The sequence below is a fragment of the Adiantum capillus-veneris genome, chromosome 29 (genome assembly GCF_014529385.1).
Source record: "Adiantum capillus-veneris isolate H3 chromosome 29, ASM1452938v2, whole genome shotgun sequence".
In the NCBI taxonomy this organism is placed as follows: domain Eukaryota; kingdom Viridiplantae; phylum Streptophyta; class Polypodiopsida; order Polypodiales; family Pteridaceae; genus Adiantum; species Adiantum capillus-veneris.
The window spans coordinates 29,479,264-29,623,442 of record NC_140959.1 but is presented as its reverse complement, the minus strand read 5'-3'; the positions used below and the strand labels follow the sequence as shown (position 1 = coordinate 29,623,442).

The 144,179-nt window shown below is 46.9% G+C and overlaps 1 protein-coding gene across 1 annotated transcript; it reads right to left on the bottom strand.

Moving 5' to 3' along the window:
- Positions 1-41,297: 41,297 nt before the first annotated feature.
- LOC147418972 (uncharacterized) lies at positions 41,298-142,797 on the bottom strand. Its single transcript, XM_086506131.1, has 13 exons — positions 140,207-142,797; positions 129,252-129,399; positions 123,819-123,866; positions 123,644-123,723; positions 123,455-123,559; positions 65,442-65,516; positions 47,932-47,985; positions 47,493-47,723; positions 47,281-47,401; positions 47,086-47,146; positions 46,944-46,985; positions 42,966-43,034; positions 41,298-41,964 (listed from the first exon to the last, which is right to left on the bottom strand). Exons 2-13 carry the CDS (start codon positions 129,349-129,351, stop codon positions 41,559-41,561), a joined length of 1,392 nt encoding a protein of 463 aa, XP_086362257.1. The 5' UTR covers positions 129,352-129,399; positions 140,207-142,797; the 3' UTR covers positions 41,298-41,558.
- Between the last annotated feature and the right edge of the window lie 1,382 nt (positions 142,798-144,179).

Genomic DNA, 144,179 nt, shown 5'->3' with positions numbered 1-144,179 from the left:
TCCTTCCGACTCTTTTCATAGACGATTTTGGCTTTTTGGGGTGCTTCGGTTACCACAATCTCAGATTGCGGTCTTCTTCACCTGGGTCAGATTTTGGACTATGGGTCATCTGGCATCATAGGAACTCCTTAATGTTCCATGGCACTTTTGTTGACCCTTTTCCCTATTTCAAATTATCTCTTGGTCAAGCGCTGCATTTTGCCTATGAAGCTAGAGACATCACTCTTGATGCCTACAGGATTTACTTTGACTGTTTCTAGCCTTCGGAGCCTTATAGTGCTCCGTCTTTTGTATCCCTTTCTTTTTGTGGGTTTTCCCCCTTTGAGGTTTCCCACTTGTAAATTAATCAAAGCAGTTTTACAAAAAAAAGTGTGTCTCTATGTCGTGTGTGTGCACGTGTACGTTCATGGGGGTTTTGGGTGTGTGGTGAATCCTTCGGCCACTGTCTGTCGTGCAACTCTGTTCTGCACAACATCCACCCTGTGCAGGCCCTTCACAGCGCGTCGGTGGTTGAAGTTTGATTTCGCCTGCACGCTGTCCTTCCGTCGTCTTGTGTGATAGAGAGAGGTGTGAGTATTTCTGTACAGCTTGCCTACGTATGCGTTTGTCTGTGTCTATAGCAGTCATCTACCAAAAACCTCCAAAAAAAAGAGAGTGTGTGTGTGTGTGTGCGCGCTTCACATGGATTCAACTGATCAGTGTATATGTAAGCGTCGGAAAGCCATGGAAACTTTGGATATGGATGCTTTGAGCCTTATCAAAGGATGCTTGCATAAGGACTTCGAGGATGCACGTCAAGCATGGGAAGGATCAGCTCCCGTCATGGAAGTGCGTATCCCTATACAGGAGCTTATGGATCTTGTTGCTCAATATGCTCTTACCGCGGTGATTCTTTTTTCCTGGGTAGAATGCTTACGGCTCAGGATGTAGGCCAATGGGTTGATTTCCTACTCAAATGGCAAGCAGTACGAGGGGTTTACTCTGGTGCGCGAGGGTTCTACGAAGTCTTGCTGGCCGATATGGATGCTTGGGATGCTCTGCTTGAAATGTCTCCTCTTTTTTTCAATACGCAAATGAATCATGTGCTGCCATGGGCTCTTACCAAGGGCTATCGGAGTCTCATTCGTGACAAGTGTCCTGTCTGGGTTGAGGTGGTCAACTTTCCTTGCACTTTGTGTCATTTTCTTCCTTTGTTGGCTGCTCAGCTGGGCAAAGTCATTTGCCCTCCTAAGCTGGACACAAACACAAACCGTTTTTGTATTCCGTGGGACACGGATATCCCCACACTAGCAGGTATTTCCATCGATTCTGGGGATGTATTGGTTGGAAAGCGTCCATTCAAGCTTAAATGGGGCAAGTTTGCAAATTATTGCTTCCGCTCTGGCAAACTTGATCATATGCAGTCCGAATGTCCGGAACCAAATCTGCAACCACCTCCTTCAGCTGTTCCTGCTCCTCAACCTCGCTCGCCTCCGAAATCTTCTACTGAGGTTCAAACCAAAGGAGTCTCAACCTCCTCCGCGACAGCTGGGGCGATTAAAGGCAAGGGGAAACAATTACAATTGTTTGCACTTTCTACTCCTCCAAATATTAAAGACAAAGGAAAAGAATAGGTTTTGACCTCTCAAACTTGGTTAGTGCACAAGAAACCCGCTAAAGCTGCTACAGCTCGTTTTCCGGCATCTTCTCGTAATTATGTAACTCCTTTGAAGAATGTTGCTTAGAAAAAACTCCCTTGTAATGACAACACTTCTTTGGCTGAAGCTTGGGACAAAGTGGTTCGCTCTTACAAGGAAGTTGTTATAGGAGAAGCTTCTTCATCGCAAGATGCCTTTATTTTCAATCATCCAGGTCCAGGTCTTGACCCACCTTCTTAGGCACATACAACTAGGGAGGATGTGTCGATGGGCACTGGTACTTGAGTTTTCTTGCCCCCTTCTTTTCCTGTTTCCTCACCCACTGTATATACCATATAGAATGCATAGTTCTTTGAATTGCATCTCCTATAATGTGCGTGGGTTATGCAATCACGACAAGTGGCGGCTTACCTGGCACTATGTACATACATGTAAAGAGGACACTGTGGTTCTTCAAGAGCATAACCTGGCACCAATTTGCAGGACAGACTTCTTACTTTGCGGGCTACTGGATAGCTTATGCACGATCAGCTTTCCATTCTGGAGTGTTTATGCTTGTTCCGAATGAACTCTTCCCGACCTTGGTCTTTAATGACCCGGCTGGGAGATGGATGGTCATCCAATGTATTGTTAATGGGGAAGTTTTCGAATTTGGAGGACTATATGCATACATAGCTTCTGCAGATAGGGCACGGTTGTGGAGTGCTATCTCTTTTTATTGTGGCGTTCTAATGCCTTTCTCGGCGGGGATTTTAATAATGCACCAAACCTTGTGGATAATACTACTAGCCATTCTCACATGCTTCATATGGAACGGCAATCATGGGACCAATTTATGTCGACCTGTAATGGGCTTGATTTGTGGCCCTTTTTGCACGCGACTGATCCAGGAATCACTTTTCAGCACAATGCTCAATCTATGTATCGCACACGGCTGGATCGCTGGTATCTTTTCCACATGCAACAGTATAATGACTTTGTATGCGAGATAAGGATTGATTATGCTATGTGTCTCTCGGATCATTTTCCCGTATGCTTGAAACTTCGTTTTGGCTCTTTTGATGTCAATGATAGCCTACCCAAGAAGAGACTTTTGCATGTCAATAATGCTTATCTCAAGCATGAGCCTTTTCGCGCTATGATTGTGAATATCATCCCGCCTTTGCTCTCCCAGATGTATGTTGATATGGACATAGCCTGGTTCCGTTTTGTTATACGTGTTCAATTGGTTATACGGGATTATGGCAGGGATTATTTGTCACAACTAAGGGAGCAGGTTAATCAGGCAAAGGATGCTTGTAGCCGATTAATGCGCTTAGCTAATCATTCTTCTCTTACTGACACTCAAATGACTGAGTTGTTTTTTGCTCGCGCTATGTTAAGACACAATGAGCCGGAAATTGGCCAAATGGAAGACTCGAGCTCGTCAACAGGCTTTTGCAGATAAAGGATGTGCTTCTAAACAATTCTTCTAGCATTTGCATCACTCGAGGCAGTCTCAAGCTATACGGAGAGTTAAATTACTGTCAGGGGAGTGGACCTCCACTTTCCGAGAAGAGCTGGCACTAGCCCTACACTCTCATTATGGCAAGATTTTTGAGGCAGCTTCTTCTCCCACGAGAGAAGCTCGCCAAGCGCGTCACATGTTTCTATTGCATGTTACTCCCATTCTTTCGATGCGGTAGGCTCAAGACTTGGAAGTTGTTTTCACTGAGTCGGAATTGTATACCAACTTGCTTGATTTGGGTCGATGGAGAGCTCCTGGTTGGGATGGTCTCTCTGTGGAATTTTTCTTGTCTTTCTAGGATTATTTGAAGTTGCCTCTATTGGATGAATACAGCTTGGGAACAACAGGAATTGCCATCCTCTTGGAAAGAAGGTTTGCTCAAGCTGATACCTAAGCATGCATTGTTTGAAGAATTCTCAGATTGGCGGCCTATTATACTAATGCATGTGGTATATAAATTAATGGCAAAAATGCTTGCTAACCGACTCAAGTGCTTTCTGCATGAAGGCTTGCATCAATCTCAATACGGCTTCATTCCGCGACGTCAAATTACTGATAACCTCGCGAATGTTACCATTGGTATGGAACATGCAAAATATACTCGATAGGATGTCTTGGTCATGCAGGTCGACATTGAAAAGGCATTTAATACTATTCTTTGGGATTACATTGCGGATACCATGCGACATTTGGGCTTTGGGCCTAGGCTATCCCATGTCGTGCTTTTCTTGTATGCAAACAGTACTTTTGAAGGCTTGCTGGATGGTTCTCTCACAGAATCTTGGCCTTTAGGACGGTCGGTAAGGCAGGGCTGCCCTCTGAGTGCTTTGCTTTATGAGATCGCTACTCATCCCCTGTTTATGTATTTGGATTCCTTGACTTCCACTATTAGGCTACATGGCTTGACTTTACCTTCTGGTCGGCAGTTTGCTGGTCAGGCTTATGCGGATGACTCTTTGTTTATGCCTCGTAATAACTATGATAATGTACATCAGATTATGCATACTCTTCACTCGTTTGGATTGGCAGCAGGTCTCAAAGTTAACTTTTGCAAATCAAAGCTATTGCCTTTGAAAGAGTGTGATTGGCATAAGATATTGTGGCCTGGGGAAATTGTTCCTCCACATGTGTTGGTTCGCCATTTGGGTTATCCGTTGGGTTGGTATGTATCGGCTATGCAGAAACTGGATTGGGTGCTCTAACGTCTGCATTCCAAGTTGAATTATTGGAAATTGTCCACGTGGCCACTTCATGTGCGTCTCAGGATTGTCCAATGCATCCTTGTGGCTTATGTATAGTTTTACTTGCCTTTGTTATCTTGGCCTCAGTTACGCTTGCAGTCCCTTAGGTCCAATATTTTAGATCATTTTTGGCGGACCTCCTCTAGCAAGAGGGGCCTTCGGCTGGACAAGCTGTGTTCTCCCAAGCGGCTGGGAGGGTTAAATATTTTGGACTTTAGATGTCATCTTCTAGCTCGGAAAGCTATGTTGTTGCCGGTTTTGGTGGAGCAACAGCAACGCTGGGCTCTTATGGTCACACATTTGTGTGCGCACATTGTCACCCCTTCTTTTGGTCATTGGAAACCGATTTATTGGGATGTTTTTGGGAAGCTTGAAGGACACATTCTTGGATGTCCCTTTACTTATTCTATAATTGTTGATTAGAAGGTTGTCACTTCGCATTTGGCTTGGGATGGTCGACAATCCTCTGGGGGTAACTCTTTTCGCTTGGAAAGTCTGCATTGGAGCAGGGTTTTTGCTTCGACTTTGGTTCAACGGTCTCCTCGTCAAGCGTATTTTCTTTCCCAAAAAGGAATTTGTCAGCGGCATTAGGTGGTTGATGACTTGGGTTATGTTCTTTCCTTCGCTGATGCTGTCTCCCGCTTTCCGTTGGGCCTTCACTATTCTCCTCTCTGGCGGGAGATTCAAAGGATGCTTGCTGCTCATTCACCCATTCCTCCTCTGGATGTGGACTCTCGTTTCTCTGATTGGAATTTGGCTACTACTAGATTGGACTGCATCTCAGCTGCCACTGTCTATGCCATCCTTCAGTCTGATGTATGGATTGTGCATCAGGGTAATTAGCTATGGTAGCTTTCAGAGTTATCCTTGTGGTGGCAACACACATTGTCTCGCATTTGGCAGAGTCATCTCCCTTTGAAGGGACGTGTTTTCTTGTGGCCGTGCTTGGTGGAAGCTCTATTTGTTGGCAGTGTGTTGCATGCTCGGCATATTACTCCTTCCCGCTGGCCCAGATGCCTTGAAGCTGAGGAGACTGTGCCACACTTACTGTGGTGTTGTCGTCACTCCAGAGCCTTCATTCGGCAAGTGTCGACTGCTCTTAGGCTGCGTTTTCCTTCCGGCTCTTTTCACAGACGATTTTGGCTTTTTGGGGTGCTTCGGTCACCGCAATCTCAGTTTGCGGTGTTCTTCACCTTGGTCAGATTTTGGGCTATGTGGACCATCTGGCACCATAGGAACTCCTTAATGTTCCAAGGCACTTTTGTTGACCCCTTTCCCTATTTCAAATTATCTCTTGGTCAAGCGCTGCGTTTTGCCTATGATGCTGGAGACATCACTCTTGATACCTACAGGATTTACTTTGACTGTTTCTAGCCTTCGGAGCCTCATAGTGCTCCGTGTTTTGTATCCTTTTCTTTTCGTGGGTTTTCCTCGCTTTGAGGTTTCCCGCTTGTAAATTAATCGAAGTAGATTTACAAAAAAAAAGTGTGTGTGTGTGTGTTTTGGAAAATCGATTGCGATAACCTGCTCCTACGCGAGCCATTTCTCCTGCGCAAGTGAGTTTGTGTGTTGCCTGCGAGGGTAGTTCTGCTCGTAGATTCAATACACGTTCTCTTCGGGCTTTTCGCCCTTGCAAGAGGTGTGGGGCAGTTAGCGGCCTTTGGCAACTCTGCTCATGGGTGTGAGTGTGGGTGTGTAGGTGTGAGTGGGTGTATGTGTGGTCTCTACGCGCAACATATTTCTTTTCCAACAGAGATTTGTATAGCCTTTTTTGTTTGGTTTGCCTCTATAATTTAGTGTTACAATTTTCCCCTGCGTTTTCTCTCTTTCTGGCTCTGGGATTAGGACTGTGTGAGTGTTAGGGTTCAAGTCATTTTTTTGTGTTTTTCCTCCTTTGTTTCTTCAAGGGTTCTCTTCACAACCTTTTCTTTCAAAGGAAATGGTGGTCTATTCGCTATGAAACTGGCCCGTAGGGCGGTAGACTTTAGCTTTTACCCAATGCTTTACTTGAAAAACTTTACTTCAACTTTGTGACGCAGAGGAATTGAATAGAACTCTGGCTAGAATTAACACTTCAAACAAACACAGCTTGACAGCTAGAGTGCTACCAAACAGACAACGACACCTTGTAGGCCCCAAAGATTGGCGCCCCTTTGGATATTTCTTTATTCTTATTGCAAATAGACGATCCGAACACTTTCACCTAACTCTCACCAAGCTGTCCAAACCTATCCATGGGTTGTAATTGTAGGTTTTTGATCCAATTTCGCCAACATAATAGCGCAAAAACCTCTGTAGGTCAAAACTATGGATCAAGGACACTTTCCCTTGCGATTTGGAAGCTTTCTAGTGAGCTGCAGGTCAATTTCAGCGTGCTGTAATTCCTTGTTTTGACACTGTCAGGTGCCCAAAGCCCTGTTTACGCATCCCAAAGCTTTCCCGAGGCTCCCTTGGCGATGTCCTGCAGTTTGGGTGCGAAACCCTTAACTTGTAGAAAAACACAGCATGCAATTTTCTGTTTTGGATTGTTTTGGGTGGAGCGAACACATCTACGCGTGTCTCAGGTGCTCCCGCACGTAATGGAACAGTTTCCCTTTGATATAGACGAGTTTTCACGCGAGAAAACGTTTTTTTTTTTTCCCCCCCGAGAAAAAGATCCTTCTATTAGTTAATGAAAACTGCCCATAGGGCTACAACCACCTCAGCAAGAGAGGGCTACAACAAGCATGATGGGGAGACTCTCCCAATGAAAAAACAGCATATATACAATGAGGCTAAATCAAGAGATGGGAGGAGGGAAGAGCCAAACAGGTGGACGGTAGTGCCATCTGAGCACACCTTGGACAATGTTGTAGAAAGGCCCAGGGCGCTAGAGTCGAAGGAAAGCCTCGCGGCGCTCCCGCATGCGGTCGGAGCTGCCCTGTAGTCCCTCAAGCTATCCTCTGAGAGTATGGATCAGCTCTAGCCAAAAGTCACGAACAGTCTCTGCTGGTGGCACAGGGCAAGCCTCAAAGATGCCGAAACAGCGGGCCCGCCACATGAACCAAAGTGTCAGGCCACTGATGAGCTCCCAACACTCCTCGCTCTCACTGCACCACTCCTGTGGAGTAATCTCTATAGCAGGCTGGAGTGTAGGTCGCCCCCCCTATATTACTATCATCCTGCTGGTGGAATATAGCTCAAACTGAAGTGCTGGGCCCGTGAGAGTGGACCAAGCCGCAGCCCCCCAAGTGTACTGTCGAGCCGTGGAGAGAGTAGGCATCAGCCGAAGAACTCGTAGCCACACCTGCTGGGCCGAGGGACAGTCCCAAAGACAGTGACACTGACTCTCCACCAAATGGTCACAGGCTACACATACGGCCGAGAGACCACTATGCACTAGCCAACTCCCTACTGCTGTAGCTCTGTGTGCGACTAGCCGCTGAAACAAGGTGACGCGCCTTGGCTGTCTAGAGTCCCACAGCCTCTCTCAAAAGGCTGCCAAGAACTCGATTGTGAGACCCTCCTCCTGCCAATGACGTGCTGCAACGGGGCGGGCCTCTCTTTGTGCTGCAAGTATATGACGTCCAAGCCGAATAGTGTACTGAAAGAAAGGGACTCCTGGGTGGTTTGCAGAAGAGAAGGGGTCCCTCCATAGCCACTTACCACGATCCCACTGTACTCGTGCGAGTGGACAACACTCCCAAGCCCATAGCCTCCAGTGTCCAGTCTCAAGAGCTGTTGGGTCAGGGTCTATAACGCAAGTCCTCCCACAGATGCCCACGACTCGGATCCTCCGGAAACAACACTCTGCTACCTGCCGGGCTTCTACTGCAACTCACTCTAGTCGTCCCCCACCCTGCAGCTCAAAGAGCAGGGCTGAGACAGTCTCTGAGCAGGACTTGACTGAGATGAGAACCTCCAGTCGTGTGAAGGCTCCCATCCACCGGGGTGCTATTGGCTTGAGAGGCGTGAGCCACTCTGCTGGAACTGACTCTGAGATGTCCTGACACATGCTCTGCACCCCTCTCATACCCTATAGCTAGAACCCCTGCACCTCCTCTGACAAACCTGTGACATTAGGGAAAATTTGGACTCACAAAGGGGCCTTATAAGGAGTTTGACTTCCTCTCTCATGTCCAAAACGGGCGTGTGGTAAAATTTTTACAAATTAACTCTAAACTTGGCAGAGATTTGGCAGTTAGAATCTACTCTTCAAGCTCTTTCTATTGATATATAACACGCCATGAGATTCCTCATATTTTGAAAGATTCTATTTTTTATTCTCTTGTGATGTGACAACTCCGTCTAGAATCTAGAGAATAAAAAATAGAATCATTCAAAATACGAGGAATCTCATGGCGTGCTATATATCAATAGAAAGAGCTTGAAGAGTAGATTCTAACTGCCAAATCTCCGCCAAGTTTAGAGCTGATTTGCAAAAAATTTACCGCACGCCCGTTTTGGCATGAAAGAGGAAGTCAAACTCCTTATAAGGCCCCTTTGTGAGTCCAAATTTTTCCTAATGACTCTAGCTAGTCACCTAGAGAGCGCGTTGGACCTGTTGCCATGGGACCCCAGGAAACATGAGGCCGACTACCAACCAAGTGGCCTCTCTCTGTGCTAACCATGGGGTTCCAGACGAGGGGTTGCCGTAGGCACTCCTCCGTGCACGTTGGCTGTCTCTGCTCCAGGCCATGCCGTAAGAGCTCCCAAGATCGAAGCAAACTCATAGCGAAGCGGTCCTCCAGTCTCCTGCTCAAGCCAACTCTGCGCATCTCTGCAAAGATCCATATGGTCGAAGGTTGCCAAGGGCCTCCTGACTGAGGCACCCTGGTACGAAGCCGCAACAGCAAGAACTCCTTCCAGGGCTCCTCACCTGGAAGAAGTCCTCTGACTATGAACTTCCCAAGAAGGGCTCTGCTCTGCTGTGCTGGATCAATGATCCCAAGCCCTCCCTGAGAACAAGGAAGCGTGATGACCTGCCAAGCCACCTTGGCTCGGGCTATCTGAGTGTCACGTCCTGACCAAAGGAAGTTCCTGATCAGCCTCTCTACTTGGCTGATACAAGAACTCGAGAAGATCCAGCAGGAGGTGATGTACCACATAGTCGCCAACAACACCTACTACTCTGCCAGCCAGAGAAAGTCGTGCTGAGCTCCAATGTAACAACTTTCTCCTGATAGACAGGAGAAGGGGAGCAATCTGCTGCTTGGGAGACAAGTCCAAACCGGCCTGACAACCTAAGTACTGAACTGCAGTCCCTGGGGGGATCCACTTGAAACCTCTCCTGGCATCCAATCTGGCATAGGAGCACTACCAACCGAGAAAGCCACTATCTTTCTTCAGTTGATCAGTGCGCCCGATGCACAACAGAAGGTCTCCAAAGCCTGTTCACATCTGTCTGGGGGCCTGAATAACCAGAGTGCTGCCATGTATCTGACACCCTCAAAGTTATACACAACCTCTCCCAAGCTGCCAACTCGACTCCATGCACAGTAGCATGGCTGCCACCAATCCTGTCAGAAGGGCCCTCCAACATGTTGAAGTCTCCTCCTATGCACCAATGATCTGCCCGTGGCAAAGACTCAACAATCTGTGACCAAAACTTTGCACGAGCACTCGCCACATTGGGCGCATAGATGTTCAGGAAACCCACAAGGCCACCTTGAACCTGCATAGTAATCCATTGAGCCCTGCCTGGCACAATAATCCCTCTGCCCACAATGGCCTGCTGCAATGAGTCTGCAATAGTCATACATACCCTACCCTGGATGCCTCCAGGTCCAAAAGCAGCTCACCAAAAGGTATCATATCGTCCACACAAAATCTGACCACATCACCGAATGCGGCTCTCACAGAGATGGTGCTCCTGAAGCATAAGGAGATCAATCTCTCCCACAAGGCAACGCTGGAGCTCCTGACGCAATCGGCCCCGCTGATGCTGAAACTGGGGCCCACCTAGTCCCTGCACGTTCCATGAGACGATCCTCATGGAAAGGTGCTGCCGCAATAACTAGACGGGCTATCTTCGAGGCTGGCTTGGATGGGGAGTAATCCGCATGGGAGAGTCCTGTAGATAGGCATGACTACAGTGAGTGCCTAGCCCAAGCAGAGCGAGCCATGCGTAAAGCAACCTCCTCTGTCCAGGAGTCCTCATGAATGTATACATAGCATGGCAACCACTGCGTATCAACAAAGAAGTACACCACAATGTGCCTACATCCTACTGAGTCTGGGGGTGTCACCGCAAACTTGGCCAATGGCCACAAAGTCTGCAGCATGTCTGTAACTCCAAGTTCTCCCAAGTGGTGAGAGAAATCTAGGACTTGTGTATGCAACCATCCCAACACTGAGTCGAGGGTCCACTCTGTCTCGGCCCTGCCACAGAGGGGGAAGGAGAAACCAACTGCTGAGTCCAAGGCCTTTGTCCCCCTAGCGGCAAGGAACAAAGCATGGACCCTGAAGCAGGCTGCCTCATGGTCTGCTGAGGGATCACTGAGAAAACGAGTGAAGCCGTAGTCGAAGAAGTCCCAGTGGTGCTGGATGTCAATGCTTGTCAGACCACAAGGGATAGCTGCAAGGGAAGATGTTTGTCGAAAGTGGGCATCTGATGCTCTGATGGCCAGTGGACTCATAGCTATGACCTTAGACGCCATCTCAGAGGTCTCAAACTCGATCTGATAGTAATCACGTCCGAGAATCTGTACATCCAAGATCTTGCCCACCTCTGCGAGAAGGCGGGCCTGGAGAAGATTACGCAGCTTTCCTCTGCTAGGTCGGGTGCCGAGAATCTTGCAGATGACAGAGGTCGCCTGGAGGCGCTCCACCTCTGCTGCAAGGCTCGCTTGCTCTGTCGGTGAAAGAGCAAGTCGGATGGTAGGCTCTACAGGGTCGGGCAAGGGGGCTTCTGAGGAGTCCCTCTGGGGCGGAGCATGGGCTTCCATTTGTGTCTGCTGCTGAGTAGGAAAGGGTGGGGCGTGAAAACAAACACCCGAGAACTCGGCGAGTGAAGTCTCAATGAGAACTCCACTGCAGGGCTGAACAAGTGAGGCCTTCGCGGGGGGGGTGTTAAAGGTGCGCAGAGGTGGGGGCCGAATGAAAATGGTGGTCATTGTGTGCGAAGGCAAGCGGGCAGCGAATGGGTGAGTCAAGCTATATCGCCAACGGGCAGCGAACAACAGCGAGGGGGTGCGGGCTGGACAGCGGGCTGGCAGGGCACAGGCAAAACAGCGCGCGATTGGAGAGCGCGTAGGTAGGGCGCAGGCGGGGGGCAACGCGTAGGCAGGGACATGCGGGATGCAGTGCGTAGCGGAAGGAGGGAGAAGAACACTTTGGGGGGGGGGGGGGGGGGGAGGGGGGGGGGGGCAAGAACAGGCGGACAGGGAGGGGGGGGAACGAGCGGGAGTAGCAGCGAGCCCCCTCTCCGTTTTTGCAATCCTTGGAAATGGAACTATGCGTACCTGTGGGGGATTAGCAATTAGTTAATCCGCTACCTGTCCAGGAGTCTCTTGCCTTGGCAAACGTGCATAAAATCCCCAAAACTGTACATGGTCATCTGAGAAGCTCAACTAGTGGGACATTACCATATGTGCAAATGCCAAAGGGAAGAGAGAGATGCACGAGAGAAAATCATCGCGCTACATAGAGCAAGGGAGAAGGCAAGCTTTCCATTAAAGCTGTGATCACCTGCACCCACTACTCACACACACACTGTGGTCACTCTAAAGCCAAAAATTAGTCCTCTCAAAATGGGCGCCCCCCTCTTGGGATGAGCCTGGCAAGTTGTTCTTGAGCCGCCATGTGTCCCCTATGCCTCTTTTGAGTTCATTCCTAGTACCCACCGACTTATAAAGTGTAGTGAGGGGCTTAAATGACTTTGAGTTGAGCCTAGACACCCTTTTACTGCTCGGATTTCAGTGCCGACTGGATTGGCCTGACCATCTCGTGGCGAGTTGCCCTTCCCAACTGTGGCTGAAATGTTGGAATTATGACCTGACGGTCGTAGTGTGTTAACACACATCACTACCACAACATGTATATGGTAACAAATCCTCCCTGGGAGTGATGTGGTGAACGAGGGCTAGCGCGAAGAGTAAAGGAAAGTGCCATGCCTTGAGGATAGGATCAGTCCACAAAGGGGAGCAAGCCCAAAGCTTTGTGGAAAGCTTCGAACTTCTTACAAGACAATGCCTTTGTGAAAAGATCTACAAGGTTGTCCTCTGTTGGCACATAAGCCAAGGTGATCTCTCTTGTTGAGAGCCTCTCCTTGACATAGTGGTAATGCACCTCAATGTGCTTTGTGCGAGCATGAAAAACTGGGTTCCTCGCAATTGCCAATGCGCTCAGACTGTCAGTGTAGATGATGTTGGCAATGTCTTGTCCAACACCCAAATCAGCCATAAGGCGTCTGAGCCATACGCACTCAACCGTAGCCATGAAGACTGCCCTGTACTCAGCCTCACAACTCGAAGTGGCCACAGTAGGTTGCTTCTTGCTCAACCATGAAATACATGAGCTGCGAAGCATGAAACAAAATCACTTGTGAACACTCGCGTGTTATAACAACCAACCCAATTTGAGTCCGGAAAAGCATGTAAATCTAGCGGCAATGATCTCCCCCTTGGGATAAAACAAGCCAAGATGTAAAGTGCCACTCAAGTAGCGGAAAATCCTCTTGACAGCCTGCCAATGCTTAGACCCTGGGTTATGCATAAATCTGCTGATCCGTGAGACTGCAAACTTAATATCCGGCCTCGTGTTGCATACATAAATGAAGCATCCAACAGCAGTTTGGTAAAGTGTGACATCTGCAGGATCACCAGCATCACAGCAGTTTGGTAAAGTGTGACATCTGCAGGATCACCAGCATCATGTAGACTCAACTTCAAACCTGTTTCCATGGGAGTGGCAATAGGTTTGCCATCCTCAATTCCAAACTTACATAGCAATGTCTCTATGTCACTTTTCTGACACAAGGAAATACCACCATCACACTGCTTATACTGTATCCCCAAGTAATGATGCAATAGCCCCAAATCTTTTATCTTGAAAGTTGCATTCAAATCAGCCTTAAATTCAGCAATATGTGCCTCAACCCATACAAAGCTTTGTTACATTTGCACACCTTATCCTCTTGTCCTACTCTATCTTTTGATGAAGCACAGAATTCAGAAAAATAAATGGCTGCCATGCAATCAGAATATGATGCACTTATAGAAAATGACACATGGACTTTATGTGATTTGCCTCCCGGAAAAAAGGCCATTGGTATGAAGTGGGTTTACAAGATGAAACGCAAGCCGGATGGTGAGATTGATCGTTATTAGGCTCGACCTGTTGCAAAGGGTTATGCACAGCAGAAAGGCATCAATTATGAAGAGACTTTTGTGGACACTTGTCGTATGAGTACTGTGCGTTTTCTATGTGCATTGGCAGCTCATTCTGGTTGGGATGTACATCAATCAGACATTGTGACTGCTTTCTTGAATGGTGACATATTTGAGGAAGTTTATCTAACGCAGCCTCGCGGTTTTGTCAAAAGGTGCATCCAATTTATTGTCACGCAAAGTGTGCACCAACCATTTTGGCATACCTCTAGCCTGCTCATTTTCAGCCCTTTCCCCATCAAGTACATCTGCATTAGTAATAGGCTGATCTGTAACATTTTCAGAAACCTCCATAGGATGTACATTTGCCTCATTGAAATTTACATTCCAACTTCCACCACTGAAAGAGGCAACAAAGTGTCATAAATGACCTGTGGGCTGACATTATTGTCTCTAGTACATGACAACAAGGGCTGAACAGAATCTTTCACAAACACAACATCCCGTTAGACCAAGATACGATTTGTTTGCAGATGATACAACCTGTAACCTTTGCTTTCAGCACTATAATCAACAAAAATATATTTGACAGGCTTATCATCCAATTTTTTGCGCTGTGTTTGTGGCACCAAAGCATATGCCAAACAACCAAAAACACGCATGTGCTCAATAGAAGGCTTTCTATCATGCCATGCTTCATATGGAGTAATAAACTACAAAGCTTTCGTAGGACACCTGTTTAGTACATACGTGGCACACATGATGGCCTCAAGCCAAAAAGAATGCGACAAAGCTTGACTTTTGACCATACATCGTGCCATTTCCGTAACTGACCTGTTTTTCCTCTCAGCAACACCATTTTGCTGAGGCGTATAAGGCACTGTACATTGGTGTTTTATCCCACGACTAGCCAGAAATGCGTTGAATTTATGAGACATATACTCCCTCCCTCGATCAGAACGGAGGGTGCCCATAGTACATTTTCAACCATAGCCAGAAATTATTTGAAGCACATAAAAACTTCTGACTTAGCTTTAAGCGAAAATATCCATGCATGCTTGGAGTAATCATCAATGAAAGTCACGAAGTAAAGGTAATTTCCCAAGCACGGGGTTTGCATGGGTCCATAAACATCACTATGCACAAGCTGCAACTTGTATGTGGCCCTAACTGTGAACCGTCCTTTGGAAACTTAGAACGCTGCATCTTACCCAAAATACACCCTTCACAAACATGTTTGATAGGTGCTTCAAGTGGCTGCAAAGAAGCAACCATATCAGATTTCTGCAAACACAGCAAATTGACAAAATTCAAATGCCCAAAACGTGCATGCCAAAGTTTTGCATCTGAAATAGCCTTAGAATCCACAACTCCATTTGCAAAATTTTTCCCACACTTGTCATACAAAGTGAGCTTATACAGCTCATGACATAATATGCCAGATGCAATAATTTCATCACCAAAACTGAGATCGTGTACTATACATCTATCATCTAGAAATTTGACTACTAGACCAAGTCTAGCAAGTGCAGATACAGACAAAAGATTCTTCTTGATCCCAGGTACATAAAGTGCATCAACAAGTGTGAAAGAACTGCCATTTGCAGCAGTAAGCACAATCTTTCAACTCCCTAAACCGGATAAGAGGTATTGTTGGCACAAGTAACTGAATTCCCATGAGGGATAGACTCAAGAGAGGTGAACAAATCACGATGTGAGGTAATGTGCTTTGTAGCACCACTGTCAAAACACCACACATGTGAATCTGTAGCAACTGACATGCATGCATCATGAACAGGAGGATTATAGGTACACTTTGCACTAATTAACATCAGCATCACAGTCTCCTTTCACAGAAGACTCAACAATAGCTGCATTTGTAGTGGAATCAGCATTTGCAGTGGAATCACCATCTTTCTTCTTAGCCTCTTTGGCCTTCAACTTAGGACATTGCTTGATCAAGTGATCATTAGCTTTACAATAATGGAAACGCATCTTCTTTTTGCCTTTATCACTATAATTTCTAGACGAATTGTTGCCAGCAGAAGCATTTGGAACATGTGATTTTTCACTCGCAGAAGAACCATGAGAAGTGACTGCATTGCTGTTACCACCCTTTCTTTGAGCAGCAATAAAAGCCTATTCAACTGCAGGCTGACTAGTCCTGTTTTTTCTGGAAAGTGACTCTTGCAACAGCAATGTGCACAATGCAACAAACTTGACAACTTCTAGATTTCCTTGGGTCATGAGTCTCCAAGTACTAAAAAAGTCTGATAAGAGTCTTGCAAGGCATCAAGAACAGTCTGCACAAGGGAACTATCTGAAATGACTTTACCTGCAGAAATAAGTTGCTCATTGATATCCTTGATGCCAGCAAGGAAAGTGTCCATATCATCTTCCTCATGCATAATCTTCCACTCTAGCTCTTTACGCAGCAATGCAATTTTTGCCTCATTGCGGCTTGCATAAAGACTAGCCAGAATATCACAAGCCTGTTTTGCAGATGTCGCTGGACGAATGTGAGGAGTAATGGTGCGCTTCACAGACAACGCAATCAACGCATGAGCCTGCACATCCTTTACATCTCAACGAGCTTGTTTTGCCGTAGGCAAAACAACTCTAACAACAGCAATCCTTGCAGCAAGACCCGCAACATCCTCAACTTCGCCTACATCCTCAGAATCAGGACATACATCAATGCCCTGCACAATATTCCAGACGTCCTTTGACACAAGAACATGCTGCATCATGTAAGCCCACATAGGGTAATTGTCCCCATCCAATCTATCCTCAGCAACAAACATCTTGAACACATCTGTGTTGTTGTCAGCCATGTTAAACGCTGCACCTGATGTGGAAACTGCCCAAAAAGAGGAGAAACAAAGCGAGAACAACACTTGCTATATGACACAAACCGGAGAAGATTGTAAGGGACCTATTATGCAGAAAGTGGCACTGACAGCACAAAATGACGAAATAGCCTGTGCACTACTGCCTGTAGTGGAAACGGAGGCCAAAATGAGCAGGCGTGTGCTGGAGTGACTGGCGACTAAGCCCGAGAGGACGCAACCTCCTCTAATACCAATTGTTGGAATTAGGGTTGCAGGAAAACAACACAGCTTGGAGAAGACAAAGAAAGCTCAAGGCACACATCAGAGAGTGTGTGCTATGGAAAGATAGATAGCCCTAGAGTGATGGGCGTATATACAATGCACGGGGGGAAAAAACCTCCTATAGAGGGAAAAAATGCCCCGGTGGTCACACACATCACTACCACATGTATATGGTAACATGAAACTCTCGACCGTTGGTCGTTTCACACTGGCCACATAATGTCCGACCATTTGTGAATCAAAAAGAGGGTCCCAAAAATTAAAGAAAAATCAAGGGAAAGAAACCGACAACTAAATTTAGTGGTTGCCACATCCTCGTGACGCGCTATGGCAGAGGAGTTGTTTACAAGCGTAGGAAACATGTCGATCTCCCTGCAATGGATGCCGCAAACATCATCAAAGAGTGTTTGTCAGAGGATTTTGAGGATGCCCGAAATGCCTGGGAAGGCTAGGAACCAACTACTAAAGTGGTTATTCCGATCCAGGAGCTTATGGATCCGGTTGCACAATATGCGTTGAATGCGGTTATCCTGTTTTTCCCTGGCAAGATGCCCTCGGCACAAGATGTAGGTCAGTGGGTTGATTTTTTGTTGAAAAGACAAGCAGTCCAATGGGTATATTTTGGTGCCAAAGGTCATGAAGTGTTATTGGTGGATATGGATGCTTGTTCCCAATTGTTAAGAATGTCGCCTTTGTTTTTCAATATGCAAATGACACATGTATTGCCATGGGCGCTTACTAAAGATTATCAAATTTTGATACGACATAGGTTTCTAGTTTGGGTGGAAATAGTGGGATTTCCACGTACTTGGAAGCACTTTTTACCCCTTTTGGTTGCCAATTGGGCAAAGTGATATGTTCCCCAAATTTAGATACCAATTCCAATAAATTTTGTGTACTTTGGGATACGGATAAACCGACACCTACAGGAATCACGGTAGATTCTGGTGATCCAGTAGTGGGAAAAAGACCATTTAAACTCAAATGGGAAAAGTTTGCAGGTTCATGTTTTGGTTGTAGTAAATTTGGTCGTATGCAGTCTGAATGCATACGACCAAATTTGGTTGTGGTAAATTTAGTCGTATGCAGTCTGAATGCCCTGAACCTTTGTTGAAACTACCACCTTTCGCTATTCTGACATCTGGAACTCATGCTGCCTCTCCCTCCTCTTCGTATATGAAGGCAAAGCAGAGGGATTCTAATGGAAGCATGAAGTCTCATCACGATCAAGTTAAGCATTTGACCAATGTGCAACCTAGTGCAAAGGTTGATTCCAAAGGTAAAGCCAAATTGGGAGATTCCACTTAAGGTTTGCAGACTCCAAAGAAGGAGGCAAGACCTCGTTTTTGATCTATCTCAAGAAACTATGTACTTGCTTCAAATGGAAGAAGTGGTGGGAGCTCGGCGTCTGTCTCTCATGATCACAAATCACTAGTTGAAGCATGGGATAGAGTGGTTTATTCGCATAAAGATGCTTTGCTTGGTTCCACTTTTGCCTGAGTACCTATGCATCAAAATCTCTCGCAAGGGCTGCATGGGGAGTCTGCTTTGTTGGCTATTGGCATGGAGGCGGATGTGCTAATGGAGGCGGATGTATTGATGATGGTGCGACATGAATTGCACCCAGTTTTAGCCCACAACGACACTTCGGGGTGATAAATGGTTGTTCAATGTTTGGTGAAAGGGAATCTTCTGGAATTTGCTTGGGTTTATGCTTATATTGCCTCGACGCGAAGAAGTCACCTTTGGTAAGAATTGATTAAATATCCATGGCGTTCATATGCTTTTTGGCATTGGGATTTTGATAATGCAATGCAAACTCGGATAATACATACGGTCATTCACATATGTTGGGCTCTGAGCGTTCTTATTGGGATACTATGGTGAGAGATACAGGGATATTAGATTTGTGGGCCATTACTCATTCTTCAAAGCGGGGTTATACTTTTACTCATGATGCTCACTCTAGATATAGCACTCGATTGGATCATTGGCATTTGCTGGGCACTCCGCAATATGATATGTTTGCATGTGATATGAGGATTGATCGTTCATGTACCTTGTTTGATTACTTTCCTCTTTGGCTTTTGGTTCATTTTGAGGCAAGGTTTACAGATTATCCTCTTCTTGGCAAGCGGTTATTGCATATTAATAATGCATCTTTCACACCAAGTTGATTGAAGCAGTGATTCCTCCACTTGTCTCTTATATGTTTATTGATGTGGATGTGGCTTGGTATCGTCTTGTTATGTGGATCCACGCATTCATAAAAGATTATGGTACATGGTATATGCATCAGCAAAGAGACAAGGTGCAAGAAGACAAGGCATTCATGATGAATCATGCATGGACTACACAACCTTTGCCGCAATCGTGGAAAGAAGGATTGGTGAAATTGTTACCTAAGGAGGCGTTCTGTGAATCCTTCTCGCAGTGGCGTCCTATTATACTTATGCCGGTTGTTTACAAATTGATGTCGAAAATGATAGCTACACGCATTAAAGGTCATTTATTTTCCAGCATACATCCTGCCTAGTATGGCTTCATACCTCGCCGACAAATTATGGATAATATTGCTAATGCTCTCATCGGCATTGAGTACGCTAAACAAGATGTACTTATCATGCAGATTGATATAGAGAAAGAATTTGATACTGTTCATTGGGACTTTATTGCACAAATAATGGCAGCATTGGGCTTTGGGCCCATAGTGAGTAGTGTGATCTATTTTCTTTATGAGTATAGTCAATCTTCTGGAATGATTGATAATGAGCTCAGTCACTTGTGGGATCTTGGTCGTTTAGTAAGGCATACTTGCTGAGTGCTATGTTTGTATGCTATTGTGACACATCCTTTATTGTTGTACCTGGACTCCTTGACAACATCTGGCCAATTCCATGGATTAGAATTACCATCTCGTAATCAGTTTGTGGTGCAAGCATATGCTAATGACTCTATGTTCTGGCCTAGAAATCAACCAGATGATGTACGGTGTGTCATTGAAAGAATATCAGATGTAACTGATGCCGATGGACAAGTGCTCTAATCTAGACACCCTGCTCTAACCTCTGGTCTTGGAATGCATTATAGTCACATATGGCACACCATTATCTCCCATTCCATCGCTTGTTGTTGAGGATCGCATTTGTGATTGAAATTATGTCAGTTCTTCAATCCTCTCTATATCTGTAAAGGTGTATTGTCATTTGCAGTCATCATCTTCGATACAGGAACACTATAATAAGCTATCGCATAAGGTGCTACATGGTGGCCGCATAAGGTTATGAAAGTGTGGCACACCAAGCTTCCTCTAAAGGAGCCATTGTTATATGGAGCTGCATCATTGGGGTTCTCCCAGCTGGCAAGTTTCTGCACTCCAGAAGATTGGCTTCCTCGCAATGTGTCCGTTGTGGTTCCTCTTAAACCATCAAGAGGGTTATGCTTTGATCTGGCTCTTGGCAACCTCAAGACGTGAGCTTACTGATGCCATGGCTTCACACTTTGGGAATGTTTTTGCTACTTCTCCTCCAGCTTCTGCTAAAACCCTTCATGCACGCCAGCTTTTGTTGTCTGCGATGCATTCCATTCTGTCACCTCAAGATGCACAAGCAATGGAGGTGGATTTTATTGAAGATGAATTACACTCAACGTTACTTGCTCTTGGCTGATGGCATCCCCCTGGTTGGGATGGGCTCAATGTGGAATTTATTTATCTCCTTTTTGGAGCCCTTAACAGAGCCTTTAATCTACATGATGAATGTTGCATGGACAAAGCAAAATTTTCCATTATCTTGGAAACAAGGCATGCTGAAATTATTACTTGAACAAGTGCTTTCTGAACAGTTTTCTCATTGGCAGAAGATCCCACTTATGCCGGTCATATACAAAATATTGGCTAAGATAATCGTACATCGCATCAAGGAGCCTCTTCTTGTGGGTATCCATCTCTTCGCCAGTCTCTTAAAGTTGCCTATGACTTGGATGAGCTCCCCTCTCTTCAGTATGAGCTCTATTTTCAATGTTTCTGACTTACCGCTTGTAATATTTTCTATGGGTTTTCCTTAATTTGAGGTTTCCCATCAGTAATTCAATACCTTCATTACTTTTTTTTTTTTTAAAGCACATGTGTGATTCAGGATTATGGCAAGTACTACATGTTTTAGTTACACGGGGACGTTGAGGATGCTGCATGTTTATCAAGAGCTCCAACTTTTGGCTAATACGCGCCTATTAATTGAATGTGAATCGACAATGCTTTGTCGGGGCTCGAGTATGTCTGTAACATAATGATAAACGCAAACTAGATAAATGGCAAACCTGCGCTCGACATGAAGCGTTTGTGGATAAGAGACGTGCCTCAAAAAAAAAATTTAAGCACCTACACCACTCATGCGCCTCTTAAACCATCAAGAGGGTTAGCTTTGATCTGGCTCTTGGACAACCTCAAGACGTGAGCTTACTGATGCCATGGCTTCACACTTTGGGAACTGCTCCTCCTCGAGCTTCTACTAAAACCCTTCATGCACGCCAGCTTTTCTTGTCTGCAATGCATTCCATTCTCTCGCCTCAAGATGCACAAGCAATGGAGGTGGGTTTTATTGAAGATGAATTACACTCAACGTTACTTGGTCTCGGCCGATGGCATTCCCCTGGTTGGGATGGAGTCAATGTGAAATTTATTTATATCTTGTTGGGAGCCCTTAAAAGAGCCTTTACTCTACATGTTGAATGTTGCATGGACTAAGAAAAATTTTCCATTATCTTGGAAACAAGGCTTGCTGAAATTATTACTCGAACGAGTGCTTTGTGAATAGTTTTCTCATTGGCAGAAGATCACTCTTATGCCGGTCATATACAAAATATTGGCTAAGATGATCGTACATCGCATCAAGGAGCCTCTTCTTGTGGGTATCCATCTCTTCGACAGTCTCTTAAAGTTGCCTATGACTTGGATGAGCTCCCCTCTCTTCAGTATGAGCTCTATTTTCAATGTTTCTGACTTACCGCTTGTAATATTTTCTACGGGTTTTCCTCAATTTGAGGTTTCCGATCAGTAATTCAATTTCGTCATTACTTTACAAAAAAAAAGCACGTGTGTGATCCAAGATTATGGCAAGCACTACATGTTTCAGTTACACGGGGATGTTGAGGATGCCGCATGTTTATCAAGAGCTCCGACTTTTGGCTAATACGCGGCTATTAATTGAATGTGAATCGACAATGGTTTGTCGGCCTCGAGTATATCTGCAACATAATGATAAATGCAAACTAGATAAATGGAAAACCTGCGCTCGACATCAAGCATTTGTGGATACGGGGGGTGCCTGAAAACAATTTTTTAAGAACCTACATCACTCAAGCGCCTCTTAAACCATCAAGAGGGTTATGCTTTGATCTGGCTCTTGGACAACCTCAACACGAGAGCTTGCTGATTCCATGGTTTCACACTTTGGGAATGTTTTTGTTGTTGCTCCTCCAGCTTCTGCTAAAACCCTTCATGCACGCCAGCTTTTGTTGTCTGCGATGCATTCCATTCTCTCGCCTCAAGATGCACAAGCAATGGAGGTGGATTTTATTGAAGATGAATTACACTCAATGTTACTTGGTCTCGTTCAATGGCATTCCCCTGGTTCGGATGGGTTCAATGTGGAATTTATTTATATCCTTTTGGGAGCCCTTAAAAGAGCCTTTACTCTACATGATGAATGTTGCATGGACTAAGAAAAATTTTCCATTATCTTGGAAACAAGGCTTGCTGAAATTATTGCTCGAACAAGTGCTTTGTGAACAGTTTTCTCATTGGTAGAAGATTACTCTTATGGCGGTCAGATACAAAATATTGGCTAAGATGATCGTACATCGCATCAAGGAGCCTCTTCTTGTGGGTATCCATCTCTTCGACAGTCTCTTAAAGTTTCCTATGACTTCGATGAGCTCCCCTCTCTTCAGTATGAGCTCTATTTTCAATGTTTCTAACTTACCGCTTGTAATAGTTTCTATCGGTTTTCCTCAATTTGAGGTTTCCCATCAGTAATTCAATTCTGTCATTGGTTTAAAAAAAGAAAAGTGCGGGTGTGATTCAAGACTAAGGCAAGCACTACATGTTACAGTTACACGGGGATGTTGAGGATGCCACATGTTTATCAAGAGCTCCGACTTTTGGCTAATACGCGCCTATTAATTGAATGTGCTTTGTCGGGCTCGAGTATGTCTGCAACATAATGATAAACGCAAACTAGATAAATGGCAAACCTGCGCTCGACATCAAGCGTTGTGGATACGGGACGTGCCTCAAAACAATCTTTTAAGCACCTACATCACTCAAGCGCCTCTTAAACCATCAAGAGGGTTATGCTTTGATCTGGCTCTTGGACAACCTCAAGAGGTGAGCTTGTTGATGCCATGGCTTCACCCTTTGGGAATGGTTTTGCTGCTCCTCCTCCAGCTTCTGTTAAAATGCTTCATGCACGCCAGCTTTTGTTGTCTGTGATGCATTCCATTCTCTCGCCTCAAGATGCACAAGCAATGGGGGTGGATTTTATTGAAGATGAATTACACTCAATGTTACTTGCCCTCGGCCGATGGCATTCCCCTGGTTGGGATGCACTCAATGTGGAATTTATTTATCTCCTTTTTGGAGCCCTTAAAAGAGCCTTTACTCTACATGATGAATGTTGCATGGACCAAGCAAAATTTTCCATTATCTTGGAAACAAGGCTTGCTGAAATTATTACTTGAACAAGTGCTTTGTGAACAGTTTTCTCATTAGCAGAAGATCATTCTTTTGCCGGTCATATACAAAATATTGGCTAAGATGATCGTACATTGCATCAAGGAGCCTCTTCTTGTGGGTATCCATCTGGCTTAGTATGGCTTCATCCCTCGTCGTCAAATCATGGATAATTTGGCTAATGTCTTAGTTGGAATAAAGTATGCCAAATATACCTTGCAAGATGTACTCATGATGCAGGTAGATATTGAGAAGGCCTTTCATAGGATATAGTGGGAATTCATTATCGACACAATGGGGGCCTTTGGGTTCGGTCCTAAGTTAGCCAATGTTGTATATTTCCTGTATGGCCATAGTACCTCTTTTGGACTTCTAGATGGTGAGTTGACTGACCTTTGGCCACTTGGATGCTCTGTCAGGCAAGGTTTCCCCCTTAGTGCTTCACGGGCTTGGTCGTCTTCACGGGATACACTTACCCTCTGGAAATGATTTTATTGGGCAGGCGTATGCCGACAACTTGTTGTTCATGCCTCGCAATGACCAATATGACTTGCGAGAGATTATGCAGGCATTGGATACGTTTGGGCTTGCAGCACGCCTTAAGGTCAATTTTCAAAAATCCAAACTCTTGCCTTTTAATGCACGTGGGTGGCATCATCCTTTGTGGCCTGGATATATTTTTGATCCGCAGATGATTGTTAGTGACTTGGGGTATCCTATTGACTGGAAGGTAACCAATACTCAACAAGTGTATTGGGTCATGTAACGCCTAAATGTCAAATTGCAATATTGGAAACTGTCCACATGGCCATTACATGTTCGGGTCCGTATTGTTCAAAGGATCATGATGGCATATGTTCAATTCTACTTGCTGTTGATGCATTGCCTTCATCCTCGCCTCACATCGATTATGTCTGATATATTATCTCATTTGTGATGCACTAATTCTCGAAACAAAGGGCTTCATTTATTATCGATGGCGAAACTATGCACTCTGAAGCATTTTGGAGGCCAGAATATTTTGGACCTTCGCCGCCACGCTCTTGCGAGGAAGGCCATGTTATTATCTACTCTTGCGCAGTAGTCTCAGCCATGGACAGTCATGATTGCCTCATTATGTCAGCATGTTACCACTTTCACCTTTGGTCATTGACAAACCTCCCTCTTGGAGATTGTGTTCGCGGCAAGATGGTCGATCACATTCCTGGTTGCTCGATTGCCTCTAGTTTACTTGTTGCTTGGAAAGCCGTTATGGCTCATCTTTCTTGACATGGCAGACAATAACCAAATGGGAATTCACTATGCTTGGAAAGTATTCACTGGAGTAGGGCATTCTCTCTTACTCTTGTTGACCAATCGCCACGTAAGGCATACGTCCTTTCTTGCCGAGGCATACGCATAGTGGATGATGTGGTTGACACGTCTAGGAATATGCTTAGTTTCTCTTAGGCAGCTGTACGTTTTGGTTTGGGCGTGCATTATCATCACATTTAGAGAGCTCTTGAGCACATGCTGGCTGTTTGTTTTGGCCATTCTGCCACTGGCCAATGGATGCCGTACGTCGGATTGGACTTTATGGGACATGCCTTTTGTTGCCATTTCTACCAGCAACATTTATGCTTCTCTCCTGCACGAGTCTTGGCTGGGTGACCATTGTAATGCAATATGGTCTTTGCATAAATCTGATCAATGGTGGAGAAAGGCTGTTACGGAAATTTGGAAGAGCCATGTGCATGCCACATCAGCTCTTCTCGTTGTGTCAGAGGTTCAACCTACGATGAGATTGCCAGACACTTGCTTTAGGATTGTCGTTCCACTAGGGCCTTCCTTGATCCCATATTAGCATGTATGCGCCTCCGCTTTCTCTCGATAGTTCTGTACAAATGGTTTGGGCCTTTTGGCATTCTCCCAAATGGCCTTCAACGATTGCAGTCTTCTTCACATAGGTCAGATTTTGGGCCCTATGGTCTCTGTGGCGTCAACACAATCTTTGAATGTTACATCAGCATGATGCCGATCCCTTGCCAGAGTGTGTGTGTGAGGCTTTTCAGCTGTTCTAATTTTGGTTAGGCATGAGTTACAGCGAGTTCTGGCGTATAATGATCCAACAGTTCGTTGGATTGTGGTTCAATGTATGATCAATGGCCAAATTTATGAATTTGGTGGCGTCTATGCGCATATGGCCTCGAGGTAACGAGTTGTTTTATGGCGTGAGATATCTTCTTATCCATGACTTTCCAATGCGCTGCTTTGTGGTGATTTTAACAATGCACCTGCTTTATCAGATAACACCACACGACATTCGCACATGTTGAGTATAGAATTGCATGCCTGGACAGATCTCATTACATGCACACGGATGTTGGACTTGTGGACCCTATTGCATCCCAATCTTTTGGGGTACACATTTCAACATAATACTCACTCTGCATATCGTGCAAGTTTGGATCGATGGTATGTCCTCAACATGCAACAATTTGATAAGTTTGTATGCGAAATGAGCATAGACTATTCTTTGCTTTTATCTGATCATGCTCCCGTTGTGATGTTGTTGTGCTTTGGGCAACTACACTATGATCAGTCTCTTTCTAAGAAACGTCTGTTGCACAATCAACAATGCATATCTTGCGCGCGAAGCATTCCATGAGATGATTTATGATGATATTCCCCCTTTGATCGCCTGATCCGGATATTGCCTGGGTTCGCTTTGTTGCGCGTGTGCAGAGTGTGATTTAGGATTATGGCAAGCATTACATGTTTCAATTGTGTGGTGATGTTGAGGATGCCAAGCATGTGTATCAACAGCTCCAACTCTTAGCTGACACACGCCTGTTGTCTGAAAGTGAATTGACAACCCTTTGTCGGCCCCCGGCGTGTCTACAGCATAATGATGATCGAAAATTGGACAAATGGCAGACTCATGCTCGCCATCGAGCGTTTGTGAAAAAGGGATGTGCCTCAAAAAAAGCAATTAAGCACTTGCATCATTCAATGGCTTCTCAAACTATTAAGCGGGTTATACTCCGACCAAGAGTCTGGAAAGCCTCAAAACGTGAGCTTGCGGATGCCATGGTGTCCCATTTTAAGAATGTTGTGCGTGTGCAGAGTGTGATTTAGGATTATGGCAAGCATTACATGTTTCAATTGTGTGGTGATGTTGAGGATGCCAAGCATGTGTATCAATAGCTCCAACTCTTAGCTGACACACGCCTGTTGTCTGAAAGTGAATTGACAGCCCTTTGTCGGCCCCCGGCGTGTCTACAGCATAATGATGATCGAAAATTGGACAAATGGCAGACTCATGCTCGCCATCGAGCGTTTGTGAAAAAGGGATGTGCCTCAAAAAAAACAATTAAGCACTTACATCATTCAATGGCTTCTCAAACTATTAAGCGGGTTATACTCCGACCAAGAGTCTAGAAAGCCTCAAAACGTGAGCTTGCGGATGCCATGGTGTTCCATTTTAAGAATGTTTTTGCCCCCCCCCCCCCCCCCCCCCTGCGGCATCCGCTGAAGTTCTTCATGCACGCCAACTTTTGTTATCTACTGCATTCAATTGTCTTGCCTCGAGATGCTTTGGCCATAGAGGCGGATTTTACAGAAAATAAAATTGCACTCAACATTGCTTGCTCTTGGAAGATGGCGTTCTCTTGGTTGGGATGGCCTCACTGTGGAATTTTCTCTCCCCTTTTGGGAGCCTCTAGGAGAACCTTTGCTCTACATGATGAATGTTGCGTGGGCGAAACAGAATATGCTGATGTCTTGGAAAGAGGGTTTGTTGAAGTTGTTGCTTAAACAAGCGCTTTGTGAGCAGTTATCGCATTGGCGGCCGATTACTCTTATGCTGGTTGTATATTAAATCTTGGTCAAAATGATTGTGAACCGTATCAAGCAACCTCTTATGGCAAGTATCCATTCCATGCAGTATGGCTTCGCTCTTACTGCAATTTGGAAGTCCCATTTGCCTCATAAGGAGCGTCTGTTTCTTTGGTGGTGTTTACTAGGAGTACTTCCGGTTGGAACTCTCCTGGCGGCGCATCGTATCAGCTCCTCTCGTTGTGTCAGTTGCTCCGCTGGTGATGAGACTGTCAGACATTTGCTTTGGGATTGTCGCTACACGAGGGATTTCCTTCACTGCGTTTTTGCTTGTATGCACCTTCGATTTCCCTCAGCAGTTTTCCACAAATGATTTTGGCTTTTTGGCGTTCTTCCGACTTCCCTTCAACGATTTGCCATCTTTTTCACATGGATAAGATTTGTTACCATATACATGTGGTAGTGATGTGTGTGAACACACTTAGGACCTTCGAGGCATTTTTTCCCTCACTAGGAGATTTTTTCGCCCCTGCATTTTATATATGCCCATCACTCTAGGGCTATATATCTTTCCATTGCACACTGAGTAATACACTCTCTGTTGTGTGCCTTGAGCTTCCTTTCGTCTTCTCCAAGTTGTGTGTGTAATCCTGCAACCCTAATTCCAACGACTGGTATCAGAGCAAGTTGTGTCCTCTCGCGCTTAGTCGCCAACAGCTCCAGCACATGCCTGCTCACTTTCTCCGATTTCTGTGAGCTTTGGTGAGCATCAGCAAGTGACAAATATTCGGGAGTGCTCGTAGAGCTTGGTCTGTTCAGATTTTTGATTCCGGCTCATTTCGGCCTTTATTTCCACTACAGGCAGTACTGTGCAGGCTATTTCATCATTTCGGCCTTTATTTCCACTACAGGCAGTACTACGCAAGCTATTTCATCATTTTATATAGAATTTTTGTCAGTGCCGTTTTTTGCATAACAGTCCTTTACAGTCTTCTACGGTTTTTGGTATAGAACACGTGTTGTTCCCGCTTCATTTCTCCTCTTTTCTGGTAGTCTTCACATCAAGTGCAACATTTGCCATGGCTGACAACAACACAGATGTGTTCAAGATGTTTGCTACTAAGGATAGATTGGATGGGACAATTACCCTATGTGGACTTATATGATGTAACATGTCCTTGTGTCAACGGGTGTCTGGAATATTGTAAAGGGCATTGATGTACGTCCTCGTTCTGAGGATGTAGGCGATGTTGAGCATGTTGCACGGTTTGGTGGCAGGATTGCTTCTGCCAGAGCTGTTTTGCCTACGGTTGAGCAAGCTTGTTGGGATGTAAAAGATGTGCTCATGCATTGATTGCGTTGTCTGTGAAGCGTACTATTACTTCTCACATTCGTTCAGCGAAATCTGCAAAACAGGCTTGGGAAATTCTCGCTGGTCTTTATGCAAGTCGCAATGAAGCTAAAATTGCATTGCTGCGTAAAGAGCTGGAGTCGAAGATTATGCATGAGGAAGATGATATGGACGCTTTCCTTGCTGGTGTCAAGGATATCAATGAGCAACTTATTTCAACAGGCGAAGTTATTTCTGACAATTCCCTTGTGCAAACTGTTCTTGATACTTTGCCAGATTCTTACCGGACTTTTGCTAGTACTCGAAGACTTATGACCCAAGGAAATCCAGAAGTTATCAAGTTTGATGCATTATGCACATTGTTGCTGCAAGAGTTACTTTCCAGAAAAAACAGGACTAGACAGCGTGCAGTTGAACATGCTTTTATTGCTGCTCAAAGAAAAGGTGGTAACAACAATGTAACCACTTCTCATGGTTCTTCTGTGAGTGAAAATTCTTTTGTTCCTAATGCTTCTGCTAGCAGCACTTCGTCTGGGAATTTTGGTGATAAGGGCAAAAAGAAGATGCACTGCCATTATTGTAAAGCTGATGATCACCGGATCAAGTAGTGTCCGAAATTGAAGGCAAAAGAGGATAAGAAGAAAGAGGCTGATTCCACTACAAATGCTGGTTTCACTATTGTTAAGTCTTCTGTGAAAGGAAACAATGATGCTAATGTTGATGCAGAATGGGCTCTAGAGTGAACTTATGATCCTTCTGTCCATGATGCATGCATGTTAGTTGCTGCAGATTCACATGTGTGGTATTTTAACACTGGTGCTACAAAGCACATTACCTCACATAGTGATTTGTTTACCTCTCTTGAGTTTGTTCCCCGTGGGAATTCAGTCACTTGTGCCAACAATGCCTCTTATCTGGTTCAAAAAATTAGAAAGATTGTGCTTACTGATGCAAATGGCAGTTCTTTCACACTTGTTGATGCATTGTATGTACCTGGGATCAAGAAGAATCTTTCTGGACTTGCTAGACTTGGTCTTGTAGTCAAATTTGTGAATGACAGATGTACATTACATGATCTCAATTTTGGTGATGAAATTGATGCATCTGGCATTTTATGTGGTGGGCTCACTTTGTACGACAAGTGGTGGCAAAATTTTGCAAATGTAGTTGTGGACTCTTTGGCTATTTCAAAAGCAAAACTTTGGCATGTACGTTTTGGGCATTTGAATTTTGCTAGTTTGCTGCGTTTGCAGAAATTTGATATGATTGCTTCTTTGCCGCCTCTTGAAGCACTTGTCAAGCATGTTTGTGAAGGCTATATTTTGAGTAAGATGTAGTGTTTGAAGTTTCCAAAGGATGCTTCAGTTACGGCCATATGCAAGTTGTAGCTTGTGCATAGTGGTGTATCTGTTTAATGTGCTTCGAGAAATTTCTGGCTATTGTTGAAAATGTGTTGAAATGTACCATGGGCACCCTCTATTCCGATCAAGGGGGGGAGTATATGTCTCATGAATTTAATGCATTTCTGGCTAGTCGTGAGATAACACACCAATGAAAGTTCCGTAAACGCTTCAGCAAAATGGTGTTGTTGAGAGGAAAAACAAGTCTCTTACGGAAATGGCAAGATGTATGGTCAAAAGTCAAGCTTTACCACATTCGTTTCGGCTTGAGGCTATTATGTATGCCACTAATATACTTAACAGGTGTCCTATGAAAGATTTGCAGTCTATGACTCCATATGAAGCATGGCATGATAGAAAGCCTTCTATTGAGCACAAACATGTTTTTGGATGTTTGGCATATGCTTTGGTGCCACAAACCCAGCGCAGAAAATTGGATGATAAGACTGTCAAATGTACTTTTGTTGGTTTTAGTGCTGAAAGAAAAGGTTACAGGTTTTATCATCCGCAAACAAAGCGTATCTTGGTTTCACGGGATGCTGTGTTTGTGGAAGATTCTGTTTAACCCTTGCTGTCATGTTCTAGAGACAATAATGTAAGCTCACAGGACATTTATGACACTTTGTTCCCTCTTTTCACTGGTGGAAGTTCGAATGTAAATTCCAATGAGGCAAATATACAGCCTATGGGGGTTTCTGAAAATATTACAGATCAACCTATTACTGATGCAGATGTACATGATGTACTTGATAAGGAAAGGGCTGAGAATGAGCCGGCTAGAGGTACGCCTAAATAGCTGGTGCATACTTTGCGTGATAGTAAATTGGATGCACCTTTGTCTAGTCATACTCGTTAAGGTTCTCGTCATGCATCTTATGCATCAGATTGCTATGCTTTGGTTGTGTCTAGTTTATGTGATCTTGAGGAACCTCTATCTTTTGATAAAGCACATAATGCAAAAAATTGGATGGCTGCCATGCAATCAGAATATGATGTACTTATAGAAAATGACACAAAGACTTTATGTGATTTGCCTCCTAGCAAAAAGGCCATTGCTAGAAAGTGGGTTTACAAGTTGAAACGCAAGCCGGATGGTAAGATTGATCGCTATAAGGCTCAACTTGTTGCAAAGGGTTATGCACAACAAAAAGGCATAGATTATAAAGAGACTTTTGTGGACACTTGTCGTATGACTACTGTGCGTTTTCTATGTGAATTGGCAGCTCATTTTGGTTGGGATGTACATCAGTCAGACATTGTTACTCCTTTCTTGAATGGTGACATAGTTGAGGAAGTTTATGTAACGCAGCCTCGCGGTTTTGTCAAGAAAGGACAAGAGGATAAAGTGTGCAAATGTAAGATAGATTTGTATGAGTTGAAGCAATCTCCTCGTGCTTCGTATGAGAAGGCCGACACTCATTTGGTCAAACGAGGCTTTCGTAACAGTCCAACAAAAAGCACATTGTATATAAAGCGTGAGGATGATGTATTTCTCATTGTTGTTCTCTATGTGGATGATTTGCTGATCACTGGACGAAATGAGAAACATATTGCTGAATTTAAGGCCGATTTGAATGCTACTTTCAAGATGAAAGATTTGGGGCTGTTGCATCATTACTTGGGCATACAATTTAAGCAGTATGATGGTGGTATTGCCTTGTGTCAAACAAGTTACATAGAGACATTGCTATGTAAGTTTGGACTTGAGGATTGCAAACTTATTGAAACTCCCATGGAAACAGATTTGAAATTGAGTCTTCATGTGATGATGGTGATCCTGCTAATGTGACTCTTTACCCAACTACTATTGGCTGCCTTATTTATGTATGCAACACGAGGCCGGATATTTAGTTTGCACTCTCACGGATAGCAAATTTATGCATAGCCCAAGGTCTAAGCATTGGCAGGTTGTCAAAAGGAATTTTCGCTACTTGAGTGGCACTTTACATCTTGGTTTATTTTATCTCAAGGGGGGATCATTGCTGCCAGACTTACATGCTTTTTCGGACTCAGATTGGGCTGGTTGTTTTGACACGCGAGTGTCACGAGTGGTTTTTCTTCATATCATGGTTGAGCAAGAAGCAACCTACTGTGGCCACTTCTAGTTGTGAGGCTGAGTACATGGCAGTCTTCACAGCTACGGTTGAGTGTGTATGGCTCAGACGCCTTATGGCTGATTTGGGTGTTGGAGAGGACACTGCAAACACTATCTACACTGACAGTCACAACGCATTGGCAGTTGTGAGGAACCCAGTTTTTCATGCTCGCACAAAGCACATTGAAGTGCATTACCACTATGTCCGGGAGAGGCTCTCAGCAGGAGAGATCAGCTTGGCTTATGTGCCAATGCAGACCAACCTTGCAGATCTTTTCACAAGACATTGTCTAGTGAGAAGTTCGAAGCTTTGCGCAAAGCTTTGGGCTTAATCCCCTTTGTGGATTGATCATGTCCTCACAATGCATTGCACTTCCCTATACTCTATGTGCCAGCTCTCGTTCACCACATCACTCCTAGGGGGAATTTGTTACCATATACATGTGAACACACTTAGGACTGCCAGGGTAATTTTTCCCTCACTAGGAGGTTTTTTTCCATACGCTCATCACTGTAGGGCTATCTATCTTTCCATTGTACACTAAGTAATACACTCTCTATTGTGTGCCTTGAGCTTCTTCGTCTTCTCCAAGCTGTGTGTGTTTTCCTGCAACCCTAATTCCAACAATCAGATTTTGGTCGCTATGGTCTTTGTGGTGCCAACGCAATTTCCGCATGTTTCACCAGCATGAGGCGGATCCTTTTCCCTCGTTCAGGATTTCGCTGAGGCAATCGTTACATTTTGCCTTTGATGTAGGGGACATATCCTTGGAAATCTTGCAACTCTTCTATGTTTGCTTTTAACGCTTTCTCGTCACAAAACACTTCTGTGTTTCTCCCTTTGTATCTGATCCTTTTGGTGGGTTTTCCTCACTTTGAGGTTTCCCACTAGTAAATTAATCAAAAGAGATTTACAAAAAAAAGTATGTGTTAATGTGTAAAGAGGTGTGTGTGTGTAGTGTTAGGTTGTATGTGAGTGTAGCTGTGTGTGTGCGCTCGGGATTCAAGCACGCCCCCTTCTTGAAGTAGGCCCTTTACTTGAAGCATGATCCGTGCTTGAAGCACCCTTGTGCTTGCAAAAGCAGGCCCTGTACTTAGAAAAAATTGGGCGAATTATTTGTTCACGGGCTGAAAATTGGTGACAGGCGGGGCAATACCTTAGGCAGAGAGGAGACGACCTACTCTTGCTGAGGTAGATGCGCCGACTCATGCTCCTTGCCCTCGTAGATGACTGTTCGCCAAGATTAGAGAGAGAGAGAGAGAGAGAGAGAGTAGCTGCTCATTGCCATACCTAGTGTCGCCTCTCTCCCAGCCGCCCCTCTGTGAGAGAGAAGTGAAATGAAATGAAATGTTATATTAACGTCTTCAAAAGGCCAAAATGACCTATGAGAGAGAGAGAGAGAGAGAGAGAGAGAGAGAGAGAGAGAGAGAGAGAGAGAGAGAGAGAGAGAGAGATGCTCACTGCAATGGTTGGGCAACTTGAGCTAATAGGCCATCTCACTGATTGGTTTTAAGATTTGAAAAGCATACCTAGTGTCGCCTCTCTCCCGGCCGCCCCTCTGTGAGAGAGAAATGAAATGAAATGTTATATTAACGTCTTCAAAAGGCCAAAATGACCTATGAGAGAGAGAGAGAGAGAGAGAGAGAGAGAGAGAGAGAGAGAGAGAGAGAGAGAGAGAGAGAGAGAAAGAAAGAAAGCTTTATTAACGTCTTCGAAAGGCCGAACTCGACCTATGAGACAATATCATATACATGTGTTGATGCTCTAGGCATCGAAAAATAAAAAAAGGGGTACAAACTGAAATGAGCCTATACTATGCAAGAGGGTGTGGTAGGGTGGTGCATGTGGTGTACAATGTATAGTGTGGGTCCTCGTGTCGAGGTGTGCTCACGCATCATCAAGCTCAACTAGGGGCTGCAAGGTGATACCACCATGAGATGATAGGGAGGGTATCTAAAAACAAGCAACATATGTAGGGTAGAGAATGTGGTACATCGGTGGTGGCCTGCTCAGGTATCTCTGGAATGCTGGATCTCTTGGTGCTGGTACATGACTCTGCACTAGATACTGAGAGAGAGAGAGAGAGAGAGAGAGAGAGAGAGAGAGAGAGAGAGAGAGAGAGAGAGAGTAGCTTCTCATTGTCATACCTAGTGTCGCCTCTCTCCTAGCCGCCCTCTGTGAGAGAGAAGTGAAATGAAATGAAATGTTATATTAACGTCTTCGAAAGGCCAAAATGACCTATGAGAGAGAGAGAGAGAGAGAGAGAGAGAGAGAGAGAGAGAGAGAGAGAGAGAGAGATGAAATGTTATATTAACATCTTCAAAAGGCCAAAGTGACCTATGAGACCAGAATGTTACAATGTGGTGGATGATAGATCTGATATGAAGTCAGAGTAACAAGATGACAAAATGACAGAACGAAAAAATAAAATACTATACTATGGAATCCTAAACTGCTAGATGTGAACTAAGCAGCTAGCTGGGATAGCTAGATCACAAGAGATCCAGCATCAATTGTTGGCGGATCTCATCAATCTCCTCCATGGTCAGTAGTCTGACCGAGCGTCGTGCATGTCGGGCCAAAGTGATCCGAATCCTCTGACAGCCTCCGTCAATGCTGTGTAGTCCTCCGGAGTCGTGGGCGTCTGGATCTCCCCAACTCGATCGCTCGGTCGATCAGTGTGCCTTTGATGTGAGGTGACGAGCTCTGCTGTGGTAGTAGCTCCTCCGGGTGTCCAGTGGCAGCTCTAAAGAAGTCTGTGATCTGTCTCTGAGACTCGCTAGCCTCTCCTCTCATCAAGCTCTCTCTGTGTTTGCGAAGCTCTAGCAAAAACAAACCCAGGCATCTCTGATTCTCGTACTGCATGACTCTGGAGAGTGGTCCAAAGCCCTCTCTGAACAAGCAATGGAAGTGACCTCGTATCTCGTAGTAGACAGGGCAGTGGCATGTGTAGTGTACCTCTGTCTCAGGCTCGATGTCACACAGGGGGCATGTCCTAGCCTTTGCTGGTACTCCGCTGTATCTCCCAGTCTCGATCCGCAGCTGGTGTGAAGATCTGTGTATCTGGCCAATACCACATCTTATCCCATGAGACAAGTGGGTGTCCATAAATCTGAGCCTCATCACAAAACCATCCTCCGTAAGCTGGAGAAGATGCTCTTTGTAGAAAGCCATCTTCGTGCCTAGCTCCTATGCTGGCTGTATCCATGTTCTCCTGGTGTCTAGCTGAGTCAGGTCCTTGCAGATGAGCCTGGTGATCTCGGACTGTGTAAGAGTCACAGAGGGTGCATCCAGTGAGTACTGGAAGGGAGGCAATTTGTCTATGCTGAACCCATGCGCCTGAAACCATGATGTCATCTCCCCATACCAGCATGTTGTATCTCCCTGCATGGCTAACTGTCGAGAGGACTCAAGTGCAAGGCGGGCATATCTATCTCTGGAAAGTGCCCACATGCGGTGTATGAAGGAGACAGATCTGGTGAGCGCCTCAACTACTAGTGGGGGGGCAGCTAGCTCTACTCGGACAATAGCACGTGGTACTGAAGCTTTGGCTCTAATGAGCCGTGAGATCATAGAGACCAGAGGTTTCTCCATGTCCTCCCATCCATCAATGCGGCCTGTCCTCCCGTTATGATCCAATGAAGGTCCCCAAATCTCAGCTCCATAAAGCAATGCAGAGGCCACCAAAGTGTCAAAGAGCCATAGCTTCGTCCGAGGCTCCTAAAACTAAACCTGTGAACACATCCTTTCCAATCTACCCAATGCTGCATGGGCTCTGGTCAATCTAGTGTATCAAATGCTTTGCAGAAATCCACAAAGCTACAATAGATCCGTCTCCCACGTGATTTGCCCTCCTCAATGATGGCTCTGAGTGTCAAGATATGGTAGAGAGAGAGAGAGAGAGAGAGAGAGAGAGAGAGAGAGAGAAATGAAATGAAATGAAATGTTATATTAATGTCTATAAAAGGCCAAAGTGACCTATGAGACGAGAAAGTTACAATGCGTTGTATCTAATACAAAGTCAGATTAACAAAATAAATTAAACTAGGATAACAAAATATAAATACTACGGGATCCTAAACTAAGCAGTACAATGTGAAGACAATATGGGAGGGGAGTAGAGATCCATCTTCATCTGCACTCTGAACGAGGAAAGAGTATGGCTCGAATCCTTTGCTATAGCCTCCTTCGAAACTATGTAGCTCCTCTCTCCATCAGGGTCGTCTAGATCTCCCTAGCTCCAATGCTCGGTCTATGAGAATGCCAGTAGTGCGGGTAGACCTCTCCACTGTTGGCTGCTCCTCTGTCTGTTCTTCTGGGTGTACAATATCTAGTGTAAAGAAATCTATGATCTGTCTCTGGGGTTGTCTCTCTTCAGCTCTCCTCAGTAAAGTTTCTCTATGCCTGTGTAACTCAAGTAGATATAGCCCAAGACATCTCTGATCCTCATAACTCATGACCCTAGATAGAGGCCCAAAACCTTCTCTGAATAGACAATGAAAACGGCCTCGTATCTCATAGTACACTATGCAATGACATATGTAATGTACTTCTGTCTCTGGCTCTAGATGGCATAAGCTGCATATCCTGCTATCTGCTGGTGTCCCTCTCAATTTGCCAGTCTCAATCTCGAGCTGATGTGAGGACGTGCATATCTGGCCAATGGCACAACGCAAACCATGAGAAAGATGCGTGTCCATATAGCTAGGTCGAATCACAAACCCATACCCCGTGAGGTGGAGAAGATGCTCTCTATAGAAAGCCATCTTTGTGCCCAACTCCTGTAACAACTCTATCCATGTCCTCCTCGTGTCCAGCTCGATCAGATCCTGACGAATAAGTCTATTAATCTCCACCCGTGTCAGAGACCTCAAGGGTGCCTGTAGAAAGTATTGAAAAGGAGGCAACCTGTCCAGGTGAAACCATGTGTCTGAAACCATGATGCCATCTGTGCAAACCAGCATGATGTATCCCCATTAAGAGCTAATTGTCTGGAGGACTCTAGAGCCACCCTGGCATTTTTGTCTCTGGTAGTATCCCACAGATTGTGTACAAAGGAGACTGATCTGGTAAGCGCCTTAATCTCCATAGGGGGGGCAGCTAATCCCGCTCGAATGATATCATGCGGTACGGAAGCCTTGGCTCTAATCAGCCGACAGATCATAGATACCAGGGGCTTCTCCATACGCCTCCAGCCATCCTGGCCTATAGAAGGTCCCCAAACCTGCACCCCATATAACATAGTAGAAGCAACCAAAGTATCAAAGAGCCATAACTTTGTCCTAGGTTCCTGGAACTGAACCTGCGAACACATCCTCTCCATTCCTCCCAAAGCCGCACTAGCTCTAGTTAGTCTAGTCTCTGCTGCTCTTCTCAAAGAAAATCTCGGCCCAGTAAAGCCTACCCCCAGGTAAGTGTATGCATCTGTATACTCCACAATCTCCTGACCATATTTGATCACAAGATTTTCCCATTAGCCATCTCGTCTCTTGACAACCTTATAGGTTCAACTCGAAAAAGGAAGACGAGATAGCTAGGTAGCTTCAAGCCTATCTTGCGAAGGGCTTTATTGAGCCTAGTAAGTCTCCATGGGGCACTACGGTTCTTCTCGCCAAAAAGGACGGAGGAATGCGCTTCTGCGTAGATTACAAAGGTCTTAATAAGGTCACCGTCAAGAATAAGTATCCGTTGCCTCGTATGCACGACGTTATGGATCGACTCTCTGGTGTTCGTTATTTCACTAAGATAGCCTTACGTTCTGGGTGGGTACCATCAGATACAGACACACTCTCGTGATGTCCCGAAGACCGTGTTTTGTACACAATATGGACATTATCAGTTTCTGGTATTACCCTTTGGGTTAACCAATGCTCCAGCCACTTTCTAGTGATGATGAATGATCTCTTTTGTTCATATCTGGGAAAGTGGGTTGTGTTTCTCGATGATATTTTGATTTATAGCAAAACATTCGAGGAGTATCTGCAACACCTTCATCTCGTCTTGCGTATTTTAAGACAAGAAAAGTTGTACGCGAAGCAAACTAAGTTCGAATTTTTTCGGACGGAATTGTTGTATTTGGGTCATGTCATCTCGGCCGATGGCATTCGTATTGACCCCGACAAGATACGTGCTGTGCTAGATTGGCCCATTCTTTGCACGATTAGGCAAGTAAAATCTTTTTTGGGTTTTACTCACTTCTTTCACAAGGAAAACGATCGTATTACTGAACCCTTTACCCGTTTGTTAAAGGGTGTCCAAAGCAAAAAGCGTAGTGTCTGCCCGTCTATGCAATGGACTGACGAGCTCGATCAATGTTTCCAAACATTGAAGCAATTGGTTACTACTGCACCGATGTTGCAAATTGTGGATCCGAACAAACCCTTTGTGGTGAAAACGAATGCCAGTGACTACGCAAGCTGCAATCTCCCATACCAAGAGAGACGGCCTCTAGCATTTGAAAGTCGCAAGCTCATAGATGTGCAGACACGTTATTTCACACGAGAAGGAATTGCTAGCAGTCATTCATGCCTTGAAGGTTTGGTGCCCACTTTGTGGTATGGACAGACCACCATTCTTTAAAATATCTTTGTGATCAGCCCGACCTTCGTGGTCAAAAGGCAAGGTGGCCCGAACTCATACAAGAGTTCAATTTCGAGATACGCTACCGTAAGGGTGCTACCATTATGGTAGCGATGCCCTTAATAGGATCTCTGAGATGAATACCTTTTCGTTTGCTGAAATTTCAATTGACTTCTATCTTCCTCTCAAAGGGCGTTGCCAAAATGATCGCCAATTTGGTGCAATCTGCCAACGAGTCCAAGAAGGAATACATAGCCCGGAAACCTATGGCGGTCCGGACGCCCCTGGGCCGTGGTTACAGAGAGAAAGGTAGCGGAGAAGTATTCCATTCATAATGGACTACTTTTAAAGCAAGGCAAAGTGTGTGGGTCGTCGATAAGGATATCCGCAAACAAATTTTGTTTGAGTGTCATGATGCACCAAGTGCAAGACACTTGTCACTGGCATACACCGTACTTTGGCCTTGGTTGGCTGGTATTTCTAGTGACCGCAAATGAAAGCTTTCATTGAAAAATATGTGTGGGAATGCGCCCAATGTCAGCTCAACAAAGCCGAACATCAAAAACGCATTGGGTTGTTACATCCTTTAAAAATTATCGATAGCAAATGGCGCAATTTATTCCTACATGTTCCACCATGAAGAGTCATGAGTTAGCTCAATTCTTTGTGGAACATTTATATAAATTATATGGTTTACCCGACGAAATTGTGAGTGTTTGTGACTCAAAATTTACAGGCAATTTCTGGCAAACGATCTTCCAGAGATTGGAGACCCGTCTGTGCATGTCATCCTTAGATCATTTTGAAACTGACTGAATGCACAAATTAAACTATGGAGGACATGCTACGAGCATACGTCAATCTGATTGGGAATGTTATCTCCCAGAGATTGAGTTTGCTTAGAACAATACAAAGCACTCACCTACTGGCTATAGCCCGTTTGTGCTTATGCACGGTTATGAGCCGAAACCACCAATCATCACCGGATTCAAGGGGATCACGATGCGATTAGTCACAAATTGCTGATGTGTCAAGTCACCTAAGAACGGTATAGCAAAAGCAGCAACAACAAAAGATGTTTTACCAACTTATGAAGTCTTGCCGAGTGGCCTATTTTTAAAGAAGATTTCCCACCAAGTTCTGACCGATGGAATAGATCCCAGCCGAGAGGCCTAAAACCTAGAAGAAGAAGAAGAGACGGAAGCAATCCACAACCAACTCACAGATCAGCAACCAAGGGACCTAAACACCCTAAAAGTCAAAGAAAACTTGTTTAAAGCGCCCGAAAGTGGCCGAAATGAAGGGGGACGAGATTAAAGTGTTTTTTCGGGGTCAGCTTTTCATATTTGATGCTTTTAGACTTTGGGTCTTTAAATATGAGCCTTAAGGGTGCTCTCTAGCACTCTTCAGCACGTAGATTGCAGAGGAGGTGCTTCCGTCTGTTGTACTTTGTGAATCAGCAATAATAAAGAAATACCGAAAGGGGCGCCAGCGTTTGGGGCCATTGCTCTCATGGGGGTGGAACTCCGCCACTTCCCGTCTCGTGTCGTGCATCTCTTTCATTTCAGTTGTTATTTGAAGTGTTTAAAGTTTTTCAGTCTGTTCTTTTCCGTTGGCACGTGGTGCCCGTCCCCGTTACACGATCGGTAGCTAGTTTCTTGCACGATATGCAGGAAATGCTCCAGATCGTCTAAAAGGCATAAAGACGGCACAAGATCATGCCACTTTTTACACTAATCAGCATCGACAACCCTGCGAACTCTAGGAGGGCATGTGGGTATACCTTAGGGTACCAAAGGATTCCGAAACGATCCGAACTGGTCCATGTTCGAAATTATCTTTTTGCTATTGTGATCCCTTTCAGATCACAAAGAAGATAATTGGGGTTTCTTACAAGCTGGACTTGCCTTCAGGCATTGTTGTTCATCCCGTGTTCCTATCTTCAAACTGTGGTGGTGGTGAACTGGCCACAGTGTTGACTAGACCACCACCCGTGTATCTCCCACATATTACTGCCCAGGCAAGAGTCCGTCTAGTGTGAACCCAAGACCAACTATAACCTTAACTGCGTGTCCTGTGCAAGTGACACTGTACCCTTGCTACGCGGCGATGTAGCCCATTGGGTAGTGTAAAAACTAGGACACACTACCAAAATACTCCTGAAATTTGTGGAAATTTCCAATATACCATGCAAATTTCAAAATTTTTCAATATAACTCTCATATTTACTTCCAAAATACCCTTAGATTTTTTCAAGATTACCAATAACCCCTTTTTGGTCTTGCAAACTTTTCTGAATACATTTTTCTTTGCAAATCTTCATATGAAGATTGGTTATCTCTCAACAGAAGATGGTAGAACTAGGAGTTTAGATAAAATGGTTAATATTTATAGACACAAATGCCTCTATTTGTGACCTCGGTGGTGAAAATTCTTATCTATGACAATTAAAGATAGATCGCGTCGAAAACAATAAAGTATGCAAAATTTGGAGCAAATCCATAAAAAATTAGTACAAGGTTATATTATATTGGGAATTTTTGAAATTTGAGGGGTATTTTGGGAGTTTCCACAATTTCAAGGTATTTTGGTAATTTTCCCAGAAAACTAAAATGTGTTCTTTTTGTATTTTTAAAAAGAGAACATATACTTTCTGAGCTGATTGCAACCTGGGCAAGGCATTCACTTAACAGTGAAATTAGCGATAACATCCTTGTAATATCCAAGCATCACAGGACTCTTGAGGTTGCAGGTATATACATGAAACTTTGAAGTGCAAGTCAAAAGTCAAAGCTATGGTTAGCGCTATAAGAACTAACCTCATCAATATCTTTCTTGGATTTTGCCAACTCTTTCACATTGCATAAAGCGATGCCACGTCTCATGAGAACTTTCCTTCGCGCTGAGTCATACCACCTGTGCATGGTTTTCTCGTTTGAGTGTATAAAGTCTTGTAAAAGCTTCAAACTCTCCTGAGCAAAATCTTTGAATTGGCTGCCATCTGAGTCTTCAAGACCTGTAACCACTGAAACTTTATTTACATCGGAGGTGTCAGGAATCGGTTGTTGTTCCTTTGACATTTCCATCTTCTTTTCTTGTAGCAAAGCCAATGCAGTTGTGCAGTCCTCAATACATGGATGAAACTGCTTCGATTGCAAGAAACACGCTGCTCGGTTTGCAAAACATCTTCAAAGAACGTTAAGGTGTTGGCTGGTAGAATGGATAGAAAAACAATATGCCAGTTCTCAACTTATGAGGCAACCCTTAAAAGTGGTAGTTGTGCATAATGGGGCCCACAGGGTTGGATGGAGGAATTTTCAAGGAGACAATTTAGCATCTAGATATAATTCTATATGCATGTTGTGAATAAGGTTAGATGGATGTGGAACATTTTCATTGCATAAACTACTTCCCACCAAAGCGGTCCAAGTTTGCAATACAGAGTGAGATTTTATGAAGGTCTTCAACTTGGGAGATGTCATATATATGTCGAAATATATTAGAAAGGCAATGTGCATCTCAGGGATGCTACAAAAAAGCAAAAGGGAACCCTAGGCAGTTTGATGGAACATACAATTATGTAAGAATTAAGAGTAGAGAGTAGGATCTAGGTAGCAAAGAGAGGAGAGAAACTTTGCAAGTTGCACAAAAGAGAGCATTCAAAACTTCATTAGCATAAAGAACAAGGTGGCATTGCCACCTGTGCACTCTCAATGTAGAGCTTAGATGGCCATCTATCCAATCATATGCTCTACGCTTTAGCCTCCGATTTTGAGCTTCAAAGATGTGGAATACAACCTCTCTTTTTCTCCCTCTAGCTGGCAATCCCCAGTGGCCGGGGAAAATTATAGGACTGTTCTTATGGAGGATCCCCAAAGACTTATTGACAAACTGGTCCAACCTGGAAGGTCAGAATTGAAGAGTTGCTGATATCACTAAGCCAGGCTGGTTAATATCATTATATATTCAAAGAAGCTGTTAAGAATTTATGGATGCAGTCCTACCTATAGGAAAGAAAAAAGTTTACGACTTGCAATTTCAAAAACTATCAACAACAAAAACTGTTTGAAGATACTAAAAATGATAGAAACTTATATTGGCTTACAAAAAATGATATCGTTTGATCTGTAAATATAAGAAGATGACTGCTTATAAGCTCCTTAATAACCCAAAAGTTCTGTGGATACAGAAACAAGGAGGGATCCTTTTGCACGGCTTCTGTGTATGCATTTAGGGCACTGCTGAAATCGCTTCTCCTGTATAGAAAATATAGATTGGCAACATTCAGATTCACTTAGCTTCATTAGAAAAGTCTGCAATACTTTTCAGCTTGTTATCACAGATTGACTGAAGAATTCTTTCACGTAGGTAAATCTCCGAGAAGAAAGATACATTTCATCATGGTGGCAAAGGAGGACCAATTTCAAGCCCCAAATAAACTATTCAGACTTTCTTCTTCAAACTGCAAGCTGATAAAAAACAAAAATATCGGATAAAAGGCTTAAAATAAGAATATCCATAAGGATACTGGATAAACAAGGATTATAATTGTGGACAAGGTTGACAGCTTTGTCGAGTTATATTTTGCCCAAAAGGGAGATAATCTAGAAACTGTGGCATCAAGAAAAGCAATTGTGCTGGAAAGACCTAGGACAGAAATATTTGGAGTTTCCTCTAATCCAAGATTCTATCATGTTAAGGTTGTGATCTAAGACCACCCAAGATTTGTCTCTCTATCCCGAAAGATGAACATCTTCCAGAATCTCCCTGATGGGTCTAAAATAGGACCTAGATACGGTGCAATTCAGTTGCTTACATTTGTTGCAACCTTAACGTCAAGATGTAAAAACAGTAAATCATGGCTCATAATTTCAAAGCTGAGTTTAGCAGTAAAATCCTGTTTTCCTCAACGTATTCTGCCATTATTATTTATATACACAAGCAGAGTGCTCATCGTTACAGTTCAAGGATTTGTCTTGGGTTGTGCAGAAAGTTCATTATGAGTGACTCATTCCTTATAATTTTATGCCTATAGTTCAACCAAACTCATTGCGCGTCCTCTTTCAAGCATCACCTTTGAGCATGCTGCAATTTTTTCGTTTTCTTTCTCAACACAAGAGTAGATAGGAATGTGAGATAAAAGCTACAAAGGCGGTGCACACTCCCAACTAGGCAGCGTTTCTCATATCGACAAAACTCTCATATTAAGCCACATAAAAGATGTGATGTCTTATATACCTCCATCGAAATAAGAGTTGCAAGATATGGAGCTGACCACGATCTTTCGAACAGAGTTCATTGCTGGCTGTCTCCTCCCATCTCGCTTCCCCTTGCCCTCGTGCTGCCCCCCCCCCCCCCCCCCCCCGTCTCGCATTGCCCCCACCCTCCATCCCCCTTCGCCCTTGCGGGCTGATTTCGGATTGTTGGTGGCCTACATCTATGGCTCCGTCCTCCTCTTTATAGGAGCAGACACAAAACGGAGGTTCTTGCTCCATCTCAGAGGGACTCTACTGAAGCCCCCTCGTCCGACACCATGGAGCCGACCCTTCGACTTGCTGTTTCGACAGAAGAGCAAGCAAGCTTGATGGCCAAGGTGGAACGGCTCCAAGCCACCTCGGTCATTTGCAAGGTTGTTGGCACACGGCCCAACAGAGGCGAGACTCGGGACTTCCTCCAGGCCCAACTCCTCATCGAAGTGGGAAAAATCATTGATATATAGATTCTTGGGAGAAGATACTATCAGATAAAGTTTGAGTCTCTAGCCAAAGTGATTTTGATTTCGGGCGGCTCGAGCTTATTTCAGACAGTGGCACCATGACTTCAACCCGACATCAAATGTGCTAGAGGAGGAGGTAGATCTTCCTTTCTCAGTTTTCTTCCCAAGCCTGAGACGAGATTACCTCCCCCTACTTTCCATGATTGGTTCCATGTTTGGGACGGTCTTGGATACCCACGCACTTCAGCTTCAGTTGTGCCCAAGGCCGCAAGGTTACCACTGTGCGGGTTCTTGTTCGAGGGACACACACACTCCTGAAGGTGGGTATACTTCCTTGGGTGAGTGGTGGTTGGATCAGACAGAGCGTGGAGTATTTGGGCCTCCCGAACTAGTGTATCACTTGCAGATAGATGGGCCATCTTGTGAAGGCCTGTCCACGGAGGACTACACCCTCTCGACACAGACCCGGCCCACCAAGGCTGACTAGGCTCAGCAGGCAGAGCCACAGGGAGCACAAATGGGTACCTCTTCTGAAGCAGGATGAGGCGGCGGATGAGGACTAGCAACAGGTTCGTGGACGGCGCCGTCACGGATATGAATGATAGTTTGGCACCCCAGGTGGTCAGCCAGCAGCAGTGGGTTCTCACAGGGAACCATTTTGACTCTCTACAACAAGATGAGCTGGCGGATGCCCCTTCAACTTGAGCTTCACCACCGCCAATCCCTCCCCCTCCCCCCTCGCCTACCATCCCCACTTCTCCGCCTCCACCTTAACCTCCTCCACCCGCCCCCTCTGCCTATCTAGTCCCTCCCACTAGTCCTTCCGCCTCGTTGCTTGATCCCTCCCATGCCCTGCCGCTGCCCCAGGGGACAAGCCACTCTTCGGCAGCTCGGAGGTCTCTTGGCAGTGCATTTGCCACGAGCCGCTTGGCGCAAAAGGAGCAGCCCTTGTGGACGCCTCTTTTGGTGTAGGTGTCCCTTTTGCGACAGTCCCTCGTGGGCTGACCGGTTTTGACATCCGTCACCGCTAGGACTTCTTCGACTATGACTTTACATGTTTTCTCAACGACTCTTCTCCTGTGCTCAAGGCGGCTTGTTTCAAAGTACATGTTCTGTTTCTGGCAGCCATAGGGGTAGCGTGGGCTGACCGGTTTTGACATCCGTCAACGCTAGGAATTCTTCGACTAAGACTTTACATGTTTTCTCGACGACTCTTCTCTTGTCCTCAAGGCGGCTTGTTTCAAAGTACATGTTCTGTTTCTGGCAGCCAGAGGGGCAGAGGCCTTGGACACAACGGTTGGTTTTTTCTTCCCATTGTGTGGCAGGGATCAAACTTAGTGGACTATGCATACAACGCTGGACTAGCTCCATGTTCAGGCTCTCGAGTTCTCTCACCACACGGGAGACTTGTAGAGATAGTCTTTTGGTTATATATATATAGGATGGGTTCATACAAGGACCAAGATACATGGACGCATACATGTCACACAATGTCCTAGTGTGATCAAAAAGATTAGAGATTGAGGTCGGCAATGCCCCACGTATCCCCAAAGCAAAGAGGAGCTGTAGGCATGCCCAAAAAAGGTAGAGAGTGAGGATCATTATGTATGCAGATATGCAGCTTCTGAGGCGTGCAGAGTCGATAAACTAACCGCATTCTCGAGACATCCCACACACTTCGTGCTTGAGATACACTGAACGGAGACAAAGTCACTTCTCTAGTCACCCACTCTCTACAGTGGAGAACGACAGTCCCCAACTCACAAAATTTCTTCATGGGGACAGTGAGGAGTCACACTACAGCAGGCAAAGGTTGCCCGGTCCTGCAGGTGACCTTGAGTACTAGGATTTAGTGATGTAAATCAGACAGAGATCCAAGAGATTTGAGCACGACATCAGCATGCCAGAAAAACGAGGGTGGAGTAGGCTTTTGTCTTTGCAGATTTTCTCCATGGACTCTTGACTCCCTACCCACCCATACATGATATCCTTCACCCTCACTTTCGTACTGGATGGATCTAGCTAAATATATGCAGATCACGATTGTACTTCCTGAGCAAATAGTTTCTTACCCTTAGACGTCCAACCCCTCATGAGTCATTCGTACCCACAAACCCATGAAGTATTCTGAGCTTTCAATTTTATAGTAAATTTATTTTGTACCTTTTGTACTTTTAGGTGGATCCTATATGCATGCTATATTTACACTATGGGCGTCTTTCAAAAGCCCCATCACCATTTGGCAAAATAATCCCCTTTGGCTAACTCATGTGAGATGTGGCTAACTCATGTGACATGGTACATCCAAGCACATCCAAGCAAAGCGACGCAATGTGGCAGAGAAAAAATTAAACGAAAAGAAAAAAAGCCCACTCCAAGTACACACAAAAAAATGTTGTTTAAGATAACATTATTCTAACTAGAGAAGAGCCAAGAGCATAATACTCACAAATAAAACTCGTCCCCCTTATCTTGCAAGAACAAAGGCTCTCTGCAAAAGAAAACAAGCATGGTTACTGGACATAAAAATAGAAAATTACAACACGTTTCGCTTAAAATTTGTGAGCTCAATGTTATTGAGCAGTTAACACCTCTCAGAGATGTCAACAGTATCAGAAGTTGTCACTTTCTTCTCTTTCAATTTCACCTTATCTGGCAATACAAAATTTTTGCCAAATAAGTTCTATGCCAAGTAAACATTGATTTTGGAGGTGTAAACATTTTGAAATCAAGAATAACTAGGACTTGCAGAAAGCTATTGGTACACCATGATCATTGAAAAGTACCTCGACTTTCACGTGCTGGAAGATTTATAGACAATGACTTTGGAGTGAACTTCACACAAACAGAGACATTCTGCCTTGGTGCAGGCAGTAAAGCATTTGCTACACCGGAAACTGTAGAATGCTGCAAGGAGCTTAATGGTATTTAAATTTTCTATTCAACAGCAGACTAGTTTCATAATTTATCTGATCGATTGATTTGGAGAGCTTAAAACCTGTTTTAGTTCATGCCTAACAATTTGAGTGTCATCAGACTTTGATACAGTAAGTTCAGGATTCGATAAAGAATTGTGGTCTTCAATATAGTTGTCCTTTTCCATACTGATGTTCATGTGTGTGGGAGAAAAACTACACTTTGAGTCTAGGAACAGAGACTTTGGAACCGAATCTCTGGAACTTGAGTAAGAGTCACAGCCCAACTTGGCTTGCCACAGTTGGATCAGGTCCTACATGCAACCCATGAAGAAAAAGAGCTCATTGAAGAGCTCATAATCATTATTTCTTGCTCTGAAACAAAAACTTCATTACAAAAATGTGAAGTTCGTGGGCAGAGGAGCTATCAATACCTACTTGAAAAATTATGCAACACTCTCAGAAGACGAAGTGAAAATTACCAGCCTCATGATTAAATAGAAACATCAAACTTCATCTTACCTGCTCTAGTTTTAACTCTGCTGCTTTTCTATTCTCCACAAGCTTCCTTTTCTCCTGCAAAATATATTAGCTCAGGTCAGTGGGGACTCACACGAAGCCTGGTATAAGTCAGGCTTGATAGAATTTCTTGAGTGTAAATACATATGGGCTGGATAACAGTTGTGGAATATGATTTCAAAATAGGCTTGCGCTCTATTTCGCGTACTCTCACGCATAAAAATTGTCATCCTGCACATGGCTTCAAAGATCATATGCTTGACAGTGCGGCCTATCTCCACACCAGTCCCTGCACAGTATGTCTCCATTCACACCCTACTTATGCAAGGTAAAGCCGCTCATGCAACTTAATCCCCCTCCCTCCAACCCACCCAGCTGTGCTCAATTGAATTTCTGGAACATCCTCTGGAAGAGACAAAGCTTGCTCTAGTCTGAAACATCTATTACAAAGATGCATACATCTAGGAAGTCTAGCATTTCTTCTAGCTCATATTCATCAAAAGACCACAGGCCATACATGAAGAAAGTTTAAGGAACCTCTGTGCAATGTCTCACGTAGACAGAGTTGACATGGAATTTGGAAGGGGGAGTGGGTGGGATGGGGAACATTCAAGATTAGGAAATGTACGATGGTGGTGTGTGTGTATTGGGGTGGGAATTGGGGGGGGGGGGCCTTGTAAGTTTCTGTGGATACAACTGCATAAATAAACCACTATCAAAGAAGAAATTATCTGATCCTGCTAGAGGTAATGACTGGATCCGGGCCAAAATGATCATTTTTGGACAGAGAAAATACAACCATGCCTACAGAGAAGATGAAGCATCAATGGTATAAAACCTGAGTTTGTCATACCAAAGAATGGTCTAGCAGAAAGCAATGAAATAGTGAGGAAGAAGCGTGGAGAGCCTGAAGAAGAGGTAAAAAAAGAGGAGCCAGGGACAAAAGGGTGGGCTTGAAAAATATCACCGAAAAGCTCTCTCAGTATGGTACCCTTATTAATCGGTAGATTGTAGCGGAGAATAATGTGTCGTGCTCTTCTATAGTGGGTGCTCCTCGGTGCAATGTGCGTGAAACCTCACTCCAATAGAAGGAAAACACTGAAACGATGAACAACACAGCAACACAGCGACTCAACAGTAGAACCTGAACAGCATGGGCCCGAATAACTCAAATGAGCCAGTACAGACTCAACACACTCAGCTCCAAGCCCAGAACTCACGGGTACAATGGGGGTGTCGAGGCTCAAACTTGCAAGGATGGTGCAGACGTGCTGTGCCTGAACTCCAGACGCTAGACTCAAGACGCTCGACCATACAAAGTAGACGATCATAATAATGACAAAAGAACTACGGATATATACAACCATAAAGAGCCACCAACAGTTCACAAAATATCCAGTCCAGCTAAGTCTATCTCCAAACTGTGGTGGTGGTGATTTGGCCATGGTGTGCACTAGACCACCACCGGTATCCTTGCCACGTGTCACTGCCGAGACGAAAGTCTGTCCAGTGTGGACTCCACAACCCAACGGTAACCAGCTGTCTATCCCGTGCCAGTGACATTGTAGCCCTGCTACAGGTTGCCTGCCACAAGACCACTCTTTCATCTTGGTGAGAGGAACACTGAAACTGCAAAAAGCAACCACTAGGCACTACATATGTACAAGAGAAAGTTGAGCAGAGCAGTCCGGTCCTGTCACCCAAGGGAAAGAGTTGTCGCCACTGCTGCACCGGAAGTATCCACCTCCGGAGGAGGAGCCATCAAATCGATGGTAAGAGGATGCTGCTGCTGGACCATGCTCTGAACAAACTCGCTCCCTGTGATTGAAGCAGCCACCTGCTGCTCAGCGGATGGAAGCACATGTTCCGAAGTGTACTCAGACCGTCTACTAACACAGCCATGATGGTGTGCACTAGCAAAGCCATCGCAAGGAACGCACTGTGTTGGATGCACTGAAACCCCCGAGGATAGTATGGAAACTACTGAGGCTGACCATATCCGCCGACAGGAGTCTGTGTAGAGGGTTGCATGCAATGTGTAGAAATACCTGGTTGTGCATATCCAACGGGAGTCTGTACCTGTGTCCCCGGCTCCGGCCATTCATATCCCTAGCCACTTGAGGCTAAATCTCCATGTGTCCGTGTAGTAGCATGTCATGAAGTCCTTGCACCCGAGCTCGGAGGTCGTCAATGGTTTGAGACTTCACTTTTAATGCATGTCGCAAGGCAAAAATAGTAGCATCTCTATCCGCAACCGCGCTCTCTACGACACAAAAGATCCCTCCATAGCTACCTATGTGACGGAGTGGCGCTGGTGAGTAGCAACCAACCGCTTTGCTCCAAGCTCAATGGTAGCAATAGCCTATCTAGACTCTTGCAGTATCTCCTCGGATAGCCGAAAGAGTGAGGTAGAGTCCGTCACTGTTGAAGATCCCGCAACAGTGTCTGGTGGGAGAGGGCTCGCACAGCTGGTGAACTGGTAGCATGCCTAGTGGGTGGAGTAGAGACAGGTGAAGTGGGTGTAACTGAGATATGCATAGGGGAAGAGGCAACTGCAGGTGGGCTGCGGGTGCTCGGGATGTGGGAGCTAGTCACTGTGGTAGGAGTGAAAATGGTAGAAGTAGGGAGAGGGACACACTGGAGAAACCGCAGCAGAAACATGCATAGTGTGATTTGACACACCCGAGCATAGCACCAGCTCAGCAGAACAAGTAGCGGGAGTAGGCCAAGAGTGTCGGGCAGGGTGCTCCACCCGAAGCTGCTGACTCTCTGATACTGGCAATGATAGTAGGGATTCTACTCTGTCCTTCACCACTTTAGCCCTCTTCTTCTTTTTCTTCTTAAGTAGATCCTCCGCATGGACAATAGATTTTCCTTTTGCCTTTGAGTGCATACGTTGCATATCCGCATCCACATCCACAAGGCTAACATGTATGTTAATGACCCAAGCCAACATAGGAGCTGCAAAGCACTGAAAGCTAGACTGCACAGATTGCACTTGAGCTCTAAATCTTTTGGCCCGAGACTGTAAGGAGGTATAGAGAATTTGATGAAAGCCACATGATATAATGTGGATCAGGCAGTAGAGGCCATCGCAGTCAGAGAACATCGTAGGCACATCACATCGTCCCTTACATTCTTTAGAATCTCTGACCAGAAAGTAATACTTGAAAATGGCCCACACCTTTTTATTCCTTGCATAGTCGGCGTGACCAGTACTAAGTAGATCCTAGAATGCCTGAATGGTCGTATCTTTTGAAAGTTGTGAGTAAGTTCTAGTAGCCAGTTTCAATGAGGGAAAGCTTGTGACCCCCAAAGATTGACCAATGCATGTAGCAGTAAGTGTGACCCCGTACTTTGGGGAAAAGCTTCACAACCTCATGGACTATATGCATAGGAACATTAGTAGGTAGATCTACATCCGCCAACGCCGTAAGACCTAGCATTTGTAGCTGATCTCTTGATAGAACTTCTGGAAGGGATGGATGAGGCGGCTGTAGGTGAAAATTCAAAGTGAATTTGGCTTGACTTTTGGATGTTGCAGGCCGGCTGATTTGATGGCTGAGCACCTGAGTGTTTGCCTTCTTTTTGTCTTCAGGATGTTCGTCCTCATCGCTAGAAGGGTCTAAGTCAAAGCCAACGTCTGACTCCGAGGACTCTAGAGATGCTTTGTACTGTGATCACTTGAAGACAGATCTGTGAGGCCATCCATGGCTAGTGTATTCTGCATCTTCCTCAGTAGAACTCCTACATCTATCACACAAGGGCCTCTTTCACCATGTCTTTTTACAGATTTGCTTACTTCTACCAGCCATAGTGAGTTTCTGTGAGTGCCGAGTACTTTGTCTGCTCACTGTATCCTTAGAAGCGTGCACTCAAGTACTTTGACTACTTCGAAGATTCCACAATAGCATACATCAATAAGTAAAGATGTTGTTATGATAGACCTGCATAGCTGTGACTATGGATACTGCAAAGCCGAAAATCTGGAGTAATCTAGTGCGTAACCTGCTGAGTAGGAGCCGCAGAGGACAAAGGGCCGGGTCATTGGGTAAGAATCTTCTCTGTGAGAGGGCATGAGATCGCTAAGTAGGAACCACAAGGTTGAAGGGCAGGGCGTGAGGGAGACGGGGTCGTGGCGAGTAGGGCTAAATTTGTATAGTGGATAGGGACGAGAGCAATAAATAAGGGCGAGGGTGAAGGGCTCGGTAGGGCAAGAGCACTGGATAGGGGCGAGGCTGAAGCGGTTGGGTAGGGGCGAGGGAGGGGGTGGGTAGGGACGAGAGAGGGAGGAGTGGGTAGGGGCGAGGGTGAGGAGGGATGAGAGAGGGGCTGGATAGGGGCGAGGGGACTAGAGAGGGGCGAGGCTGGAGTGGGTAGGGTCGAGGGGTAGAGAGGGGCAAGGCTGGGGTGGATAGGGATGAGAGGAGTGGGTAGGGGCGAGGGGGGATGGTGAGGGACGAGGGTAGGTGGAGAGAGCTGAGAGGGTGAGTAGGATATGGGGGAAGGGTTGAGGGAAAGGGCGGGGAGATTAGGTAGGTAGGTGCAGGAGGTCCTGTGGTAGTATTGCCAGAGGGTGGAGTACAACATTAAATCAGCCTTAGGAAATTATATCTTCTAGAGACCACAAGAGAGATGGATGGTGAGGAGAGAACTGACGAGAAACAGATAGATGCATTGTAAAACTGTGGAAAAGAAAATATGACTAGGACATTGCAGGGTTCACGAGGGGTAACGATCAGAAACTAAATCCCACATTTGAGATGGAAACCACAAGTAGGGGAGGAAGAATAAAACAACAGCTAGGCATACGCCAAAAGAAGGGACAAGTGGGTAATGAAGTTGATGGATGAAAAAGAGAAAAGTAACCTCTTGACAAGATCCAGACTCCATTGAAACTCAATAAAGATATTAGCCAACTTATCAGAATGTTTCAAGCAAGAACACATTGTAGAGAGGGGAAATCAATGAGAGAACTCGTGGAACAACAAATGGATGCAATGATAAGAGAGAACACTATTCGATAAGATGAAGGTCAGGGAAAGAATTTTTGGGAGACGATTGATAGAAGCGGTTGTGATAGGTTGACATGGTGGCAAAATCACAATGCTCTCGGTAAATTTAGATTGAAATGAGGGAGTAGGTATGCTCAGCTTAAATATGTGTGGAGAGAGAACTGCAACTAATGGCACATAGTGAGTGGTAGTAGCATTTGATCCTGGAGCCATTTACCAGTGTGGCAAGGAAACACCATCTAGAATTGCTAATTGTACCGCACCCTGTGGAAAAATCTATTGTACCCTGTATGGTTCTTGCCAGACTGGGACCAGCTTCTTTACTTTTTTCTGATATCGAGCTTGATAAAGCAACACTAGAGATCCTTGCATTATTTTAGGCTTACAGATATGACAATCATGCCATGCTTTGCGACGAAGTTGCTCTGCTTGCAGAGCAGATCCTGGGAAGCGAATCTATGGCTTTCTTCCAACAGGGAGAGGCAAGAGACAGAGGTAGAGTCCCTACCCGAATTGGAACGCAGACTGCCAACTTGAGAAGATCTTGAGTTGAATTCGAATGGAGCTATGGCTTCCAAGTTGAAGGCTAGTTGAAAGGGTGTGGCAAGAAGTGCGGTATACCCAGAGGGTGCCGTGGATAGCTTGAGCCCATGACACTGGATGGAGATGACATGATTTTTGTAGGAGGGCGATCAGAACCTTGTTTGTACTCTCGACCCGCCCATTGGCTCTAGGGTAATTGCGACGAGAAATCTTGTAGTTGGCTAGCAAAGTTGAAATCATCTCATTAACAAAGTGACTATCCCGATCAGTAGTGATCTCCAGGAGACATCCAAACCTGCACAATATATTTTTATACAAAAACTTGGCTACAGTATTGCCAGTGCAATCAGTTGTCGCTAGTGCCTCTGCCCACTTGGTTGCATAATCTGTAGCCACAAGTAGATACTTCCGATTACCTAGTTGAGCCGCGGAAGAAATGGGACCCACAAAGTCTAAGCCCCATCTCTCAAAGCATAACCATGCCATGGAGACCTGTAGAGGACGGTTGGGTTGCTTACTTGGTTTTGGTCCATAGTGCTGACAAACATCACAAACTTTGACATGTGCTATTGTATCTCGAAAAACATAGGGCCACCATAGACCACTCTGTAGAATTTTTTGAGCGGTGCTCAACTTCAACACCGCCTTAGGAAACCATCTAGTCCCGACTTGTAGAGCTGGCCTCCAATCAGAGTGAATGGTCTAGACTTAACAACAATCTTCTCTTGTACAGTGGAGATGCAGTCTCTGGGCACATGCCAGTGGATACCAAATGGAAGATAACACCGTACCATTCCGGAGTTGTATCCACCTTAAAGAGACTGCTATCTGGAAAGTCATTTGCAATCCCTGTAGCTGCTTCACTTGTTGAATGCGAGAGAGGTGGTCAATCATGACGTGATGCTTGCCGAGACGGAGGACCACCTCGAAATCAGACTCCTGAAATAGAAGTAGACATCGTCACACTCAACCTGCAACTTGCAGCTTATTAACCAGATAGCACAGGGCATGGTGATCAATAATAACTATGAAGTGGATCCCAAATAAATAGTGACAAAATTGGCATAAGTTGAATGAGGCAAAGTGAAGGGTGGGTTTAGGAACTAAAAACGCGCTCGCTATTGTTCACGCATATCCCTCGCCATCGCTGCCCCGTCCTTGGTGCCGGTCAGCTCGCGCTGCCCCCTGCCCTCTCGCCTCGCCTTCCCCTGCCCACGCGCTCTTGCTGCCCCAGCCCGCCAGCACGCCTTGACGCCCTCCCTGCCTGCACGCTGCCCACAGGCCGCCCTCCTCTCCTCCTCCTGCCTTTCGCCTCCTTCGTAGTGGGTTGTTTGCAGCCTATTGGCGTCAGTTTCGACTCACACGCTCTTGCCTCGACAGCAACAAACACAGAATAGCGGCCTCTGCTCCACCACAGAGGGACTCCTCAAAAGCCCCCTCAAACGACCCCGCGGAGCCGACCCTTCAAATTGCTCTTTCGCCACAAGAGCAAGCGAGCTTGATAGCCGGGGTGGAACGTTTGCAAGCCTCCTCGGTTATTTGCAAGATCATTGCCACTCGACCCAAGGCAAGGTTCGGGATTTACTCCAGGCCCCGACTCCTCTCCGATAGGGGCAAGATCACCGATGTCTAGATCCTCAGGAGAGGGTATTAATAGATAGAGTTCGAGTCTCCAGAGATGACGGCCAAGGTGATATCGATGAACCCGCTCGGTATCCGAGCAACTCGACAGACGATGGCAGCATGGTTTTGACCCTACTACAGATGTGCTTGAGGAGGAGGCCAACTTGCCTATTTCGGTCTGCTTCCCAGGCCTAAGGATTGAGTACCTCCCTCTTCTTCCTGGGATTGGTTTCATGTTCAAGACAGTTCTACAGTCATTGCGCACTGCAGCTTCAGGTGTGGCCAAGGCCGCACCCATACCTACTTTGCGGGTTCTTGTATGAGACACACACTCCCTCCCGAAGGTGATACTGTTGCCTTGTGTGAGCGGGGGTTGGATCAAACAGAGTGTGGAGTATTGGGGTCTCCCGAATCAGTGCTTCATTTGCATGCAGATGGGCCACTTAGGAAGATGAGCCACTTAGGCACATGGGTCACTTAGCAAAGGCCCGTCCTCGCAGGAGATCTCGACCCACAGCTAACGTCTTCAAAAGGCCAAAGTGACCTATGAGACAAAAGAGTTTACAAATGGTGAATGTACTACAATGTCTATGTAAAAGACTGAAAACTGAAACTAAATTGAGCTCAAGTGAAATGAAATGAAATGAATTGAAAGGCTGAAATGCTAGAATCAGGATCCTATGATATCCAGCATCGGTCGATTGGTGAAGCTCATCAATGCCCTCCTCAGTGAGTACTCTAACTGGGCGTCTCCAATGTCGTGCCAAAACACTCCGGACCCTCTGATGCAATCTCCACCGATGTCTCGATGACCCTTGCGGTCGTGGGTGTCTGGATCTTCCAAGATCAGTGGCCCTGTTAGTCAGTGTACCCCTGGCACATGTGGACTCTAAAGTCTGATGTGATGCCTGCTCATCTGAATGTCACGTATGTAGTCTGAAGAAATCAGCGATCTCCCTTTGTGAGTGTCTCCTACTGTCTGGTCTCCTCAAGAGGCTCTCCCTATGTCTGCGCAACTCCAATAAAAGTAGACCAAGGCATCTCTGATCCTGATATCTCATAACTTTGGCCAGTGGTCCAAAACCCTCTCTGAATAGGCAGTGGTAACGGCCTCGTATCTCCTAGTAGATTGGGCAATGACATGTGATGTAACTCTGTCTTTGGCTCTATATGGCATAACTGACAAATCCTAGCCTCTGTTGGTACTCTAAATCTGCCAACCTCAATCTCTAACTGATGTGATAATGGGCGCATCTGTCCAATAACACATTGTAATCCATGGGAGAGATGAGCGTCCATGTAGGCGGGTCTGGTCACAAAACCATCCTCTGTAAGCTCAAGGAGATTCTCTCTGTAGAAAGCCATCTTCGTGCCAAGCACACGCATAGGTTGTATCCATGTCCTCTTAGTGTCTAACTAAATCAAGTACTATCTAATGAGCTGAGTGATCTCGATCTGTGTGTAAGACAAGGAGGATGCGTTCAACGAGTACTGGAAAGGGAGTAATCTATCCATGTCAAAACCATGCAGCTTGAACCAAGTTGTCATCTGTGCATACCAACAAGAGGTGTCTCCCTATGAGGCAAGCTATCGAGAAGACTCCAAATCTAGATGGGCATATCTGTCTATGGGGAGATCCCAGATACTGTGTATGAAAGAAACGGATCTGGTAAGAGCCTCGATGACCAGTGGGGGGAGCAATGAGCTCTGCGTGGATAATCTCATGCGGTACAGAGGCCTTGGCCCTAATCATCCGAGATATCATAGAGACCAGAGGCCTCTCCATGCACTTCCATCCATCAGTACTGCCAGCCCAGCTATGGCGGTCCACTGATGGCCCCCATTACCAAAGTGTCGAAAAGCCATAGTTTCGTTCGAGGTTCCTGAAACTGAACCTGGGAACACATCCTCTCCATCTTCCCTAAAGCCGCATGACAAGAGGATCTGCAAGCTGTTTGACCACTAGTTTACAAGAAGTTTTACAAGCCAAAGTTTTTTTTTCCCCCGAGAAAAAGATCCTTCTATTAGTTAATGAAACTGCCCATAGGGCTACAACCACCTCTACAAGAGAGGGCTACAACAATCATGAATGGGAGACCCTCCCCAAAAAAAAACGGCATATGTACAATGAGGCTAAATCAAGAAATGGGAGGAGGGAAAAGCCACACAAGTGGACGGTAGTGCCATCTGAGCACACCCTGGACCATGGTGAAGAAAGACCCAGGGCACCAAAGTCGAAGGAAATCCTCTCTATGCTCCCGTATGCGATCGGAGCTACCTTGGAGTCTCTCGAACTGTCCTCTGAGAGTATAGATCAGCTCTAGCCAAAGATCCCGAACTGTCTCTATTGGTGGTATAGGGTTAGCCTCGAAGATGCGGAAGCAGCGGGCCCATCTGATGAACCAGAGTGTCAGGCCGCAGATGAGCTCCCAACACTCCTCAACTCACTACACCAGTCCTGTGGAGTAAGCTTTGTAGCAAGCTGGAGAGTAGGTCGACCCCCCTACATCATTATCATCCTGCTGGCGGAAGATAACTCAAACTGAAGGGCCGGGCCCGTGAGAGTGGACCAAGCAGCTGCCTCCCAAGTGTACTGCCAAGCTGCGGAAAGAGCTGGCATCAGCCGAAGAACACGAAGCCAAACTTGCTGTGCCAAAGGATAGTCCCAAAGATAGTGGCGCTGGCTCTCCACAAGATGGTCACAAGCTGCACATGCTTCCGAGAAACCACTATGTACTAGCCATCTCCCAACTACTGTAGCTCGATGTGCAACCAACTACTGGAACAAAGTGACTCGCCTCAGCTGTCTGGAGTCCCACAACCTCTCCCAAAAAGCTGACAAGAACTCAGTGTGAGACCCTCCTCCTACCAATGAGGTGCTGACAGCAGGACGAGCCTCTATCTGTGCTACGAGTATGTGTCGAATAGTGTACTGAGAGAAAGGGACACTTGGATGGTCTGATGAGGAGAAAGGGTCCCTCCAAAACCACTCTCCAGGATCCCACTGCACTCGTGTCAATGGACAGCTCTCCCAAGCCCATAGCCTCCAGTGGCGAGTCTCGAGAGCTGGTGGGTCAGGATCTATGACACAAGTCCTCCTGCAGATGCCCACAGCTCGGATCCTCTAAAAACAGCACTCTGTCACCTGTGGGGCCTCTACTGAAACTCGGTGTAAGCGTCCCTCACCTTGTAGCTCGAAAAACACGGAGGGTATAGTCTTTGAGCAAGCCCGAATTGAGATAAGAACCTCCAGTCGCGTGAAGGCCCCCATCCATCTGGGCGTTGTTGACTCGAGAGGTGTGAGCCACTCAGCTGTTACTGCCTTTGAGATGTCTTGACACATACTCTGCACCCCTCTCATTCCCTGTAGCTCCTGTGACAAGCCTGAGAACAATAGCCAGTCAACTAAAGTGCGTGCTGGACCCCCTGCCATGGGACCCCAGGAAACAAGAGGCCTACTATGAACCAAGTGGCCTCTCTGAGTGCTAACCATGGGGTTCCAAACAAGGGGCAGTCTCAGGCGCTCCTCCGTGCAAGTAGGCTGACGCTGCTCCAGGCCTCTCCGCAGCTGCTCCCAGGATCGGAGCAGACTCACAGCGAAGCGGTCCTCCAGTGTCCTGCTCAGGCCAACTCTGCGCATCTCTGTGAAAATCCATCTGGTCGAAGGTCGCCCGGGGCCTCCAGCCGGATGCACTCTAACACTAAGCCGCTCAAGCAAAGACTCCTTCCAAGGCTCCTCCCCTAGAAGAAGTCCTCTAACAACAAAATTTTCCCTAGAAGGGCTCTGCCGTGCTGTGTTGGGTCTATGATCCCTAACCCTCCCTGAGAACAAGGAAGAGTGATGACCTACCATGCCACTTTGGCCCGGGCTATATGAGTGTTACGCCCTGACCAAAGGAAGTTCCTGATCAGCCGCTCTACCTGGCTAATACAAGAACTTGAGAAGATCCAACAAGAAGTGATGTACCACATAGTAGCCAACAACACCTGGTTGGCCACTACAACTTTGCCTGCCAAAGAAAGTCGTGCGGAGCTCCAGTATGACAACTTCCCCCTCATAGATAGGAGGAGGGGAGCAATTTGCTGCTCGGGAGACAAGTCCAAAACAACCTAATAGCCCAAGTACTCAACTGCAGTCCCTGGGGGAATCCACATGAAACCTTCACCTGGCATCCAATTGGGCGTGGGAGCACTACCAACCGAGAAAGCCACTAACTTTCTCCAGTTGATCAGTGCGCCTGATGCACAACAAAAGGTCTCAAGATCTTGCTCACACTTGTGAAGGTTGGCCTCCTCGCCATCCCAGTACAAAGCTGAGTCGTTTGCAAACTCACCATCGAGTAGCTCATCTCCCTTAATAGGGAGCGCTAAGCCACGTAAACCAACCTGCTGTGAAACCAAAAACCTGCTCATCGCCTCAGCATAGAACAGAAAGAGGAAGGGGGCAAGAGGGCAGCCCTTTGTGACCGAACGTGTGAGCATGAAATGATCACCTCTAACTCCTGACAAAAGTACTTGGCTGTGTGCCTGTTTGTACAAAGCTGACACACCTCTGATCCGAGCATCTGAGAAGCCCATCTTGCGTATAGTGCCCTCCAAGAAGTCCCAGTCAACTCTATCGTAGGCCTTCTCAAAATCGAGAATAAGTATCACCAGATCCTCACCACGGAGACGCGTGAGGACAGATGGCAAAAAGTAAAGATGTTGTCAAGGATACTACACTCCTTGACAAAATGTCTGTCCCATGTATAATGCTCTCTAGAAGTGGTTGAATCCTCAAACTCAGAGCCTTGGCAAGAATTTTGCAGGATAAGTTGAAGATGGTGATGGCCGCCACAGTCGAATCTCATCCAAAAATCCACCCTCCTTGGGAATGAGGTAAATCAGGCCCTCACTCATGCTGTCACGCATCTCTCTTCTGTGCAGGATGTACTGAAAAGCGTTGCAGAGATCTGAGCCAAGCAAGTCCCAATACTCCAAGAAAAAGCTGGGAGTCAAACCATCCTCACCTGGATAGCTACCACAGGAAAGTGCTCTAAGGGCCGCGTGTAGCTCCTCTAGTTGAAGAGGCAGCTCAAGCCTCTGGTGCATCTCCTCAGTCACAAGACAAGGCATCTATGTCCACACCTGCTCTTTGCATGCATCCTGACGCTCTGACTGCGGCTCTACAGACAGTAGGTCCCAATAAAAGTCAGTAGCAACTGCAGTCATGTCCTCTGGCTCTGAAGCAACTGAGCTGTCAGGCCTCCTCAATTGACTGACCTTGGCATGCATATGCCGGGGTCCCATTGCCTCAAAAAAATCCCCTATCACTCTGTCACCCACCTGGGTCCACTCAGATGCTTGTTGATGGAAAGCAAAATCATGGCGCCTATCCTCTGTGCTGACAAGCTCCTGGCGAGCCTGCGGCAGCTGCTCCTCCAACCAAGGACTATCCTCTGCAAGGAAGCAACGCCACGTTGGAGACGTTGTTCCTCCTCTCTCGCTGCAGCCAGGCGAGCCGAAGACTCCTAAAGAAAGAGTCAACTAAGCTGAGCAAGTCCCAAGGCCACTCTGTCAGCAGGAGAGTCCTGCATGTCTAAGCTCTCTGTCCAAAGAGCCACCACTCGCTCTCTGAGCACAGAGTCCAGCAAGACATTCTCAGGGATGCGTAGCATCGTGCTCCCCCTTCTCTGTCTATCTGTCACTGTGAGGATCACTGGTGCATGTTCCGAAAAAGAAGTCCCAGCCAGAATGCAAACTGTCCGACCCGAGGTGGTCACTAGTGCAGAAGCGATCTATCCGAGATAGATTCACTCCTTCCACTCAACGGTCCGAACAAGAGAAGGCCAGGCTGTCAAGGGGCCTCACCAAGCTAGAATGCTGCCACATCTAAAACCAACAGTCATACAAAACCTCTCCCAAGCTGCGAACTTGATTCCATGCACAGTACTATGGCTACCTCCAATCCTGTCAGAGGGGTCCTCCAACATGTTGAAGTCACCCCCAATGTACAAAAATTGCTCTGCCTACGACAGAGACTGAACAATCTGAGACCAAAACTCTGCACGTGCACTCGCCACATTGGGCGCATAGATATTCAGGAAGCCCACAAGGCAACCTTGAACCTGCATAGTGATCCACTGAGCCGTGCCTGGCACAATAATCCCTCTGTCCACAATGGCCTGCAAATAATCCGGAATAGTCATACATACCCCTCCCTGGATGCCTCCAGGTCCAAATGCAGCTGACCAAAAAGTCTCATATCGTCCACGCAAAAGCTGACCACAACTTTTAATGCAGCTCTCACACAGATGATGCTCCTGAAGCATAAGAAGGTCAATCTCTCCTCCCACAAGGCATCGCTAAAGCTCCCGATGCAGTCGGCCCCTCTGACGCTGAAACTGGGGCCCACCTAATCCTTGCACGTTCCATGAGACGATCCTCATGGGGAGTGAGAGAGAACTGATGCTGCAGCAGCAGCTAACCGGGCTATCTTCTAGGCACGCTTGGATGCGGAGTAATCCGCATCCGAGCGTCCCCGAGATAGGCGTGACTGCAAAAAGTGTCTAGCCCAAGCCCAAGTAGAACGAGCCGTGCACAAAGCAACCTCGTCTATCCAGGAATCCTCATGTATGTGTACATAACATGGCGGGCTCTGCGTGTCAGCAAAGAAGTGAACCACAATGTGTCTACATCCTGCTGAGTCTGGAGGTGTCACAAAAAACTTGGCCAACGGCCACAGAGTCTGAACCAAGTCTGTAACCCCTAGGTCTCCCATGTGATGACAGAACTCTAGGGCGTGTGCTTGCAGCCACTCCAACATTGAGTCTAGAGTCCACTCAAACTGGTCCTTGCCACATAGGGGAAAAGAGAAGCGGTTGAGTCCAAGGAAGAGGGTCTCACAACTGAGTTCTTGTTAGGATTTTGGGAGAGGTTGTGGGACTTTAGACAGCCGAGGCGAGTCACTTTGTTCCAATGGCTAGTTGCACACAGAGCTACATCAGTGGGGAGCTAGTTGATACACAATGGCTCTTTTCAAAAGCCTGTGCAGCTTGTGACCATCCTTTGGAGAGTCAACGTCATTATCTGTGGGACTACCCCATGGCACAACAGGTTTGGCTGTGGGTTCTTCAATTGATGCCAGCTCTTTACAAAGCACGGCAATACACTTGAGGTGTTGTTGCTTGGTCCACCCTCATGGGACGTTCACTCCAGTTTGAGCTATCCTCCACCGACAAGATGATAGTGATCCAGGGGGGTTGAGCCTGCCAGAGAGCTTACCCCCCAGGAGTGGTGCAGTGAGAGAGAGGTGTGTTAGGAGCTTGTTTGTGGCGTGCCACTCTAGTTCATTTGGCAGACCCATTGCTTCTACATCTTCGAGGCTCGCCCTTTCCACCGGCAGAGACTATTCGTGACTTTTGGCTTGAGTTGATTCATACTAAGAGACTTCAGGGTAGCTCCGACCGCATGCAGGAGTGCAGAGAGGCTTTCCTGCGACTATGTTGCTCGGGGCCTTTGTTCACCATGGTCCTGGGTGCGCCCAAATGGCACTACCAACCATCTATGTGACTCTTTCCTCCCATTTTGTGATTTAGCCTCATTGTACATATTTTGTTTACTTACTGGGAGAGTCTCCCCATGCTTTTGATGTAGCCCTCTCTAGTAGAGGTGGTTTGTAGCCCTATGGGCAGTTTTATTAACTAATGGAAGGATCTTTTTCTCGGACAAAAAAAAGTCAATGGAAAAGTTGCACGACGTTATTTGGTGAAGCTCAAGAACTATCCACCTATGGATGCAAAGTGGATGGAAGAGAATTAACTTTTGGAATGACCAAATATATTGCAACTTTACCTTGAGACCTTTGGCTATGTATACACAACTCAACGTCTTCAAAAGAGGGGTGATGATGGAGCTAGCACATCATATGTACATATGGATTCATTGCAATAGAAGTGTACATTGCTTAACAAGTGTTAAAGGTATAATGCTCACTTCTATTGCAAATAGAAATGACAAAGGTATGAGGTTTCATTAAGTCATTTGTATCTATGCTTTATGACCTTTCTTGTGGATACATGTGATGATAAAAGGGTGCTAATCACACTAAATCATCTATGGCATGTATATATCTAGCATGCAATTGAGGACATTTGCGATTTCAAGAGGGGGGTATGTCACGAGGCTGTGACAACCACTAACCTTAGTTGTTGGTTTCTTTCCCTTGATTTTTATTTAATTTTTGAGACCCTCTTTTTGAAGTCACAAATGACCGAACATTGTATGGCGAGTGTGAAACGGCCAATGGCCGAGAGTTTCACCCGCAGCAGTGAAGGCTAGGTCGCCAAGAGTTGGTCAGGCCAATTGGCACTGAAATACGAGCAGTAAAAGGTTGGCTAGGATGAGTTCAAAGTTATTTAGGCCCCACGTGACATTTTATAAGTAGGTGGGTACGAGGAAATTAACTCAATAGGGGCAAACTGCAGTAGGAGAGCAACCTGCAAGCCAACACACTCCAAAAGCTGCAGTCTCAAGAGGGGGTGCCCAAAATCAAGAGGGGGCTGATTTTAGAGTCATTGTGAACTAGAATGTGTGTGTGAATAGTGGGTGCAGGTGATCACAGCTTTAATGCAAAGCTTGCCTTCTCCCTTGTCTCATGTAGCGCGATGATTTGCTCTCGTGCATCTCTCTTCCCTTTGCACATTTGGTAATGCCCCACTAGTTGGGCTTCTCGGATGACCATGTACTTCTTGGGGTTTTATGTGCGCTTGCCAAGGCAAGAGCCTTATGTACAAGAACCCGATTAGCTAATTGCTAATCCTCCATGGGTACGCATAGTTCCATTGGAAGGATTGTGACAACGGAGAGCTTTCTCGCACGTGAAAACTCGTCCAATTCAAAGGGGAACTATCCCATTGCGTGTGGGAGCATCTGAGACACGTGTAGACATGTTTGCATTGCTCAAAACAATCCAATACAGAAAATTACAGCCTGCTGTGTTTTTCTGCAGGTTTAGGGTTTCGCAGCCTCCGGAAAGCCTTGGAATGCATAGATAGGGCTTTGGGCACCTGACAGTGACAAAACAAGGAATTAAAGCATGCTGGAATTGACCTGCATCTCTATGGAAAGCTTCCAGAATGCAAGGGAAAGTGTCCTAGATGTGTACTTTTGACCTACAGGGGTTTTGGCGCCGTTATGCTGCCGAAATTAGGTCAAAACCTGTAATTACAGCCATGGACAGGTTTGGACAGCTTGATGAGAGGTAAGTGAAAGCGTACTGATCGTTTATTTGCAATAAGAATAAAGAAATACTAAAAGGGACGCCATTCTTTGGGGCCTACAAAGTGTCGTTGTCTACTTGGGAGCGCTCTAGCTACTAAGTTGTGAAGTGTTGAATTCCAATCACATGCTTATTCGTGAAGTTCCTTAGTGTCGTAAAGTTCAAGCAAACAGTGTAAAGATCGGGTGAAAGCTAAAGTCTATTGCCCTTTAGCGAGTCTACGGGCCAGTTTCAAGGCCTGCAACTTGTGGCTTATTCAACTAATAACGTAGAGCATGATGAATGGTGAAGTGAACTCCTAATAAATGATGTTTGAATTTTTGCAAGGCATAAACAATAGCCAAACCTTCCCTCTATGTTGTGATGTAGTTGCACTCAGCTTTTGTGAGCAGGCAACTTGCATAATGAATGGGGCAATCCAAGTTGGACTCGTTGCTAGGCTGAGTCAGAACAACACCCACAGCAGTCTAACTAGCATCAATATGTACATGCTTCCAACTGTTCTCTGGCTTTGTAGACATACCCTGGAATTGGTTTCTCATATTTCTGAAGCATTCATTTCCCTCATGGAGTTTTCAAAAGCATTTCCATTTGTATGGTTAAGTCTCTTCATCTCTATTTGCAATCTATGTCTTTCTTCACTCAATGTTTTGGACACTTTGGAGATCTCATAATCTTCGCATGTTTCATCGAGTGCTTGTAGAAGACTGCTTTGGATTCTGCACGGGTTCTCTATGTCAATCACTTTAATTCAGTTTTGACTTGTACGACCTCTCTATTAACAATTATGAGGTTTACTTGATTGCTTTTCAGTTTTACACTTTCCATAGTGATGTGATATTCTTCATGGGTTTTCCTCGTTTTGGAATTTCCCATCAATAGTAAGATCTATCTTTGTTATAAACAAAGTGCATGTGTGTGTGTGTGTGCGCGCGCATATATATGTGTTAAGAAAAACATGTGCTAGGACAATAATTGTGGTAGTGTCATAAAAGCCAATAATCATCATGAAAAAATTCCCTCAAGACATTGAACAATACACCCCTGATATGAGTTTTACAACTTGGTAGTACCTCATCGAGCTTCATCTGACTCTGAACAGCAAGACGCCCAATTTGAGCAACTTTCATCTTTGCATCTGCTTTCAGCTGCATATTCAAGAAATTCTCTCTCTCTCTCTCTCTCTCTCTCTCTCTCTCTCTCTCTCTCTCTCTCTCTCTCTCTCTCTCTCTCTCTCTCTCTCTCTCTCTGTGTGTGTGTGTGTGTGTGTGTGTGTAGAGGAGCGCGCAGGTCTTTCTCTCTGTAGTGCAGGTCTCTCTCTCTGTAGAGGAGCGCGCAGGTCTCTCTCTCTGCTGCTCAGCGCGAAATGAAGGCCTCTCTCTGCTGCTCAGCGCGCAGGTCTCTATTGCTGTCTCTGTCAGGTCGCAGGCAGGGTTAGATCACGTAGGTGGTTGTTCGCGAGCAGAAACGTGCAGGCAGGTGGTTACAGCAATGGCGAGCAGGTGACAAGCTGGTGAGCAGCCCCATCGCCATCTTTGAACAGCAGGCACGCAGGTAGCGCACGCAGGCCATCAGTGCGTAAGGTTACAGCAGGCAACGCACGCAGAGCAGTAGCATAGCGAGTGAACCAGAGGCTCGCGTTGCCCTGATGTCCCGCGCAGTCCTACGCGTAGCACGTCAAGCTGTTCTACGCGTAGGATGTCAATATCCCTTAGTTTATTTCAATTTTAAGCCCTAATGTAAATTTTAAGCGTAAAAAGATTTTAAGCCTTCTCTTTGCGTCCAAGTTTAAAGAGATTTAAGGCCTTAAGGTAAACTGGTTAAGTTTGCCATACTCTTAGTCCCTCACCCTAGTACCCTATCCCACATTTGGGGCTCGGGTTCGATGGACCCGCCTACCAAAGGGGAAGGGCCGGGTGTAGATAGCTACACCACCCCAAAAAAAACAACGGCTACTTTCAAACGGAGAAACAGAGATACTGTACTATCACCAGGATCCTTACGTGTTGGGAAAACCTCCAGGATACATGATGAGCTATTGATGGAGAAGGTCCAGGTGATGCTCAAATCAGAGCTAAACTATATGAGGGATGACATCAGGAAGGAAATGCACGGGAACGCCGAGAGCTACAGGAACTCCATGTATGGAGACATGATGAGAGAACTAAGGAGAGAGATCCGGGGGATACAGAATGAGGAAATTCAGATCGTGAAAACGGAATTACGAAACCTAATCAAGGCCGAAGTAAATGTAACAGAATTCGTTATGCAAAAGAAACTCGATGAGACAGTAGCAAGTTTTGAAGCATGGAGAACAAATATGGAAAAGCACATGGAGGAAAAAGATGCAATAATCAAGGAGCTAAAAGGAGAACTTGCGGCTTGCAAATCTACAACTAAGGAGAAGGGAGACGACCAACCTTCGATGCTAAAGGAGCTCGAGGACATGAAGGATCAGATGAAAGCTCTACGGGAAGGAGATGAACAGAAATCGAAAACGGCATCTTCATGGGCGGAACGTCTTGTTAAGACACAAGAAAAGGTTGATGAAGCAGAGAAATGGATTGAGGATGCGAAGAAAGGGAAGGCCCAGATGCCTGAGACCACACCTACTTCCACCATTATTAATATGACCATTGAGGAAGAGCAGAAAAGGAAGACTCGGGCTTTGCATGTGCGGGTCACAGGAGTCAAGGACAAAGAGAATGTAGATGAAGAAGTGAGGGAACTGCTACAACGCATGGGCATCACAGAGCCTACTCACACAAGTGCATGGAGAGTGGGCAAGAAAGGAATCCATGAGAAGGGAAACCTAAAGGATAGGGCACTTATTCTCCGCTTCCCGAATATAGAAATAAGGAAAGAATTTCTAAAGAAGAGGCCAACTCTTAAGAAAACCGGTATTTTCCTGGGAGATGACCTTACATTGGCACAAGTGGCACACATGCAAGAGTTGATGCCAGAGATCAGGGCAGCAAGAGAAAAGGGGAAAATTGCCTTTTATAGAGGAGGGAAAGTAGTGGTTCTGGAAAAGCGCTCATCATGACGGTGCGAGACCTATGGGGCGACGCTCCGGATAGCGGCATGGAATTGTAATGGATCATATAGGCTAGATGTAGGTGCCTTTGAAGACAGCTTCAAGGATAGAGACATAGTTTTCTACTCAGAGACACACCAGATACCGGGACAGCTTATGCCACATGTGAAGGGGTATTTATGGGAAACAACTAGTCGACCAGACAAGAGATCTCTACGAGGTAGCCGGGGTTCAGGAGGAGTAGCAGTCTTATTTAAAGAGGAGCTGAAACCACTACTGCAGATTATCAGGAAAGATGAACAAGCAAGGTATATGTGGGTGAGAATGAAAGCCGAGACAGGTAGATTTCTATATATCGCTATATGCTACTTCCCTCCAAGTACATTAGTCTACTCCTCACCTAAAGGACAGTTCCCTTTCTCCATATTGAATGATGACATATGGGAGTTCTCTAGAGAAGGAGACATCGTCCTCTTAGGAGACTTTAATGCCAGAACGGCCAACTCTCAAGCAGTATTCTATGATACTTCTGAGGAAATGCTCAGAGAAGTGGATTTATCACAGGAGGGGCTTACTAGAAACTCACAGGATACAGAACACACTGAATACGGGAGACATCTCATGGAGATGGCAACTACACATGGTTTGGCCATACTTAATGGTCTAGAGAATTTCCCTTTATCTGGGGGATTCACATGCTTCCCGCACAGGCATGGGGCCAGCACAGTGGATTATGTCATGACTTCACCAAGCTTTATTTCTAGTATCGAGGACCTTAAGGTGGGACCCAGACCGGTTGGGATTGCAGTGGATCATGCTCTCTTGACCTTATCAATCTCCTTCCAATACAATGCCTCTCGAGTACCAAGGAAGAAGACGCACACAAGATATACTTTCACACCAAAGACTGATTCAGTCTATGTGGAACAGATCTATAATAGGATGTGGGCAGCCGAGCCAGTATATACTGTAGAGGAGATCACTTCTCAGCTAACATAGATACTACATGGAGCAGCACAAGAGGCATACCCACATACTCAGCACCCACATACTCAGCCTGATCAGAAGAGAGGATCTGGTAACATGCCTCAGAACAGTTGGTTGACGAGGAATGCAGAGAGACGAGAACCCAGGTCCAGAAAGAGCTTACACTTGGGATCATCACATATAAGCAGTCTCGGATTGCTCTTCGGCGTATAGTACGTCGCAAGAAAAGGGCATTTTTAGCCAAACTGGAGAAGGATTTATATCAGCTCTTCTTGAGTCAGGACTCACATGAGGCCTGGCGTTTATTTCACGAGCACTCATCGCCTCCGACAATTACTTCTCCTGAGATTTGGGGTCAATATGTAACATCATTATACATGGTATCTGGACAGCCTCCACTACCAAATCCGCTAGAGCCATGCCCTGCTACTAGTACTTTCTTTACTACGGAAATGGTGGAAAAAGCCATTGATAAGATGAAGACAAGAAGAGCATATGATCATGAGGGTTTAGTAGCTGAACATTTGATCCATGCAAGGGATCTACTTTCAGAAGTCCTTGCTCGTCTGTTTAATCGGGTCATGTGTGAAGGATTACCTGAATCTTGGAAATTATCTACTATCGTACCTATTTTCAAGTCAGGGGATCCTATGATACCCGGGAACTACCGTACCATTATGGTGGGTCACACATTGACCCGACTGTATGCATCCATTCTGGAACAAAAACTGAGTAGATGGGTAGAGAATGAGGTCATAAGGGCAACAGGACAAGCTGGATTCAGGAGGGGTTATTCCACTCTAGATCATATTCTTACGCTCAGAGCCATTATTGAAGAAGGAAGAGCAAACCGAAGAAGAATGTATTGTTGCTTTGTGGATTTTCGGAAAACTTTTGATACAGTACCAAGGGCCAGATTGATACGCAGAATGCAAGAGTCAGGGGTCCCCAAAGAGATTATCTGGGGGATCATGGCCTTATATGGGTCAGTAACTGGTTTTGTACGTACTCCAGAAGGGGATTCCGACATTGTTCATTCCACCGTTGGAGTAAGCAGGGATGCCCACTGTCCCCTACTTTATTTGGTATGTATATAGATGAGGTATCAGATTACATTGATAGAGAGGGTGACAGAGGTGCTCAACTTGCAGGGTCATGGATCCCTTTGTTGTTGTATGCAGATGATATTGTATTGATAGCAGAATCACCAGAGGGAATGCAGAGGCAGTTAGATGCATTACATAAATTCGCGGAGGACAGCGGACTGTCGGTGAATTTGGGTAAAACCAAAGTTATGGTGTTTAACACCACACCGCAGTGGGTTAGGAGATCGGCACCTACATTTGCATATGGCCAGGATACAGTAGAGTACACAGATGCATACACATACCTTGGTGTGGTATTTGCAGGACCGAAGTTTACTCCTAAGAAAGCAGCGGAGGCTAGATTTGTCCAAAGCCTCTGCGGCCTTGGGAGGGTTGGAGAGGATGTGTTCACAAGTGCAATTTCAGGAACCACGAACAAAACTTTGGCTCTTTGATACTGTGGTGGCTTCGGCTATGCTTTATGGGGTCCAGATTTGGGACCATCTGTGGATCAGGATAATTGGAAGCCAATGGAGAGACCTTTGGTATCTATGATTTCCCGAATGATTAGAGCCAAGGTCTCCGTACCACACGCGATTATCCGAGCGGAACTAGCTGCCCCTCCGATAGAAATTGAAGCTCTTACCAGATCAGTGTCCTTTATACATGGTTTATGGGATACAAATAATTGCCGCTATACTAGATTGGCCCTCGAATCCTCTCGACAGTTAGCAATGAAAGGGGATACATCATGCTAGTATGCGCAACTGTCTTCGTGGTTTCAGAGACACGGGTTCAGTATGGAAAGATTACCCCCCTACCAATACTCTCTTGAGGCTCCATCACTGGCAATTACACGAACGGAGATTAATAAAATCATCCGTCAGGATCTTATACAGTTGGACACTAAGAGGACATGGGTAGACCCTACACAAGAATTGGGCACGAAGATGGCCGACTACAAAGAAAACTTCCTACAGCTATCTGAAGATGGATTTGTGATTCGTCTAAGCTACATGGATACCCACCTGTCTCATGGTTTGAGATGTACTATTGGTCAGATTCGTACATCCTCACACCAGCTCGAAATTGAATTTGGTAGATTTAGGGGAATCCCACCTGAGAGAAGAATTTGCAAGTTATGCGGAATGGAGCCGGAGACAGAATTACACTACATATGCCATTGCACCGTATACTATGAGATACGTGGGCGTTTCCATTGCCTATTTAAAGAAGGCTTTGGACCTCTAGATAGAGTCATGCAATACCAAGATCAAAGATGCTTAGGCTTGTACCTACTGGAAATACATCGGAACAGGGATAATCTAATGAGAAGACAAAGAGCACTATAGCCTCAGAGGTAGATCACGGATTTCTTCGGATCGAGAGAAGCAGGAGGGGAAGGAGAAGCAAGAGACCAGCAGCCAGCACAAAGGAGTACCCACATCCATACCAAAGGCACCCTCATTGACAGGGCGATCGAGTTTAGGAAATCGAGACGACCATGACCGAGATGCAGAAGCACACTTCACCGGAGGAGACTACAACAAAGGATTAGAAGCATTCTAACCAGACACCCAGAATGCTCCTAAGAAGTTTATTTAATACTTTGTATTTATTTTTTCACATTTATTTTCACACTCACACACTTTTCACATTTAGTACTTTAGTACTAAGGTACCCAGACTTTGTAGCAGATTCACCACTTTTGTATCAGTTTGGTCTCATAGGTCATTCTGGCCTTTTTGAAGACGTTAATATAACATTTCATTTCATTTCATTTCTCTCTCTCTTTCAACTCTCGTCGGATAGATCTTTGAGGTCTCTTGGGATAGTTTCCCACGACTTAAAAAATTCTCCGACGTCATTTAGATGCTTTGTACACATTTGCCCACGATAGTGGATTGTCTGTTAACCTGAGGAAAGCCAAGGTTATGGTGTTTAACACCACACCACAGTGGGTCAACAGGTCAGCACCTACGTTTACATATGGCCAGGAGACGGTGGAGTACACAGATGCAGTGGACCGGCGTTTTCATAGAGGAGAGCAGCAGAGACTAGATTGATGGGAGCTTATGCAACCTTGGGAGGTTTGGAAAATATGTGTTCATAGGTTCAATTTCAGGAACCTCGAACAAAGCTGTGGCTCTTCAGCTATGCTCTATGGGGTTCAGATTTGGGGGCCCTCAGTGGAACACCAAGGAAAATCTGGTGGCACTGATGGATGGAGATGTATGGAGAGGCCTCTAGTATCTATGATCTCTCGGATGATTCGAGCTAAGGCCTCAGTGCCACATGAAATTACTTGAGCTGAGCTAGCTGCCTCCCCTCTCGTAGTTGAGGCCCTCACTAGATCAGTTTCCTTCATGCATAATTTATGGGACCTTCCCAGAGACAGATATGCTCGGCTAGCCCTTGAGTCATCCCGACAGCTAGCGCTACAAGGGGACACAACATGTTGGTATGGTCAGATGATGACATGGTTTCAGTCACGTGGCTTCAGCATCGATAGACTGCCTCCATTCCAATACTCCTTGGATGCACCCTCCCTTTCTCTCACACGGACAGAGACCCCTAGACTTATTCATCAGGATTTGATTCAACTAGATACCAGAAGCACATGGATACAGCTGGTACAAGAGTTGGGCACGAAGATGGCTTTCTATAGGGAGCATCTCCTCCAACTAACAGAGGATGGATATGTGATCAGACCAACCTATATGGACACTCATTTTTCCTATGGGATACGATGTGCTATTGGTCAGATGCGCACATCATCGCATCAGCTAGAGATTGAGAGTGGCAGATTTCGGAGAATACCAGCAAAAGCCAGGATATGCCAGTTTTTTTTTTTTTTCCGAGAAAAAGATCCTTCTATTAGTTAATGAAAACTGCCCATAGGGCTACATCCACCTCTGCTAGAGAGGGCTACAACAAGCATGATGGGGAGACTCTCCCAATGAAAAAACAGCATATATACAATGGGGCTAAATCAAGAGATGGGAGGAGGGAAGAGCCACACAGGTGGACAGTAGTGCCATCTGAGCACCCCCTGGACCATGGTGTAGAAAGGCCCAGGGCGCCAGAGTCAAAGGAAAGCCTCGCGGCGCTTCCGCATGCGGTCGGAGCTGCCTTGTAGTCCCTCAAGCCGTCCTCTGAGAGTATGGATCAGCTCTAGCCAAAAGTCACAAACAGTCTCTGCTGGTGGCACAGGGCGAGCCTCAGAGATGCGGAAACAACGGGCCCGCCAGATGAACCAGAGAGCTAGGCCGTTGATGAGCTCCCAGCACTCCTCTCTCTCACTGCACCACTCCTGTGGAGTAAGGTCTGTAGCAGGCTGGAGTGTAGGTCGCCCCCCCTGTATCACTATCATCCTACTGGTGGGAGATAGCTCAAACTGTAGTGCAGGGCCCGTGAGGGTGGACCAAGCCGCTGCCCCCCAAGTGTACTGTCGAGCCGTGGAGCGGGCAGGCATAAGCCGAAGAACTCATAGCCACACCTGCTGGGCCGAGGGACAGTCCCAAAGACAGTGTCGCTGACTCTCCACCAACTGGTCACAGGCTGTACATGCGGCCGAGAGACCACTATGCACAAGCCAGCTCCCTACTGCTGTGGCTCTGTGTGCAACCAACCATTGGAACAAAGTGACGCGCCTCAGCTGTCTGGAGTCCCACTGCCTCTGCCAAAAAGCTGCCAAGAACCCAACTGTGAGACCCTCCTCCTGCCAATGCCGTGCTGCAGCGGGGCGGGCCTCTCTCTACGCTGCAAGTATATGACGTCCAAGCCGAACAATGTACTGAAAGAAAGGGACTCCTGGGCGGTCTGCAGAAGAGAAGGGGTCCCTCCAAAGCCACTCACCAGGATCCCACTGTACTCGTGCCAGTGGACAACACTCCCAAGCCCATAGCCTCCAGTGTCCTGTCTCGAGAGCTGCTGGGTCAGGGTCTATGACGCAAGTCCTCCCACAGATGCCCACAACTCGGATCCTCTGGAAACAGCACTCTGCTACCTGCGGGGCCTCTACTGTAACTCGCTGTAATCGTCCCCCACCCTGAAGCTCGAAGAACAGGGCTGGGACAGTCTCTGAACAAGCCCTGACTGAGATGAGAACCTCCAGTCGTGTGAAGGCTCCCATCCATCGGGGTGCTACTGGCTCGAGAGGCGTGAGCCACTCAGCTGGAACTGACTCTGAGATGTCCTGACACATGCTCTGAACCCCTCTCATGCCTTGTAGCTGGACACCCTGCACCTCCTCTCACAAACCTGTGAACTCTAGCCAGTCACCTAGAGAGCGCTGGACCTGCTGCCATGGGACCCCAGGAAACATGAGGTCGACTACCAACCAAGCGGCCTCTCCGAGTGCTAACCATGGGGTTCCAGACGAGGGGCTGTCGTAGGTGCTCCTCAATGCATGTCGGTTGTCTCTGCTCTAGGCCACGCCGTAAGAGCTCCCAAGAGCGAAGCAAACTCACAGCGAATCGGTCCTCCAGTCTCCTGCTCAAACCAACTCGGCGCAACTCTGTAAAGATCCATCTGGTCGAAGGTTGCCAAGGGCCTCCTGACTGAGGCACCCTGGCACGAAGCCTCTGCAGCAAGAACTCTTTCCAGGGCTCCTCGCCTGGAAGAAGTCCTCTGACGACGAACTTCCCAAGACAAGCTCTGCTCTGCTGTGCTGGATCAATGATCCCAAGCCCTCCCTGAGAACAAGGGAGTGTGATGACCGACCAAGCCACCTTGGCTCGGGCAACCTGAGTGTCACGACCTGAGCAAAGGAAGTTCCTGATCAGCCTCTCTACCTGGCTGATACAAGAACTCGAGAAGATCCAGCAAGAAGTGATGTACCAGATAGTTTCCAACAACACCTGGTTGGCAACTACTACTCTACCAGCCAGCGAAAGTCGTGCTGAGCTCCAATGTAACAGCTTTCTCCTGATGGACAGGAGAAGAGGAGCAATCTGCTGCTCAGGAGACAAATCCAAACCAACCTGACAACCCAAGTATCGAACTGCAGTCCCCGGAGGAATCCACCTGAAACCCTCTCCTGGCATCCACTCTGGCACAGGAGCACTGCCAACCGAGAAAGCCAATGTCTTTCTCCAGTTGATCAGTGCGCCCGATGCACAGCAGAAGGTCTCTAGAGCCTGCCCACACCTGTGTAAATTGGCCTCCTGGCCCTCTAAGTACAAGGCTGAGTCGTCGGCAAACTCAGCGTCCAGAAGCTCATCTCCCCGTATAGGGAGTGCTAAGCCCCTCAAACCAACCTGCTGTGACACCAAAAATTTGCTCATCGCCTCCACATAGAACAGAAAGAGAAAGGGGGCAAGAGGACAACCCTGTCTGACCGATCGTGTGAGCATGAAGCGCTCACCTCTACCTCCTGCCAAAAGTACCTGACTGTGAGCCTGTCTGTACAAAGCTGACACCCCTCTGATCCAAGCATCTGAAAAGCCCATCTTGCGAAGCGTGCCCTCTAGAAAGTCCCAGTCAACTCTGTCGTATGCCTTCTCAAAATCGAGAAGAAGAATCACAAGGTCCTCCCCACGGAGACGTGCCACGGCAGAAGCCTCCCAGAAAGTGAAGATGTTGTCAAGGATACTGCGCTCCTTGACAAAACCTGTCTGAGTCCCATGTATAAGGCTCTCCAAAACTGGCTGAATCCTCAAACTCAGAGCCTTGGCAAGAATTTTGTAGGCTGAGTTGAGGATGGTGATGGGGCACCACTATCGAATCTCATCCAAGGAGCCACCCTCCTTTGGAATGAGGTAAATCAGGCCCTCACTCATGCTATCCGGCATCACTCCTGTGTGCAGAATGTACAGAAAGGCACTACAAAGATCTGGGCCAAGCAAGTCCCAGTACTCCAAGAAGAAGCTGGGAGTCAGCCCATCCTCACCTGGACAGCTACCACGAGGAAGGGCCCTAAGAGCCGTGTGCAGCTCCTCAAGCTGAAGAGGTATCTCCAGCCTTTGGCGCATCTCCTCAGTCACAAGACAAGGCATCTGCGCCCAAACCTGCTCCCTGCATGCATCCTGTCTCTCTGACTGGGGCTCAGCCGACAGTAGTTCACGGTGAAAGTCACTAGCAACTGCACGCATATCCTCAGGCTCACAAGCAACTGACCCATCGGGTCTCCTAAGCTGATTGACCTTGGCATGCGAGTGCCGAGGTCCTACTGTCTCAATAAAAGCACCTATCACTCTGTCACCTACCTGAGTCCACTGAGATGCCTGTCGGTGAAAGGCAAACTCATGGCGCCTCTCCTCTGTGCAAGCAAGCTCCTGTCGAGCCTGTTGTAACTGCTCCTCCAACCATGGACTGTCTGGATGCTGCTCCTGCATCCTCTGTAGTGAAGCAATGGCTCGTCTGAGACGCTACTCCACCTCTCTCGCTGCAGCCCGTCGAGCCAAAGACTCCTGGAGAAAAAGTGGCTAAGCTGAGCTAGGCCTAAGGCCACTCTGTTTGCCGGTAGAGCCTGGCTGTCCATGCCCTCTGTCCAAAGAGCCTCTACCCTCTCTCTGAGTGCTGTGTCCAACAAGACCCGCTCTGGGATGCGAAGCATTGTGCTCCCACTCCTCTGCCTATCTGCCACTGTGAGGATCACTGGTGCATGGTCCGAGAAGGATGTCCCTGCCAGGATGCCCACTGAACCCCCCAAGTCACTGAAGTGGTCACTAGTGTAGAAGCGATCTATCCGCGATAGATTCACTCCTCCCACTCTGCAGTCTGATCTAGAGAAGGCAAGACTCTCTGGAGGCCTCACAAAGCCAGAATGCTGCCATGTATCCGATACCCTCAAAGTCATACACAACCTCTCCCAAGCTGCTAACTCGACTCCATGCACAGTAGCATGGCTGCCTCCGATACTGTCAGAGGGGTCCTCCAACATGTTGAAGTCCCCTCCTACACACCAATGGTCAACCTGTAGCAAAGACTCAACAATCTGTGAGCAAAACTCTGCACGAGCACTCGCCACATTGGGCGCATAGATGTTTAGGAAGCCCACAAGGCCACCCTGAACCTGCACAGTAATCCAGTGAGCCCTGCCTGGCAAAATAATCCCTCTCCCCACAATGGCCTGCTGCAATGGCTCTCAGACAAATGGTGCTCCTGAAGCATAAGGAGATCAATCTCTCCTCCCACAAGGCAACGCTGAAGCTCCTGACGCAATCGGCCCTGCTGTCGCTGAAACTGGAGCCCACCTAATCCCTGCACGTTCCACGAGACGATCCTCATGGGGAGCGAGAGAGAACAGATGCTGCCGCAGCAGCAAGACGGGCTATCTTCGAGGCAGGCTTGGATGGGGAGTAATCCGAATCCGAGCGTCCTCTAGATAGGCGAGCCTGTAGTGAGTTCCTGGCCCAAGCCCAAGCAGAGCGAGCCGTGCGTAAAGCAACCTCCTCTGTCCAGGAGTCCTCATGTATGTATACATAGCAAGGCAAACACTGTGTATCAGCAAAAAAGTACATCACAATGTGCCTACATCCTGCTGAGTCTGGGGGTGTCACCGCAAACTTGGCTAGTGGCCACAAAGTCTGCAGCAAATCTGTAACTCCAAGTTCTCCCATGTGGTGAGAGAACTCGAGAACCTGTGTATGCAACCATCCCACCACTGAGTCGAGGGACCACTTTGTCTCGGTCCTACCACAGAGGGGAAAGGAGAAACCAACTGCTGAGTCCAAGGCCTCTGTCCCCCTAGCGGCGAGAATCAGAGCGTGGACCCTGAAGCACGCTGCCTCGTGGTTTGCTGCGGAATCGCCGAGAAAGCGAGTGAATCCGTAATTGAAGAAGTCCCAGCGGCGTCGGAGGTCAATGCTCGTCAGACCACGAGGGATAGCTGCAAGGGAAGATGTCTGAATCTGCAAAGGGGGCCGCAAGAAGGACTGGCCCTCTCTCGCTAGGCGACTCGTGGCAAAAGCGCTGCCAAGAGATCTCCTAGCCGCCGGCGAGGGACCAGTCTCCTGAGTCGACTGTGGTACTGAAGCAGGAGGAGGGGGAGACGGAGCTGGGGGGGTGGGGGGGGGGCGGAGGAGAAGAGAAGCGGGGCGGGGCGACAGAGACAGGGGGGCGAGGTGAGGAGTGGGCGGGAGCGAAGGGCGGGGGAGCAGATGAGGAGGAAGAGGGGAAATCTGAAGGTGGGGGGGCTGGCGAGGGTGAAGCGGCAGAGGAGGCTAGCGTAGGGGGCTCCTCCTGCTCAAGAGGACCAAAGCGGTTCCCCGTGGGAACCCACTGCTACTGAGTAGGCACCTGAGGGCCACTCTGAGTGCCAGGCTGTCGCTGTGGCCCCTGGCGTTGACGGCCACGGGCCTGTTGCCACCCCTCCTCTGCTGGAGCCCCAGGCTCGGAGGGTGGCTCAGAATCTGTGCGCTGTCGCTGGCTGAGGCTGCGGCCTAGCCTTGGCAGGCTGGGGCTGAGGCTGAGGTGCAGGTTGAGGCCTCCTCCGTGGACAGGCCTTCGCTAGGTGGCTCATCTGTCTGTAAATGAAGCACTGGTTCGGGAGACCCGAGTACTCCACACTCTGCCTAAACCAACCCCCACTCACCCGAGGCAGAAGGATGACCTTCGGGAGCGTGTGGGTATCTCTGACCAAAACTCGAACTGAAGGGATGCCGGCCGCCTTCGCAGCTACTGATGCTGCCGTACGAGGTGTCTCCAGAACAGTCCCGATGGCGGAGCCAATCCTGGAGAGCAGTGGAAGGTACTCTCTCCGTAAACCCGGAAAGCAGACTGAGATGGGGATGTCTGCCTCCTCTACTAGCACATCCGAAGTCGGGTCAAAACCGTGTCGCCACTGTCGAAAGTGGGTGCGTGATGCTCAGAAAGCTAGTGGACTCATAGCTATGACCTTGGAGGCCATCTCGGAAGTCTCGAACTCGATCTGGTAGTACCCCCGTCTGAGGATCTGGACATCCAAAATCTTGCCCACCTCTGCGAGAAGGCGGACCTGGAGAAAGTCTCGCAGCTCTCCTCTGCTAGGACGGGTGCCGAGAACCTTGCAGATGACAGAAGTCGCCTGCAAGCGCTCTACCTCTGCGGCAAGGCTCGCTTGCTCTGTCGGCGAAAGAGCAAGTCGAATGGTGGGCTCAGCGGGGTCGGGCGAGGGGGCTTCAGGCGAGTCCCTCTATGGCGGAGCTGGAGCCTCCATCTGTGTCTACTGCTAAGTCGAAGAAGCGGACGGAGAAGAACAATCTGCAGCCGAGAACACCGAACACTTGTCCGAAGAAAAGGTGTTGCAGAGCCAGGCGTAGAAAACCCTTCGAAGATAATGCGGACAAAAAAAGGGGGGGGAAGGAGGGAAGGAAAAGGAGGCGAGCACGGGTACAGAAGGTTGCGGGGGGGGGAAAAACAGCCAAGGAGTGGGGGGGGGCAGTAGGAGGGCTAGGGGGGGAGGGCGGCGGGCAGCAGGGGGCAGGAGGTGGCGGGCTGGGTAGGGTGGGGGAAACAGCGCGAAGGCGGGAGGAGGGAGGGGGTGCAGCGCGAGGGCGAGGGGGGGGGGGGGGCAGCGCGGGGGTGGCTGAGGGCAGCGCGAGGGTTAGAAGGAGAAGGGGGGTGAGGGGGAGCGATGGCGCAAGGGGGGGGGGGGGGGGAGCGTGTCATAAAGAGCCAGAGACAGAGTCACATCACACTTGTCATTGTCCAGTATACTATGAGATACGAGGCCGCTTTCACTGTCTCTTCAGAGAGGGCTTTGGACCTTTGGCTAGAGTCATGAGATATCAGGAGCATAGATGCCTCGGGTTGTTTTTGCTAGAGCTGCGCAGACAGAGGGAAAGTCTCTTGAGGAGACCAGGTAGTGGGAGACATTCACAGAGGGAGATCACTGATTTAATTAGAGTAAGGACTCAGCAGCTGGCTGAGCATGCTTCACAACAGGCTTCAGAGCCCACTTCTACCAGAGGTATTTTAGTGGATAGAGCCACTAAGCTCGGGAGAGCTAGACGCCCACGTCTACGGGGACGACCACGCCATCGAGGGAGGCTCCACCAGAGAATCAAAACTATTCTAGCATGACATGGGAGATGCCTACTACAACTATTTACAGAGGCGGCCATTGACGAAGCTCTTCAGCGACTGATGCAATAATTTCCCGGACAACGCCCGATGCCGAGCGTCCTCAGGCATGGATGATGATGATGATGATTTTCAGTCTGACGATTTTAATCTTTAAGTTTTAGTCTTTCACTTCACTTTATTTTATTTTTGTACCCAGACATTGGATTAGATCCACAAGGATTGTAACAGTTTGGTCTCATAGGTCATTTTAGCCTTTTGAAGACGTTTAATATAACATTTCATTTCTCTCTCTCTCTCTCTCTCTCTCTCTCTCTCTCCACACATACACACGGGCTTGGACTCTCTCACTGTTTTTAGGGTTTTGTCACTGTCTTAAGGGTTTTGAAACTGTTTTTTTACTGTTTTTAGGGTTTTGCCACTGTTTCTTGCTGTTTTTAGGGTTTCAAAACTGTTTTTTGCCGTTTTTAAGGGTTTCACCACTGTTTTTTAGGGTTACAAGTATTTGTTTTACTGTTTTTAAAAGTTTTTAAGCTGATTTTCTCTGGCTTTTTAAGGTTTCACAAGCGTTTCTTGCTGTTTTTTTAGAGTTTCTTGTATTTTTTGGTTGTTTTACTCTCTCTCTCTCTCTCTCTCTCTCTCTCTCTCTCTCTCTCTCTCTCTCTCTCTCTCTCTCTCTCTCTCTCTCTCTCATGGTCTCCCTCCATTGGGCTACCCATCGACCCCTTTCACATGGCCTCCCCAGTGGCTCTAGCCCACCTCCCTCTCAACATGAAGTTCTCGATCACCAACAAGCGGATATCAACACTTGAAGTTGAAGTGAAGGAGTGGAAGAAAGAGATGAAGCCAACCTTTCTTCAAAAGATGGAGGAATGGAAAGAGGAGAAGAGGAGCCTGATTGCTGTGCCTCCCCGCCCCTCCCCCCCCCTCCCCCCCCCCTCCCCCCCTCCCTCCTCGCCATCTCCCACCCGCCCCCATGGCGCTGACCCTTGTCTACGCGCTCCCCCCCGCGCACGTCCCCTCCCTGCAACCCCTTCCCTTTCGCATTGACGTCCCCCCCCCCCCCCCCCCCCGCACATCCCCTTCCCTTTCGCACTGACGTCCCTCCCCCCCCCGATGGCTTGGGTTTCTGCTGACGCCTTGGCGTTGATGGCTTGACCTTCACCGTCGAGAAACCGTCGTCGTCTGGTCCTCTTCATCCACAGCATCCACAACAGTAGACACAAATGGAGGCTCATGCTCTGCCCAGAGGGACTCTCGAGAAGCCCCCTCTACCGACCCTACAGAGCCCCTATCTGACTTGCTCTCTCCCCGACAGAGCAAGTGAGCCTAGCCGCAGAGGTGGGGGCGTCCAGGCGACCTCTGCCATCTGCAAGATCATCGCCGACCCAACCTAGCAGAGGAGAGGTGCGTGATTTCCTCCAGGCCCGCCTTTTAGCAGAGGTGGGTAAGATCCTCGATGTTTAGCTTCTTGGGCATGGCTATTACCAAATAGAGTTTGAGACCCCCGAGATGGTGTCCAAGGTCATTGTGATGAGCCCCCTGGCCATCCGAGCAGTTCGAGCTCATTTTCGACAGAGGCGCCATGGTTTGGACCCAGCTATCGACATTCTTGTCGAGGAAAAAAACCTTTCCATCTCAGTTTGCTTCCCCAACCTGAGGAGGAAGTACCTTCCACTCCTGTCCAAGATAGACTTAGAGATTGGGACCGTCCTGGAGACACCTCGCAGGGCAGCCTCTGTAGCTGCCACGGCAGTTGGCATTCCAACAATACATGTTCTCGTTCAGAACACCCACACCCTCCTCAAGGTCATTCTACTACCTTGGGTAAGTGATGGTTGGCTTCGCCACGGCGTCGAGTATTCGCACCTTCCGAATCAGTGGTTTGTTTATCGACAGATGAGCCATCTTTTTTTTTTCCGAGAAAAAGATCCTTCTATTAGTTAATGAAAACTGCCCATAGGGCTACAACCACCTTTGCAAGAGAGGGCTACAACAAGCATGATGGGGAGACTCTCCCAATGAAAAAACAGCATATATACAATGAGGCTAAATCTTTAATCAAGAGATGGGAGGAGGGAAGAGCCACATAGGTGGAAACTAGTGCCATCTGAGCACCCCCTGGACTATGCTGTAGAAAGGCCCAGGGCGCCAGAGTCGAAGGAAAGCCTCGTGGATCTCCCGCATGCGGTCGGAGCTGCCCTGTAGTCCCTCAAGCTTTCCTCTGAGAGTATGGATCAGCTCTAGCCAGAAGTCACGAACAGTCTCTGCTGGTGGCACAGGGCGAGCCTCAAAGATGCGGAAACAGCGGGCCCGCCAGATGAACCAAAGTGTCAGGCCACTGATGAGCTCCCAACACTCCTCTCTCTCACTGCACCACTCCTGTGGAGTAAGCTCTATAGCAGGCTGAAGTGTAGGACGCCCCCCCTGCATCACTATCATCCTGCTGGTGGAAGATAGCTCAAACTGAAGTGCCGAGCCCGTGAGGGTGGACCAAGCCGCTACCCCCCAAGTGTATTGTCGACCCATGGAGAGAGCAGGCATCAGCCGAAGAACTCGTAGCCACACCTGCTGAGTCGAGGGACAGTCCCAAAGACAGTGACGCTGACTCTCCACCAAATGGTCACAAGCTGCACATGTGGCCGAGAGACCACTATGCACTAGCCAGCTCCCTACTGCTGTGGCTCTATGTGCGACAAGCCACTGAAACAGGGTGACTCGCCTCGGCTGTCTGGAGTCCCACAACCTCTCCCAAAAGTCTGCTAAGAACTCGACTGTGAGACCCTCCTCCTGCCAATGACGTGCTGCAGCGGGGAGGGCCTCTCTGTGTGCTGCTAGTATATGCCGTCCAAGCCGAACAGTGTATTGAGAGAAGGGGACTCCTGGGTGGTCTGCAGAAGAGAAGGGCTCCCTCCATAGCCACTCACCAGGATCCCACTGTACTCGTGCCAGTGGAGAGCACTCCCAAGCCCAAAGCCTCCAGTGTCCAGTCTCAAGAGCTGTTGGGTCAGGGTCTATGACGCAAGTCCTCCCACAGATGCCCACAACTCGGATCCTCTGAAAACAGCACTCTGCTACCTGCGGGGCCTCTATTGCAACTCGCTGCAATCGTCCCCCACCCTAAAGCTCGAAGAACAGGGCTGGGACAGTCTTTGAGCAGGCCCTGACTGAAATGAGAACCTCCAGCCGTGTGAAGGCTCCCATCCACCGGGGTGCTACTCGCTCGAGAGGCGTGAGCCACTCAGCTGGAACTGACTCTGAGATGTCTTGACACATGCTCTGCACCCCTCTCATGCCCTGCAGCTGGAAACCCTGTACCTCCTCTCACAAACCTGTGAACTCTAGCCAGTCACCTAGAGAGCGCTGGACCTGCTGCCATGGGACCCCAGGAAACATGAGGTCGACTACCAACCAAGCGGCCTCTCCGAGTGCTAACCATGGGGTTCCAGACGAGGAGCTGCCATAGGCGCTCCTCCGTGCACATCGGCTGTCGCTGCTCCAGGCCCCGCCGTAGGAGCTCCCAAGAACGAAGCAAACTCATAGCGAAACGATCCTCCAGTCTCCTGCTCAAACCAACTCGGCGCATCTCTGTAAATATCCATCTGGTCGAAGGTTGCCAAGGGCCTCCTGACTGAGGCACCCTGGCACGAAGCCTCTGCAACAAGAACTCCTTCCAGGGCTCCTCAACTGGAAGAAGTCCTCTAAACATGAACTTCCCTAGAAGGTCTTTGCTTTGCTGTGTTGGATCAATTATCCCAAGCCCTCCCTGAGAACAAGGAAGCGTGATGACCGACCAAGCCACCTTGGCTCGGGCCATCTGAGTGTCACGTCCTGACCAAAGGAAGTTCCTAATCAGCCTCTCTACCTGGCTGATACAAGAACTTGAGAAGATCCAGCAGGAGGTGATGTACCACATAGTCGCCAACAGCAACTGGTTGGCAACAACTACTCTACCAGCCACAGCGAGACAGACGTGCTGAGCTCCAATGTAACAGCTTTCTCCTAATGGACAGGAGAAGAGGAGCAATCTGCTGCTCGGGGGACAAATCCAAACCAACCTGACAACCCAAGTATCGAACTGCAGTCCCTGGGGGAATCCACCTGAAATAGGAGCACTACCAACCAAGAAAGCCACCGTCTTTCTCCAGTTGATCAGTGCGCCGGATGCACAACAAAAGGTCTCCAGAGCCTGCTCACATCTGTGAAGATTGGCCTCCTGGCCATCTAGGTACAAAGCTGAGTCATCGGCAAACTCAACGTCCAGTAGCTCCTCTCCCCGAATAGGGAGTGCTAAGCCCCGAAGACCAACCTGCTGTGACACCAAAAAAACTGCTCATCGCCTCCGCATAGAACAGAAAGAGAAAGGGGGCAAGAGGACAGCCCTGTCTGACCGAGCGTGTGAGCATGAAGCGCTCACCTCTACTTCCTGCCAAAAGCACCTGACTGTGAGCCTGTCTGTACAAAGCTGACACCCCTCTGATCCAAGCATCTGAGAAGCCTATCCTGCGAAGAGTGCCCTCGAGAAAGTCCTAGTCAACTCGGTCGTAGGCCTTCTCAAAATCAAGAAGAAGAATCACAAGGTCCTCACCACGGAGCCGAGCCAGGGCAGAAGCCTCCCAAAAAGTAAAGATGTCGTCAAGGATACTGCGTTCCTTGACAAAACCTGTCTGAGTCCCATATATAAGACTCTCTAAAAGTGGCTGAATCCTCAAACTCAGAGCCTTGGCAAGAATTTTGGAGGCTGAGTTGAGGATGGTGATGGGGCGCCACTATCGAATCTCATCCAAGGAGCCACCTTCCTTGGGAATGAGGTAGATCAGGCCCTCACTCATGCTGTCAGGCATCACTCCTGTCTGCAAAATGTACTGAAAAGCACTACAAAGATCTGGGCCAAGCAGGTCCCAGTACTCCAAGAAAAAGCTAGGAGTCAACCCATCCTCACCTGGACAACTACCACAAGGGAGGGCCCTCAGAGCTGTGTGCAGCTCCTCAAGCTGAAGTGGTATCTCTAGCCTCTGGCGCATCTCCTCTGTCACAAGACATGCATCTGTGCCCAAACCTGCTCCCTGCATGCATCCTGCCGCTCTGACTGAGGCTCAGCCAACAGTAACTCACGATAAAAGTCAGTAGCAACTGCACGCATATCCTCGGGCTCAAAAGCAGCTGACCCATCGGGCCTCCTCAACTGATTGACCTTGGCATGCGAATGCCGAGGCCCCACTGTCTCAAAAAAAGCACCAGTCACTCTGTCACCCACCTGAGTCCACTGAGATGCCTGTCACTCTGTCACCCACCTGAGTCCACTGAGATGCCTGTCGGTGGAAGGCAAGCTCATGACGCCTCTCCTCTGTGCTAGCAAGCTCCTGTCGAGCCTGCTATAACTGCTCCTCCAACCATGGACTGTCTGCATGCTGCTCTTGCATCCTCTGCAGTGAAGCAATGCCCCGTCTGAGACGCTACTCTACCTCTCTCGCTGCAGCCCGGCGAGCCAAAGACTCCTTAAGAAAAAAAAGTGGCTAAGCTGAGCTAGGCCTGAGGCCACTCTGTCTGCAGGTGAATCCTTTCTGTCCATACCCTCTATCCAGAGAGCCTCTACCCTCTCTGAGTGCTGAGTCCAACAAGACTCTCTCTGGGATGCGAAGCATCGTGCTCCCACTCCTCTGCATGTCTGCAACTGTGAGGATCACTGGTGCATGGTCGGAGAAGGAAGTCCCTGCCAGGATGCCCACTGAACCCCCCAAGTCACTGAAGTGGTCATTAGTGTAGAAGCAATCTATCCGCGATAGATTCACTCCTCCCACTTGCGGTCTGATCTAGAGAAGGCAAGACTCTCTGGAGGCCTCACAAAGCTAGAATGCTGCCATGTATCCGAGACCCTCAAAGTCATACACAACCTCTCCCAAGCTGCTAACTCGACTCCATGCACAGTAGCATGGCTGCCTCCGATACTGTCAGAGGGGTCCTCCAACATGTTGAAGTCCCCTCCTACACACCAATGATCGGCCTGCGGCAAAGACTCAACAATCTGTGACCAAAACTCTGCATGAGCACTCGCCACATTGGGCACATAGATGTTCAAGAAGCCCACAAGGCCACCCTGAACCTGCATAGTAATCCACTGAGCCCTACTTGGCACAATAATCCCATTGCCTACAATGGCCTGCTGCAATGAGTCCGCAATAGTCATACATACCCCTCCCTGGATGCCTCCAGGTCCATAAGCAGCTGACCAAAAGGTATCATACCGTCCACGCAAAATTTGACCACAACGCCGAATGCGGCTCTCACAGAGCTGGTGCTCCTGAAGCATAAGGAGATCAATCTCTCCTCCCGCAAGGCAACGCTGAAGCTCCTGACGCAATCGTCCCCGCTGTCGCTGAAACTGGGGCCCACCTAGTCCCTGCACGTTCCATGAGACGATCTTCATGGGGAGCGAGAGAGAACAGATGCTGCCGTAGCAGCAAGACGGGCTATCTTCGAGGCAGGCTTGGATGGGGAGTAATTTGCATCCGAGCGTCCTCTAGATAGGCGTGACTGCAGTGAGTGCCTAGCCCAAGCCCAAGCAGAGCGAGCCGCACGCAACGCAACCTCCTCTGTCCAGGAGTCCTCATGAATGTATACATAGCAAGGCAAACATTGCATATCAACAAAGAAGTACACCACAATGTGCCTACATCCTGCTGAGTCTGGGGGTATCACCGCAAACTTGGCCAATGGCCACAAAGTCTGCAGCATATCTGTAACTCCAAGTTCTCCCATGTGGTGAGAGAACTCTAAGACCTGTGTATACAACCATCCCACCACTGAGTCAAGGGACCACTCTGTCTCGGTCCTACCACAGAGGGGGAAGGAGAAACCAACTGCTGAGTCCAGGGCCTCTGTCCCCCTAGCGGCGAGGAACAAAACATGGACCCTGAAACAGGCTGCCTCATGGTCTGCTGCGGAGTCGCCGAGAAAACGAGTGAACCCGTAGTCGAAGAAGTCCCAGCGGCGTCTGATGTCAATGCTCGTCAGCCCACAAGGGATGGATGTAAGGGAGGATGTTTGAATCTGCAGAGGGGGCCGCAAGAAGGGCTGACCCTCTCGCGCTAGGCGACTCGTGGCAAAGGCGCTGCCAAGAGATCTCCTAGCCGCCGGAGAGGGACCAGTCGCCTGAGCCGACTGAGGAACTGGAGCAGGAGGAGGAGAGGGAGTTGGGGAGAGTGGAGGAGAAGAGGGGCGGGATGGGGCAACAGAGGTAGAGGGGCGGGGTGGAGAGGCGACGGGAGCAGAAGGCGGGGAGGATGAGGCAAAGGGAGGGAACTCTAGGGGGGGAGCGGCTGTCGAGGGAGAAGCGGAGGTGGAAGCTGGCGTAGGGATCTCCTCTTGCTCGAGACGACCAAAACGGTTCCCCGTGGGAACCCACTACTGCTGAGTAGGCACCTGAGGGCCACTTTGAGTGCCAGGCTGACGCTGTGGCCCCTGGCGTCGGCGGCCACGGGCCTGCTGCCACCCCTCCTCCGCTGGAGCCCCAGGCTCGGAGGGTGGCTTTGTATCTGTACGTTGTGCCGCTGGCTGTGGCTGCGGGCCAGCCCTGGCAGGCTGGGACTGAGGTTGTGGTGCAGGTCGCGGCCTCCTCCGTGGACAGGCATTCGCTAGATGGCCCATCTGGCGGCAAATGAAGCACTGGTTCGGGAGGCCCGAGTATTCCACACTCTGTCGAAACCAATCCCCACTCACCCGAGGTAGAAGGATAACCTTCGGGAGCGTGTGGGTATCTCTGACCAAAACTTGAACTGAGGGAATGCCAGCCGCCTTGGTAGCTAGTGATGCTGCCGTGCGAGGTGTCTAGAGGACAGTCCCAATGGCGGAACCGATCCTGGAAGGAAGTGGTAGGTTCTCCCTCCGTACACCCAGAAAGCAGACTGAGATGGGGATGTTTGCCTCCTCTACTAGAACATCCGAAGCTGGGTCAAAACCATGTCGCCATTGTCGAAAGTGGGCACTTGAGGCTCGGATGGCCAGTGGACTCATAGCTATGACCTTGGACGCCATCTCGGAGGACTCAAACTCGATCTCATAGTAACCCCGTCCGAGAATCTGGACATCCAAAATCTTTCCCACCTCTGCGAGAAGGCGGCCCTGGAGAACGTCTCGCAGCTCTCCTCTGCTAGGTCGGGTGCCGAGAATCTTGCAGATGACCGAGGTCGCCTGCAATCGCTCTACCTCGACGGCAAGGCTCGCTTGCTCTGTAGGCGAGAGAGCAAGTCGAATGATGGGCTCAGCGGGGTCGGGCAAGGGGGCTTCTGGCGAGTCCCTCTGTGGCGAAGCTGGAGCCTCCATCTGTGTCTACTGCTATAGCGTAAGAAGAGGACGACGGGAGGGTGCTGCAAAAGGGCGCGCCAACACTGCTCCAAGGAGTTGAAACAGATGCCGAAAGTGCCGAATCTGCAAGGAGTAACCGAGGCGGAGGGCCCAAACTGAGGGGTGAACGGGCCGAGTCGGGGGGGGGGGGGAGGGGGGGGATAAAACGGGTTGGGGCCGAGAGTGCCGAATCTGCAAGGAGTAACCGAGGCGGAGGGCCCAAACTGATGGGTGAACGGGCCGAGTCGGGGGGGGGGGGGGGGGATAAAACGGGTTGGGGCTGAGGGCTGAGGGCGTGCGGCGGTAGCAGTGGCTGAGGACGGGCGGACTGGCTGGAATAGGGTAGCGTGAGGGGAGGCAGCGGGGGCTGAGGGCAGGCGGGAAGGGACAGGCGAGCGGGGGGCAGCGGGGGCTGATGGCAGGCGGGAAGGGACAGGCGAGCGGGGGGCAGCGGGGGCTGAGGGCAGCGCGAGGGAGGGTAGCGGGCAACACGTGAGGGGGGGGGGGGGGATGGAGATGGCGCAGCGGGAGTGTACAGCAGCAGCGAGCAAGCGTGTTCCACAGACAGATGAGCCATCTTACAAAGGCCTGTCCATGGAGGAGGCCCCGACCTTCACCTCAGGCTCAGCCCCAACCTCCTAGGACTAGCCAGCAGCAACAGACAGAGTCATAGGGTACTCAAGCAAACTCACCCTCCAAGCCTGGGGCTCAGGCAGAGGAGGGTTGGCGGCAGGTTTGTGGTCAGCGTCGAGAGGGGCCACCACGTAGCCTGGCCCTACGGGTGGTCGCCAGGCTCCAGGCCACCACCAGCAGTGGGTTCCCACAGGGAACCGTTTCAACCCTCTTTAGCAAGACAAGGTCCGAGCTTCACCCTCCGCCTCAACCTCACCTTTGACAGCCCCTCCTCCCCCCGAGTTCTCCTCCGCCTCTCCCTCCCCACCTCCTTCCTCCTCTTCGTCTCCCTCACAGCTCCCCACCCCCCCACTCCTACATTCCCCACTAACCCCCTTGCTTCCACATCTCCTCCCATTCCTACCCCGCAGCTGACCCATGGGGCTAGACCTTCCTCGGCTGCTAGGAGATCTCTTGGTAGCGCTTTTGCCACGAGTCGCTTGGTGAGAGGGACAACCTTCTTGCGAATCCCCCTTCTAGTGCAGACGTCTCCCTTTGCAGCAGTTCCTCGTGGATTGACCACCTTCGACATTTGTCGTAGGTGGGACTTCTTCGCCTACCACTTCACACGGTTTTTTGATGGCCCTTCACCAAACTTTGAGGCAGCTTGTTTCAAAATTCATGAACTGTTCCTTACAGTTAGAGGGATAGAGGCCCTGGACACAGTGGTTGGCTTCTCTTTTCTTTTATGTGGCAGGGACCACTCTGAGTGGACTCTGGACTCGGTGATGGAGTGGCTGCACGCACAGGCCCTCAAGTTCTCTCACCACACGGGAGACCTGGGGGTTACAGACTTGGTACAGACTTTGTGGCCGTTAGCCATGTTCTCAGTTACACCTCCGGACTCAGCAAGATGTAGACACATTGTGGTACACTTCTTTGCTGACACGGAGAGCCGCACATGCTATGTATACAAACATGAGGACTCCTGGACAAAGGAGGTTGCCCTGCATATGGCATGCTCTTCTTGGGCCTGGGCTAGACATTCTTTGCAATCACACCTATCTCAGGGCCGCTCGGATGCGGATTATTCCCCATCCAATCCAGCCTCGAAGATAGCGCGGTTAGCTGCTGTTGTAGCATCGGTACTTTCTTGTTCTCCATGAGGATTGTCTTATGGAACGTGCAGGGATTAGGTAGGCCCCAGTCTCAACGCCAGCGGGGTCGATTGTGTCAGGAGCTTCAAGAATGCCTTGTGGGCGGAGAGATTGATCTTCTTATGTTGCAGGAGCATCATCTTTGTGAGAGCCGCATTAGACGATGTGGTCAACTTTTGCATGGTTGATATGAGACATTTTGGTCGGCAGCATTTGGACCTAGTGGTATCCAGGGAGGGGTGTATGACTATTGTGGACTCTTGGTAGCAGGCCATTGTGGGCAGAGGTATTATTGTGCCTGGCACGGCTCAATGGATTACAATGCAGGTTCAGGGTTGCCTCTTAGGCTTCCTGAACATCTATGCACCCAATGTAGCAAGTGCACGGTCAAAGTTTTGGTCTCACATTATAGAGTCTCTGCCGCATGCAGAGCAATGGTGCATTGGGGGTGACTTCAACATGCTAGAGGACCTCGCTGACAGGATTGGAGGTAGCCATCCTACTGTGCACTGGGCTGAGTTGGCAGCGTGGAAGAGGCTATGTATGATTTTGAGGGTTTTAGATGTTTGGCAGCACTCCGGCTTGTGAGTCCCCCAAACAGCTTGGCCTTATCTCGCTCGGACCGCAGAGTGGGAGGAGTGAATCTATCTCGGATAGATCGCTTCTACACTAGTGACCACATCTGTGACTTGGGTGGGTCACTTTGCATTTTGGTTGGGACATCTTTTTCGGACCATGCAGTGTGCACTAGTGATCCTCACTATGACAGATAGACAGAGGAGGGGGAGCATGATGCTACGCATCCCTGAGAGGATCTTGTTGGACACGGAGCTCAAAGAGTGAATGGTGGCTCTTTGGACAGAGGGCTTGGACACGCAGGACTCCCTTGCTGACAGAGTGGCCTCTAGACTTGCTCAGCTTAGTCGCTTCTTTCTCCAGGAGTCTATGGCTCACCTGGCTGCAGCGAGGGAGGAGGGGAATAAACCATGACTGCTATCAGCAGAGCCTCAGTTAGAGCGTCAAGATGCATGCAGAGAGCAGGTTTGGGCAAAGATGCCTTGTCTTGTGACTAAGGAGATGCGACAGAGGCTTGAGCTGCCTCTTCAGCTAGAGGAGCTGCATGAGGCCCTCAGAGCACTTCCCTGAGGTAGTTATCCCATTGAGGATGGTTTGACTCCCAATTTTTTCTTGGAGTACTGAGACTTGCTTGGCTCAGACCTTTGCAACGCTTTTCACTACATCTTGCACACGGGAGAGATGCCTGACAGCATGAGTGAGGGCTTGATCTACCTCATTCCCAAGGAGGGTGGCTCCTTGGATGAGATTCGGTAGTGGCGGTCCATCACCATCCTCAACTCAGCCTACAAAACTCTAGCCAAGGCTCTGAGTTTGAGGATTCAGCCACTTCTAGAGAGCATTTGTCAAGGAGCGTAGTATCCTTGACAACATCTTCAGTTTTTGGGAGGCGTCTGCCCTCCCGCGCCTCCGAGGTGAGGATGTGGTGATACTTCTTCTCAATTTCAAGAAGATCTACGACAAAGTTGACCGGGACTTCTTGGAGAGCAATCTACGTAGGATGAGTTTCTCAGATGCTTGGATCAGAGGTGTGTCAGCTCTCTACAGACATGCACACAGTCAGGTGCTTTTGGTAGGAGGTAGAGGAGACCGTTTCATGCTCACATGCTTGGTCACACAGGGCTATCCTCTAGTCCCCCTTACTCTTTCTGTTCTATGCTGAGGCGATGAGTATATTCTTGGTTTCACGGTAGGTTGGACCACGTGGCTTAGCGCTCCCAATTCGAGGCGATGAGCTACTGGATGCTGAGTTTGCAGATGACTCAGTTTTGTACTTGGAGGGCCAGGAGGCCAACCTGCACAGGTGTGAGCACGCTCTAGAGACGTTTTGTTGTGCATCAGACGCACTGATCAACTAGAGGAAGATAGTGGCTTTCTGGGTTGGCAGTGCTCCTAAGCCTGACTGGTTGCCAAGTGAGGGTTTTAGATGGATTTTGCTAGGGACTGCAGTTCGCTACTTGGGCTGTCAGGTTGGCCTGGACTTGTCTCCTAAGGAGTAGATTACTCCCCTCGTCCTGTCCATCAGGAGAAAGTTGTTACATTGGAGTTCGGCACGACTCTCTTTGGCAGGCAGAGTTGTAGTGGCCAACCAGGTGTTGTTGGCTACTATGCGGTACATTACATCTTGTTGGATCTTTTTGAGCTCCTGCATTAGTCAGGTAGAGAGGCTAATCAGGAACTTTCTTTGGTCAGGGCGCAACACTCAGATAGCCTGGGCCAAAGTAGCCTGGCAGATCATCACTCAACCTTATTCTCACGGGGGTTGGGAATCATAGACCCAACACACCAGAGTAGATTCCTTCTTGGGAAGTTTGTTGTCAGAGGACTGCTTCCAAGGGAGGAGCCCTGGAAGGAGTTTTTGCTTCAGCGGCTTAGAGCTCGAGTGCCTCAGGCAAGAGGCCCTTGGAGACCTTCCATCATATTGATCTTTACAGAGATGTGCAAAGTTGTTCTGAGCAAGAGACTGTAGAATCGTTTTGCTGTGAGCCTAGTGGCCTCTCTAAGTGATGACCATGGAGTTCCAAACAAGGCGTTGTCTCAAGCGCTCTTCCATCCAAGTGGGCTGGTGCTGCTCCCAACAACGAAGTTGGTTGGTAGTAGGTCTCATGTTTCTTGGGGTCCCATGGTAGAGGGTCCAACACGCACTCTAGGAGACTAGCTTCAATTCTCAGGTTTGCCAGAGGAGTTACAGAGCATCCAGCTGCTGCAGGGCATGAGAGGGGTGCAGAGCATGTGTCAGGACATCACTGAGGCTGTACCAGATGAGTGGCTCACATCTCTAGAGACAGCAACTCCCAGATGAATGGGGGCTTGAAGGGAGCGAGAGTAGCAGGTGAGGTAGCGATGGTGTTTTCCTGCAGACGACGAGCGGCGTGAGAGAGAGAGAGAGAGAGAGAGAGAGAGAGAGAGAGAGAGAGAGAGACGTACGCAGATGGGCCTTATGTTTTGATGTTATATGGGTACAAGTATGAGGGCCACTTTAAGTGACCCTAAGGGTGGTTCACATCCAAAGAATAAAAATATATACAAGGGTGGCCAGAGGGCCTTTAGACCCAACAACCTCCCACTTAAAGGCCCGATGTGGTACCTTTAAGTAACTCCCACTTAGTGTAAGCAATGCTGATGTCGTGTCTTAGCAAGACACTTAGTGAGGACATTTGCGGGGTTATCCTGTGTTTTGACCTTTGTCGGAGTGACAAGGTCATCATCCAGTACCTGGCGTATAAAATGGTACCGCACATCAATGTGTTTGGTACGAGCATGGAACATGTCATTCTTGGCTAGGGATACAAGCCAAGATACAACACTCCGAGCACTGGAGCATGAGCTGGAAGACCAAAAGTCCTCGCAAGACGGCCAAGCCAAATGGCTTCCTTTGAAGCCTCTATGACTCAAATATATGTATTCAGCCTCTGTAGTGCTCAATGCAACAATCTTTTGCAATCTTGAACACCAGGAAATAGCTCCACTAGCTAATGTAAAGACATAACCACTGGTAGATTTCCGAGTGTCAAGATCACCTACCATGTCCGAATCACAAAATCCCCGCACAGACAATGTACCCTTTCGATAACTTATGCATGTGTCCTATGTACCTTTCAAGTATCTGAAAATGCTCTTCACTGCCTCCCAATGTGGTTTTCCGGGGTTAGACATTAACCTACTAACAACTCTCACTGCATAAGCAATATCCGGTCGTGTAGCAACCATGGCATACATCAAAGACCCACAAGCTGATGCATAAGGAATACCTTTCATAGCATGGGCATCTGTATCATCTTTTGGGTAATCTTGCTTCCTAAGCTTTGTGTGTGGAGGTAACGGCACACTAAGAGGCTTAGCATCAGCCAAATTAAATCTCTCAAGCACTTTGTTGATGTACTTGTCTTGAGAAAGGAATAAAAGATGCTTCTTTCTATCCCTTGCTATGCGCATACGCAAAATATGTTCAACTCCACCCAAATCTTTCATACAAAAAGATGAATTTAACTTCTTTTTCAATGCATTCAAAGTTTCCTTATGCTTGCTTGCAATGAGCATATCATCCACATATAGGACTAGCACAATAAGACTACCATCAAGAGCCTTTTTAGTGTCAAGACGGTGATCTACATGATTGCGTTTGAACCCATGCTTGTTTCAGCCCATACAAGTTGCGTTTCAGTTTGCATACCAAATGCTCTTTCCTTGCAATGACAAAGCCCTCGGGCTGCAGCATGTACAGTTCCTCATCCAAGTCACCATGTAAGAGAGCAGTAATTACATCTATTTTATCCAACTCCAAATCCAAGAGAGCACATAAAGCAAACAAAACCCGGAGCGTAGTCATCTTCACCACAGGTGAAAAGATCTCTTAGAAGTCTATGCCTTCCTTTTGTGCATAACCCGTAGCAACCAAACGTGCTTTGTACTTGGGTTTGTTATCAACACATTTGACCTTATAAACCAACTTGTTAGGAATAGCCTTCCTACCTTTGGGCAAAGACACAAGCTCCCATGTACTGTTTGCATACAATGACTGTATCTCAGATTCATCGCAAGCTCCCACTTACTTTTGTCTTCACAAGACTGGGCCTCTTTGTATGTAAGAGGCTCCCCTTTATCTGTCAACAAAATGCAATCCATAGATGGTTGAAACCTTTGTGGTTGCCTTCTAACAAGCGTAGACCTTTTCACCCAATGATCTGCATCAACTGGTAATGGGTCTACATCGTTCGGAGTGTGCACACCATCAATTGGCCGCTGATTTTCAGCATTACCTCGCTCCTGTAATTCATTTTCAGCATGCTGGTCATTTGGTATAATCCCATTTTGTGTATCTATATGTTGTCTATTATCTTATGGAAATTACACAATAGGATGTTGCTTATTTTTAGCATTGAAAGGAATCGAATTTTCAGCCAAAGGTGGCTTTATGGCTGGCTGATTTTGCTGAAACTTAACCTTCTTTTTGTCAATTTCTACATGTGTAGCATTTTTCAGCAATTTAACCTCATTGAAAACTACATGTCGGCTGCGTATTATCTTCCTGAGGTATCCAAACTCGGTAACCCATCTCTCCCTCATCTCCATATCCCATGAAGATGCTCTTGATAGATTTAATGTCAAGTTTGGTTCTCTGATCAACAGGTACATGCACGAATGCATCGCAACCAAAGACTTGTAAATGGTCATATGAAGCGGGTTTGCTAGACCAAACCTCTTTAGGGATGCCATTATCTAACACACGATTCGAATAGCGATTGTACACATGAGCTGCAATTTTAAGGGCCTCTCCCCAAAACTCTTAAGGAAGATTAACCGTGGACAACATGCATCTCACTCTCTCACAAATTGTGTGATTATATCTTTCAGCCACACCATTAGCTAATGGATTATAAGGGGCTGTCAATTCCAACTTAATACCATACATCTCACAAAAACTGTTAAACTCACATGACACATACTCTCCTCCATTATCCGTCTTGATAGCTTTTAACTTAAAGCCCTTTTGTGTGGTCACAAATGCATGAAACTTCTTGAATGAGTCAAGTACATCACTTTTACCTTTTAGTACATCCACCCATGTCTTTCTACAATGATCATCAATGAAAGACACAAAGTACCGTGCACCTCCATGTGAATTCAAAGGCATAGTACAAACATCAAAATGTACTAAATCAAGAACATGCAATTGGCGAGTGACACCAGAGGAATAAGAGAAATTCACTTGCTTTCCATAGATACAATCATTACAAAAATCAAGGCCAAGGCCTTCTACATCAAACTTTCCCAAAGAGGAGAGAATATCAAGCCCTTTTTCACTCATATGGCCAAGTCTTTTGTGCCAAAGCTCCTTGTGAAAAATGAACCTCAGCCACGACCGAAAACTTGCCACGTAATCCCTTCCAATGCAAATAATAAAGAGTTCCCTTCTTGCTACCCTTTACATTCAGCATAGAGCCTTTAAGCACTTTCCAAGAGCCACCACCAAACATAGTGTGATAACCCTTCACATCTCGCTCCCCAACCGAAAGTAGACTTTTCTTGATGCCAGGTACATACCTAACATCATGCAAAATCAGCTCTTTATGATTTTCAAGCGCCAAGTTTATAGTGCCAACACCCTCAATCTCACATGCATGTTTATTGCCCCAGTAAACTTTAACCAGACTACCTGCAGTGTATGAAGCAAAAGACTCCAAAGATGGAGTAACATGAAACGAGGCACCACTGTCTACTATCCATGATTGTGACAAACCATCGTGTGCTGAAAGTAATGCATCAATTACCTCTGGTTTTGTGATATACATGTCATTGGCCATTGCCACACTATCATCATGAAGACACAAGTCAACAACAAGTGCATTATCTGTATCAACAATTTCTGCAATGACAACACTCGAAGCAACATTTGCCTTTGCAACTTCCTTGGAAGAAGAGTCAAAATCATTACTTTTAGCATCATTTCTTCTTGCACTACTGTTTCTTTCTTTCAAGTTCCTGCTTGTAGTACCTGCAATCGGGCTTTTTATGCCCTTTGCGTTCACATTGATAGCATGTAATATCCTGGGACTTACCTCTGCTCTTACTCCTGTTCTTGCCTTTATTGTTTGCATTATTCTTCTTTTCAGACCTGCCTCTTACATTATACGCTGACCCGTTGCTTTCACTGTGCTGGTCTTTTTTCTAATCTCTTCATTGAGAATAGAACCTCGTACACCATCAAATGTCAAAGCAGTATTGTAGCTCAAAGAGACAACCAAAGCTTCCCAACTGTTAGGCAAAGTCATCAATAAGAAGATACTCTTGAGCTTATCACCAAAAGAATGCAAACCAGATTCTTGCAATTGACTCAAGGCACCCGTGAAAGCACTCAAGTATTCAAATGCAGGCTTAGACTCATCGAACTCCATGTTTACAAGCTTTCGCATAAGATGCACTTGATTCACAGGAGTTGTGTTCTCATACGTATATGTCAATTTCTTCCAGATAGCATAAGCAGTGTCAAGATGCTTAATGTCCGTGAGCACATCATCAAGCATCGCCATCTTGATGTAAGCAATTGCTTTCTTGTTAAGCCTAGCCCAATCATCATCTGACAAAGCTGCAGGTTTCACTTCCAAAAGTGCATCATCGCAATCTTTCAAGAATAGAATTCCATGCATTCTATCTTTCCACAAGTCAAAGCCAGAGCCGTCAAACCTTTTGATTTCAAGGAGAGACTTTGACTCACTGCTTGTAGACGCATTAGAGGCCATTTCGGTGCAAAAAGACTCAAAAATTCACTACTGTATTTTTATGACAGCAAGCTGAAAACTGAGATTTTAGTCTCTTACAGGCTCAATACTCAGTGTACAAGAGCAAGAGATGGTAACAGAGTGTTACCGGTACTTTATCACAAGTGTATAGCAGTAAAGAAGGATGAATTTCAGCAATAAAAGCTGAAATTTCAACAAACAAATAGGAAATACAATCCTTGCATGAATACTCCCACTCCAACAGTATGACCAAAATGCATATGCATCAACCTCAAATCTGCAAATGGATTAAAAGCTACTGCAAAATGTATTTTCAGCAATACATCAACTCAATGGCGAGCATCCCGCATGTAAAACACATAAATGTGCGCCACATAAGCTTTCCCATGAGTATACACCTGCGTTTTCACGTAAACTCAAGAATAAACCTAAAATTCTCTGTTCAAACTGTCCACAAATTGCAATACAAGCGAAAATGTCTGCAAAGTAGTGAAATTCCAACAAAAGCCCCAAATTTTCGTCAACCTGTAAGTGCAACTTCCACTTGTAAAGCATCAATATGCTGTGAAATTGGTGAAACTTCAACCACCTGTAAAATTCCCCCTTTCTTCTGTGATTGATTTTGCCTGCTAATCCCTGCTATATCGCGAAACGAGACCCTCAGAGGCCCAAAGTTTCATGAAGAAGCTGTGGGTTGTAGTCAGAGGAGAGAGAAAGAGCATACGTCTGAAAATCATAGCGAAACAAAGAGGATGGGCTGAAATCGAAGAGAGAGAAAACGCATGCTGTTTGCTTCCCGGCACGGAAACGTACACAAAGTTGCGCTCTGATACCAGTTTGAAGGGAGCGAGAGCAGCAGGTGAGGTAGCGCTGGTCTTTTTTTGCAGACGACGAGCGTGCGTGTGTGTGTGTGTGTGTGTGTGTGTGTGTGTGTGTGTGTGTGTGTGTGTGTGTGTGTGTGTGTGTGTGTGTGTGTGTGTGTGTGTGAGAGAGAGAGAGAGAGAAAGAAAGAAAGAAAGAAAGATTTTTAACGTCTATGTCAGGCCGAAATCGGCCTATGAGACAAATCAAATGTACATGGTGTGTATGTCATCCGTCTATCAGAAAGACAAATGAAACAAAAACTGATACAAAACTGAACTGAGTGTAGGTAGTGGGGTATCTGAGGAGGGATGGAGCTCTATCTCTAGGGGTATATGCATGTCTATATGCTCAAGGTAGTACAATCATGAGAATGCATCAAGCTATCTAGCTCCATCCTGTACTAATGGGGGGATGTAAGATGTGGTACATGGGCGGGTCTGGTGCCAAGGCTGCCCGGATGAAAGCTGTCGGGTCGGCCCTCATCCGGGCCACTCGCTCCTCAGTGGCACGGCGCTCCCGGGCTCGGATCTCCTCGATCTGTCGGTGGTGGGAGCTCGCGCCCCTCTAGCCTGTGACTCGTGGTCGTCGTCTAGCTCAGCTCACCTCCGCCTGTGGGAGTGTCACTCCCCTCTGAGTGTCTGGTGGGGGAGGGGCGGTAATCCTCTGAAAGAAGTCTGTGAGCTGCGACTGTCTCCCCTCTGTCTGTGTAGCTGTGTGTGGCTGTAGTAGTGTGTCCCGATGGCTCTGTATCTCTAGTAAGAACCGTCCGAGCTGTCTCTGATCTCGAGAGTCCATGATCTCTCGGAGAGTGGGCTGTCCTCTGAATAGGGCCTCATACCTGCCTCTGATCTCAGTGTATGCTCTGCATCTACATACAAAGTGCTCCTCACTCTCCACCTCCTCTGTGCAGGCTCTGCAGACGCGCTCCTCCCTGGGAACACCAGTATGTCTCTCGATCTCAATCTCTAACCTGTGTGAAGCCACTCTCAGCTGACCAATCGCCACCCGTGAGCTATGTGGCATATATGTGTCCATGTAGCGTGGTCTCTGTATGAACCCCCCGGACAATATGGTGAGAAACTGGTCTCTGTAATCTGACATCCTCGTCCCCAAGCCAGGTGACTCCCAGACTCTCCTAGTGTATAGCTGCCACAGATCCTGTCTCAGTACCAAGTTCCTCTCACTGCGAGAGAGGTGAACATATGGTGAGTGGGGGTCGTACTGGAATGGTGGTAGGCTCTCCATGTCAAGACCGTGTCCCTCAAACCATGCTCTGACCTGTGAGTACCATGCTCTCTCATGCCCACTCTCTGATAGCTGTATAGCTGCCTCAAATGCTCTACGAGTAAGTCTGTCAGGAGGTAGCTCTCTCATCCTCTGGATGAAGCAGACTGTCTGGAATAGTGCCTCTACCACCATGGGTGGTGTGGCGAGCTCGGCTCTAATAATGTCATGTGGCACTGTCTTCTTGCTGCGGAGCAAGCGTGAGATCATACATACCTGTGGCCTCTCAAGCTGTGTCCACTGGTCAGCTGTCAATCCTGGTGCCCATACTGCCGCCGAGTACATCAAGGCCGGGGTGACTAAGGTGTCGAAAAGCCACCCCTTCGTGCGGGGTTCCTGAAAGTGTGCCTGGTGGCATCTCCGCTCTAGCATGGCCAGAGCTGCATATCCTCGGGTGAGCCTGTCAGCAGCAGCCTGCCTCATAGTGAAGGGTCCTGGTAGGCTGGTGAATGTGATGCCAAGGTAGACATAGGAGGTGACTACATCAACCTTTCCTCCTGCTGCTGTGAAGGTGGCAGCGCTCCTCACTGCACTGGTTTTGCCAAGGTTCACAGTCAACCCCCTATGTGTGCTGAATTCGTCCAAGGCCTCAAGATGGCGTTGCAAGCCCTCGGGTGACTCTGAAATCAACACAATATCATCAGCATATAACATGATGTGGACCGGAGTACCTGCCAAGTCGCTCCCCTCTCCCCCTGCTCGCAGTATGTAGTCAGAGATCTCGTCGATGTAGAGCCCAAAGAGTGTCGGGGAGAGTGGGCATCCTTGCTTAACACCAATGGTGCTAGCAATGGTCTCTGAAAAACCGCCTGGGCAACGAACTCGACCCGTCACCTTCTCGTAGAAAGCATATATGGCCCAAATCATCTCTGTTGGTACCCCAATGCTGTGAAGGCGCTGGAAGAGTCTCTCGCGTGGGACTGTGTCAAAGGCCTTGCGGAAATCCACAAAGCAGCAGTAAAGCCTCTTCTTCCACGCCTTTGCCCCATCAATGAGGCAGCACAGAACGAAGATGTGATCAATGGTGGAGAAAGCTCGTCTGAAACCTGCCTGGCCTGGAGCTCGTAAACCCTCGATCTCTGCGTAGCAGCTGAGCTGTGCCTCAAGTACTGCTCCATATAGCTTGGCCATCGTGTGGCCAATCATGATAGTCCTGTAGTTCCCTAGATCCAGGGTGTCGCCAGATTTGTGGATAGGCACTATGGTGTGCTGTGTCCACTCCTCTGGGAAGCCCTCCCCTATAGCCCGGTTGAAGACATGTGCAATCAACGGGGCTATAGTGGAGGCCGCATAAATGATGTGCTCACTCTGTAATCCAGTATGGTCAGCTGATCGTCTGTGCTGCATGCGGCGTATGGCCCTCTCTACCATCTGTGCTGTAAAGAAGGAGGAGCACGTGGGGCGTGGCTCGTGTGGCTGTGGGATAGGAGGCTGTCCGGGCACCTCGTAAAGTCGCTCTGCATAATCATGCCATATCTGTGGATCCTCAATAGCTGTAGTCGGACGTGGCTCGCGCAGGGTGCGCCATGCTGTCGCGCTATCCATGCTCATGAATAGGCGGTATAGCTCAAGCTCCTGTGCCTCTTCGAATGCTCGCCGCTTTTGGCGTGTCAGCGTCTTCATATGCCGTCTGGCCTCTCTCTCTGTGATCTCTCCTAAGGCTCGCTGTGCGCGGAGGCGTCGGTATAGCTCTCTGCACTCATCATCATACCAGCGGTTCTGAGGCATAGTCCCGGGGGGGGGGAGTGCGTCCTGTGTGAGTGGTGTGTGGAAAGGAGCTAATAGCTGAAGTGTGGAGAACGGAAGAGATATGTGATGTGAGAACTGAGAGTGGTGTGGATGGGTGGAGGAGGCATAGGCCATGCTCGACCTCGGCCGAGTAAAGAGAGGCTAGCTCATGTGTGAAATGGATGGTGGTGTGTGGAGTGTGTGCTGTGGAGCTGTGTGGGATGGTATCTCCGGTGATGGAGAAAGAGAGGTATGTGTGGTCGGCTCCGATGGGTATGGGTGGAATGGTGAAGGATGTGATAAGGTGTGTAGCCTCCCTGGGTCCCAGAATATAGTCGACTGTACTCCCCCCTCCCTCTGCAACTCCATGTGGCATACAAGTCAGGCCCCCTGAGGTGGGCCACTGGACCATCCCATTATAAATAACGAGACGGTGCTGGGAGCCAAGTCGAAGTAGATGTCGTCCGTAGGCTGTGACTGGAGCTCTGTCTGCTGTATCTCTCATAGTAGCCTCCTCATCTAGAGTGTGTAGTGCCTCTGGGTCCTCGTGGTCATATGCCTCACACTGCTCACTGCGCATACGGGCATTGAAGTCTCCCATAAGGAAGACTTCACCCAGTGTGGAGTACTCCATAATCTCCTCCGTGAGGCATGCGTACGGTGACTCCTGCTCAATAGGGGCGAATCTGGAGCCTGTGGGAGCAAAGTAGCAAAGGGCAATGTAGACGATCCTGTCTCGTGAGAGCTCGAGGCGAATCCACATGTAGCGGGCCTGTGGGTCCCGGGCAACAATCTGTAGTCTACTGTGAAGCCCTTGTCTAAAGAGTATGGCCACTCCTCCTGAGCCACGAGTGGTGTGCTGGCGCATACACCCCCGATGTAGAGACTCCCACTGGAATCCATGTATCCGTGGTAGCCCTCTCTCTGGGCTCTCGTGTGTCTCTGTAAGTAGAATGAGGTCTCGACCTCTCATCACCTCCTCAAGTCTCTCTGGGTGTGTCCATAGGTCTCCATTGCAATTCCAAACCGTGACATGAATCTCCTCGTGTGTCCCACAAGCCGCGAGTCCCTATGCGATGGTCTTGCCATCAATGATAACCCTACCATCTCGATATACTGCCTTCTTCCCTTCTTTGCGGGCTTGGTGGACTCTAGGCATGCACGCGCGACGGTGATCTTGTTGCATCTTTGTGAGGTCATCATCAAGATAAATCGGGGGGCCTTCTAGCCCTCTCAAGATGACCCTCTTTCGGAGGAAAGAAGTTCGAGACTCCTCGGAGGCGAATTGGAGGATGAGAGCTCTCTTCTTTGGATCTTTGCCGGCTCTCCAAACTTTGGAGAAAGGGATCTCTTCTTCCTTGTATCCCACTTTCTTGCATAAAGCTTTCCCATCGCTCTCGGGTGTAGACCCTTCTTCTTCTTTGATGCCGGTCACTCGCACATTGAGACGGCGAGCTTGTCGCATCTTCTCCTCCTCGATGGTTGTGTGTACGATGAGTACCTCATCTTTTTGGGCTTCCTCTCTTGCAACCTTCTTGATGTTCTTTTTGACCACTTCGACCCATCCTTCTTTGGTGGCCTCTAATTTGTCCTCAATGCTTGCGGTGAGGGCTTTGGTGATCTCCTCCTTGAGGGCTTCCTTAGCCTCCTCTTTAATCTCTCCTTCTTCGGGGGTGAGGGATGTGATGGAAGCATGAAGGAGATCGATTTGTGCCTTCATCTCTTCTTGCTCTTTCCTCCATCTCTCCCTCTCCTTCCCGTTCTCCCGTTCCCTTCTCTCCTCCTCTTTGAGATTTTGGATTTCCGCTCTCATGTCCTCCTTCTCTTCGTTCCATAGCTTGATGAGGGTGGCTTTCTCCTCCTCCCATATCTCTCTCTCCATCTGCCATTCTTTCATGTACTTCTCCAATTGTGCAAGCCTCTTGTTCGTGAGCATGAACGTTGTCTTCATTGTCGATGCCGGCGTCTTGATGATGGGGGAAGACATGGCTGTCTTCGTAACTACCCTCTCTTCATATTGTGAAGAAGAGGGGAGAAGGGGAAGAGAGGGAGTACTTGTGTGTATGCGTGTATGTGTGTAGTGTGTGTGTGGGTATTTATCCGTGTGTGAGAGATTGGGGGCAGCGGGCCTGGTGCACTTGGTAATGCTGCCACAGTGAGGCAGCGGCAAGTGCTACAGCCTTGGCAGCGTGCAGTCGCAACAGGTCAGCTACAACGGGTTCAGCAGCAGCAGCAGTGGCGCGCGCAGGGGGTGAAACAGCAGCAGCAGTGGCGCGCATAGGGGGCAGCAGCAGTGGCGCGCAGAGAGAGAGAGAGAGAGAGAGAGAGAGAGAGAGAGAGAGAGAGAGAGAGAGAGAGATGTACGTAGATGGAGGTAGTGAGTTCAATTGTCACACGCCTTATTTTTTATGTTATATGGATACAAGTATAAGGGTCACTTTAAGTGACCTTAAGGGTGGTTCACACCCAAAGTATGAAAATATATACAAGGGTGGCCAAAGGGCCTTTAGACCTAACAGGGCCTCCACACGACTCGAGGTCCTCATCGCAGTTCGAGCTTGCTCAAAGACTGTATCCTCCATGTTCTTCGAGATCCAGGGCGAGGGTTGACTACACAGAGTCTCAGTAGAGGCTCCACAGGTTGCAGAGTGTTGTTTTCAGAGGATCCGAGTAGTGGGTATCTGCGGGAGGACTTGTGTCATCGATCCTGACCCAGCAGCTCTTGAGACAGGCCATTGGAGGCTTTGGGCTTCGGAGAGCTGCCCATTGGCACGAGTGCAGCGGGATCCTGGAGAGTGGTTTTAGAGGGACCCTTTCTCTTCAGCCGACCATCCAGAGGTCCCTTTCTTTCAGTACATTGTTTGACTATGACATCACATACTAGCAGCACGTAGAGAGGCTCGTCCTGCTGCAGCACTTCATTGGCAGGAGGAGGGTCTCACAACTGAGTTCTTGTCAGCCTTTTGGGCGAGGTTGTAGGACTCTAGACAGCCGCAGCGAGTCACTTTTTTTCAGTGGTTAGTTGCACATAGAGCTACAGCAGTGGGAAGCTAGCTATTACATACTGGCCTTTCAGTATCATTCTTGCAGCAAAAAGTGGGCGGCTCGAAGAAAGCGAAATTCAACCATCCATGATGGAAGAATTGAATACCATGAGAGAAGAAATACAGGTTATCAAGGAAGATAAGAGAAGAAGTCATTTAGACAGTCTTCTATAACACTTCATATGAGATGATTAGAGAGCTGGATGTGGGTGACTTGGGGCTTGACAGATGCTCACATGATAAAGAGCAGACAGAGTATGGGAGATACCCCACAGAGATGACGACTACACATGGGTTAGCCATACTTAATGGCTTACAACAATTTCCTGGAGCAACCGATTTCACATGCTTTCCACACAGACACGGGGCCAGTACAATGGACTATGTTATGGCACAACCGAGATTTTATTCCTTGTATTCAGGATTTCATAGTGGGAGCCAGATCAGTGGGCATAGCAGTGGATCATGTTCTTTTGACATTGCCCGTTTCATTTCAGTATAGTACAACCCAAACATCAGGAGGCAGGTCACATACCTGTTATACATTTACACCAGAGACTGACTCGGTTTATACAGAGGAGATCTATAGCCGTCTATGCACAGCTGGTCTTGGCCTCTCAGTGGAGGAGTGCACCACTTTACTGACTAAGACACTGCATGGTGCAACATCAGAGGCATACCCACACACTTAGCCAGGTCGGAGGCGACATTTTGGGAGCATGCCCCAGAATAGTTGGTATGATGAGCAGTGCAAAGAGATGAGATCCCAGCTCCAAGAGAGATCTTTTTTTAGGAGTCATCACTTACAGACAGTCTTGGATTGCTTCCCGGCGCCTTGTGCGACGAAAGAATTGAGCTTACTTGGCCCACATGGAGCTAGACTTGTATCAGTTGTTCTTGAGTAGAGACTCAGGAGAGGCATGGCGATTCTTTCATGAGCACTCCCCTCCCCTAGTGATTACTTCTCCTCATGTGTGGGACCAGTATGTGACATCGTTATATACAGTTCCTGGACAGGACCCCCTTCCAGATCCTATAGATCCATGCCCACCTACCAGCACCTTCTTTACCACTGAGATGTAAAGAGAGCCATTGACAGGATGAGGACCAACAGGGCATATGATCATGATGGTCTAGTAGCAGAGCACTTTATACATGCTAGAGATATGCTGGTAGAGGTTCTTGCAGTGTTGTTCAATCGTGCCATGTGTGAGGTGTTACCTGAGACTTGGAGGTTGTCTACTATTGTGCCTATCTTCAAGGTAGGGGATCCTACAAAGACTGGGAATTACCGCACTATTATGGTTGGGCACACATTGGCACAATTGTATACATCCATTCTTGAGCAGCAGTTGAGTAATTGGGCAGAGGGTGAGGGTGTAAGGGCAAAGGGATAGGCTGGTTTTAGGAAGGGTTTCTCCACTCTTGATCATATTCTGAAACTCAGAGCCATCATTGAGGAGGGCACGCCACATGGGAGACAGATTTATTGTAGCTTTGTGGATTTCTGCAAAGCATTTGACATGGTATCGAGAGCTTGATTGATGCGCAGACCGCAAGAGATGGGGGTGCCCATAGTGTTGATTTGGGGGATTATGGCTCTATACAGATCAGTGATGGAACATGTATGCATCCCGGAGGGGAGACAGAGCTACGTTACATATGTCATTGCACATTGTACTATGAGATTCGGGGCCGTTTCCACTGCTTATTCAGAAAAGGTTTCGGTCCTTTCTCTAGGGTCATGAGTTATGAGGATCAGAGATGTCTTGGGCTATATCTACTTGAGTTACACACATATAGAGACACTTTATTGGGAGAGCTAGAGAGAGACAATCCCAGAGACAGATTATAGATTTCTTTTCACTAGATATGGGACAGCCAAAGGAGCAGCCATCACTGCAGAGCTCGGCCCACACTCATTCGACCACTACCAGCACTCTCATCGACCGAGCACTTGAGCTATGGAGATCCAGACGGCCACGATTGAGGAGAGGGGCTACATAGCATCGACGGAGACTATAGCAAAGGATTCGAGCCATACTCTCTCGACATCCAGAGTGCAGATGAGGATGGATTCTAGTAGTAGTAGTATCTTTGTTCTAGTTTTTTTGTACCCAGACATGGTATCAGATTCACTATTTTGTAACAGATTGCTCTCATAGGTCATTTTGGCCTTTTGAAGACGTTGATATAACATCTCATATCTCTCTCTCTCTCTCTCTCTCTCTCTCTCTCTCTCTCTCTCTCTCTCTCTCTCTCTCTCTCTCTCTCTCTCTCTCTCTCTCTGTGTGTGTGTGTGTGTGTGTGTGAGTGTGTGTGTGTGGACAAATAGAGGAGCAGCAGATCCACAGAGGGGAGTGACTCTCCAGCAAGCTGAGACAACGCCCGCTCCACTCCACTATCCACAGAGGGGAGTGACTCTCCAGCAGGCCAAAAAACCCCACGTGTTACTGGATGCCACGCAGCACGACTCCACCACAGATTAATCAAGGAGATCTAGACCGAAGACCGTCAAGCTGCTGAGGAGAGACGAGCCTAGATGATGGCTGACCCAACTACGTTCATTCGAGCAACCCTTGCTCCTGATGCTCCCATGTACCACATTTTACACCCCCTATTAGCACAGGATGGAGCTAGCTACTAGCTAGATGCATCTATATGGTTGTACTACCCTGAGCATATAGACATGCACATAGCCCGGTACTAGAGCTCCCCTCCCCCCCCCCTAGAACCCATCAAAACCAGGGTTTTTTCTTTTATTCTGTACCAGCTAGGATTATTTTGTCTTTTCTGATAGATGGAGGGCATACACACATGTATACCTGATTTCTCTTATAGGCCGACTTCGGCTTCATATAGACGTTCACACTAGTTTGGTAACCTAGCAGGACATAAAAATGTCCTTATAGGGTTTTGGGAAAAAACCAAATACTCATATCATATGTATTTGTAGGGGTCATTACTTTAGCTCAAAGCTAACACCACACTTTATGTGGGAAAAATAAGAAACACTCAAAATTCTTGACTGTATGGTCATGAGGATCTCTCAAAGCCAAAGGAGTACTCAATTGTACCAAAAATAGCATATTTCCTAGGGGAATCCCATTTTACACAAGGTACAAAAATCTCCAAACAACTAGCCTATTTTTCTTATAGAAATCACTATGGATGCTCAAATTTTTTCTTTTGAACATCGAATTAAGTACAAAAAAGTGTATTTTGTTGCATTCTGCTGACCTACCATTGATGTTTCTATGTGTATATCTATCATTACCTTTATAAATGCTTCTACTTTAGACACTTTGGCTATTTACTTTCATGTTCAAGCACAAAAAGTATCAAAAGCATCAAAACATGTCTGCTTAAGACAATTCGGAACACACCTATGAAGTACAAAATCTACACGGATGAGAAAACTAGGTTCCACAATGTGGCTTTGCGTATGGCATATAAACCTATGAAGCTGGCACCAAATTGGAATAGTACGATTATATTTGGACCTAAGCTTGAAATGTACCATGTTTATTAAGCAAAATTTAGCAATTTGAAGACAACATAGTATTAACTCAAAATCAGTCAGATTCTGGTAAAATAGAAAATCACTCTCACCTTTGTGTTGTTTGATATTTAGAATATTAGGTTCCCCAAAACTCAAGGAAAAGAGTTACATAGTGAGAACTCCATAAACATACACAAAATTGTCTCTCTCTTACAAAGAAACTTTCAAAATATTCATCAAAATGTGAGTGTTACTAGCAAATCAGCACAGAGAATTTTCCATAAATCGGCCATGGCTTCCAGTACACAGGCTTTCCATTTTTTAGAAGCATCACAACACGTTTAGAGCTACCTACGCTAGCTATGTAGCACTTTAGAGGTCACTAGACTTACGATGAAAATTGATAGCACATATTTTTTGGCTTAAGTTAGGTTTAAAAATGTTAATCAAACGCAAGTCTGAAGCTAGAATTAGTTGCCCAAAAAAATTCCAAGTTTTTTTCAAGTCATGAGCTAGCTTTGTGGATAGAGAGCACTTTCAAAACCTCCTTGGCATCTCAAGCAATAATTCTAGTAGGTTGCTAAGTTAAGAGCACATAAAAGTATCCTGTTACCAATCTAGTGTTGAACTCTCTCTCTCTCTCTCTCTCTCTCTCTCTCTCTCTCTCTCTCTCTCTCTCTCTAATGCAAACACACCTCTTTTGGCTCACAAGCAAGGTGGAGGCACGCACTCATTGCCCTCTGTGTTGAGGAAAGACTTTCCACAAACACTGTACTAGAGTTGTAACCTTTTAGCCTCATAGGTCATGTTGGCCTTTTGAAGATATTTATATAGCATTTCATTTCATTTTGTCTCTCTCTCTCTCTCTCTCTCTCTCTCTCTCTCTCTCTCTCTCTCTCTCTTCGGCCATGCTGTACGGAGTGGAGATATGGGGCCCCTCGGTTGATCACCATAGCAGAGCTGGCAGTACTGATGGATGGAGATGTATGGAGAAGCCCTTGGTGTCTATGATTTCTCGAATGATTAGGGCCAAGGCCTCAGTACCACATGACATTGTTAGGGCAGAGCTCGCTGCTCCTCCTTTGGTAGTGGAGGCAGTCACTCGATCAGTTTCATTTATGCATAGCACTTGGGCTCTCCCCAGAGATACATATGCTCGATTAGCACTAGAATCTTGGCGACAGCTGGCATTGCAAGGAGATAGATCATGTTGGTATGCAGAGATGGCATCTTGGTTTCAGTTACATGGCTTTAGTATGGATCGACTACCCCCATTTCAGTACTCTCTGGATGCACCCTCCATCTCCCTCACTAGGACAGAGATTACTAGGCTCATCAGACAGGACTTGATTCAGCTGGATACGAAGAGGACATGGATACAACCTACACATGAGCTAGGTACGAAGATGGCTTTCTATAGAGAGCATCTTCTCCAACTCACGAAGGATGGTTTTGTGATCAGACCAGGATACATGGACACTCATCTATCCCACGGGATACGATGTGCTATTGGTAAGATACGCACATGCTCACATCAGCTAGAGATCGAGGCAAACAGATTTAGAGGAGTACCCGCTGAGTCCAGGATTTGTCAGGTGTGCCACATAGAGCCAGAGATAGAGCTACATTACATATGTCACTGCCCAGTATACTATGAGATACGAGGCCGCTTTCACTGTCTATTCAGAGAGGGTTTTGGGCCACTTTCTAGAGTCATGAGATACCACGATCAGAGATGCCTCAGATTATACTTACTGGAGATTCGCAAACACAGAGAGGACCTCTTGAAGAGGAGCACAATGAGAGAGATCCAGCAACAACGGAAAATTATAGGTTTCTTTCAGTCACAGATAGAGGAGTCCGAGCAGCCCCAACAACATAACAACACCAGAGGCACCAGAGGCATACTGCTTGATCGGGCGATAGAGTTGGGGCGGTCCCGTCGCCCTCGGATGAGGGGGCCCTCTCGACATCGACGCAGACTGCGACGACAGAGGATCCATACCATACTAGCGCAACATAGGAGCCGTCCCACAGAGTGCCTACCTTGGAGGACATTGAATCTCTATAGCCTTTTGGATACAAATGTATATGTATATGATGCCTCCACTATCAAAGAGCTCCATTGTATCAGCTCACCCTTTGTATTCCCCTTGTATCAGCTTTCACCCCACCCCTACCCACTATTTTCTTTTCAGCTCTTTGTACTTTTTGTACTCAGACCTGGTATTAGATTCACCACCTCTAACCTTTTGGTCTCATAGATCATTTTGGCCTTTTGAAGAAGTTAATATTACATTTCATTTACATTTCTCTCTCTCTCTCTCTCTCTCTCTCTCTCTCTCTCTCTCTCTCTCTCTCTCACACACACACAAGGAAGAGCGGTTGAGGTTGCTACGCCAATCCTACAGCCTCAAGGGGAAATAGCTTTGGATCACTAAGGAATTGACCACGAATCAACTCAAGATTAAAGTAAGCGAGCTCAAGAAGATGTTCGAAGCCGGTAAACAAGGTAAGCGGGCAGTCTACAAAGGCGGTAAAGGTATCATCCACGAGTTTCGAACTCACAAGTCGTCTCCCCCCTCACCTAACCCCCCCTAGGTTTTTTTTTGTTCTTGTTCTATTCCTTTTACCCCTTGATGGACCTTCAATCCTTAATTGTTATGTATCTAACGCCCTGACTTTGAAGGACGGATGTTATGTTTTGTTTTGGTCCCATGGGTCATATCTGACCTCCGTGGATGCTCTCTCTCTCTCTCTCTCTCTCTCTCTCTCTCTCTCTCTCTCTCTCTCTCTCTCTCTCTCTCTCTCTCTCTCTCTCTCTCTCTCTCTCTCTCTCCTGACGCGCTGAAGTCTACTGACGCGCTGCTGCTTGTTGATACGCTGCTGCCTGCTGACGCGTTGCTGCATGCTTCACTGCTCGCACTACTGCTGCTGTCCCTCGCGTTGCTGCATCCTGCTGCCACTGCTCGTGCTACTGCTGCCTGCATTGCCCACGCTGCCTTGTTCACCCCAACATTCTCGCACAGCCAGCCCCACCACACCCCCCCCCCACCCACCCCCCCAGCAGGTACAGTGTTTTGCCCGTCAGAAATTACTCCCCCTTCCCCCCCCCCAGCCAGAAAGTCAAAATTACACGGAAAAAAAAAAAGGAAATTCCCAAATTTCAGTTCGAGATTTTTGAAAGAAAGTGCAAGGACTTGTAGGTCTACAAAAGGCAGAACAGCTCTGACAAAAACTCTGCAGAAAATCAAAAAAGCAAATATCAAGAATGTATGATTGATTTGGGGAAAACCTATGTATACATTATGCAGGACAGGGATGTATGTGTGATGTGGACATAGTGGGTTGGCTTGGCAGAAGTGCAGATTGTGTTTTTTGATGGAGATCATGAGTGCTTCGCCAGTGTGTAAGCCCCATCCGAAGGCAACCTTTGTGCTTACAAACAAGCGGATTACACAAATGGAGAGGGAGATGAAAGACTGGAAAGCAAATATGGAGGGATGGTGGAAAGAGAAGGACCAACCTTCTTCAAATGTTTCTCAACGAAGGCGCGCAGTGGAAGAAAGAGAAAGAGGACTTGCGCGTAGAGCTACAAGCACTTAAGACGGACTCCAAAGCACTTAAAGAAGAGGTCTCAGCTCTCAAACGAGAACTTGCTGATAGAGCAAGCAGTGGACTAGAGGAAGGAGAATTCCAACCTTCGGTAATAGAAGAAATCAAGGTCATCAAGGAGCAGATACGGATGATCAAAGAGGAGGAGAAACAAAAGGTGGTAAAGACGTCTTCGTGGATGGATGTGATCACGAAGACGCAAAAGAAGGCGGATGAGGCCGAGAAATGGTTAGAAGTCGCTAAGAAAGGGAAAGGGAAAGGGAAAGAAACCACATCTGTCCCCACTCCTATAATCATCAACATGACTCTAGAAGAAGAACAACGAAGGAAAACTAGAGCTTTGCATATAAGAGTAAAGACCGAGATGATGTGGATGGGAAAGGTAAAGAACTTCTCCGCATGATGGGTAGTGAGGCTACTCATACAAAGGCATGGAGGGTGGGGAAGAAGACACAAGGCAATGGGGAGACTTCAAAAGGGAGAGCTTTAATCATCCGTTTCCCATCCATGGAGGCAAACGACTTCTTGAAGAAGCATCCTACACTAAAGAAAACGGGCATATTCCTTGGAGATGACCTCACTCGCACATAGCTTGCGCATATGAGAGAGGTAATGCCAGAGATTCAAGCGGCAAGGGAGAAGGGAAAGATGGCCTTCTACAGAGATGGCCGGGTTGTGATTGTAGAGCGGCACTCAACATGACGGTGCGAGATCCATGGGACCACACTCAAAGTTGCCACTTGGAATTGTAATGGATCTATGTGACTTGATGTGGACGCCTTTGAGGATAGTTTCACGGGAAGAGACATCGTCTTCTACTCTGAGACACATCAGGCCCCTGGGCAGTCTACAGGATCTATATCAGCTATTCTTGAGTCAGGACTCACGTGAGGCATGGCGGCTCTTTCAGGAGCACTCTCCCCCCCCCCCCCCGCCATCACTTCTACAGAGGACTGGGGCGAGTATGCATCATCTCTGTACACAGTTCCTAAGCAGCCCCCCCTTCCCGACCCTCCCGATCCATGCCCACACACATGTGCTTTTTTCACTGCGGAGATGGTGAGGAAGGCCATTGATAGGATGAGGACTGGGAGAGCATACGATCATGATGGTTTAGTGGCTGAGCATTTCACGCATGCCAGAGATCTACTAGCAGAGCTTCTAGCAGTGATGTTTAACCGTGCCATGTGTGAGGGCTTGCCTAATACTTGGAGCCTATCTACTATTGTACCTATCTTCAAGTCGGGAGACCCTATGGAGCCTGGGAATTATCGCACTATCATGATTGGACACACATTGGCACGGTTGTACGCATCTATTCTTGAGCAACAGCTGAGTAGATGGGCAGAGAGCGAGGGGATACGCGCAGCGGGCAGGCAGGGTTCAGGAGGGGTTTTTCTACTCTTGACCATATCTTGACACTCAAAGCCATCATTGAGGAGGGTAGATCGCATGGGAGACGGATCTATTGTAGCTTTATGGATTTCCGCAAAGCATTTGACACAGTGCCTAGAGCTAGATTGATGCGCAGATTACAGCAGATGGGCGTACCCACAGAGCTCATTTGGGAGGTCATGGCATTATACAGGTCAGTAGTGGGGTAGGTACGCACCTCAAAGGGTCTATCAACATCGATTCACTCCACTGTTCGGGTGAAGCAGGGCTGCCCGCTCTCTCCTACTCTATTTGGTATGTATGTGCATGAGGTTTCTGACCACATTGAGAGAGATGGTGATAGAGGTGCACAGTTGGCAGGGACTTGGATTCCATTATTGTTATATGCTGATGATATTGTGTTGATCTCCGACTCTCCAGAGGGGATGCAACGTCACTTGGATGCTTTGAATAGGTTTGCTCAGGAAAGTGGTTTGTCCGTCAACCTTGGTAAAACCAAGGTCATGTTATTTAATACCACCCCACAGTGGATCAGGAGGTCAGCGCCAACATTCACATACGGCCAGGAGACAGTGGAGTATACAGATGCATACACTTACCTCGGAGTGGCTTTTAGTGGGCCAGAATTTTCATTGAGGAGGGCAGCAGAGACTAGAGCCCATGCAACATTGGGTAGATTGGAAAGGATGTGTTCACAGGTTCAGTTTCAGGAGCCTCGGACGAAGCTCTGGCTCTTTGACACTCTGGTGGCTTCTGCATTGCTTTATGGAGCTGAGATTTGGGGACCTTCATTGGATCATCACGAGAGGACAGGCCGCAGTGATGGATGGGAGGACATGGAGAAGCCTCTGGTCTCTATGATCTCGCGGATCATTAGAGCCAAGGCTTCAGTACCACGTGCTATTGTCCGAGCAGAGCTAGCTGCCCCCCCACTAGTAGTTGAGGCGCTCACCAGATCTGTCTCCTTCATACACCCCATGTGGGAACTTCCTAGAGACAGATATGCCCGCCTTACACTCGAGTCCTCTCGATAGTTAGCCATGCAGGGAGATACAGCATGCTGGTATGGGGAGATGACATCATGGTTTCAGGCGCATGGGTTCAACATAGACAGATTGCCTCCCTGCCAGTACTCACTGGATGCACCCTCTCTGACTCTTACACAGTCCGAGATCACCAGGCTCATCCGCCAGGACTTGACTCAGCTAGACACCAGGAGGACATGGATACAGCCAGCACAGGAGCTGCGCACGAAGATAGATTTCTACAGAGAGCATCTCCTCCAGCTTACGGTTGATGGTTTTGTGACGAGGCCCAGATACATGGACACCCACTTGTCTCATGGGATACGATGTGCTATCGGCCAGATACGCACATCTTCACACCAGCTGCGGATCGAGACTGGGAGATACAGCGGAATACCAACAGAGGCCAGGACATGCCCCCTATGTGACATCGAGCCTGAGACAGAGTTGCACTACACATCCACTGCCCCATCTACTACGAGATACGAGGCCGCTTCCGTTGCTTGTTCAGAAAGGACTTTGGACCATTCTCCAGAGTCATGCAGTACGAGGATCAAAGATGCTTGGGTTTGTTTTTGCTCGAGCTACGCAGACACAGAGAGAGCCTGATGAGAGGAGAGGCTAGCTAGTCTCAGAGACAGATCACAGATTTCTTTAGAGCTGCCACTGGACACCCGGAGGAGTTACTACCACAGCAGAGCTCGACGCCTCACACCAGAGGCACACTGAACGACCGAGTTGGTCAGATCTAGATGCCCACAACTGCAGAGGACTACACAACATCGACGGAGGCTACACCAGAGGATTCGGATCACTTTGGCTCGACATGCACGACGCTCGGTCAGACTACCGACCATGGAGGAGATTGATGAGATCCGCCAGCGATGCTGGATCTCTTGTGATCTAGCTATCCCAGCTAGCTGCTTAGTTCACACCTAGCAGTTTAGGATTCCATAGTATTTTATTTTTTCATTTGTCATTTCATTTTTGTCATCTTGTTACTCTGACTTTATATCAGATCCACCACATTGTAACTTTCTGGTCTCATAGGTTACTTTGGCCTTTTGAAGATGTTAATATAATATTTCATTTCATCATCTCTCTCTCTCTCTCTCTCTCTCTCTCTCTCTCTCTCTCTCTCTCTCTCTCTCTCTCTCTCTCTCTCTCTCTCTCTCTCTCTTTTTGGCGCACGAAGCTTTGGTTGTTCGATTCGTTGGTCACCCCGGCATTGTTGTATGGATCCATGGTGTGGGGGCCTAGCCTCAGTACAGAGGAGTGGAGGCGTATGGAGAGACCACTAGTTACGATGATTGCACAGATGATCCGGTGCAAGGCATCAATACCACATGCTATTGTCAGAGCTGAGATGGCAGCATCCTCCATAGTGACAGAGGCCATATTTCAAAGTGTGACAGGCCTACATCGCATATGGGAGCTCCCCCTAGAGAGATATTCGAAATTGGCACTAGATTCCTCCAGACAGTTAGCAGAAGATGGGGTTCATGATTGTTGGTATGCACAGATGCAGACATGGTTTGGGAGACATGGACTACAGATGGATGCACTTCCACCCTTCCAGTATAGCTTGGACTGCCCACACCTCCTATACTTGGACTGCCCACACCTCCAGCTTACGCGCACTGAGCGCAACCGGATGATCAGATCAGATATTGTGCAGCTGGAGACAGAAAGGACCTAGCAGCGACCTCCAGAGCCATTAGGCACGAAGATGGCCCATTACAGGATTCGGCCAGCATACATGGATGTACATCTCTCACATGGGTTGCGCAGTGCCATTGGACAAATTCGTACCTCCTCCCATCAACTACGCATCGAGACAGGCATCTAGATACATGCAGATGGCCCGGACAGATAGGACATGTCAGCTATGCCACCAAGAGGTGGAATCTGAGGAGCATTACATTTGCCGCTGCACAGTCTATTACGAGATCAGGGGGAGATACCATTGCCTTTTCAGAGAGGGCTTTGGACCATTACGTCAGGTGATGGATTATGAGGACTAGAGATGCCTCGGACTCTTTTTACTAGAGCTGAGGAGGCACAGGGACAAACTATTACAAGACAGTTCTCCACCAATAGATCGACAGCGCACTATGCGTGACTTCTTTAGTAGAGAGGGAGAGGACCTTGGGACACACACTCCGTCTATGGATACAACCACACCCCCAGGACCACGTCCATCGAGGCCTAGAGGAGTCCGTCTTAATCAGGCCACTGCACAGGGTCGTACTCGCCGTCCTCGACCACCTGGTCCTCGACCCAAACCCCGCCATTTGCACCAAATCAGAGGCATCATCGCTCGACATCGGAGACGAGTGCCACCTTTCAGCGGCCTCTCTATACTGGATCTACCCATCTGGGATATCCTGGGATAGAGGACAGGGAGATAGAAGTTGATGGTCAGATTTGGATGGGATCAGTCATGTCTTTGTACATATTCTCAGTTTTAGCTTAGTTTTAGCTTTGTAGACTCAAACATCACTATGATGTTGAGTAGATCTTTTTTCTGTTTCAGTAGACGAGAGATGTATTACCATATGTATAGTTTCTTGTCTCATGGGCCATTTTGGCTCTTTCGAGACGTTAATATATCTTTCTTTCTCTCTCTCTCTCTCTCTCTCTCTCTCTCTCTCTCTCTCTCTCTCTCTCTCTCTCTGGAGATCTAGACACCCACAACTACGGGGGACTACACAACATCGACGGAGGCTGTATCAGAGGATTCGAATCACTTTGGCCCGACATGCACGACGCGTGGTCAGACTATTGACCATGGAGGAGATTGATGAGATCCGCCAGCGAGTGATGATGGATCTCCTATGATTTAGCTCTTTTGAGGATTGTACATCCTGCTCATCTTGTATCAGCCTTTGTATCAGCTCTCACCCATTATATTCCCACACGCACATCCACATTGTGTTGTATTAGCCCCCAGTCACTACTTTCACCCCCCCCCCCACTCATATCCTACACAGTTCTAGCTAACTGCTTAGTTCACATCTAGTAGTTAAGTTTTCAGTTTTTCACTTTACTTCATTTTATTTTTGTACCCAGACATTGTATTAGATCCACCAAGATTGTATCAATTTGGTCTCATAGGTCATTTTGGCCTTTTGAAGACCTTTAATATAACATTTCATTTCTTTCTCTCTCTCTCTCTCTCTCTCTCTCTCTCTCTCTCTCTCTCTCTCTCTCTCCCGACTTTGCGTTTCCCGACTTTGGAAACAAGGAAGGAATTCCTGAAGAAGAGACCAGCACTTAAGAAAACTGGAATATTTATGGGGGATGACCTTACTTTAGCACAAATAGCACATATGCAGCAGTTGATGCCAGAGATCAAGGTAGCAAGGGAGAAGGGAAAAATTGCCTTTTATAGAGGAGGGAAAGTAGTGGTTTTGGAAAAACGCACAGCATGACGGTACGAGACATATGGGACCACACTCCGGATGGCGGTATGGAATTGTAATGGCTCATATAGGCTGGATGTGGGTTCCTTTGAGGAAAGCTTCAGAGATAGAGACATTGTCTTTTACTTAGAGACACATCAGAAATCTGGACAGTCGATGCCAAATGTGACTGGTTATTTATGGGAGACAGCTTGTCGGCCAGACGCTAGATCCCAGCATGGGAGTCGAGGTTTAGGAGGGGTAGCAGTCTTATTCAAGGAGGAGTTGCAGCCGCTAATACAGATTGTCCGGAGAGATGACCAGGCGAGATACATGTGGGTGAGACTGAGAGCTGAGACAGGCAGATTCTTATACATTGCTATATGTTACTTTCCCCCTAGCACATCAGTCTATACCTCACCTAGAGGGCAATCCCCTTTCTCTATACTTGATGATGACATATGGGAGTTCTCTAGGGATGGAGATATCATTCTCTTGGGAGACTTTAATGCCAGGACGGCCAACTCCCAAACGGTATTTTATGATACCTCGGAGGAGATTCTTAGAGAGATGGATATATCGGAGATGGGACTTGATAGACACTCACAGGATAGAGAGCACACAGAGTATGGGAGATACCTCATGGAGATGACGACTACGCATGGTCTGGCCATACTTAATGGTCTAGAGATTTTTCCTTCGTCTGGGGGATTCACATGCTTTCCACACAGACATGGGGCCAGTACAGTGGACTATGTCATGACTTCACCGAGCTTCATCTCTAATATTCAGGATCTCAGTGTGGGTCTTAGGCCTGTTGGAGTAGCAGTGTACCATGATCTCCTGACTTTTTCAGTCTCTTTCCAGTATAGTGCCTCTCAGACACCACGGAGGATTGCACACACACGGTATACTTTTACACCAGAGACGGATTCAATTTATGTGGAAGAGATTTACAGACGGATGTGGGCAACCGAGCCTGTATATACAATGGAAGAGATCACCACTTTATTGACGGAGATCTTGCATGGGGCTGCAGAGCAGAGGCATACCCACACACTCAACCAGATCAGAGAAGACATTCTGGGAACATGCCTCAGAATAGTTGGTATGATGAGGAATGTAGAGAGATGAGAATTCAGATTCAGAGCGAGCTTATACTTGGAGTCATTACATATAGACAGTCTCGGATTGCCCTTCGGCGCTTAGTGCGACGGAAGAAGCGGGCCATTTTAGCCCAGATGGAATGTGATTTGTATCAGCTCTTTTTGAGTCGAGATTCAGGTGAGGCCTGGCGTCTCTTCCGTGAGCACTCACCTCCTCCAGTGATTACCTCTCCCGAGATTTGGGGTCAGTATGCAGCATCATTATATACAGTACCTGGGCAACCACCATTACCAGACCCTCTAGAACCATGTCCAACCACTAGTACCTTCTTTACCACTGAGATGGTGAAGAACGCCATTGACAGGATGAGGACTAGGAGAGCATATGATCATGATGGTTTGGTGGCAGAGCACTTGATACATGCTAGAGATTTACTGTCAGAGGTTCTTGCGCGGTTGTTTAACCGTGTCATGTGTGAGGGACTACCCAAGTCCTGGAGATTATCTACTATTGTACCTCTCTTCAAGGCAGGGGACCCCACTGTGCCAGGGAACTACCGTACTATTATGATAGGGCACACATTGGCACGGTTGTATGCATCCATTCTTGAACAACAACTGAGTAAATGGGCACAAAATGAGGGCATACGAGCAGCAGGACAAGCTGGATTCAGGAGGGGTTTCTCCACTTTGGACCATATTCTTACACTCAGAGCCATTATTGAGGAGGGTCGGGCACATGGGAGACGGATGTATTGTTGCTTTGTGGACTTCCGCAAAGCATTTGACACAGTGCCGAGGGCCAGATTGATGCACAGGCTACTGAAGTTGGGAGTACCCACAGAGATCATATGGGGGATCATGGCTTTATACGGCTCAGTGACTGGCCATGTACGCACTCTTGAGGGGATTTCTGACATTGTTCATTCCACTATTGGAGTGAAGCAGGGGTGTCCTTTGTCCCCTACACTTTTTGGTATGTATGTAAATGAGGTCTCTGACTACATTGACAGCAAGGGTGACAGAGGCGCTCAGCTAGCAGGGACATGGATCCCTTTATTATTATATGCTGACGATATTGTGTTGATATCAGAGTCGCCAGAGGGCATGCAGAGACAGTTAGATGCATTGCACAACTTTGCAGAGGATAGTGGACTGTCTGTGAACCTTGGTAAAACCAAGGTTATGGTGTTTAACACCACACCACAGTGGGTCAAGAGATCGGCACCTACACTCGTATATGGTCAGGACACTGTGGAGTACACAAATGAATATACATATCTCGGGGTGGTATTCACGGGACCGAGGTTTACTCTGAGGAGAGCAGCAGAGACTAGACTGTCCAGAGCCTATGCGGTATTGGGAGGGCTAGAGAGGATGCGTTCGCAGGTTCAGTTTCAAGAACCACGAACAAAGCTATGGCTCTTTGATACTTTGGTTGCTTCAGCTATGCTTTATGGGGTCCAAGTTTGGGGACCATCTGTGAATCATGACAGTTGGAGGAACATGGAGAGACCCTTGGTATTTATGATATCCCGGATGATTAGAGCCAAGGCCTCCGTACCACATGCGATTATTCGAGCGGAGGTAGCCGCCCCTCCTATTGAGATTGAGGCTCTTACTAGATCAGTGTCCTTTATGCACAGTCTATGGGATACACATAGAGGCAGATATACTAGATTGGCTCTTGAGTCTTCTAGACAGTTAGCAATGCAGGGAGATGCATCATGTTGGTATGCGCAGATGACCTCATGGTTTTAGAGGCATGGTCTCAGCATGGATAGATTGCCTCCTTTTCAGTATTCCCTAGATGCACCCTCCCTGCCAGTCACATGGACGGAGATCACTAGACTCATTCGTTAGGATCTAATACAGTTGGACACCAGAGGGACATGGGTAGATCCGATGCAGGAGTTGTGTACAAAGATGGCTCTCTACAAAGAGCACCTTCTCCAACTTTCAGGAGATGGGTTTGTGACTCGTCCGAGCTACATGGACACTCATTTGTCTCATGGTCTCCGATGTGCTATTGGTCAGATGCGCACATCCTCACACCAGCTGGAGACTGAGACGGGTAGATTCAGAGGGATACCGCCGGAGTCTAGGATATGTCAACTATGCGGTAGAGAGCCAGAGACAGAGCTACACTACATATGCCATTGCACTGTTTATTATGAGATACGAGGACGCTTCCATTGCTTATTCAGGGAGGGTTTTGGACCCCTAGATAGAGTCATGATGTATCAGGATCAGAGATGCCTTGGCTTATATCTACTTGAGCTACACCGACATAGAGATAGTCTATTGAGGAGACATGGAGCACGACAGTCGCAGAGACAGATCACAGACTTCTTTGGATTGAGGGAGCCAAGAGACCAACCACCAGCACAGGGTTGTACCCGCATTCATACGAGAGGCACCCTCATTGACAGGGCGACTGAGCTCGGGAGATCGAGACGACCACGACCGAGACACAGGAGCACACTCCATCGACGGAGACTCCAAAAGAGGATCAGAGGCATTCTAGCACGACACCCAGATTGTCATTGAGGGCCTATTCTACATTTTCACATTTCACACTTCATTTTCAGTTTTCATTTTTACTTTCAGTACTTTTTGTACTTGTACTTCAGACATTGTATTAGATTCACCACTTTGTATCTGATGGTCTCATAGGTCATTTTGGCCTTTTAAAGACGTTAATATATCATTTCATTTCATTTCTCTCTCTCTCTCTCTCTCTCTCTCTCTCTCTCTCTCTCTCTCTCTCTCTCTCTCTCTCTCTCTCCATCCAGAGTGCAGATGAGGATGGATTCTAGTAGTAGTATCTTTGTTCTACTTCTTTTGTACCAAGACGTGGTATCAAATTCACTATTTTGTAACAGATTGGTCTGATAGGTCATTTTGGCCTTTTGAAGACGTTAATATAACATTTCATATCATCTCTCTCTCTCTCTCTCTCTCTCTCTCTCTCTCTCTCTCTCTCTCTCTCTCTCTCTCATATTAGCCCTAAGCTCCTTTCCACACACTACTTACATTGGACGTACTCCCCTCTAGGGACTATGCCACAGAACCCTTGGTATGTGAGTGTAGAGGGCGTTACCGCACCCTACGAGCATAGAGAGCTCTTGAGAAGATTACAGAGTAGGAGGACAGAAGACAGATGAAGACACTCACACCTGCAAGGGGCGAGCTTTTGAGGAGGCAGAGAAGCTTGAGCTTTACCAACCTGTTCATGAGCATTGATAGTGCGATGGCATGGAGGAGTCTTAGAGAGCCCCACCCGACCACACCATTGAGGACCTACAAGCATGGCATGATTATGTAGAGAGGTTGCATGAAGTCCCCGGGCAGCTCTTATCCCAGAGCCACTCGAGCCATGACCTACCATCTCCACTTTCTTTACCGCACATATGGTTACACGAGCCATACTTCAATTACCACACCGTAGATCTGCTGAACCCATAAGCCTACAGAGTAAGCATCCCATTTAAAAAGCTTACACCATAGCCCCATTGATTGCACACATCTTCAATAGGGCTATGACAAAGGGCCTTCCTAAGAGGAGTAGACTAGACACACTGTCGTGCCTATCCACAAGTCTAGTGACACCCTGGACCCAAGGACTTAACAGGACCATCATGATTGGCCACACCATCGCCAAACTCTACAAAGCCATCCCAATCGCAGATTAGTAAGCCACTCGGTATGCCCAAAGAGTTGAGTATAGCTTTTGGTCCCAGTCTACTCTTGACTCACTCACTATCTTTGTGAGCACCGTGCATAGGATTTTGTTCATTCTCTCTGCTTGTCCATTAGCTTGAGTGTGATAAGGTGCTGATTTGCAATGAATTAGTACTTGAGGCAGAGCTCAGCTCATATGCAGAGAGGGAGGGACTCAAGGCCCCCGCGATGAGGCAAGTCTTAGACAAGCCTTCTTTACTATAGATCACATATTTGTTTGGTGCTGCCTCATTGATGGCACAAAAGCGCACAAGAAGAGACTACACTCCTACTTTGTGGACTTGTGCAAAGCATTTGATACAATTTTGCACGTACCTTCACAGATGATATGGGCTATATATGCTTTATATGAGCAGGTGACGAGGAAAGTACAATGCCCCGGAAGCTAATCAGACCCTATTACTAACACCATTTCTGTGAAGCAAGGATGCCCACTCTCCCCGACCCTCTTCGAGATCTTCATTAATGACATCTCAGATTACATACTGCGAGCTGGTGGCAAGGGTGCAGTTTACAAGCTTGGACACTCCATGCAAGAAATCAATAGCAACACATTAACAGAAACTGCAAATAACTAAACTTCACTAGAGAGGGAGAAGAGGAGAGTTGACACAGCACGACGGAGTTCCAAGCCAAGATGCACTTGCCCCTAAGACCTGCGCCCCTTTCAGTATTTCTTATGATTGCTTCGCAAAGTTGCAACTCTCGAGGGCCCAACTCTCTCCGAGACTTGCGTCCAGATGCTTTTTGAAAGAGTGGCCCTCTGGGCACTTATAAACTTACAAGGCATGCCCAAAAGCAAAGACAGGGCTGCCCACATGCCCTGGCTTTGCCCTTGTTATTTGCATGGGCTTTGAGCAGTTCACTCTGGTGGTTTGAATTTCTTCGTGATGATCTCCTACTATCTAATATGCTCAATAGAGCACTAGTAATCATGAAACTCCTCATCCATTTTGTGGACTTTCAAGATGTTTTGGTGATTAATAATTGCATGTTGTTAATAGTAGAGAACCTCTTTTTTTATGACAGTTATCATATCCTTTGGTTTTAAGAGTTTATGTTATAACTTGATCAAGGGAAACTCTTACAAGTATTTGGGGCATGAAAGGAAGTTGAAATGGCCCTATCAGCTTTCAACATTTGAGGCATGAAAGGAAGGTGGATTGGCCCTATCAAGTATTTGAGGCATAAAAGGAAGCTGAATTGGCCCTATCAACATTCAATGAGTGAAATTATTCAAGCTATGGAGCCGCAAGTTCCAAAATAAGAGTGAGCATTGTAAAATGTTTTGCGCGCTAGTTCACTTCCTGTGTAGCTGGGTTTGTTGTGTAATTATAATTGTCGTGCATGTAAGGATATGCATTGTGCATTATCCTCTCTCTAGGATGTAGGGTAGGCTTACATACCTACCCACTCTAGGTACCCTCATTTATTTTTCTTTTTATGTTACCCATACATTGTACTAGAGTCACAGATGGATGGAACCTTTTGGTCTCATATGTCATTTTGGCCTTTTGAAGACGTCAATATAACATTTCATTTCATTTTCATTTTTTCCAGGTAACCACGAGCTCCTTACCTCTATCTCCTCATGGCCATGGGGGCATTGCATCAAATATTTATGTGAACAACAATAAAGGAGTGGTTGAATCCTAAACTCGAATAGCATGAGGAAATCATAATAGAGATGACACCCCTCCTTCATAGGGTTATCTCCACTTCCACATCATGTTATCAGATTATCATCAATTATGTTACTAGCATTCCTTGATTATCTTGCCCTATGTGTTGGTTAAAACCATGCATTGATTCTAAAAATCATAAACTCACCTTGTTTGAGTGTTCTCTCCCCAAATCTATTGATCTCTCGCGTTTTAAAAGTATATCTTTCTTCTCTCCAACTGCTTGTAGTCTTCCCCATAGACAATGCTGCTTCTACAAAAGCATAAAACACTCAATATCCACTTAAATCTTGACTTATAGACACATCCAATCACAGGTCTACCAAAACTATCATACCTTAACCAAAAAAAAGCGTACAGCATTGTTATCAACAACCACGGAGCTCTTTTTACTTTCAACGTCTCCAAACAGATCAACTTGAAATAAATAAGGATGACAATTCACTTTCACATAACAATCTGTTGCTGCAGTCAAATCCAACCAAAAAAGCAACACCCCTTTATTTTATCACCTTTAATGAAGTAAAAGCCATGATAAGTGTATAAAAGGATGTCTTTGCCTGTCAAACCATCAACAAAGCGAATGAAAAAAGGTTAATTTCCAAAAACAAGTAATATGAAGAAGATCTTCAACTAGTTGAAGGATGAACATTCAGTACAACTCAGCCATGCAAAACTGAAGAGTTTCAGAAAGCAACTTTCATATGCAAAAACTGATATAGAAGAGGAATGGTGGCATAGAAATGAATACATGGACATAATTTAGCCCCAGAGACGAATCAATACATGACTATGAAAGGGACGATCCAAATAATTCAAGCACTCACCTTAAACCAAAGTTGGGTTCTCAAAAGTATTGATGTAGCTTAATTTTCTTGACCATTGCCCCAAACAAAATAATTTGAGGCTTATCTTGATCGTCAAAAGTTCTAACATGGCATAAATTTCTTTCCCATTGCACCATACAACAAAGTGTCACATAGCTTATCTAATCTGTATTTCATAATCTGAACGTCAAAAGTTCTAACATGGCATAAATTTCTTTCCCATTGCACCATACAACAAAGTGTCACATAGCTTATCTAATGTGTATTTCATAATCTGAAGTCTTATAATTGACAAAGCCATTTCACTTCTTCATGCACATAATTGAGAAGAGAGTGAAGGGATTGTGGCAAAAAGGGTTCCTCTCCCTCTGAGAACTCTGGCCATTGGGGTATTTTACCACTGGAAACTGGATCTTTGGTACTTTTTCTCTCTCAAACTATTGTCTAAGCATAATGTAATCTCAGCATGGAGGTGAGTTTTCTTTCCCAATGAGTATAAAGGCTTGGAAAATTTAGTAAGACGGAGTACTAAGAGAATGGCCTCTACAAACTCCACGCTCTGGATCTACTACCCACAGGCAGTAAAATTTCTTTTAAAACACCGTATTAAGCAAAATACAAGAACTGGCTTACACCACCTGGAGAGGGAATCATTTTTGTTCTTTTGACCCAAAATATTATGAAGGCTTGGGGACTACTTCTAGGGCTCAGCTCCCCACCGCAGGTCACCTCGCTTGATGCATGAGAGCACTCATGCAATATGCATCTGATCTCTATGCAATGCCAAGGCAGCCACCTATGCCAGACCCACCAAAGTCTTGTCCTCAGTCCTCTGCATTCTTCACCAGGAGTACAGTACGCATAGTTACAGGGAATGGCCATTTTCAGGTCTCCGTTCCCCGTTCCCATTCCGAATCCCCGTGCCGTGTTTCAAACGTGAGTATCAATGGCATTTCACGCCTGTTGCTGTTCCCTGTTCCGCGCTCCGATTTCTCGTTCCAGGTAACTATGATAGTACGTGATGTTTTAGACCGACTTAGTACAGTTAAGGCCCTGGATCATTATGGATTAGCCGTTGAGTATGGTAAACATGCTAAAGATATGTAAGCGACACTTGGACATGTTTAGCAAGGTAATGCATGAGGGTTTCAATGAGAAAGGCCATGTGCCAAGGGATCCTCTACTTCTCACCAACTATCGTACCAACATGGTTGGCCATACATTGGCTATATGAATCTATATCGGAGCATGAGCTACAAAGATAGGTTGAGCGAATGTAGCTTAGAGCACAAGGCCACACGAGATTCAGGAAAGGATCATCCACACTAGACAACATCATTACTGTAAGAGGACACGAGATTGTGATGGAAGAGCTAACTTGTAGGTCATTTCTATGACTCGCTTAGAGTACTTTGAATGGAGAGAGAGGTGTGCACAAATGTCAGCATGGTTTGAGTTATATGGCTCCGGTATGGACAGACTACCCACATTTCCGTCTTCATTGAATGCGTCATCGCTCACTTTCAGCCACATACAGATTACCAAGCTCAGCAAACATGATATTACACAGACCGTTACCCAGCAGAACTTGGTTTGCAGCAACAGGAGAACTAGGGACAGAGATAGCATTCTACGGAGAGCATCGTCTTCATAATACAGATGATGAGTTTACTGTCCATCCAAGATATATGGATGCACATTTGTCACATGGGGTGAGATATGAATTGGCCAGCTCGCATCAACTAGAGATAAAGAATGGCAGATAGAGTGACGTTCACCTTAGCAGCGTACATGTGATGTGTGTCAGTTAGCACCAAAGGCATGAGGAGCATTCTATACGTCATTGGCCTGCTAGCTATGAGATCAGCAGCATTTCCACTGCCTCTTTCAAGAGGGATTTGGATCTCCCTCCAGAGTTATGGATTACCCGGATCAGCAATGTCTCGGCTTGTATTCGATAGCGATTTACTAGCTTCGAGAGAGACTTCTGAGGGCAGGAAACAAGTGCACAAATCTCCAGCATGTTTAGAAATGTCGGATCTCTTTCTGTTTCATATAAACTAGCAGGTAATCTAGCTTTCAGGGCTACGTGGTTACAACGGTTGAAATAGTCCTGGATCAGAGCGAGATCATTGTACAGGAGCCGCATACACATCATTGCTAGGAATCGAGTACGACCCACTGAATTTTTCACTACAAAAGAGATGGATGCTACACTGCAGAGACCCCTGCAGTAGTTTGCTGGATGACCCCCCTTGCCAGCCCAGATATGTGGTTCATTGTTTTCTGCCTAGCTTTTAACTATTGTAACCCACATCCAGTTCTCTTTGCCTATATGGCACCATCTCACCAGTTTCTTATAGTCAGTTTTGCTACTAACTTAATCTTCTCACCTGAAAGTTCTCTCTCTTACCGTGAATGTAATTGCTGGTCTCATAGTAATTTTTGGCCTTTTGTGGGTCATTGATATGACTTCTCCTTTCTCTTTCTATTTGTTTTTGTCGCCGTTATCTTTTTTATGATGGGCTTGTACCCTCTGTATCACATAAGGCCGAAAAGCATTACGGAACAACACCATAGCCAAATATCATGTAGGTGAAAACACCCCTCAATGTGCTCATCCCTAATCTGCCTCACTAATGCCTATTTGTATTTTAGATTTTTGACTTTCTTTAACAGTTTTGCAACGCCAACTGCTTTATTTCAGGAGGGCAGCACATGGCTAACTGTTAAGACTTGGAGCACATGCTGGAGGCTTAATTAGCCTCACAGAATCAAAGCTACAATTGCACCATTGGTGATCATTCTCTCTCTCCTTTTGACCTTTTGAAGACATTAATATAACATTTCATTTTCATTTCATGACTCCAATGCACTTCCTTAGTGTCAGGCTGTTTTTTTGTCTATAACTATGCTGCTTCTATTGATCAGTCTAATTTGAATGACTTTGTATCCTAGAGTCACTTGACACAACACTAAGTTAGCATTGTTGAATTGTTTTAACTTTGTCAATTTTTGTGCTGCATGTTTCTACTACTGAGTGCTTTTGAGCTCTCAATAGTAAAAGAATGCCCTTGGCCATTAGCTAGACTAGTTCAGCAATAGTGTGGATGCTTCAGAGGAGGGCACTCGGCTTGGACATATTCCCTGTTTTTGTGGTAGTGCGTTAGCTCTTGAGCTCAGACTCCCTAAACGCTTCCTCTCAGTTATTCAAGGTGTTCAGTTTTTGTTTTAGGTGTTTCTTATAGTTATCATTTCCAGATATTGTAGTGCACCATTTTCACCCTTTTGACCATGGCAGAAGCTGGTCTCACGCTTGGTGTATGTCATTCTTTGACAATAATATTATGTGACAGCAAGAATCAAAAAGCGTTCTTGCACACTGAAAGTTCAGAATGCTTCCTTTGCCCTCGGACAGTCTTTACTAAAAATTACTGGTTACCCCTGGAACAAAAGGTGCTGATAAAGCACCAGCAATGGAGTCCCAACAGCATAGCATCCATCATACTCAGGCAGAGAGAGCAATGTCAAAATACTGCTGGAAGTACCATACAGCCAAGACAATATTGATATGCCACTGTGCTGGGGCATACTTAATACTAGATGGCAGCATGAATCCACCAGTCTGATTCATAATCCTACCAACTTTGTTGTTGCACCTCTATCCAGCCTTTTAGATGCATCGTCACAAAATTGTAGATGGCCGCTGAAAACAGAGCCAGAAAAACAAATATGGCCTAAAATAATAAAAGAAAAATATGTTGGCCTTAATGGTGGCCTAAATACAGAAATGAAACTGAAAAAATACAGTAAAAGCAACACATGTTGGCCTAAAGGGTGCCTAAAGGAGAGAAGCTTGCAAGGGTACTAATCTTAGCACTCTTGAGATGCCCCATAATGATTTAATTATTCAAAATCCTCCTACCTAAAATCCTGCACTTCAGAGCATCCTTCAAGTCTCTCCTACATCCATGAAAACCATGTCTAGCTTAGGGTATATTCCTAAGAGATTCCCAGTGGAAGTCAAAAGGAGATAATGCTCCTTCTAAACGAGTCGTATAAAAGAAACTACCATAGTACTAAACTACAAGGGAAAGTAAGTTTTTAAGGTGACATAATGAGCCTAGTGTAGGCCAAGTTATGTTGAAATGAATCATTTGTGAATACAGATCCAATTTGTCTTTCTTTAAACAGATTACCTTTTAAAGGTAAGTCTATGCATTATCATAAAATATATACCAAGATGAATCCAAGATAAGCCCAAATTCACCTTTAAAGGAAAGTGCAAGGTATAAACTCATGGTAGTCATCCACAAGACAATATAACCATCAGCTCCATCATGCATAGTATTGACTAAATACTACAACATCCCCACTAATGTCGTCAGTGCCCAATAGTGGGTGTAGAACTATGTACTAATATATCATTATCGTAAAAACTCCCATTCCGTTGATTAAATATTTTTTGCAATATATCTCAATTTCTTCAGTTCTGTTTGAAAAATAAGGATAGTTCTCTCTTGCTGTAAAGGCAAGAAACATTTTTGCCTAGCAACATGAGACTCTATCAGCAGATACTCAACGTGAACCCATTTGAAAAGATATTCTGAGTGTGCAAGCATGATAGTTCCAAACCTTGTAGCTAGTAATTTTGATGAATTTGTCTAAGCAACTAACGCCACAGGAAACTATACTTATATTGAAAGACAGAAATCCAAATACATGACAAAAGCTGTAGTCACTAGAAATAATGTAGACACTCCCAAGTGCCTTGTGGAACTTGGATAAGTAAGAAATCATCCCACCATGACACAAAAAATTTTATTAAAAAAATCCTAGAACAATCAGTAAAGTTAAAGTCTTCAACCTAGCGACACTGAAGATCATATAATGAATCATCCCACCACAATAACAAAAGAACGTTGAACAATCTACAACGTGTTCATTAGAAGATAGAAAATGACTAACTGACGAAGCAAATGACAAGCATTCATGTTCAGTTTTAAAACAAGTTATTTTGAAAACTGATTGCACAAGACATTTTATAGTATAGCTGAAATTCATATGAAGCATATCACACTGCAAGGGGGTGCAAGTGAGTTAAGTTGAGAGGCATACTGAGAATGTCAATATTGGCAAGTGAAATGCAACGCAGTGCCACATGAATGGTCACCCAAGTTGGGCTCTCTTGCCATGTATATGCTGGTGTGATCGGCATCTTCCACTCTGCCTAGCTAGAGTGGATCTCTCTTCTTGTCCTTGTAGTCTATCAATCAAAATATAACACATCCAAAACCAATCATCGTTAGCCAACTTTGCACATGCTCTTTGGAATTGCAAGGGAGTAAGATGGTTGAAAAGATAAGATTTAGAAAAACCAAAAGTAAAATTCAAAATTTGGGTTTCTTGAATGAGATTGTTTGGTTGTGTCAATTGACTTGCACAGGATATAAAAATATTTTGAAAGCGATTCATGACACTAGTCTAGGGAAGCTCTAGCTTCAATTTTAATCCTTCGAGACCAACTTACTGAGCCTAGTATTTAACAATGCTTAAGAAATAAGCGTTAGTAATCTCTATGCCAAGGCGGGATTTTGATAAGGGTACATAGCTCTTAGTAAAAAAAGAATTACACTCGTATGTACAATTTGAAGAGCCATATTTTAAAAACAAACACCTGCATTATGCCAGACTTCCATACCGATGCAAGCGAAAAATTCAACATTGTAAACAAGTGAATGTCGATGTCAATTCTCCAAGCTTGTTCCCTCTATCTACTCTCTCAAGTACCCACATTCTCCTCCATTTGCTTGCGATTGTCTTCCAAACAAGAAGTCACAATCTTGGCAAGCTCATAAGACGAGAATGCCTACACTAGAGTGGATTGAGCAAAGCCTTCGCGTTAAATAGCTGAAAGCTTCAATTCCGATGCACTTCTTCGCAATGAAACTCTTCCATTGTCGACATAGGTTGAGGAAAGAGCTTCCAGACAGTTTCCATCAAACAAGAATGGCTGAAATTGCAAGAAAAGTGCTGAAAAACAAAAAATTCAACGATATCATGGATTGTTTCAATGAAAAACAGCTCCATATGCGTAGATAAGTGGCATAGGATGATGACAAGAGGCTCCCCCAAGGTAAACATGGCTATGGAAAACTTCAAAAGTGAAGAAAAATGCTACAAAAACAAAAGTTTCAGTCCCCAAAAATGCCCTAGAATCTTAAACTCACAAATTCGAAGTGTCTTTTTTAGACTTGCCACTTGTCAAAATTCTCAAATTGGTCAAAGGGTTTTAATTTGAATCCTTCATGTCCACTTAATTAATGTTTTAAGTGACTTTGAGATTGCCCAAGGCTCATTAGGCAAAATTTGGACTCACAAAGGGGCCCTTTAAGGAGTTTGACTTTATCCCTCTCTACCAAAACGGGCACATGGATAAATTTGTGTAAACAAACTCCAAAGTTGGCGGAGGTTTGACGGTTAGAATGTCCTCTTCAAGCTCTATCTACTGATATATAGCACGCCATGAGATTCCTCATATTTTAGAAGATTCTTTTTTTGATTCACTTAGATTCCGACAGAGTTGTCACATCATAGGTGAATCAAAAAAAGAATCTTCTAAAATATGAGGAATCTCATGGCGTGCTATATATCAGTAGATAAAGCTTGAAGAGGACATTCTAACTGTCAAACCTCCGCCAACTTTGGAGTTTGTTTAAAAAAATTTATCCATGCGCTCGTTTTGGTAGAGAGGGGTAAAGTCAAACTCCTTAAAGGGCCCCTTTATGAGTCCAAATTTTGCCTAATGCTAATCCTAGGATTTCTTATCCAAAAATAAGGGTTATACTTACCACTTGTTCACAAGCCACAAAATGTGTCGGCAAACAACATACGCAAAGCTTCAGGCAAGCATCCCCATTTCTCAAAACTATTCACAACATTCATGCAAGAAGGTAGTATGCAAAAGTTAAGCACACAAGCACATAAATATGCTATGCAGTGCAACATCAATATGGATGGTTCCCGTTCATGAGCCTCTGACTAAAGGACGTTCCCGTAGAAGTACACAATGGTACTGTATCCTGCGAAAAGTTAGTGCACAAGGCATTTCCAGGTATGTGCATGTGGACGCCAATCCCAACCGAAAGCCTAGTCCACCATTCGACGCATGAACTCAGACCAGACCAACTCTACTAACTGTGTGTCCTGTGAAAGTGACATTGTAGCCTGTGTAAGGTGCAGCGGAATGAATGTTGTATTTTCTCAAGATTAGTGATCTTTATTACTCAAGGCTCCTTTTAGTTCTTAGGGAAAGAGAGAGCTTTCTGTCTTATGGAGAGTGCTATGATCATGAACAAAGTGAGTGGATATTGTGCGTGCAAGTGAATGAGACTGAGAGAAGGAGAGAGAAGAGATACGACATCCAAGAGGTTGTAAAACCCTCCTCCGAAGGTCCCACTCTCATCGGCGAGAGTGGTCTACTTTGATTGCACGAAGGTGTACAATGCGTATGCAATGGACTGATGCAATGGGACTATGCCGATGACGACGACGGTGGTGACAACGGCGACTTGATAGCTGAAATCTGAGATCTTCTAATCGCTGAATTTCGGGACTGTTTTGGTGGCTGAAAATGACTGTTTTGGCTGCGTTTTTATGGCTGAAAATGGGGGATCATCTGCAACCAGCTTGGGGCTGATCTGCTGCTGTGCATAAGGCTGAAAACGCTGTTTTCTGATGTAGATTTGGGCTGGAAACAAAAACGCTGGCTAGATCTGCCTCTTGCCAAAAACGCTAGGCTGATATGCATCTTCAATGCAAAAACGCTGATTGGGCTGTTTTGGCAAAACGCTAGGAATGTTGGACATCTGATAGTGATCCTGAGAATCTGAATCTGTTGTCGCTAGGACGATAAGGGGTTGATGGCGATGGCCTGCTATGGAAACACCAAGGGAAATGAGTGGTTGCTATTGGGAACAGAAAACGCTAGGGGTCCTTGAGGGGTACTGCTAAGAAGTTGCATGTTGAGCGGGAAGCTCCTACTTCCTCTTCTGCCAGAAAGTGCTAACTTGGGTTTGCTTATATATTAACTTAGGAAAATTGCCCTACCTACTTTTCTTGGAAAGTCGCTTAAAAATAATAAGTGAAAATAACCAATAAATAGGAAAATAGGCTAAATGTACTGGAAAATTCCCCTAACTGATGCTAATGGATTCTGATGGGAATTCCAATGATCATGCTGTGTGCAACCAGAAGATATGCATCTATGCTAAGTGATTGGGCATGCACGGTCTACGAATAGACTCACAAAAGTGCCAGATCACTGCTAATCTAGACTTGACTGAACTGACTGAAACCCTGCTATGGTGTAGCTTGTCTACGGATACATAGGGTTGGGATGTGTCACATGACATCCCCTCCTTTTCAAAGTGAGGTACTGGTACCGAACTGTATGGCGTCAAGGGAGATCGCCAGCAGCATCTGGAACCCTGGAAGGGACTCTTCGCCGGCCCACTCTGATGTGTGGGTCGTGCGGTACTTGAACTTCATAAAGGTCTGCAATGTTTGCTTCTTTGGGCCGCGCCGAAAGCGACACAAAGTCTTCTGTGGCTCCTTCGATGCTTCAACTTTGTCTAGAGTCCTGATTCTCTCGTCTTCAAGAATCTCCATGGCTGAAAATTCCTGAAACCACTTCAACACAAAACCATGAACATACTCATTCCATGTAAAGTGAAGGAAAAAAATCTTGTCTTCTCTAAAGACTGTGTATGCAATGTAGATGAACATACAGACGGAGTGACAACCCGTTCATCAAACACATACAAACAATGCGATCAAATCTTTTCTGTTTGATCGAAATTAATCAACTGTGGCAAATCACAATGGAAATGCCCATGCTTGGTGCTCATACTATCATGTGCTCTTTCAGAAACTGTGTCATGCCAAGGAAAAGACATGGAATGCGACTTCCTTACATACAAACTTTTCAGCTTTTCATGAACAATCCGCATACATTCATGCTCATCCATGATAGAAACGTGCTCAACATACAATATGTCATGCCTAGGAAAAGGGATCACATAACGATGCTGACTAAAATACAAGAACCAATCACGAAAAATGTATGCGTATCAATCATGTGAACACATAATACTTCTTGTGAGGGTTCTTTGGACCAAGGCTCGAGAGCCAAGATCGCTTCGTCTTGAATGATCGAATCGTCTTGTGGGGGTTCTTTGGACCTCGACTCGAGAGCCAAGATCGCTTCTTCGTGACTGCTCGAATCTACAACGAGGTTAGCTTTGCTAGAAAAAGCATCCACTAACACATCATCCTTGTGAGTAATCACATCTTCTTCATGCAAATCATCATGCTTGTCTTTTTCATCCAAATCATCTTGCAAATCATTATCATTCAAATCATCATGCTTCTCATAGTCATGCAAATCCTATGTGTCATGCTCTGGAGAAAAAGAGACTAAGAGAGTCTCCTTATCTCGAATCCTTTCAACCTTGTCCTGCATATTAGCAATGAGAGATGGAGAAGGAGCAGTGTCCACTCCATGAAAGACAGTAGGAGAATCACTTTTGGCATTGAGAGTTAAAGTGCTAGCCTCCCAATCAATGAGAGGGTTTAGTTCACGAAACCATTTCATGCCTAAAATCATATCACATCCTGAGAGAGGAGAAACAACAAATCTTCTGGTGAAGGCAGTCTGTTGAATTGCAAACAACACATCAAGGCACTCCTTCGTGATGAGAGCGTCCATACCAGAACGAAAGCCAGAGACCTCGATAGGAGATCTCGGACTAACTTCGAGGCGGGCTCTCTCAACAAGAGAGGGACTGATCACATCATGCATACTACCTGGGTCAAACAATATGACAAAACGGTGCCCCGACATACGACTATAACATTTAATGAGAGAATCATCAATGGGAGGGTCCTGAGAAACTTTGGGCACAATCGTGTTATCATTCATTGCATTGACACATGTAGTAGGTGTTGTGGGTTCTTTAAAGTCATTCGATTCAAGCTTAGGACATGTTCTTTTTATGTGACCCTTAATGTGACAATGAAAACAACGACCTTCCTTAGAATAAGTGCTTTGTTCTCTCCACGTGATATATCCTCCTACAATTCCTTGTGCTACCTTTTCATCTGGAGAAAGCTTAGGTTTAGCAATTGTGTTAACCTTACCCTTAGATTCATTGGAAGAATTCTTTGATGAGAGACTGTTGGAAGATTGGTTAGAAGAGTTATCATTCTTACCATTCTTACCGTTCTTAACGTTCTGCGGGGTTTGAGAAGTCTGCGAGGTACTTGTGGAAGTCTTGTTCTCCTTAGGCTTTCCTTTGTTGTGCTTCATCTCGTGGGCGAGAGCAATTGCTACCGCTTTGTTGAGATCGATTGGATCGAGTACCTCGACATCATACTTGATATACTCGTCCAATCCGTAAAGAAATGCCTCCTTGCGCTTCGCATCCGATTTGCATAATTGAGTACCTAGCTGCAAAACACGATTAGAGAAAGACATAACTGGCATACCGTTTTGCTTGAGAGCTCACCAATCGTGCAAGGTACTGAGGTGGCATAAACCGCGCCTTGAGCTTGTCTTGGAAATCAGCCCAACTAAAAGAGAGGGGCGTGAAATCGTCGGCTGCCTCTAGGTGTGCGGCTAGCTGTGCCTCTTGCCATGCCTAGTACCAATTAATGGCATCACCGGCAAGGTACATAGCTGCCGTCAAAACTTTGCTATTGCCTGTTTTCTTAGTTGTCGCAAAATAAGCATTAAATGGATGCAACCAAGAATGAATAACATTAGCATCCATCTTACCGTCATACTTGCTGAAAGTCAACTTTTCTGTAACTGGATGGTTGGAATCCGCGTCGTGGCTTGCGCCACTTGACGAACTCCCACGATCTTTGGATGGTTCGGTCTTCGAGGCTAGGACTTGGGCAAGCAATTCTTGAGTGCGTAGCTCTCGTCGAGCTTCACACTCTGCCTCCAGAGACAATCTATGAGCGGCACGATCGGCCTCCAATGCCGCGTTTCTTGCTGCCGCTTCCTCCTTCCTTAGTTCTTTTCTTGCGTCGCGCTCGCGTTCTAAAGCAAGGTGCTTGTCTTCCTATCTATCCATCATGGCCATCATCTGCTTTATCATTGCCTCCATAGGGTCTGGTGCACTTGGTGGCGTAGATGGCGAAGGGGGAGGGTTGAAGAAATCATCTCCGGGTGGGGACGAGTCTTCGTCGCCTCTCTCATGCTCATCACCTGTATGCGAAGTATCCATTCCGCTTCGGGTGACGACCATGCACTATGATCTTGGGTTCTTAAGCTCGCGAGGAACTTGGGTTCTTGAGGGTCTTGAGGTTTTTGAGATCTTTGATTCGTGAGAATCTTGGGTTCTTGAGGTTCTTGAGTCTTGAGTTCTTGAGGGTCTTGAGGTTTTCTTTCGCTTGCAAATCGCGTTGGAGAAGGATCTTCTCTTCACCCGAGTTCTACCCTTTTCTGCGGGCGCACCCCTTGGCGGCCTTGCGCTCACACCAAGGTTGCTTTTTCCCACCTCACCTCGATTGGCCGGCCTCTAAGTGCACGGTCTGCTCTCAATGAGTGAAAAGAGACAAAAGGGGAGGCTGGACAAGCCCTTCTTTCTTGGGATTCCTGTGACTCTTCAACAAAACACGATTAGGGATCGACACGCCCAAGTAAACTTGGGTTCGTGCGACCTCCACAAGCAAAAAAAAATCTTGTGGTTATTGTGGTTCTTTCCTTGAGTAATGCAGAACACGTCCAAAGCTCTAATACCAATGTAGGGTACAGCGGAATGAATGTTGTATTTTCTCAAGATTAGTGATCTTTATTGCTCAAGGTTCCTTTTAGTTCTTAGGGAAAGAGAGCTTTCCGTCTTACTCAAACTCCTCCACTCCCCTTCTCGTGTGTCATGCATCTCTTTCAATTTAAGGTGCTTAAAGTTGTTCGGTCTGTTCTTTCCCGTTGGCACCGCGTGGTGCCCTCCTGTTACAATGGTATCAGAGCTTCACGCGTGTGCTTTTTTTAAAGCATACCGGTCCTTCAAGATCAAAGAATCTTCATGTCCGTGCCTGAAACTTACTAGGCACTCCCACCCTTAATCCATCACGCATCGGGCCCACCCTTAGTCCATCGTGCATTGGGCGCGCTAACGTCTTCATCGCTCCCTCTTAAGGGGCATAAGCCATAAAGAACCCAAGGCCACAGGGTGTTTATGGATTCGGTAAATACCTGCAGTTTCTCCTCGACGAGCTTCACAACATTCTTTCACAACACCCACAACAAAATCTCTCGATGCTACAAGGTTTTCGATAGTTTCTGAATTACATGATACCTCCTCTAGTGGCTCACGTGGTATCTCCTCCTTCAACACCAAAAAGTATGAGAGCTTCCAACCGGAAACCTTCCCAACCGTCTGTTTCAATCGGGGGACTCTTCAGGAATATGGTGCAGCGAGGGTGCAGCCATCTGACCCTGATCCAGTGCAACCGCCTTTGCCATTGGCGTTGTCCCCACCTTCCCCACCACCACCGCCACCAGGCTACAATGGTTGGACCCCGTATGGATACCCTTTCTAGCCATACGCAGGGTATGCGCCTAACCAACCGAAGGATTTCAAAGATGGCCGCACGACAATCAAACTTTTCCACCTTTTCTGGGGTGAAAGATCGGAAGAAAGCATTGCAATTCCTACAGCAATTCAACAACATCTATGCTTTGGGGAACTATACATAAGAATCCAAGATTTCTGGAGCAGCAAGATTTCTTAAAGATAATGCTATGCAGTGGTGGAGTTCAATCGCCACACAACCGCATGCTCCAAGGACCTGACAAGCTTTCGAGATAATATTTGCACGCAATTATATGACTTCTCTCTTTGAAGTCCACCTCTTGTCAAAATGGGGCAACTCAAAAATGCTTGCCACAGAAACCATGGTCGACTATAACCAAAGGTTTCTCACATCTACCTTCCGGTGTCCTTCTTTAAGTTCATTCCCTTGGAGGACAACTGCAAGCGATACACCATTGGACTATCATCACCATTGCAGGAATATTACCTGTCCAAGCAAGTCTCAACTATGCAAGAACTTACGGGCCATGCCGCGGTAAGCTACAAGCTGATGAAAGGAAAGCTACAGTTTACCACAAAAGCAACTCCAGCCACGAACCAGAACTCCCAGTAACAACAAACAAATCCTCACGCATCTCGTGAAACCCAACCTCAAAGGCCTCGTCTCACACAGAATCAAGGAGAAACCCTGTTACAAGAGGACTCAAAAAGTGGTACCCCTCATTGGGGCTCTTCCGGTAAGGATATCATGGAAGAAGGGATTTCCACATTACGAAGTTAGGCAATTGCAACGTTCTCTTGGGCATGCCTTGGCACGACAAGAATGATGCAACCCTCCATATTCAGAACTGAACCATTACCCTAATGCAAAAGGACAAGCCAGTCATCCTCAAAGTTCGGCTGTCCGAATAAAAACATGGATGCATTATCTAGTTGTTTTAAATACTTTTGAACTTCGGCTAAGAAAGTATTGTTTGAAATGGATTGTATCTGTTTTAAACCGGCCTTGGTGTAGCTTTGAAACTCTGGTTTTAATACTAGTTTCAATGCTTGGTAATTTACTCTCGGGTGGAGTAGTGAGAAATATGGTTTCGGTATTGTCTAAACCTCGGAATGGCGCAGATGAGATGTCTAGGCAGCGTTTCCTTGTACGTTGAAAAACATCCGAACGATGCAGACAGGATATTTGGGGAGCGTTTGGTTGTATGCTTGAAACCTCCAAGCAACGCAGGCTGCTGTCTGAGGAGTGTTTGGTTGTATGAGTCCTTTGAGCTCATGGCCAGACCAGTGATGAGGTAGTTGTTGAGTAGCTTCATACCATAGACCGTTTGTCTCGAGGAAGTGCTTAACGGTGTTTTTCAGTGTGTCTTGCAACAGGCATATGTGCGCATTTGTGTTGCATTGTGATGTGCCAACCATTGAATCTTCCTAATGGGGTGAGATTGCCTGGGTATGCAATTATTAGTGCATCAAGACACCCGTTATAGATCAGTGCGGTCTGGGTGTGATGGCTAATTTTGCTACACCGAAATATCAAGAGCTCCCATATGGAATGAGAAAACTGATTGTCCCTCGGAATGACCCTCACATTTTTTTTCAAGCTAACTTGAGTTGTTTTGCAGATATACTATAATCACGAACCATTTCTCTTCTTTCAAGAAGGCCGGATGTCACAAACTACTGAAGTGTCAAGCCTCTAAAGACTAGAGCAACTTGCAAATCCCGAAGGGGCCTAAACCCTAAAAGCAGTACAAGAAGCAAAAGTTCTCACCAACCTACAGATCCTTGCCGAGAGGGGCCAAACAATAATAAAGTGTTACCAACTTATGGTACCTCGTTCGATGGGGCCCAAGTTTCTAATGCTAATAATAAAGTAAAGCAGGACCGCGCGCTCGCTGTTGTTGATCCCCCCTGCTCGCCATCGCCTCCCTCACCTACCCGCCGCCCCCCCCCCCCCCCCCCCCCCCCCCCCTTTGCACTGCTCTCAACAGCCCGCACCCCACCTCTCCCGCTTCGCACTGCCCTTGGCAGCCCACCAGCCCTCGCACTGCCCGTAGCAGCCCGCCAGCCCCTTTCCCGCCTCGCGCTTCCTCGACCTGCTCACCCGCCTCCTTTGTTGTGGGCTGATTTGCAGCCTATTGGCGACCGAGTCGACACTTTTGCCCCTCCACGACAGTAGCAGACACAGAATGGCGGCCCCTGCTCCACCACAGAGGGACTCCTCAGAAGCCCCCTCTCCCGACCCCGCGGAGGCGACCCTTTGACTTGCTCTTTCGCCAAATGAGAAAGCAAGCTTGATGGCCAAGGTGGAACGCTTGCAAGCCTCCTCGGTCATCTGCACGATTATTGGCACTCGACCCAACCGAGGCGAGGTTCAAGATTTACTTCAGGCCCAACTCCTCTGAGATGTGGGCAAGATCACTGATGTCCAGATCCTCGGGAGAGGATATTACCAGATAGAGTTTGAGTCTCCAGAGATGACGGCCAAGGTGATATCGATGAGCCCGCTCAGTATCCGAGCAACTCGAGCTTACTTCAGACGATGGAATCATGGTTTCAACCCTACTATAGATGTGCTTGAGGAGGAGGCTGACTTGCCTATTTTTGTCTGCTTTCTAGGCCTGAGGAGAGAGTACCTCCCTCTACTTCCCGGGATTGGTTCCATATTCGGATTGTGATGACAATTAGTGCATACACGGATTGTGCCCCAGATAGTGGTTACTAACCATAACAATTGAAAGGGAATCCCAAAAGAAATTTGAGGCTTGTGTTTTTTGTCTACCCAATGACGGCCTACATATTAGGTCCATGTCACACACACGTTTGATCTGATGGTTGTGCATTTAAATGGCAAAATGCCACTGGATGGCTGTAATGTCTGTTACAGTCGCTTTAACCCCTCACCCATCCTTGGTGACCTGTGGACATGAAGAAAAATGTCGTCTGGGAGACTCCTAGTGGTTTCGATCTGAACATCTCCCACATGTATTGCTGACACTCTAACCAGCCGGGTAGCGCCGATTGTCCGTAGTATAGATTACGATTTTCCATGTCCGCATCATGTGACAATGGGGACGCACTCTTTTGGGGCATATCAAGCACTTAACACCTCTTGCACAAGTTGAAACGCAGCAAAGTTTGAGAAAACTATAAAGTTTCAATCTGAGCATCTATCTATTGATGCTCTGACCAGTAGCGCCAGTTGGTGGCAGTACAACTGAAATTTTAAATACGAGTTAGCAACCAACGCCCAAACAGGCTCTTTTTGGGAACGTCAAGCGCTCAACACCTCTTGTACAAATTGAAACGCTGGGTTATAGTGCAAAAAAAAAGCCTTTCAAGCTCCAAACGCATTCGTATACGTTGAGCAGGACTGAAGTCGCGCTTGCACGAGGGCCTACTCTAATGACTGTTTGCGGCACCCACCGCGTAGAGAGAGAGAGAGAGAGAGAGAGAGAGAGAGAGTACCTACTTCTCGTTCCACCTTACGAATTGTGCCATTGATACTCCTGCGTAAGATTTTCTTGCCGAGGTGGTTCTTGTTACCTTGATAATTTGATTGTCTAAGAGTGATTTGAAAAATGGAGGGGACCACTAAGGCATGAGTTGATTGGAGGGGGGATGGTAAAAAGCAGAGGATAAATTGAAGTCTGAAAATTGGGCGAGCTTCATGCAAAAAACAATGCTATCCAGCTTGCATCTATACTACACAAATGCAATTAAAGCAAGGAGACATAAGGCAGCGTTGTACAGGAAGATTGTGAGGCCGTGGGTTTGAAGAGTGGCATCCCACCACTAGAGCATGGTGTCTGCCTCCCCCTCGAGAGATCACAGCTGCAGCAGCATGTCGCGCATGATGAACTTACTAATCTAGCCCAGCTAGCCATCACTAATGTCGTCTCTTGGAACATCTCGACTTCCCGAAAGCTCTAGGCTGTTTTCAAGAGATGCGAAGCGAAGGTATTTTTCTAGGCGCCATCACCTATGCTTGCACCTTGGATGCGAAGTGAAGGCCTCATCTATCTTTTGCGCCTTTCACAAGATTAGCTTGGGCACCACATGGGGATGGAGGAAATTCAGATTCATCAATATTGAATGGGGCACCATGACGGTAGCAACGTCTTCAGAAGCGGAAAGAAAGCTGGAAATGGCTGCGACAGCCTGGAAATGCATGGATGGCCTATAAAGGGTTCTACCATAAGGGGTGTTTCTGGCAGTAATTTGAAGATGCGATAGCTGAATGTCTTTAAGAGCCTGGTCATTTTCCTGGGGGGCAACACTGGGCTGTAAAGGACGAATGGATCGTCTGCGTACATGGGTTATTTCAGGAAGAAGTGCTTGTACCAGCTATAAGCAGGGGCCTCCAATAGGGATGGCCAAGTGTATTGTTGGAGCTGTAGAAAGAATCTATCTTCCCTCAAGAAATGTATAGAAAGCCCCAAGTGGTGCAGCATACTTCTCAATGAAGATATGTTTCCAGGTGCCATCACCTATGCTTGCACCTTGGATGCGAAGCGAAGGTCTCATCTACCTATTGTGCCTTTACTCAAGAAATGTAAAGAAAGCCCTAAATGGTGCAGCATACTTCTCAATGAAGGTATGTTTCCAGGTGCCATCACCTATGCTTGCACCTTCGATGCGAAGTGAAGATCTCGTCTACCTATTGTGCCTTTACTCAAGAAATGTAAAGAAAGCCCTAAATGGTGCAGCATACTTCTCAATGAAGGTATGTTTCCAGGTGCCATCACCTATGCTTGCACCTTCGATGCGAAGTGAAGGTCTCGTCTACCTATTGTGCCTTTACTCAAGAAATGTAAAGAAAGCCCTAAATGGTGCAGCATACTTCTCAATGAAGGTATGTTTCCAGGTGCCATCACCTATGCTTGCACCTTCGATGCGAAGTGAAGGTCTCGTCTACCTATTGTGCCTTTACTCAAGAAATGTAAAGAAAGCCCTAAATGGTGCAGCATACTTCTCAATGAAGGTATGTTTCCAGGTGCCATCACCTATGCTTGCACCTTGGATGCGAAGTGAAGGTCTTGTCTACCATATGTGCTTTTCACAAGATTATATCTTTGGTATCACATGGGGATGGAGGAAATTCAGATTGGTCTGCATCAATATATGTAGCAGAAAAGGTTATTTGGGGCACCATGATGGCAACAATATTGTCTTCAGAAGGGTCTGCAAACCTGGCAAGAGAGCTGGAAAAGGCTGCTATAAAGGGTTCTACCAGTAGGGCCGGGTGTTTCTAGCACTGAAGAGGTGATGACTGAATGTCTTTGAGAGCCTGATCATTTTCCTCAGGGGCAGCGCTTGGTTCTAGAGTCTGTGCAGATGGTTCCTTCAGAAAGAAGTGCTTGTAGTAAGCAGGAGCCTCCAGTAGGGATGGCCGGGTGTGTTGGTGGAGCGGCGGCAACAATAATATGTGTTCCCTCTAGGAACGTAAAGAAAGCCCCAATAGGTGCAGCATATTGCTCGATGCCATATGCAGTGGCATAGTCTGGGCAGCAAGGCCTCAAAACAGCAGCTGAAGAGGAAGTCCGAACAAGGGGCCGCTAAGGCATCAAGGGCAACTCAAATTGCTGCAGTACCTTCACTAACATTAGGATAGGGTGTTGCTTGAGCATAGCACGCTGGACAGGTAGAGCTTGCAAGGGGCCAAGGCGTGGGTGGATCAACCATAGCATGATCGCCAGCAGCAAGGCTCCCAAGGAAAGCCTTAAGGACGATGTCATCAGAATCAGCACAGCATCAGCTCCGACGTGGATGAGCAGGAGAGTGAAGCCGTGCCTACAAAAGCGGACTCACAAACCACAACAGAAGAGCAAGGCAAGGCTTGCGTGTAGGTTCGTGGAGTGAGGTAGGTCGCTAGGTCAAGGTCACCATCTGTAGCCATGGTGGAAACCAAAACACTAGAGGTAAAGGATGAAGTGTGTGGGGCCTTTGGGCGTGGGGTTGAGGCTCCTTGCCACATCAGAGGATGCATAGGAGGCATGGTGGACTCCCCACAGGGTAGCCAGGGGAATGAGCGATGATACCATGTGAGAGAGCTCAACATACACATACAGTCACAGACTTCGCCAGAAACATTTCTTACTTGGTGTTTTGGTCAACACGTATGTCGCATGCAACATCCTTTTGAAAGCACAAATTGTTCTTGATTAGCTTCTGTCTAGAATGTTGCAAAAGGAGGAAAAATTCTTCATGAGCTTCCTTCCAATATGTTGCAAAAGCATGAACACTTCTTCATGAGCTTCCAGTATGCAATGTCATCTCTTGAAACACCTTGACTGTAGGATATCCAACATGACTGTAGCACCGAATGGATCACTAACATTGCAAGATGTCCCCTCGAGAAGAAGTCCCTACGATTACGCTTGTAGGAGGATATGTCCAGCCGAGAAAAACTCTGGACTATTGTCGTTGGTTGCTATAAGACAGCAAGTGCAACCACTTTTGCCAATGCTTACAGTCATTGGATGAGGGCCAATCCTTTTTATAGCATGAGGGAAATATGCCATCATATGGGATTAAGATCACTACACTTGCAGATGCAAAGCGAAGGTCTGTTTCTCATTTACAAGCTAAAAAATGCTCTGGTTAGGATAGTTCATGAGAACTAGGTACTAGTTTAAACTGATTCACGGAAAACAACACTGGTTACACAAAATCTAAGCATGAGAAGCAGGTACACAACAAAAGGAAAGATTGGTTGCACATAACCTCGAAGAGTACTGGCAATAATGTATGTAGCCAAGAGGGTTGCTGACGAATTTGGTTGCAGGCTTGGTGAAGAGGATGGTCAATTGATCACGTTTGAGGATTGCACAAGGCCTGAGATAATTGTAAAGTACATGACAGATGGAATGCTTGTGAGAGAAGTGCTTGGGGATAGTCAGTTCCCAGCGTGTTTTGTTATCGTGACGGACCTAGGAAGGTGGCGAAAAGATTTGCGTCTTATAATAGTCACCTCACCTGCACTTATGCTGAGAAATTTTTAGGGTACATTTTTTATTAGAACATTTACACTATTCCAAGGAAGGATGTTTCTTGATGAGATTCTGTATGCGAAGAAAATAGAGAGTGACTATCTAGATATTGTTGCACTTATTACTCTTATACACACACATTTAATTCATCGAGAAGCTAATAACGTTCTCTTTTTAACAGGACAGGAAGCAATTGATACAACGTGGCAGATCTTGTATGTGAGAACGAAGGGTTTGGGTCCTTATGTTCTAGAATTTAGTAAACTCCCAACTTACAGTGCCCTTCCTAGTGAAATGCAAACAAGAATTTTTTACCTAGCACCACTAGATACAAGGAAAGTGGTCGTTGCAACCAACATTTCAACTAGAACATAGAGGAGGAGCATGTGTTGTGTCCATGTTGCCTCACCTCAACCAATGACTCCTTGGATGGTGTAAGGACCCTACCC

Coding starts and splice junctions, on each gene's coding strand:
- LOC147418972 (XM_086506131.1), bottom strand. CDS start 129,351: ATGCCGATCACACCAGCATATACATGGCAAGAGAGCCCAACTTGGGTG. Junction 123,867..129,251: donor TGCCAATATTGACATTCTCA/GTATGCCTCTCA, acceptor ATGGTTTGACAG/GCAAAGACATCCTTTTATAC. Junction 123,560..123,643: donor TACGCTTTTTTTTGGTTAAG/GTATGATAGTTT, acceptor ATGCTTTTGTAG/AAGCAGCATTGTCTATGGGG.